Below are 144,179 nucleotides of genomic sequence, written 5' to 3' on the forward strand. Positions count from 1 at the left end.
GAGTTGTAGATTAAATTGACACTTTGGTGTATAGATGGCGTAGGGTTCTACTTCCTCCACATAGTCCTGTGACTGAGAGAGAAACAGACTCATCACTATTTACAGTAAACTGCTATCTACGCAAAACATACAGGTATTAAGGTAATGTAGCGTAACACAATGTAGGATATAGCTCATACATACCGGAGGAGCCTCGGGACTGTGAATACACAGATAAAGCTCTTTATTATACAAGCAATAACATTGAACCAAATCATTTTTATCATAAAATATCAAAATCATTAGAATAATGAATATTCATACCTAATTCTGCAGGGGTTTTTTCGTGTGAAGTATAAACCCCCCAGAATAGCCATGATGAAGCTTATAGTTCCCATGGAGATTATGACTAATCGCCAGGGTATGACGACTCCTGACAGGGAGAGAAAATGATAAATAATCAGAATCAGAATACATTTCCCACTGGGCACACCACGTAATTTCAACATGGAAATTTGGGTAATATTTGGTTGAGATGTTGATCAATGAGATTTCAACGATTATTCACCTACTCAAAAAGACAGCGATAAGTTTGATGAATACCCAATGTGTTATCACTATGCTTTTAACCATCTAAAAGCACAACCAAATTCCAATGGAAAACAATACAGTGGGGCAAAAAAGTATTTAGTCAGCCACCAATTGTGCAAGTTCTCCCACTTAAAAAGATGAGAGAGGCCTGTAATTTTCATCATAGGTACACTTCAACTATGACAGACAAAATGAGAAAATAAAATCCAGAAAATCACATTGTAGGATTTTTTATGAATTTATTGCAAATGATGGTGGAAAATAAGTATTTGGTCAATAACAAAAGTTTATCTCAATACTTTGTTATATACCCTTTGTTGGCAATGACAGACGTCAAACGTTTTCTGTAAGTCTTCACAAGGTTTTCACACAGTGTGCTGGTATTTTGGCCCATTCCTCATGCAGATCTCTTCTAGAGCAGTGATGTTTTGGGGCTGTTGCTGGGCAACACGGACTTTCAACTCCCTCCAAAGATTTTCTATGGGGTTGAGATCTGGAGACTGGCTAGGCCACTCCAGGACCTTGAAATGCTTCTTACGAAGCCACTCCTTCGTTGCCCGGGCGGTGTGTTTGGGATCATTGTCATGCTGAAAGACCCAGCCATGTTTCATCTTCAATGCCCTTGCTGATGGAAGGAGGTTTTCACTCAAAATCTCACGATACATGGCCCCATTCATTCTTTCCTTTACACGGATGAGTCGTCCTGGTCCCTTTGTAGAAAAACAGCCCAAAGCATGATGTTTCCACCCCCATGCTTCACAGTAGGTATGGTGTTCTTTGGATGCAACTCAGCATTCTTTGTCCTCCAAACACAATGAGTTGAGTTTTTACCAAAAAATATATTTTTGGGTTTCATCTGACATTCTCCCAATCTTCTTCTGGATCATCCAAATGCTCCTAGCAAACTTCAGACGGGCCTGGACATGTACTGGCTTAAGCAGGAGGACACGTCTGGCACTGCAGGATTTGAGTCACTGGCGGCGTAGTTGTGTTACTGATGGTAGGCTTTGTTACTTTGGTCCCAGCTCTCTGCAGGTCATTCACTAGGTCCCCCCGTGTGGTTCTGGGATTTTTGCTCACCGTTCTTGTGATCATTTTTGACCCCACGGGGTGAGATCTTGCGTGGAGCCACAGATCGAGGGGATTAGCAGTGGTCTTGTATGTCTTCCATTTCCTAATAATTGCTCCCACAGTTGATTTCTTCAAACCAAGCTGCTTACCTATTGCAGATTCAGTCTTCCCAGCCTGGTGCAGGTCTACAATTTTGTTTCTGGTGTCCTTGACAGCTCTTTGGTCTTGGCCATAGTGGAGTTTGGAGTGTGACTGTTTGAGGTTGTGGACAGGGGGCTTTTATACTGATAACAAGTTCAAACAGGTGCCATTAATACAGGTAACGAGTGGAGGACAGAGGAGCATCTTAAAGAAGAAGTTACAGGTCTGTGAGAGCCAGAAATCTTGCTTGTTTGTAGGTGACCAAATACTTATTTTCCACCATAATTTGCAAATAAATTCATAAAAAATCCTACAATGTGATTTTCTGGATTTTCCTTTCTCATTTTGTCTGTATAGTTGAAGTGTACCTATGATGAAAATTACAGGCCTCTCTCATCTTTTTAAGTGGGAGAACTTGCACAATTGGTGGCTGACTAAATACTTTTTTGCCCCACTGTATCTGATTTTTGGTTTCGTTGTCATCTACAGTGGGGGAACAAGTATTTGATACACTGCCGATTTTGCAGGTTTTCCTACTTACAAAGCATGTAGAGGTCTGTAATTTTTATCATAGGTACACTTCAACTGTGAGAAACGGAATCTAAAACAAAAATCCCAAAAATCACATTGTATGATTTTTAAGTAATTAATTTGCATTTTATTGCATGACATAAGTATTTGATCACCTACCAACCAGTAAGAATTCCGGCTCTCACAGACCTGTTGTTTTTCTTAACAAGCCCTCCTGTTCTCCACTCATTACCTGTATTAACTGCACCTGTTTGAACTCGTTACCTGTATAAAAGACACCTGTCCACACACTCAATCAAACAGACGCTAACCTCTCCACAATGGCCAAGACCAGAGAGCTGTGTAAGGACATCAGAGATAAATTGTAGACCTGCACAAGGCTGGGATGGGCTACAAGACAATAGGCAAGCAGCTTGGTGAGAAGGCAACAACTGTTGGCGCAATTATTAGAAAATGGAAGAAGTTCAAGATGACGGTCAATCACCCTCTGTCTGGGGCTCCATGCAAGATCTCACCTCATGGGGCATCAATGATCATGAGGAAGGTGAGGGATCAGCCCAGAACTACACGGCAGGACCTGGTCAATGACCTGAAGAGAGCTGGGACCACAGTCTCAAAGAAAACCATTAGTAACACACTACGCCGTCATGGATTAAAATCCTGCAGCGCACGCAAGGTCCCCTGCTCAAGCCAGCGCATGTCCAGGCCCGTCTGAAGTTTGCCAATGACCATCTGGATGATCCAGAGGAGGAATGGCAGAAGGTCATGTGGTCTGATGAGACAAAAATAGAGCTTTTTGGTCTAAACTCCACTCGCCGTGTTTGGAGGAAGAAGAAGGATGAGTACAACCCCAAGAACACCATCCCAACCGTGAAGCATGGAGGTGGAAACATCATTCTTTGGAATGCTTTTCTGCAAAGGGGACAGGACGACTGCACCGTATTGAGGGGAGGATGGATGGGGCCATGTATCGCGAGATCTTGGCCAACAACCTCATTCCCTCAGTAAGAGCATTGAAGATGGGTCATGGCTGGGTCTTCCAGCATGACAATGACCCGAAACACACAGCCAGGGCAACTAAGGAGTGGCTCCGTAAGAAGCTATCAAGGTCCTGGAGTGGCCTAGCCAGTCTCCAGACCTGAACCCAATTGAACATCTTTGGAGGGAGCTGAAAGTCCGTATTGCCCAGCGACAGCCCCGAAACCTGAAGGATCTGGAGAAGGTCTGTATGGAGGAGTGGGCCAAAATCACTGCTGCAGTGTGTGCAAACCTGGTCAAGAACTACAGGAAACGTATGATCTCTGTAATTGCAAACAAAGGTTTCTGTACCAAAAATTAAGTTCTGCTTTTCTGATGTATCAAATACTTATGTCATGCAATAAAATGCAAATTAATTACTTAAAAATCATACAATGTGATTTTCCTGATTTTTGTTTTAGATTCTGTCTCTCACAGTTGAAATGTACCTATGATAAAAAATTACAGACCTCTACATGCTTTGTAAGTAGGAAAACCTGCAAAATCGGCAGTGTATCAAATACTTGTTCTCCCCACTGTAAATGTGTTATCACTGCGCTTTCAACCATTTAAATGGGAATACAATGTCAGATATTTTGTATTTATACAAAAGTACACAGTGTAAGTGATTATTGCTGTGTGAGATTCTGCCCAGATTATTATAGCAATTGTGAAGATCTCCACAGACCTGTGATCTTTGCATGCTATCTCGATCATGCACGCTTTCTATGATTACGTAAGAATATATTTATAGTTAGGCTACAGTAGGCAATGGATGTACTACTCATTTTAAGGTTGAATAAATACTGTTAGGCCTACATTAGTTTGTAAGACAGCCTTAACTGTATGCTATGTATTTACTGTATAGTTATATTGAATAGTGTTTGATTGACAACGCAACCAGGGGAGGGCTTCCATTTTATGGGCTCTTCACCAACCTTGCTATTTTGTTTGTTTTTTCGCATTGTTTGTAACATATTTGGTACATAATGTTGCTACCGTCTCTTATGACCGAAAATAGCTTCTGGATATCAGAACAGCGATTACTCACCTTGAACTGGACGAATAATTAAATTAAAAAGTCGCATCTCTAGGGTAGGTGCGACGCTAGAGTCCCACCTGGCCAACATCCGGTGAAATTGCAGAGTGCCAAATTCAAAATACAGAAATACCCATAATAAACATTCATAAAATATACAAGTGTTATACATCGGCTTAAAGATGAACTTCCTGTTAATCCAGCCGCTGTGTCAGATTTCAAAAAGGCTTTACGGCGAAAGCATACCATGCGATTATCTGAGGACAGCGCCCTGCTTACAAAAGCATACAAACATTTTCCAGCCAAGTAGATTAGTCACAAAAGTTTGAAATATCAATCAAATTAACCACTTACCTTTGATGATCTTCATATGTTTGCACTCACAAGACTCCATGTTACACAATGAATGTTTGTTTGTTCGGTAAAGTACCTCTTTATATCCAAAACAACTCAGTTCTGTTGGTGCGTTTTGTTCAGTAATCCACTGGCTCAATGGCGGTCACAACAGGCAGACGAATAGATCCAAATAGTACTGGTAAAGTTCGTCGAAACATGTCTAACAATGTTTTTATTAATCATCAGGGTGTCTATTGTCTTTATAATCAATAATATTTCAACTGGACAATGGCGTATTCAATACAAAGGAAAAATAACGGGGGGCGTGCTCCCGGTCGCACGCCCCCGGTCGTGCGCTCAAAAAGCTCTTGTTCATTCAAGCGACCACTCAGAAAATGGTCTCATTCTTACTCATTTTTCAGAATGAAAGCCTGAAACAATGTCTAAAGACTCTTGACATCTAGTGGAAGACATAGGAACTGCAATCTAGGTCCCATCCATTTATATGGTGGATAGGCTTTCAATGGAAAAACACTCAATTCAAAAGAATGCCACTTCCTGGATGGATTCTCCTCAGGTTTTCGCCTGCCATATCAGTTCTGTTATACTCAGACATTATTTTAACAGTTTTGGAAACTTTAGAGTGTTTTCTATCCAATACTACCATGCATATCCTATCTCAGTTTACTTTGGGCACGCTTTTCATCCGGGCGTCTAAACACTGCCCCCTACCCTAGAAAGGTTAATGAGGCGGACGGGAGAGATTTACTCCAGACACCCGAACAGGCCCTCACCCCCGTCATTCTCAGGAGAAAGAGACGGAGGTTTCGCAGAAAGAGATCGGGGTGCCTTGTGGACGATGATGATTGTGGACTACAGGAAAAGGAGGACCGAGCACGCTCCCATTGTCATCGACGGGGCTGTAGTGGAGTAGGTTGAAAGCTTCAAGTTCCTTAGCATCCACATCACCAACAAACTAACATGGTCCAAGCACACCAAGACAGTTGTGAAGAGGGCATGACAAAACCTCAAGAGACTGAAAAGTTTTGGCATGGGTCCTCAGATCTTCAAAAGGTTCTACAACTGCACCATCGAGAGCATCCTGACTGGTTTCATCACTGCCTGGTATGGCACCTGCTCAGTCTCCGAACTTAAGGCACTACAGATGGTAGAGAGCACAGCCCAGTACATAGTCATTTAGCTCAGTTACCTTCACTTTCTTGGGAACAGGAACAATGGTGGCCCTCTTGATTTCCAACAACAACGAGACGGCCTACAGGGAGGAGGTGAGGGCCCTCGGAGTGTGGTGTCAGGAAAATAACCTCACACTCAATGTCAACAAAACAAAGGAGATGATCATGGACTTCAGGAAACAGCAGAAGGAGCAGCCCCCAATCCACATCGACGGGACAGTAGTGGAGAAGGTGGAAAGTTCCTCGGCATACACATCACTGACAAACTGAAATGGTCCACCCACACAGACAGCGTGGTGAAGAAGGCGCAGCAGCGCCTCTTCAACCCCAGGAGGCTGAAGAAATTCGGCTTGTCACCAAAAACACTTACAAACTTTTACAGATGCACAATCGAGAGCATCCTGTCGGGTTGTATCATTGCCTGGTACGGCAACTGCTCCGCCCACAACCGTAAGGCTCTCCAGAGGGTAGTGAGGTCTGCACAACGCATCACCGGGGGCAAACTACCGGCCCTCCAGGACACCTACACCACCCAATGTCACAGGAAGGCCAAAAAGATCATCAAGGACAACTACCACCCGAGCCACTGCCTGTTCACCACACTATCATCCAGAAGGCGAGGTCAGTACAGGTGCATCAAAGCGGGGACCGAGAGACTGAAAAACAGCTTCTATCTCAAGGCCATCAGACTGTTAAACAGCCATCACTAACATTGAGTGGCTGCTGTCAACATACTGACTCATCTCTAGCCACTTTAATAATGAAAAAATGTATGTAATAAATGTATCACTAGCCACTTTAAACAATGCCACTTTATATAATGTTTACATACCCTACATTACTCATCTCATATGTATATACTRTACTCTATACCATCTACTGCATCTTGCCTATGCCRTTCRGCCATTGCTCATTCATATATTTTTATGTACATATTCTTATTCATTCCTTTACACTTGTGTGTATAAGGTAGTTGTTGTGAAATTGTTAGGTTAGATTACCTGTTCGATATTACTGCATGGTCGGAACTAGAAGCACAAGCATTTTGCTACACTCACATTAACATATGCTAACCATGTGTATGTGACAAATAACATTTGATTTGATTTGATTTGATTTGGGACCAAGCTTTCTGCCATCCAGGACCTCTATACCAGGCGGTGTCAGAGGAAGGCCCTAAAAATTGTCAAAGACTCCAGTCACCCTAGTCATAGACTGTTCTCTCTGCTATTTGCATTGCCACCCTCTTTTACGCTGCTACTCTCTGTTATTATCTATGCATAGTAATTTTAATAACTCTACCTACATGTACATACTACCTCAATTACCTCGACTTACCGGTGCCCCCCGCACATTGACTCTGTACCGGTACCCCCAATACAGTATGCAGCCTCGCTATTGTTATTTTACTGCTGCTCTTTAATTATTTGTAACTTTTTTTTTTTCTTGTGGGGGGTGGTATTTTTCTTAAAACTGCATTGTTGGTTAAGGGCTTGTAAATAAGCATGTCACTGTAAGGTCTACACCTGTTGTATTCGGCGCATGTGACAAATAACATTTGATTTGATTTAAAGAAAGTCTAAAGAATGGATAGTTTCATCTGAGCAACTGGCTTAATTCTATTCTTTAACTATTATTTTTGGTTTATTTGGGGACGTAAATCCAACATATAATTTGTTAACCTGTCAACAATTTAATAGGCTATTTACTGTATTGCAAAAGTGAATTGTGTTTGGTTGTCAACGCAACATTTGAGGGGTATTCAGACCCCTTGACTTTTTTATACATTTTGTTAGGTTACAGCCTTATTCTACAATTGATTAACTTGTTTTTCCTCTCATACATCTACTGTACACCCAATACACCATAAAGACAAAGCAAAAATGTAATTTTTTTGCTAATTTCTAAAATTAAAAAAAATGACATATTCAGTACTTTGTTGAAGCTCCTTTGGCAACGATTACAGCCTCAAGTCTTCTTACGTATGACGCTACAAAATTGGCACACCTGTAATTGGGGAGTTTTTCCCATTCTTCTCTGCAGATCCTCTCAAGCTCTGTCAAGTTGGATGGGAGGTGTTGCTGCATAGCTATTTTCAGATCTTTCCATAGATATTCGATCGGGTTCAAGTTCGGGCTCTGGCTGGGCCACTCAAGGACATTCAGAGACTTGTCCCATAGCCATTCCTGCTTTGTCTTGGCTGTGTGCTTAGGGTCTTTGTCCTGTTGGAAGGTGAAACTTCGCCCTAGTCTGAGGTCCTGAGCGCTCTGGAGTAGATTTTCATTAAGGATCTCTCTCTGTGCTTTGCTCTGTTCATCTTTGCCTCGATCTTGACTAGTCTCCCAGTCTCTGCCACTGACAAACATCCCCACAGCATGATGCTGCCACCACCATGCTTCACCGTAGGGATAGTGCCAGGTTTCCTCCAGAAGTGACTCTTGGCATTCAGGCCAAAGAGTTCAATCTTGCTTTCATCAGACGAGATAATCTTGTTTCTCATGGTCTGAGAGTCTTTAGGTGCCTTTTGGCAAACTCCAAGCGGGCTGTCATGTGCCTTTAACTGAGAAGTGGCTTCTGTCTGGCCACTCTACCATAAAGGCCTGATTGGTTGAGTGCTGCAGAGATGGTTGTCCTTCTGGAAAGTTCTCTCATCTCCACAAAGGAACTCTAGAGCTCTGTCAGAGTGACCATTGGGATCTTGTTCACCTAAGGCCCTCCCTCCCCCGATTGCTCAGTTTGGCCGAGCGGCCAGCTCTAGGAAGTCTTAGTGGTTCCAAACATCTTCCATTTAAGAATGATGGAGGCCACTGTCTTCTTGGGGACTTTCAATGCTTCAGAAATGTTTTGGTACCCTTCCCCAGATCTGTGCCTCGACACGATCCTTTCTTGGAGGTCTACGGGCAATTCTTTGACCTCATGGCTTGGTTTTTGTCTGACATTCACTGTCAACTGTGAAACCTCATATAGACAGGTGTGTGCCTTTCCAAATTATGTCCAAACAATTGAATTTACCACAGGTGGACTCCAATCAAGTAGTAGAAACATCTAAAGGATGATCAATGGAGACAGGATTCGCCTGAGCTCAATTTCGAGTCTCATAGCAAAAGGTCTGAATACTTTTTATTTTTAATACATTTCTGTTTTAGCAACATCATTATGGGGTATTGCAGAGGATTTTCTTTTATTTCATCTATTTTAGGAAAAGTCTGTAACGTAACAAAATGTGGAAAAAGTCAAGGGGTCTGAATACTTACCAAAGGCAGTGTATATTTTGTGCCACTGACTTAGGGCTCTATTCAATCCGCATTGTGGAAGTTCAGCTTTACAGCGCGATTGAAATTTAGAGGCAATGTTCCCACTTTAGCTGAGATTGCAAAGGAAGCACTGCATATGTTGGCTCAATCGGAAATTACATAAAAAATTATAGTGCAGAGTGGATAACGCTTCAGCTTTACAAATTGAATAATGCCCATGGTCTGTCTTTAATTCCAGTAGGTCTACAAAGGTATAATTGATATGTTGGGTCCATGTCTCCATCTCAAACAGGAATCGAAGTTAAAGAAAAGGACTAAATCTAATCAAACTTTATTTAAAGTGCATTTAAAGTTTAATTTGATATAGTCAAATTCTTTAACTTTTATTTTTGGTTGAGATGGAGACGTGAATCCAACACATTAATGATTCAATTTGAAATCAAACCAAGATTGAAACCCTAGGCCTATATGTATTGTCTATTTTTTGTTTAACGCTGGGTTGCATTGAAACAATAGCTGTTGATGACTTTGCAAATGCTATACAATATATATATGCCTAAATCTATTTTTTTATGATACAGTGTATGACGTATAAAGTATGGTTACATTTCATTTGCTCTGTCACGCCTATCCTTTGGAATGACTGATATCAACAATGAAAATATTTAGTTATGAAGAGATCTCCTTATAATCATTCTCACAGTAGCACATTGGTAGTAGTCAATGGCAAATATCAAAGCTTAAGCAAGCCTGGGTTTGGTTAAAACCCTGGATGGGAGACAAAATTAATAGATGTTAGATAGATCAACTCTGCAGTAGCTGCTGCCCAGCCTTTAGTTTTTTTTCTGATAGTGGACATAACGTTGAAGATCTGACATTGTTTCAAAGGTACATATTCAACATATTTTAATACAAGGTTTGTTTATGCTGAAAATTGGTTACAATGATGACTAGAGCTCTTGGGGATTCTATGGTTGAAATTCCACCCTCAAAACAAGTTGATTACTTTTTTCAAATCCAATGTATTTTCCATGTAGATTCCACGTCACAATACGTTGACAAATGACTCTGAAACAACGTTGATTCAACCAGCTTGTGCCCAGTGGGTTACCATCATCCCATCCTATTTCATTTACACTCAATCTAGTAAACTCTGTCAATAGACTCTGAAAGATTTTATTGACTAAAAAAGCTACGATGTTCACTCCTATTCTAAAAGAGTGAGATATTAGTCATACAGTGTCCTTCTAAATACAGTGTCCTTCTAAATTCTAAACAGTCAGTCTATACCTGGTGTCACCATATGCACCTCCTCCCAGGAGGGATGTATGACAGCACAAGTCAGGTTGCCCATAGCAATCCCCTCGGGCAGGACCAATCGACTCTCTACTGTGTTGAAGCCATCTAGGTTCAATGTGGTGGTTGAAGTAGAGTTCCATGTTTCACTCCAGCAGATGGAGGCAGCTGGTTTCCCCCCTTCAGCCAAACACACAGCCACCTGCCTACTGCCCTCCCACTCTAGCCAGGCAGACACACTGGGAGGGGCTGCACACAGGGGGAAGAGGCGGGAAATAGGCATATTGAGAACAACACATGTATTTTGTATTTTGCAATATAGAGAAATGAAAGCACACAGAAGTCATGCTAAACATTACAGATCTATGAAGGTTTCTTACCTATTAGTGATACATCAATGTTTGAGGCGTAGCTTCCTGCTTTGTACACCGACTCACACTGGTAGATTCCCTCATCTCTCTTTGAGAACTCTGGAATCTGTAGGTAGGATTCACCCCTGGATGTGTTGAGCATGGCTTTTCCATCATTGCATGTGTTCAGATTTTGGTTATCATTACTAGATGATATTTGACACGTTATTCCATCCAGTTTTATTTTCCAGATGGTGTAGATCATCTCACTCCAAGTCTTATTGCTGCACTTTAAGATGGCATTATTCCCCAGGTGGAAATGTTCACTCCTGGCAGCTAAAGAAATACTATTAAAATAACTACTTCAAAGAATTGTACTTATTTAAATAAAAATGACTTTTGGATAAATGGACAGTGAATGAATAAATGGTTTCATATTAAATGCATGTGTGATACAGTTGTATGAGTATTATTATAGGCCTACGTATATGTATCATTATCTTTTTACAATACATACAATATATAGAGGAGCTTGATGTGGCTATGTCGGATATTCAGACCTATCTCTGAGTCATGCAGACTATCAGGCCTCATTCCAAGGAACAGGAAACTTTTTTGAATCATTTCCTCTTTCTCCACTCCTGAAACATAAAGCCCTATCTCTCTCTGACCAAAAAATGTGGCAACATGCTAGTGGCGATTAAACAGGTTTGGTTAAAAAAAAAAAATGTTTTACCAATGACTCTGTGTTGTAGGCCTAGAGGCACAGCGAAGGTGAGGAAAGGGGAAGTGTGAGAGATCACAGAAATGTTGTGGTTATATCCTGAGAGAATGATCAAAGTGCATGTTAGTGGCAGATCATGTTAGCAAAATGTTAAGCATTCAACATCATCAGTTAAACATGATTTCATCAAGTGTAAGTTCAATCAATAGAAAAGCATGTCTTAGTTGATCAGCAAAACAGTCTAGAGGAAGAAAAGTGGCTTGTTGGTCATCTGAAAGCCAATGTCTTATAAAATGTGTCTTACAAAAAAGTGATAGTTGAACAGTTGGAGGTTTATAGTCATTATTAGAAAGTTCAGTTTGTTAGTTAAGTGTTTTACTTTAAAAAAAATGCAGCACATAAAACTTTCCGCTCTTAAAACACCTCCCAATGTTATACATAAGATGTGATATCATGGGAGGATGACTGCTAGGTTACTGAAGTTTCTGAAGTGGGATGTTTTCTGGGTCACACACTGCTCTTTCATTCTTGTTGATGTTTACTTTAGACAAGTATATAACTTCTGTGGTGGTTACAGAAACCCACAGGACCCCCATACACTGCCTGATTAGTAATGTCACTTTCCTCAAATCAATCTCCTCTCAAATACAGGGGAAAATATGTTAGGTAATCTGTAAACCATGCCACACCAACACACACAAGTCTCTAGCGTGTGATACACTGCATGTTCCTTCCCGTGGTAGAAAACAATGGAACCTTTTGTTTAAAACATCTTTATATAATCACCCAAATCTGTTCCACTGACTTTGTCTTCAGTTTGACCACAACAGAGTAGTCAGAACAGAACTCTCGATACACATGCCATAGAAATCTAGAGTCCTTGGGGATTCTACCAGCAGCCGACAGAGTTTACAATTTAGAACGGGGGACTCCTTAGTCAGAGCAGTAGGAAAATATAAAACATCTATTTTGATCAGTATTTTTTGGTCATAAAATAAATATTTTGACTGTATGATATAATCATATCTATTTTAGGGTATCTATGGATAAATGCTTTGAATGTTGTATGAATAATTTAACCCTTTACACCAGTGGTCACTAACTGATCTCCAAAGCATTCCTAGTCGATCACCAAACATTTTTGTAAAAAACCCAAAGCAACTAATTGACTTCCGATTTATGTTTTTTTTTTTTTGCACTGTTGGCGGTAGGTGGAGAGTATATTAAGTGCACCTACAGGCCTACCACTGGCCAATCAGATAGCTCAGATCACCGTGTCTGCACAGTTACCTTGAGCCATAGATTGTAAAAAGAAGCATTGGATGCACAGCAAAGTTGATACTGTGAGATTTAAAAACGATTAAAACCATGACTAGAGAGAGACTGCTGTTTTTATGAGTAAGTTCCTGTTTACGTTGTTATTGTTATTCCTGTTTACGTTGTCAACAATTTAAGCCATAACATGCATGTTCTCCCTACTTCCACTCACGCTACAACCAGCACTGCAGCTGCAATGAAGGAGTACAGTATAACAAAGTGTTCTAATAAGCTTGCATTGTTATTATTAGCAGCTTGTGTTTGTTTAATATCAAGCAATATTTCACTTTCTCTGGTCATAGGAGTAACAACATGAATTGGTGCATGATTCAGAAATAATGCAATGTGACTTGATTTTTGACATCAGTTTGAAGACTGTATGCCTTTTATCTCAGCGGAGGGAGAGCAGAGGGACGGTGAGTCGGGTGACAGGCAGCCTCACTGCTGCTCCCTCCCTCCCCTCAGACTGACCATTAGATTCAGGCCATTAGTTCAGTAAAAAATATATACAGTACATTTATAATAATACAACAAATAATATATTACCAGAGTGATCATACGCCTAACATTTTTTTATATAATTTCAAAATGGTCTGAGAAGAACAACATTGGCAGGTCATTTCAAGCATAGCCAATATGCAGTGGTAATATATTGGGCCTATAGCCTACTGCACAAACCTTGTTGATACAGAACTGTATTTATTTAGTTAATGTTGAATAGGCTTACGTTTATTAAGTCATGTTTTTTTTAAACAGAGCGGTTTGCATTTTGATTCAGAAAGTGATCTTGACTCAGAAAAGGTTGGTGACCACTGCTTTACACAGTTCTCAAAATTAACCAAAACCAACCGGATAAACAAAATGAAGTGATGAGATCAAAATGAAGTGATGAGATTCTCAAACCTGTTTCTAAGCTCCAGGTTGCAGAAACAGCCAGGAGAGAGATGACTCCTATAATCCATGTCTTTCCCATCTCTCTGGTTGTTCTATATGGCTCCTGACAATACTCCTGTACTCCTCAAGACACTGCTGCTCATTCCACCTGTCCCCCCCCTAAAAACAAAATCGTAAACTCCCCCCTTGGACACTATATCGTTATCCCTGAACCCTAAAACTGGCTGTATTATTGTTCCATTCTGTTTCCTCTTGTCTCAATGTGTTATAACTGTACTGTTTAAACTCTCTCAATGCTCTCTTCTCTTTCCTGCAAACTCTAAGTCTTAGTTGATATCTGCTCTCTGTCTCTGTCCTGATCTACTCATTTGACTCCTTTACTGATGTTACTGTAACAAGCCCCTAAATAAACTAAATAATCCCTCCCTCTCTCTTCCCCTACTTCCTCTGTACAGCTCTCTCGCTCTCATTCTCCCACACACGGTGACGGTTGTTGACTCAGACGCATGTTTCCTCTCCCGCCTGTCACATGACCACAGAGTGCCACACAGCCTTTAAAGTCTCTGAAACAGCAATAACTGCAGGTGCCCTGCCAAAACTCTTTAAAACACTGGTTATCATACTTCTTACTGTCATTCTGTTCCAAGTCACGGATTTTAATTTGTCCAATAAACTAATCCAATCTGTTACTGAAATGGTTGTTCCAGTTTAAATGGTTTAGATAGTGTCCTTTCTTATTCTTCCCAACCCGGCAGTCATTCTGAATGCAGGTGAGTAAATATTCCAAATGTTGCATATTCCCATGCTGGTTGGATTCCAATAGTAATTACACATCACTTTTCAAGCCATCATAATGTGACTTGCAGGCCTGAAAACCATCAGTTTCATGCCACTGTATTAGGATAAAACTAGGCCCTCAAAGTAATACCTTTTTAAAACCTGTATTGTGTTTAAGAATTGAATTTGAATGATAGCCTATTTGCTGAGGAACTCACTCGATGAAGGCCACAGGACTAAAAATGGATGAATGTAACAACCATGTCTCTGCCACTAAGAAATACAGTCATGGGTGGTAACTCTACAATTTACTCGAAAGGTAAGGCAATGTGGGAAATAAGCAGTGTGTTAATGTAACATTGAAAAGTATGGATTAGTATGGACACTGGACTAGCGTTCAGTGTTGATTTAACACTGGATAATGTGCTGTGCGGGTGGCATAACAGCCAACAGGTCTTTGAGGTCCTTACATTACTTTAAGTCAAAATGTTCCTAGTTTCATGTTGATACATAATTATTGGTACGGCTTTATAATTACTAATCGGCTCAGAGTGAGCACTCATTACCAGCTAATAGATGTTTAGATGGTCTGTATTATGTGCTATACGTGTTTGTGTTGAACAAACACTCTCCATATGACTGTAATGATCTCGCTCTGCAGAGATGCCATCACACTCAACAGGGAAGATGTTGATGACTCCTTCATCACATTGAGCTTTTCAAATGGGAGATTAACTGACATGAACAAACATTTAGCACATTCAGGGTGTGGTCGAACAAATACCCCCAAACAGATATGATGTAGTCTAGCAGAACAACAACCTTTTACCCCTTGCAATCCTGTTGACATCAGTTACATTTTTCTGAACCACAGAGGAGAGAGATGAGGAGGATGTGGGGAGAAGGGAGCATTGGTTTTGTCTGTGCCACTTATCTGTATGTTCTTTGGAAACTTAATTATGTGCAAGCTAGCAAAAAAGGACAATAAAAAAGCTGATGATAATGAATGAATCTAAAGTTGATCAAAAGCTGAACACTATGGCCACTCAATTCGAATACTATATTGTATGTGAACTAATGTTCAACAATGCCTTGCGTTCTAACTAAGGATGGGTATAGGTAGGATTAAAGTTGGATATCAATAATATGCCTTGTGGCACTGTGTTCAAAACGGATACTTAATGTAAAACTGTTTTATAAATAAATACACGGACATGATTTAAGATTCAGTACATTACAGTAATATAGTGCATATCGATCAGATGTCACAGATGTCAAAGCAGCAGAGCTGCCAACTCTCACGCTTTGGCGGTGAGACACGCATTAGACCATCTTCTCACGCTCACACGCCACACCGCTTATACCTCAAGCATTGAAAAGTACTGTTTTTATTTGTCTAATTAGTCCATTGTATAGTCAGTGTTAACTTTTCAACTGTGCTCCAAATCGTTTTGAAATCGGAGCATCTGCGCCTGCAATTTAACATCACGAGCGGAACCTCTGTCATTGTCATGTCCTGCCAAAGCACTGTGAATCGCGGCACATTGAAGCATATGATTGGGCTAGTTGTGTAAGAGATCAAGGGGATTGAATGCGCGTTTTAAATAAACGCTCCTCAAGAAGAGTGGAGCTGAATGGAGAGAGAACATTCTCTGCTGGGTTTATTAAACCGTAAAAACAGCAGCACTGTAGCGCTGTCTTATGTACAAGGATGTCAACAAATTTAGGTTGCTGTAACTCCCGTCCGTATTGCAGAATGCAGCCTTTGACAGCATAAAGTTCGATGTAATCCACAAATGCATTAGTTTCATCGTTTGGTGATTGGCATTTAGTCTGTGACAACTCAAAGGCAGCAGATGTTTAAGCAGGGATGTTTGGTAGGGTAAACTGATTTTTAACAATGAAAATAATTTTGCCAAAGAGATTGTAAACCAAAAAGTGTAAACTTGATTCTAGAGGGGGGACAATACATCGAAAATTAATTTGGGTAGTGTCCAGGGGCAGATTTATGTAATCTTGTCTTCAGGAGATTTTATTATCTATTTACTTTAATTAGTCTGATCAGTGGAACAATATTCAGTATTACCAATGGGTGTTAAAATACAGGGTAATTGCTGTGCTTGTCAGCAAGAACACTACTGTTATTCCCCATGCTTAATGTATTATTCCACTTCTTCCCAATTTTTCCAGTGTAATCACATAGTTGAAGTCTGATATGCCTACTTGGGTCTTTGAAAATGAATTATATGAGGTTATGTATTTTTGCAGCCATTCATTGACAGTTATGCATTGGATAGGAAATGCTCCAGCCCTCAAATACAAGTTTTGACATTTTAGCTTTGTACACATGCTAGGCAGAGATGGTAAGTGGACTCACATCACATAAATGCATCCTAATTTGTCTATGTAGAGTAAGTTGATGGTAAGGACTTGTAGGCATAAACCACCTGAATGTTGATTAATTAGATGTTTCTTGATGGTTGGGTGATTTGAGAAATTAATTGTTATAACAAAAACATTTCAAACACCCAGCACTTGGGAAACATAGATCAGGGGTGGCCAACACTCCCGGAGAGGAAACAGGATTTTCTTCCAGCCATATTTTAAAGAGATAGTTTACCCAAATTACAAAATACAAAATGTTTGTGTCCTTACCTTATAAGCAGTCTATGGACTGCAATCTATGATTTGGCTACCCACTGCCATACACCATTAGTATTAGTATTTCCTGTGCGGAGCCTTGGTGTAGTGGTAACATGTGTCACATACAACTTTCCACCTGAGAACAGGGATCAAACTCTGCTTCCAACCTTTCCACTGTTTCTCCCATTTGCCTGTCTCCCCATTTCATAACTGTCTGAATAAAGTGTCAAACCACCTAAAAAATATTAGCATACTTAAAATGTAATCCCCCCCAAAATCTAAAAGTAACAAAGTCATTGAATTTTGAGTGTTCATTTAACGTTCAAAGCATCAGGAATACAGTTGGGCCCAGCTTCCTGACAGCGATGGAACTTAGGGCTTTCGAGTGTTTTAACGATGCATCTTTCTTACAACGGCCGAAGATGTAACATGTGTTTCCCAAAACACCACGCAGAGAAAATATTTGTTAAGTGCGTCATTCAGGCATGTGTCGATACTGATAGGATGGAAAGAAAGGAAACACTTCTCTCGGATCAGCGTTATCCCTTTCCATCTTACCTTAACATTATAATAATGCACTAAATCAAGATTTCTCACATAATTTCGCACATTACACCTCTTGAAATATATAGAAGAAAAATGTACAGACAGTGACGTACAAATAGCTAAATAAAACTCAATTGAATTAACATTAAATATATTTCAATATCATTCATATATAGGTCTATGTAGCCTAAACTATTTATTTTGTAATACAGTAATCTTGGTTTCCATTTGAAGAGTCTTTATACCCTTCGCTTGTTATGCAAAGAAATGGAAAACTTTGTATTTGTAGTCACTGTCACATTTGTTCTGAAGTTATCACCAGTCACAGAAAGACAGATAAACATCTTTATTTTGTTTTTAGCGGAGAGCTTCTGTGTATGAAGTGATACGGAAGGGCAAAAAAGCATCTAATGACGTACTTAGCTGTTCTATGAGTGGTCTGAGACAGTTGTTAAATAACAAGCATTTCAAGAGCAACTTTAGTAACAATGGTTTTGGGAAAAAGCTCTGAGATTTTAATGATATGGTTTTAATGATAAACGTAGCATTAAGATGCTTTTGGGAAACCGGGCCCTGACTTGTGGTTTACATTTACATTCCACCTTGGTCATAGGTCTAAGCCACGTCAAAATATGTCGAATTGCAGGAAAATAGCTCTAAAACACATTTTCCTGGGGGAGGAACCCCAGACCCCCCTCTAGGGGTTTTGCCAGGTAGCAATGAATATCACATAGCAAATCTCACTCCAAGCTTTCTTGAAAAGTTGGCAGCCCTGAATTTTGTTTTAAGCACTTCACAAAATGTCCCCTGCCTGTGTTTTTACTACATGAGAGCCACATTGTGAAGAGCTACTGCAACTAATAATCCAACTATTGTCTGTTTTTATCTTCCTGGTTTGCTTCAGTGGATTAAAATGAGTCTTGCTATGACAAGATTTGGTCATAGCTGTAGATCAGACGAGGGTGAGCTGGCAACCTAGAGGAAGTCATTTTTTGCCCACACAGCAAATCCTCCAGTATTAAAAATAAACAGAACACTGAGAGTGTTCAGTCTATGGACCCATATAGACACTGGAAGGAACATTGTTAATTTAACACAAGGCTTAGTGTAAAGCCTTATTCAAATATTTCCCAGAGTGCCTTGTGACTAAATTGTAGTTACCGCCTAAGACTGTAATTGTTAGTGACAGAGACATGGTTGTTGCATTTATCCATTGTTGGTCCTATGGACTTCACCAAGTGAGATCCTAAACAAATATGTTATCAAAATATATATGTTTAGGGCCTATTCACAAAATAGATGGCATCATGAGGATGGAAAATTATGTGGAAATACTGAAGCAACATCTCAAGACATCAGTCAGGAAGTTAAAGCTTGGTCACAAATGGGTCTTCCAAATGCATACTTCCAAAGTTGTGGCAAAATAGCTTAAGGACAACAAAGTCAAGGTATTGGAGTGGCCATCACAAAGCCCTGACCTCAATCCCATAGAAAATGTGTGGGCAGAACTGAAAAGGCGTGTGTGAGTAAGGAGGCCTACAAACCTGACTGAGTTACACCAGCTCTGTCAGGAGGAATGGGCAAAATTCATATGACTTATTGTGGGAAGCTTGTGGAACGCTACCCGAAATGCTTGACCCAAGTTAAACAATTTAAAGGTGATGCTACCAAATACTAATTGAGTGTATGTGAACTTCTGACCCACTGGGAATGTGATGAAAGAAATAAAACCTGAAATAAATATTTCTCTCTACTAACTGACCTAAAACAGGGAATATTAACTGGGATTAAATGTCAGGAATTGTGAAAAATGTAGTTTAAATGTATTTGGCTAAGGTGTATGTAAACTTCCGACTTCAACTGTATGTTTGTGCATGTACATTGATTGATTAATTAATTAATCTTATGCTACTCAAATATAAATTACAAACATTTTCTAAACTGATCCAATATGTTACTTGGACTTATTGCACCGGTTACTGAAATGTTTTTTCCAGTTTAGATGCTTTAGGTAGTCACATAGCTAAGGCTACATTTACACAGCCAGCCCAATTCAGATCACATCTGAAAAAGATCTGAAGTGATTAGGCAAAAAAACAATTAGTGGGAAAAAATATCAGAATTGGGCTGCCTGTGTAAATGCAGCAATAGTTTTCCCAACCCTGGCAGTCATTCTGAATACAGGATGTTGTTGATTCAAATTCCAAAGTTGGATATCCCCACACTGGCAGGATTTCAATAGGAATTACTAGCTTAATTACTGATTCTGTCATACTGACTCTGTCATACGCGTTACATTTTTGTTGTCCTAGGCTACATGACTAAAATGCTAGTTCACTAGCCTAACTTGCTTTCATGGACAACGGCCAGCTAGTTAACATTAGCCAGCCAACTACATCTAGCTACATGTTGAACTTCCATCCTCTCAGGCCAAGGGCAAAATGTATGAATTTATGGCTGGATCAGAATCGCCATTATAATCATTGGCAGTACGGAGATTTAAGTAAAACCAGAAGTCCAAATCCCTATCTCCATCCATGGCTAATTTAGGAAAGGGACACTTCTAGCTAGCCACCGGAGGACACACAACGAGATGCAACAATTAATGTTTTCTGTCAGTGACGTTTGGTTTCTAATGTGAGGGGATTGGTGTGTTGCCAAATCCAAACTGGCTTCCCTTTAACCTTTTTTTGGTGCGCCAGGACCATTCACAGCTGAGCTAAGTTCAGTTTGGTGGCAACAATGTTATACTGTTTTAGACCAGACTGCATAGACATACAGAGACAGAGGGGTGCTGTTTCGTTCGCTTGAATGCTTGCTCCGATGAGATAAATTCAGAAACACAGAGAGACAAAAAATGATTTTGTATATTTTTTTCTTGCTCATTTTTTGAGGGAAGTCTGGCTTCCCTTGTCATCCACGAATACAAGCCACTACTGGCTCAGCGGCTCCAGAGACATGCGCCCAGCCTCTGACCACCATCTGTTATATGCGGTTATATGCGGGCAGGGAAATAGATCATGAGCATAGAGATGAAAATACGTTTAGAACTGATAATTGATTGCATGGTGCAATAGTAAATTAAATTAATTGATTATTGAATGTTATTGTGGACACAGCTTGGTAGAACCAAAACATATACTGCTTCTGCTCAACAAACTCAAACTCGATGTAACGGTTTTCTTCCTGGGATGAAGGAGAGGACCAAAACGCAGCGCGGCTAGTGTTCAACATGATTTAATAAAGAATATATTAGAACACTACAAACAACAAAACAAGACATGTGAAAACCGAAACAGTCCTATCTGGTGCAGAACACAAAGACAGAAGACAACCACCCACAATCCCCAACACAAAACAAGCCACCTATATATGATTCTCAATCAGGGACAACGATTGACAGCTGCCTCTGATTGAGAACCATATTAGGCTGAACACAGAAACAGACAAACTAGACACACAACATAGAATGCCCACCCAGCTCACGTCCTGACCAACACTAAAACAAGCAACACACATAAGAACTATGGTCAGGACGTGACACTCGAAAACGCAGTGTTTGGGGGGGCTGCAGTTCACGAACTACATTGTGTTTATCACCCTCACGGCAGTCAAGCAATGCATTCTACCAAAAGTCGTTCACAATCTAGTCAGGTTGCGGCCACAACTAGACCTCGTTTCAAATGTATCAATAAATAATCTTATTTGTATGCATAGCAATCAATACATATAGGCTTACGCTGTTTAAAGCACACATTTACAAGTCTCGATCTCAAGTGACAGCTCCAATAAGCCTCCTATGGTGAACGACGTGAACGAGAGGCTTGTAGAATCGTATATATTTAGAGTTTTCAGTTTCTTGTTCACCGTTAGAGGGTCCTGCCTGCTTTGTGCATTACTGACTCAAATTAACAAAAATGAGTGAAGATACATTATTTGGACTGAACGAGTCAATACCAACAGAGTCAGTAAAATGAGCCGAACTTCCCATCCCTAGCCTGATCCTCTCTGGTGATGTGAAATTCCTATTAGAATCTAGCCGAAGTTAGGCTATCCAACAGTTCATCTGCAACCTGCATTCAGAATGCGTGACACTGTGAGAAGATTTAGACTATCTAAGTCATTTAAACTGTAACAAACATTTAAGTAAGGGTTGCATGCTGGAAAATATGGTAATGATGGGAATAGTTTTGGTTCAAAGTGATGTGTATCAGTTTCAGGACCCTATATTAGGGTAAAACTAGGCCCTTAAATAAGGCCTTATGACGTAGATATGGTATTGTGTGAAATATTGTTCTATTATTATTCATAACATATTCACTTAGAATCTCACTTGGTGAAGTCAATAGAACTGGAATTGGATGAATGCAATAAGAATGTCTCTGTCACTAACAGCTACACTCATGGGTGGAAACTGTACTGTTTACTCAAAAGGCAAGGCACTCTGGGAGATATTTGAATTCGATTTATATAACTCTTTTCTACCAACTGAGCACTTCATATAGTACGAGGAAAAAAACAATCACCTCGCCCACCTCCAACGTGCACCATCCACCTGGGTGATGCCCCTGGGTGATGCATAGCGACCATTTTTATGCCGCAACGCTCACCACCACAGTGATATGCCAATTAGAAATGAGGGGGATGATTAGGTGGCCTTGATGGAATGGGGCTAGGTTGGGAATTTAACCAGGACACCAGGGTTAACACCTCTACTCGTAAGATAAGTGCCATTTTTAAATGACCAGGGAGTCAGGACAACCATTTAACATCCAAAACTGCACTCTACACAGGGCAAGGGTGGTATGCTGCTGGCAATTGACTTGAGTAAAACTAATCACAAACGTTTTCCCATTTTTGAATTTACTACAAACACTTACATCAAACTTCCAAATTATATTTCTTGACAATAAGAAAACACATATCCTTTAGAATACATATTTACACATGTAGAAACCCGAGGCAGTGACAAGTCACTGGTTTATATTGCCCATCTTGAAATACCAGTAAAATACATTTAACATGTAATATCATTAGAAATAGGCCTAGAACAAATCTGAGGTTTATACAGTTCATCATAACAGGCCAGACCAACTAATCAATCAGTTCTTCAACGCAATGCTAACCTGTGGAGATCAGGGCCCGTATCCACAAAACATCAGAGTAGGAGTGCTGATCCAGGATCTGTCCACATAATCTTATTCACTATGATTTAAAAAAGGCAAAACTGATTCTAGATCAGCATTCCCACTCGGATATGCTTTGTGGATACGGACCTAGAGATCCACAGCTGTAGTTCTGAGGGGTAAAAGTAAATAAAAAGTCCCCTTACTATCGACACTTTATACTGACACAATGTTAAATAATTGATTCCCTGTGTTTGGTTATAGTATGTTGCCATTGCCCTGAAATTGAGAAGTCTCACGACCAGGTTTAAAAAGTAGCGGTGTGATCAAGGTGTGATGGAAAAGAGCTTCAGATAGTGGACAGTCTGTGTCCACTAAAATTGCTGGTGAATCCTCTGACATCTTCAAAGACTGCTGTTCTATAGTCTGTTTTATAGGCAGCTAAGTATTAGAATAAGGTGTGCTAGATTAGGGTTGGAGTGAAAATGTACAGGATGTTAGCTCTCCAGGAACAGGGTCGGAGAGCTCTGCGACTAAGCAGTGTGTTAGTTTAACACTGTTCCGGTGTGGGTCCACAGACTCAACACTTTCAGTGTTGATTTAACACTCTGTCTAACACACTTATAATTTTTTTTACACAAGAATTTGCTGTGCATAGTCTTAGTGATGTTGAAGGCTATTATCTGCAGTACAGTAGCTTGAAAATAAATTAGATAGGCATATCAAATCAAAACAATACAGGCATTATCCTTACACTGATATCACTACAATTCCATGTAATGTATTGTGTTATATGGTATATTGACTCCAGAGGATACTGGTGGGAGGAGCTATAGGAGGACTGGCTCATTGTAATGGCTGGAATGGAATTAATGGAACGGTATCAAACACATCGAACATATGGAAACCACATGTTGGGCTCCGTTCCATCGATTCCATTCCAGCCATTACATTGAACCCGTCCTCCTATAGCTCCTCCCCCAGCTTCCTCTGATTGACTCATGGCACACACACACACACACACACACACACACACACACACACACACACACAGACACACACGTCATTCACTCACATAAACTGTTTGTCCGGTTGGTGTGTGTCCATGTGATTACAGAGATGACTCTCCTGACCTTGTGGTTTGATTTTGTGGTGTTAATGTTGTTGTGGCTGAACTGTTCAATGTAATTTGGCCTGTGGAAATGTTTCTGTAGTAGACCGCACACATACCCACCAACACATCAGACCATTACTATATAGTCCTAAGCCCTTTCCTTGGCTGTACTTTTGGTATCGTTTGATCCTCTATGCATACAGGCATTGACCAACTGAACCAGATGAAGATATTCATTTCATTAGAGTAAACTTGGCTGTCATTTTTGTTCTTGCTGACCACTTTTCAAACCAATGTCTTAGAATCAGCAGGTTTCAAACATCATTTTTCGTATGTATTGACGCTCAGTTCTCTTTTAGGGTTTCAAGTCTGTGTTGAGACTGGTCCTGTATAGATCAGTCTGGACCTAACAGTGCTGTAAACACATTCTCATTAACGATGATCACTGATCGCATTCATTTGGGTACATGTGTGCATGCGTGTGTGTGGATGCTCTCTGCTCTTCTCTGATAGAGCTTGGCAGTTTCCTGTCAGTTAGGCAGAGTCACAGTCCATTCCCAGAACTGACACAGTGCCTTGAGTGGAGTCTGCCGTGACAATCACAAAAGCCATAGTGACAATACAACTGCATGGACATGGGGAGAGTCCCCAAGGAGCTAACATAAACGGTGGACTGAAATCAGCTATCACAAGCACCTATAACTTCTGAAAAAGAAAATAAGACGGAGCAAACTGTCAAAACGATGACTTCCGACCGCGGCCTTGTGGACAGGCTATGCTAATTCTACCCTGATGTCCCTGATTGCGATCACCGCTATGTGTTGTCATTTACAGTAATTGCATAGCGTTTGTTGGTAAAGTGTTAGTGGAAAAATGTGTGTGTGTGTGTGTGTGTCGGCTTGTATTACTATCCTCGTACCAGAAATTCCCAAAAGTCCCCACAAGGATAGTAAAATATTGAAAATGTTCCTTCGTGGGGACATTTCCCACACCCCCACAAGCTGTTTTAAGCTTAGGGGTTAGGTTTAGGCTTAGGGTTAGAATTAGGGTAAGAGTTGTAAGTAGAAATCAATTGTAGGTCCCCAGAAGGATAGTAGAACATATGGTGTGTCTTTGTGTGGGTGGGTGAGTAGGTGGTTGTGTGTGTTGTTCTTTTCAAACACATGAACCACAAAGGCCATATGTGGTGTTGCAGAGATGCATAAACCCTAATTAGTCATGTTTTCCATTTGGTTGCCACTCTGCCTCCTTTTTCTTTGCACTGACAGCTTTTCTTTCCTGATTACTTTAGCCAAACTGTGGGAAAGACAAAGGCATCACTGACCCAAATACACAAATACAACTTCTGACATCAGATGTACAGGAATGAAAGTTCGAAGAGAAGCCTATTCAATAATATAATATAATTTAAAAAATATATACAATTCCCCCGCATCTGATTTTAAATTAAGATGATTAACCAAGAGTGATGAAATGGTGGCCAAAACACAAGCCTGCAATTATGTGTAATACTGCCCCCAAGCTGGCAAAAATTATTAGCGTCTCGAGGAAGGGCAGTTTACAATCTCCATGGTTACGATGTGGCTCAGATCTTGAAGTTTGACAGCTGCCTACAGTAGCTAGCTACTTTGCTTGATAGCTTTCTATCTATCCTCTTACTATTTTTTGTTTGTTGATGAAGTGGTTTTAAATCGGTGCAAAAATGAGTATATCAGTAACTCGAACATTTAATAAGCAAAATGAAACCAACAAAGGTTTTACACAACAGCGGGTACACGACTATCTATATGGTGAGTTAGCTAACGTTAGCTAGGTAAGTTAGCTGGTTTGCAATAATTATCTAGACAGTTTGCAACCGAACATGAACTGTTTTTGTTGTGGATGTTGCATTACAGACCCCGTATATACTGTGTCCGGGGAAATGGACCATGCAAGGGCCAGCTTCAAGGCACATGCATCCGTGGACCGGGTGGTAAGTTAATCAACGTTAGCTAGCTAGCATAGCAACCTTGACCTAAACCCATACTTTCAAATGACCTTTCATGTGATTACAGATTCACAATCAATGCTTATCGCTCTCTTCATTCGTCAGTAATGTCACATGTGTCCATGACTCTAATGCAATACCTAATAGGACTTTTCCTGACCTCTGGTTCCCATGACAGTTTTTCATATCGTGCATAACTGCAAGGATTTATTTTGAGAAGAAATTCAATTCACACCTGGTGAAATAATGTTAATATTATTAACCCAATAATTTGACAGTAACCCTGTAACCCAAATACGGTCACCGTAACAGCCCTAACCCTGTGAAAGACCTCTCTCCATGTCCCCCTGCTCAGAGGAAGGTTCCAGAGTATGGGTCCATGTTCAGTCACCTACCTCACCACCCTCGTTACGCCTTGCGTCTGGACACCACTGACCCTGTGCCCACTTTTATTGACCGCCGCTGGCGAGGGTACACAGAGCAGCGCAGAGAGGCAGTTCAGCAGCTGGCAAGGTAACACACACACAGACACACACATGCTATCCCTACAGTAAATAAATCTTTGGATACTGAAGTAGATAGATTCAAGTTAAATTCATACACTATATATACAAATGTATGTGGACACCCCTTCATATTAGTGGATTCGGCTATTTCAGCCACACCCGTTGCTGACAGGTGTATAAAATTGAGCACACAGCCATGCAATCTCCATTGACAAACATTGGCAGTAGAATGGCCTTACTGAAGAGCTCAGTGACTTTTAACGTGGCACCGTCATAGGATGCCACCTTTCCAAAAAGTCTGTTCGTGAAATGTCTGCCCTGCTAGAGCTGCCCCGGTCAACTGTAAGTGTTGTTATTGTGAATTGTAAATGTGTAGGAACAACAACAGCTCAGCCGCGAAGTGGTAGGCCACACAAACTCACAGAATGGGACTGCCGAGTACTGAAGCGCGTAGCGCGTAAAATCGCCTCGGCTGCAACACTCACTACCGAGTTCCAAACTGCCTCTGGAAGCAACGTCAGCACAATAACTTTTCGTCGGGAGCTTCATGAAATAGGTTTCCATGGCCGAGCAGCCGCACACAAGCCTTAGGTCACCATACACAATGCCAAGCATCAGCTGGAGTGGTGTAAATCTTGCTGCCGTTGGACTATGGAGCAGTAGAAACGCATTCTCTGGAGTGATGAATCACGCTTCACCATCTGGCAGTCCAACAGACGAATCTGGGTTTGGCGGATGCCAGGAGAACGCTACCTGCCCCAATGCATAGTGGCAACTGTAAAGTTTGGTGGAGGACTAATAATCGTTGCGGGCTGTTTTTCATGGTTTGGGCTAGGCACCTTAGTTCCAGTGAAGGGAAACCTAAACACTGCAGCATACAATGATATTCTAGACAATTCTGTGCTTCCAACTTTGCGGCAACAGTTTGGGGAAGGCCCTTTCCTGTTTCAGCATGACAATGCCCCCGTGCAAAAAGCGTCGTCCATACAGAAATGGTTTGTTGAGATCGGTGTGGAAGAACTTGACTGGCCTGCACAGAGCTCTGACCTCAACCCCATCAAACACCTTTGGGATGAATTGGAATGCCGACTGCGAGCCAGGCCTAATCGCCCAACATCAGTACCCAACCTCACTAATGCTCTCGTGGCTGAATGAAAGCAAGTCACTGCAGCAATGTTCCAACAACTGTTATAGCAGCAAAGAAGGGATCAACTCCATATTAATGCCCATGATTTTTGAATTAGATGTTTAAGAGCAGGTGTCCACATACTTTTGGTAATGTACTGTATTTCATATACTTGATTTACTTGATTATTATGGCATATGTTTGTCTTTTTGTTCTTTGTTAGGGTCATTCCTGGTGCTCAGTTTCAGGTCAGAGGGCGCAAAGACAGCAGCGTTTCAGGCATTGATCGTTGGAAGTTTTTCAAGTGGTGAGAGAGAGCACATACCCGTAATGCGGCAGCAGGACATTGTGGGATCAAGGGTTAAATAATGAATGGTGTCAGAGAGGACACCAGGGCCTGAAGGAAGACTCAGGCATCAAGTCATGACAGCATCAGAGGTCATTTGTATCATGAGAGTCAAATCACACAACCGTCATTATCCTCACTGTAGCACCAGCGGCATGGTCACTGGATAGAATGTCAGCAGACCAACGTGTTATCTTTCTCTGTAAAAAATAGAACCAATTAAAACCAGTAGTTATGATTTTTGTATCAGTTCAGATGGATTTGACTGTTTGAGTGTGTAGTGTTGAAGCCTTATCCCATAATAAAGTAAAACATTGATTGTTTCTGATTATGTTTTTTGTATTCCTTTCCCTCCCTCAGCCCCCTGATCCCCTTTGCACAGCAGGTTCCCCCCGATGTGGTCTTTGCATTGCCCAAGTAAGTCATGCTGCCAAAGTCCCCTGAAAAATGCTGTAAACATATTAGGAACCCCTCTCTTCTCTATCACTCTCTCTCCCTTCCTCCCTCCACTCAGAGCTAACCCATACTCTACAGTGGAGGGGGGTAGTGAGCAGCTGCCCACTCCATTCCAGCGCACCATGGGAGTGCAGACTGACTACAGGGACAGTGAGGCCCAGACGGACCCCTACACCCCCGAATACGTGGTACGGCCCGGGACGGCCCCCCCAGAGCTGTTGACACTGGCCACACTGACATGGGGTACATACGAGCTTCAGAGACCCTACCGCTTCACCTCCTGTTGCACCTCTACAATACTTATACTGCAGGACAGGCCATTCTGACCCATCCTCACACATGTTCCAACACTACACAACTCCCTTTACCATAGCCTCATCACCTTGACTCCTCTGACCCTATCTCTCTCCCTCTACCCCCACAGGTCGTGGTCTTCCGGCGGGACTGGCGGAGGTGGAGATGATTGAGCGAACCAGGGTGAAGCGGGCATGGGAGGCCACCCTGCCCCCCATGGACGACCTGAGTCAACTGGACAAGAGGAAGAGGATGATGGATGAGATGGAGAGGAAGGAGTGGGCCTTCAGGGAGGACGAGATCCAGAAGTGAGGGAAAGAGAGAATAAAGGAAGGAATGCACCACACAAGCAGCTTCAACTACTCTACCATCTTTTTTTTATTCTTTCCCTCCTGCCCTTGTCCACCCATCTCTGCTCTCCCTCCCCTTGCCCCACTGTCATTCTACCCCAGGCTGCAGGAGGCTCGCCTGGCCCTGCTGATGGGTCTACTGAGGCAGAGGGAGGAGGTTCAGCAAGAGGCCACGGTGGACAGGCTGGACCTCAAGTACTCCCAGCACCAGAGAGACAAGGAGAGCAAGCTGAGCAAGATACGCAATGACTACATCATCTGTAAGACAATGGGTGTTTCTCAATATACGTTCTACCGTGCTCCACACTTTCGTGCTCCTAGTGCATTCTCCGACGACTTTCTTTTGAGTACGTTCTTGTGAGGATGAGAGTGTGGAGAATGTATAAAACATTACATTTAAGGAGCACACGCACTCCCCCTACTGTATTAACTCACGCTGCACCTCCCCATTCACTGAACCTTCTTCCAGCCACGACAATGGCAACAATAGACAAAGCAAGATATACACAGAGCAAACGTTTTACTTCGTAATTATCAGCTAGATATGTACATCGTAATAATCTAGCTAGCCAGCTAGTTAAACAGGCAAAAAGAACCTAAAACTAATGTTATGTGGGTAGCTACCAATTCTTCGTGGCTAGTTAGCTATCCAGTTAGCCCTATTGACTTAATATGGACTTGGGACTTACTCATTCACTTAACCGTCTTCCAGCTAGGACAATGGCAATGGAGACAAAACAAGATATACTCAAAGAGTAGTAGCTAGCCAGTTAGCCCTATTGACTTATTATGGGCTTGCGATCTACGGTACGTAGGCAGGTAAACATGCCAAAATTTACACAGCATGTATTTATTAACATATCAAGATAAAATATTGTAGTCAGGCAACATATGAGATGTGAATAGGCAACATTTCATTCTGAAGTTGAAGTGTATTTTCTCTCGCTTCAGGTCAAATAATGGCTACCAGTGTTTTCAATACATTTTGCGTAATTTTTTACGTGGTTGTGTCATATTTCTTTGTATACTTTCCTTTGAAGCCTGCATCGTTGCATGCTTAAAAATATGTACAAACGGAGTACGCATTCGACAAGTGCCCTCGCTGCTCCGTTTAGCATACTTTGATTTGGACTCATATTCCAACCCTCTCTTGGTCCAATTTGTGTGCCCGGAGGACGGTAGAATGCATTTTGAGGAACACCCAATGTCTGACTTTTGTCTAAGGCAATGATGCATAGAAATTCTGCGTATTTACATTTTGCATGTCATAAATCACTGTGATATACTCTGATAAGTGTTCAAACGCCTCTAACCTTCCCTTTAACTTTGATTTAATACGATGAGAACAGTAGGGCTTAAAGATTAACTGTCTCTCTATCGTTCTCCTTCTATTCCACTCTTTCTCCCTCTCTCCTTCCCCCTTTCTCTCTCTCTTTTCCCTCCCTCTCTCTCCTCTTTCAGCAATGAGGAAGCTGACGGCAAAAAGAAAGAATGTGGAGGGAAAGCTAAAGCGCCGTGACATCATCAAGGACTACTCCAACTACTCATCTCAGACGTACGCCCCTCTGTCCCGCATCGGCCTGTTCCCTGACCGCCACTCCCAATGCAACATGGTCAAGAGCCGCTACCTTGATACCTACAAAGGTTTGAGTGTGCTGATCTAGGATCAGTTTGATATTTCAAGATCATTATGAATAAGATTACATGGACATGGGGGACCTGATCTTAGGTCAGCACTCCTACTCTGAGAAAAATGAATACAGGCCCTGAATCTCAACGTGATGGTGTTTTAATAATGCCAGATCATCAAAATGGCTAAGATAGAAGGTAGTGAGCTCTCTTCCTATCTGTCAATCACAGGTCTGCTGGAGCTGGAGGCGGGACTTCCGGTCTCAGTGACAGAGCCATGTATCAAAGCCCCCGTACCCAAAGTCAGCAAGGGCTTCGTCAAACGCTCTGCACGCAGAGAGATGGAGCTCATGAAGACACACCAGGTCACAAACACAAACACACACACACACACACACACACACACACACACACACACACACACACACACACACACACACACACACACACACACACACACACACACTCAAAAGATGTATAATACTATTTTTGTCCCTCCATTTGCAGGCTCTGAAGGAGGAGAAGACTCGTGTGGAGGAGAAGAAGACACTGCGCTTCCTCTTTAAGACAGAGAAATCTGTTCCTCGACCACAGACCCCAGTGGTGGACGAGCCCCCTGAGGTACAGTACAGTCTGTCTCAACACACCGTCTGGAGATGTACACTATCCCCCCTCACTCACTATGTGGTCTGTAGCACATCTCTTCATTCTCTCTTCACCCTGTCATTCCGGTGTTTTTCCAGGGGGACGAGGAGAGAGAGTTGGCTGTCATCTACTTGCAGAAGCTGCTGAGGGGAAGAAGCATTCAGAACCAGGTGTGTTTTTATGAAGAGAATGATAAGCTCTATGATAAACCAACCTTTCTCTGTGTCTGTCTGATGTTATGGGATGCCATCTCTGTGCGCTGCTGTCTATCTGTATGTGTGTGTGTCAGATGTTTGAGGGGAAGGAGAAGCGTCAAGAGCTGATCCAGGAGCTGAGAACCACTCATGCCCTGCAGAGAGAGGAGCAGGAGCTCCAGAGAGCAGACACACAGCTCACACTGGCTCTGCAGAGACAGAGAGAGCAACACACACACAAGGTGAGAGAGAAAACACACACACAGACAGGTACAGACACCTCTTCCTCCCCCATCCCTCACTCTCCCATCTTTCTGTCCCAGGCATCCTTAGTGGAGGGTTACCATGCAGGTGTGGCAGGGGCGGAGCTTGTGGACATGCTGGACTTCCTATCGAAGGAGCTGATTCGCCTACAGGAGGAACGCAGGATCCATGCCTTCACCTTATTGGCCGAGAGAGACAGGCGCCTCCGAGAGGCCGAGGAGAGTGGGCGGAGACAGATGGAAGAGAGGAGACGTAGAGAGGAGGATGAGATCTTCAAACAGGTGTCTGTCTGTCTGTCTGTCTGCGTGTATGTGTGCATGTGTCTGCCTGCATGCGCACGCCCGTGTGTCTGTCGTGTGTGTGTGTGTAATGCCTGTACTGTCCTGTAGGTGATGAGGGTTCATCAGGAGACAGTAGATCTGTACCTGGAGGACATCATCCTGGGGACTCTGGACCAGACAGCAGACCAACAGGCCAGACAGGAGATACGCAGAGTGGCAGAGGAGGTCAACAACATCGCCTACGCCATGGAGGAGACGTACGACACACACACACACACACACACACCAGGGTTTCCGTTAGCCGGTAATAGCTGGCTTTTTGCCTATAAAAACATAGAAAAGCTGATAACTAAAATTGTCCCTAGCCAATTGTCCAGAAGAATAATAAAAAATACCATTGTGATATAATGCTTTTTAGCCTATTCATTGATGGAAATACCAGTCAATGTAAATACATTTGACTGGTCATACTTAGCGGTCTATAGGTCAATTTGCGTAATTTAGTGGAATTAAATTGGCGTGTATAGGCTACAGTATATTTGTTGTGTATCTTATTTATCATACGAATACAGCGTACACATACAGAGCCTTTGAGGTGAAAATCTGTCAGACAGCGCGAGAGCTGCTGTGTCAGCATCTCAAATGACAACGGAAGGCAAGCTTCATCAGCGCTTCACACACCACCTTGCAGTGAGCTGGAGGCAGTATACTATGCATTTTGGAAATGTACTTAATTGTTTGAAATCTGAACATTTTAATAGATATTATGAGGCATGTCTTACCTTACCTTACCTAGCTTCAAAGTAGCCTGTTAGATCTCCTCTCTTTCTACATTTCTAACGGATATTTTCGTCTCTGTCACATGAAACAACTCGCATGTGCGGTGCTCTTTAGACAACAGTGTTTTCCAGCTAATTGCATTATGGAATGAACATTCACACGTAGCCTACTGCCTTGTGCACATCGCTTATAATATGAAGAAATAATAGTTTATCAACATTTTAAGCTAAACATTCTGATCTGTTGCATTAGGCTCATTGCTTTTTATTGTAGTCTGTTTGAATAGGCTATTTCTTTCTCCACAAGCTGACCAATAGAATATGTAAACCTTTCTATTCTGGGGATATTAGATTGACAGGCTGGTGATTTTGCTGTTGGTTACTGGTCTTGTTGATGAGGAAAAGTAAATGTGGACAGTTATTCTAACATCTTCAAAGTGCACATCAGAATTCAGTTAGAAGGACGCACATCGTTGCATCCTCGACTTGCATGTTCTGTTAATATGAATTACTATAATCTAAATGTGATTTCTGTCATTCTGAGCGCTGTGGGTGGACACCCTAATCAGGTTATGCACCCACTGCATATGGGTCCGGCAGATTTCTCAATTGTCCGGCACCACATTTTCCTATCTGACACACACGCCATCTAACATACCATCCATACACACTGTATCTCTGTATCTTTGTATTGCACAATGTAAAAGCTGTCCCCTTTTGTGTGTGTGTGTGTGTGTGTGTGTGTGTGTGTGTGTGTGTGTGTGTGTGTGTGTGTGTGTGTGTGGTGTGTGTTGGTGGTGTGTGTGTGTGTGTGTGTGTGTGGTGTGTGGTGTATAGTCGGAGCACTGCGGTCAGAGGAGATCGTAGCAGAGCTGGTGTACAGCTTCCTGATCCCTGAGGTGCAGAAGATCAACGTCAGAGACAGAGGTAGGCCGTTTATTCCCAAAGCACCCAGTACCATCACATGCTGATAATACATGATAGCGTAGTAACACAATAATAATTACATAATAATCCTTTAGTCTCCTTCCTTTCCTCTCTCTCTTTCTCTCTCTCTCCCTCCCCTTCCTTCCTCCAGTGCGTCAGAGCCAGCGCAGGCACCTCCAGGCGGCTCACCAGATCATCCACGGGGCTGAAGAGAGCACCGTGGCCCCTCCTCCTGGCTCCCCTGGGGCCCAGCGCCCCCCCTCGCCCTCGGACAGGGCCTCCAGCCAGCTCCTGGAGGAGATGCTAATCCATGTGGAGCAGGAGCTGGAGGGAGCAGGCAGGGGAGAGGAGGAACGCAGGGAGGTGGGAGAGGCACAGCAGAAAAGAACCAGCTGAGAATAGATTCATTTCTCAACAGTAGAGAAAACACTTAGTGTTTCTTCAAGCAATGCATCTCCAAAGAGTTCAGTGTCATGCTTTTGCTAAAATAAAACTGTATTTCATTATCATTGTGTTTGGCTTGTTCTTACGTGCTGTGCTTGATAAAGTGAGTTGATAAGAATTTTGAAAAAGCTGAGTCTAAGATATTTTTTCATGGGTCATTGGGTCAGAAGTTGACTAGATCAAATATATGTATTGTATGGGTCATGTTACTAAAGGCTCTTACTACAGGCTACTGTCTACAAAACATGTCGTCCCATGAGTATAGTGTGGGGGAGGCTGTGGTTGTCATAAACCCCACTTATTTCTACAATTTATCTTCTTAAAATGTGAAACCTAAACCTAACCTTACCCTTAAGCTTATGCCTAGCCGTAAATCAAGACCAAAAAACTGGAACTAACTCAGTTTTGTTTGTAGCCACATCTTGTTTGGACAGCATTGTGTCAAGTCACTCTGGTTCACACTGACCATGGCGTGTGCAGAAAGTAGCCCATCACTTTCTCCAACTGATCTGTCGATAGCGCCTGCTAAATTCAGGGCATCAATGTTGTTGAGAAAAGTAGCAGAAATGTTGTAGTTCTTGATGGCTAAAGCCGCGGTAGAAAGGACTATCAACACATACTGAGCAGCTCACGTTATAGACAGAAGCACACTATATGGGAGACCAATCCAAACTCATTTACTGGCATGTCCAGCCCAACCATTATCTCAGCCAATCATGGCTAGTGGGAAGGTTCCTGTTTAATGATCCCCTCCCCTTCCAACAGGCAATCTGTTTACGTCTCCATGACTGCGTTTACACAGGCAGCCTCAATTCTGATATTTTGCCCAATTATTGGCATAAGATTTGATCTGATCGGTCAAAAGACCAATTAGTGGCAAACGATCAGAATTGGGCTGCCCCTCATGAGGTTATAGATGGCTCTGATGAGGACAACAGCCTCCTGGTTACCGTTGCCACTGGCAATAGAAACAACACATTTAGAATCAAGGCAGATAAAATAGCAATAGTGGGCTAGGTGCTAAATACATTTTATATTGGGACTAGCACTATAAAAAATACATTCTGTAGAAGTGGGTTTTAAGGCCCGTTTTAAAAGTTCAGAGTGAGCTCTCAGATGGTCAGGGAGAGCATTCAATAGGTGAGTGGCAAGGAGCACAAGGCTCGGTCCTCCATATTCGGAAGGCTTATTTTGGGGTCTTGAAGCAGTAGAGAGTGGCTTGAGCGGAGAGTGCTAGGTTGCTTGCTGATTGAGATGAGGTTGCTGATGTAGGTGGAGCTCAATCCATTCAAGGCTTTAAATACAAGCAGGAGGATTTTGTAGCCGATCTTGTAGCCAGTTGAGTTGGGCCAGGATCGGGGTGATGTGGTCTGACTTCTTGGTCCTGGCCAGGAACCTGGCAGCACTGTTCTGGATAAGTTGGAGCCTATATGGTGCTGTGGCTGGGAGGCCATCAAACAGTGCATTGCCATAGCCGATCTGAGAGAAGATGAAGGCATGGATGAGTTTCGAAATTGTGTAGAAATGATAATAGACCTACATTCATGCAGTTTCTTGACTGTGTCCAGCTTGCTAATAATCACGTAAATGAAAGCTAGACAGTCAGGGAGCACTGACATTAAATTTTTTTTGCACATTTTGACGGCGAGGAAATGTATTTAAAAAATCTATGCAGCCCTCCTGACCTCGCTGAAGACTGAATGCGGCCCCCGGGGCAAAATGACTTGGACATCACTGATCTAAGAGGTCAGCTAAGAGACAGCTGTAGGCTGTCTGATGTTTTCCAATCTGAAAAAGTGGTTTCCACTTGAAAATAAATAATTGGCCAATCACTGACCCCTTGTAACTGTCAGAGTATCAGGATAATGTGATGAAGATTTCTCAGGTAAACAAACAAGTAGAGTCAAGGTAGATGTAATCAAGGTAGGCGAAGAGCCAACTTTCATTTCAGCGTGTTGTCCCTGTTATTACTGGATGTTTCTGGTGTACCATGTAGCCTAGTGCTTGACTCAGGAGTTCATGGATGTGTTTTTCTAAAACAGTGTTCCTTTTTGTTTTTCCTCGGTTCAATCCAAAGCCTGGAAGATCTGTATTGTAGCGTGGTTGAAATGTAAAAGTAATTTCAGATTAAACCAACATGCAGTGTTTACTGTGAGTGCAGTCTACGTGAACGTAGAAACGTTGACTTTAAATGTCAATCACGCTATAGCGCAGATTGAATCTAGCCCATAGTGAGGGTTATTAGATTGATGTAGTTTCTTTATCACATCACATGACTGTAGATCATTAATACCCTGTCTCTTGCATGTCTCTCTTTTTTACCCCATTCCCACACTTTCTCTTTCTTGTCTATTATTTCCATTTTCTCCATCACCTTACACACCCCATCCTCTCAATTCTCTGTACCGCTTCCCTCTGAACCCTTTTTCTCTTTCTTTCTCCCCCCCACACTCCGTCTCCCCCTCTCTCACCCTCCTCACTCCCACCGCTTTCTAAATCTCCCTCTTCCTCTCCTCCCCCTTCTCTCCCTCCCTCTCTTGCTGTCTTCCTCCCCTCGTCCCCCTTTCTCTGTAGTAGTTGGGTTTCAGCGCCACCTGCTGGACCTTCTAATGCGGTTCCACTACACCCTGAGGAACCTACAGCTGCAGGAGTGTTCTCATCTCCCTCTTCTCTCCAGGAAACATTAGGCCACACACACACACTCATTACTATGCTCTGACTTTGCTTCGTTCTTCCTGCTTTCAATACATTTAAGTACATCCAAACTAGTGAAGAAAGACAGTGAACTTAGTTTAAATTATGAAGGACTTTCAGAGACAGTAGTAGTTTGCTCCCTAAATGCTTATGTGGTTGAAAATGCTGTGTCCTGATTGGCAAATCGCCTGGGTGTGATCGGTCACAATGTGATTGACTGACTGCAGGAGAAGCTGGCTATCGTGCTGAAGGTCCACGTCGACTCTAAGAGGCCCAAGCCTGAGAAACAGTGAGTCTCATTTGAAATATTGGATTTCATTGAGACATGAGACAGAGTCATGTGTCGTAAAGTATTCCGTTGGATAATGCGCCTCCCCACTGGGCACACACTGGTTGAATCAACGTTGTTTCCACTTCATTTCAATAAAATGATGTTGAACCAACATGGTATAGGCGTTGAATTGACGTCTGTGACCAGTGGGTAGTGATGCTATGTCTTCATAGTGACCTCCTGTCCCCCTAGCCTGCTGTACCCTAACATTCTGGTGTGTCTGACAGATATGAGGACTGTGAATGAGGAGTATACCAAACAGGTCCTGCAGATTCTGGACATCCAGCCAGACAACTCATTTGACCCACTCATCCTGCAGGTGGTCAGCAAGGACCCCTGAGACAGCCGCACACAGACAGGTTTCAACAAGGACACCAAAATCACTTTGACAGCTAGCTAAATCATCCATCTTCAGACTGATATAGGATGGATGCCCAAAAAATGTAACAGGGATCAACAGAGACATCTAAACCATGGATCCAAAGATCTGTAAAACTGCCTATGTGGCAAGAATTAAGCTTTTATTTAATTAAAATATATGACTGTTTGTGAAAATGCTCGAAAAAAGAGCTATGCGTTTCATATTCATTGTGTGCATGCTTGTATGTTTTTTTCTATTTTTCTATTAGCCGTAATTCAATTACCGGTAGGCATTTTGCCAATTCAAAACAATTTTCAAAGACTCAGACTTGTTTTTAAAGCACTAATCCAAAATCCTCTTATACAGGAATGCACAAAGGACATTGTTCAGTACATGATGTGTATTCAAAGGGATTTATCTGTGCCCTATTGTTCCTACAGAATTTAAGGAGTGATTTTGTTTACTGTGAAAAACACTAATTGGCTGCTGTAATCTCGTTCTTTAATAAATCTGGTCAAGTGCCTCCTTAAAGATGAGATCCGCGATAGGCGAAACATCGCCACTGGCCGCCCCAGTGGCACTAGTATTTTTGTTTTGAAGAAATGAGCATCCAGCATCATAGTAATAAAAATATATAACATGGGGGAAAAAAACATTGTTGTTTGAAGTAACGTCTTTGTTGTTGTAATATTGCGAAATGGACGTGGCAGTTTCACCACTATGGATTCCAGCGTTAAATGTGAGATAAAATCATCAATCTAATCCAGGGGTAGGCAACGCTGGTCCTGGAGTGCTGCATACACTTCATGTTTTTGATTTAACCAACGTGGAAGACCAGGTGTGTTGAATTTAGGGTATAGCCACACAGAGATTTTACTCTGTCTGAAATTTACTGATTGTGACAATTTTTCAATGAAAGTCATCCGTTAGTGGATGATTGACAACCCAGATGAGTGTCTGTCAAAAAACACACAAGATGTCTGGAAAACAGTTGAGATGAGTAGAACTTTTGACCGACAAAAATGCAAAATGCGTTTGAATGTCTGTGTAGCCTTAGCTCTTTTGTTGGAAAGCTGTTATATGTAAAACACATGTGACCAAAAATGAATTCTATATTTAAAGTGTCATATCAACCTGAAGTGCTCTATTGTATCTAACCCTCAAATAAAGAGCAAATTTGACTATCACAGAAGTGTAGAATGTGTGGCTGGATCAAGTGGATGGGAAGTCATGTATTGGGCTGTTGGTCATTATAGCCTGCTGTTCTACTGAACATACTTGGTTCTACACCAGACATCACAACAGGGCATTGCCACTGGATCAAACAACACACACAGAGTGAGAGAACAAACGGACAGAGGCAAAGACTAGTTCATTTCCAGGCTATCCTACTCTTTATTTAATGCAAATGACAGTACCAGGGAACTATTCCTCAGGGCACGCAAGGGAAAGTATTTACAGGGGTGGACATTTAGCATACCTTCACAGAATAAAAACAAACATTTCAAAATGAAATAAAAATGTCAGTCACAAACAGAGGCATTCAAGTAGTACTAGTAGTAGTATTGTTATACAGGGTTTTTATCTTTTATTATTTTTTCTTTAAATCCAGATAGCATATTCTTCTGCCACGAGAGTGTGCGCGAAGCCATAGTCTGTATATTTTATAGTCCACTATCCTTGTTCTTTTTTTGGTAACTGTTTGAAACGGTTTTGATGTGATTTGACATGGTTCACTCTGGTTGAACTGGAGTTGGGGGAGTGGTCACAGACCTGGTGATGGGATAGATAGCAACATGTCAATGAAAGCAAATATTACAGCAAGCGGGACAGGATTGGTGTGAGGCATGACAAACCCCTTGGGTGATACTGAATATCCCTCAGATGGAGGGAGGGAGGGAAGGAGGTAAAGAAAAGAGAATGTACTGCATTTCCTCTGAGAATGGCTTGTCACAAAATCAATATCATCAATTGGCTTAATGGCTTTGATACCAGAAGCAACATTTTGACTGAATACATACTGTACTCTAATGTATGTGTATATGACACTGTTGACCTAAAAGGCAATCCCCATACCCCTACTTAAACACTGGATACAGTGTGCGTGTGTGTGTAAAATATTTGTGCATCCTAGTGAAATCATAAAAAAAAACATTGAACTCAAGCAAACTTTGCTTCAAATCAGGTCAATAATCTCAAACAATATATGTATGTTTTTACAGATTTGTCATAACCTTAACATAGAGAAAACAGAGGATGAAGAAGACATGTTGACACCAAGGAGAATGTGTACATACAGAGAAAGAGAAAAATGCTAAAGTTGATCTAACATTGGTACAACGCTAGACTATAACTGAGCTCTGAGAGGGGGGCAGCAAGTCATTCAACGGCACCTAAGAGGGATGCAAGGTTATGTTGTGGAAGGGGGTAGGAGGTGAGGGGGCAAGGCGAAGGTGTATGAAAGCAAAGGCACTCCAAACTATAGATACACTATACATGACTAGTTATTGTTACAATACACTTGTTATCTACTGTACAGGTAAAGGTTGAACTATATGGCTGCATATAGCATCATCATCATCTACAATCTCCAACATATTGCCCTGATTTTTTCTTATTTTCATTTATTTTCTCCCCCATATCTTTGTTTTTGCTCATAAACAGTACATGGGTCTGCATATACACACATACCACGATCACAACATAAAATACAACATACATAAGTCAGGATTTGGTGAGGAGCATATGAACTGTACATATACACATTGTGTAGTTGTGTTTTCATATATGTCTGGGTAAGTAAGACGCTCGACTCAGAGCCTGTACCAGTGAGGTGGTTGTGTGGTCCAGGTGGAGAGATACAGAGAAAGAGAAGAACGCTAGACTAACGTTAAATTAACGTTGGACCAACAGATTAATATTAGACAAACACTGAGTCAGTGGTCACAATAAGAGAGAGCCAGGAGTGACAGAGGCCTAGATAAGAACACTTCTCGCAATCTAGCCAGAAACCATGTCTGAAATTCCAAATCAAGTGCCTAGAGGGTAGACGCTAGCTGTTGATTTGGAATTTGGCACATGAGTTGAAGAAAAAGTATGCATGACTTTAAAATGTCTTCATCTAAAGACAGAGCAGGTGTGGGGGAGACATCCCCTAGACACTGACAGCACTACTACACAGTGACATGATCAATGGAGAGAGAAAGTTCAGTAATAGAACAATATGTAGTCCGGTCTACAGCCTTAACATACAAATGAAGACACACAGGGAAATAGTAAAGTGACTGCTGAAAAAAAGGCTTTTCCAGCCATAGAGATCACACCACCATGCCTCTTCATGTCTTTAGGCAGCAGCAAATATTGCCCCTGCTCTGTGAGCCAACAACTTACCGTTATGGATTCTGAACCATTGAAGTTTCATATATCTATATATATTTTTGTACATAATGCAACATAATATATAAACTGTGTGTATATATATATATATATAACACAAGCACACAGAACCAGAGACATGTCACACATATCAATCTAAATGATCCCACCCAACCCGAGCCCAGAGAATATAAAACAAAAATAAAAACATAATAGAACTGTTCGCTAACCGTTTAAAAATAACCCAGAGCAAACCTCTGACATCCGTGTCCACATATATCAGGACCTTCATGCATGGGGTGTCTTTGTAAGAATGTTAAGTGTGTGTGTGTGTCTTATGCCTAATTAGCAGAAGTGTGGAAGTCAATGCAGCGGTAAAAGGTGAAAGGTCACTCTAGGCACTCCTAACCTTACTCAAGCCATGCACTACAGGAAGAGGAGCTAGGGTAGACATCCCAAGCAGGGGGTCAGAGGGGAAGTGATGAGAACATGAAGGGGTGGGGTATGGAGAGGGCATGAGGAAGGGACTGATCCCTCATGTGAATGTGTGTGTGTGTGTGGGGGGTGGGGTCGGGGGGGCTTCATTGTGGACAGGGAAGAGGAGGGTGTGGGGTCAGCTAACTACTTTGATACGTAGGATTGTCCTCTTGGAAACATTAGCAGGCTAGTATTGTGTATATATGGTACGTTTATATATGAATACTCTTATATTTCATCAGCCTCCCCCTGTCCCCCACCACTCCTTCCTTCTAACAGACAATAAAGATGTCCACAGTGGAGTAGGTTGCAGAAATCAAACACCTAGATGGGTGACTTGGAGTTGTTGTTGTAGTTGTCATCTGCTTTAAACCCTGCCATGTCATCATCCCTCCACTGGCATCACCCCTGGCTGGGGCGGGGGGTTCAGGAGGTGGAGTTGGAGGCCGAGGCAGTAATGGTGTTAGGGCTGCGATCTGTGCTGTTACCATCTAGGGAAGAGGACAGGAGAGACAAAGATTGTTCACTAATTTACACATCCATTCATATGTTTATCAATGATAAAACAGGTGTTTTAATAAGACATTTTCCTGAGAGAGAGAAAATAAAGGGAAGATGGAGAGGGATGGAGGAATGTGGGTCTGACCTGTGGTGGCGGTGGCGTTGGTTGGGGTGGAGGCGGCGGCCTGAGTGCGGGCGTGGGCGGGGATTAGGATGTTGGCCAGCGAGGGATTACTGGACAGCTCTGTGAGAGAGACAGGATACACCAGATCACAGCAGATTACACCCACCACAGGTAAACACATCAAAACACACCTCAAGCACAGGTGACACACACACACAGATGACAGCAGGTAGCATTAGTACAGAGACATCATTATACATAAAGGAGAAGTAACTGTCTTTCAGTCAACTCAAACACTGAAATAAGTCTCTCTGTACTACCAATGAAACTGGGATGAAAGAAAGGTAAAAGAACAGACAGAGTGCAGTACCCTGCGTGGTGAAGTTGAAGAGGGAGGGTTTTTCTCGCCCGTTGGGCAGCTTGACGTTGGGGTCCCTCAGCTCGTCGAAGAAGGAGTGTGCACACGCCTCCAGGGGGGTGAAGCGCGAGGTGGGCGTGTACTCCAGCAGCCGAGAACACAGGGCGATGGCCTCCGGCGGCGTACGGGGCCGGAACACCTAGCAGCCAATCACACGCAAGGACAAGAGTCAAGGAGCTAAATCACAAAGACAAGACTGGAATCAGTTAACCAATCAATTGAAAGCTAGTATCATGCACACAAAGATGTATGTTGTCATGATAGCAGGTGTGAGAGGGGTGTAAAGACTATGGATTTCGGTTATCAATTTATCCGTTTCTGCTTATTGATATGAAATGGAGAATGTCATTATTACTTCCTATGTTACAGATATTATCTTAACAGACTGAGGTCATCACAAAGGTGAGGGTGGTATACATAAATATAGTATAAACTTAACTATTGGGGTTAGTACGCTTGGATACATTATATTAAAATAGTTTGTCCATAAACTGTCCTTTATATTTTTTCAGTTCAAGTGTAAAGGGCCCAGCCCTACATCGGCAGGGTAGGAGACTCTAGATCAGCACAGAGACAGTTTCTACCCCGAAGCCATAAGACTCCTGAACGTCTAATCAAATGGCTACCTAGACTATTTCCGTTGCCCCCCTCTTCTACATTGCTGCTACTCTCTGTTATTATCTATGCATAGTCACTTTAATAACTCTGCCTACATGTACATATTACCTCAATTACCTCGACACCAGTGCCCCCGCACATTGACTGTGTACCCCATGTATATAGCCCCGCTTTTGTTATTTTACTGCTGCTCTTTAATTATTTGTTATTTTTATTTCTTACTTTTTTTAGGTACTTTCTTAAAACTGCATTCATGCTTAAGGGCTTGTAAGTAAGCATTTCACTGTAAGGTCTACACCTGTTGTATTCGGCACATGTGACTAATACAATTTGATTTGAGACTGGGTGGCTAGGGGGCTGCAGTACTACAGAACAACCACAAGGTGGAGTCTGGAACGCCACCATGAGGACCTGCTCTACAACACTGCCTGCTTATTGGCTAAAGGGGTTATCCAATGCTGGAGCAATGGGCAGGGCTGGGCCCTGTTCAAATACTGTACAATGTCCTTTTCCCTAACTCCCTTCGTTGAATTTATCACTGACCTGACCAGGGCCCATTTTCCCAATAGTGATGGAACTTAGGCTTACAAGTGTTTTAACCTCTAACGAGTCTCCCTCCCGGATCCGGGATCCTCCTCATCAAAAAAGCTGACTAGCATAGCCTTGCCAAACGGGACAGGGATATCATATAATATAATTTCATGAAATCACAAGTCCAATACAGCAAATGAAAGATAAACATCTTGTGAATCCAGCCATCATTTCCGATTTTTTAAATGTTTTACAGCGAAAACACAATATGTATTTATATTAGCTCACCACAATAGCCAAACACACAACGCCATGTTTTCACCATGTTTCCACCGCATAGGTAGCTTTCACAAAACCCACAAATAGAGATAAAATKAATCACTAACCTTGAACAACTTCATCAGATGACAGTCTTATAACATCATGTTATACAATACATTTATGTTTTGTTCGAAAATGTGCATATTTGAGGTATAAATCGTAGTTTTACATTGCAGCCACCATCACAAATAGCACCAAAACAGCCAGAATAATTACAGAGAGCAACATGAAATACATAAATACTCATCATAAAACATTTATGAAAAATACATGGTGTACAGCAAATGAAAGATAAACATCTTGTGAATCGAGCCAATATTTCCGATTTTTTAAATGTTTTACAGCGAAAACACAATATATATTTCTATTAGCTCACCACAATAGCCAAACACACAACGCCATTTATTCACCGTAAAGATAGCTTTCACAAAACCGACAAATAGAAATAAAATTAATCACTAACCTTTGGACAACTTCATCAGATGACAGTCTTATAAATGTTATACAATACATTTATGTTTTGTTCGAAAATGTGCATATTTAGAGCTACAAATCCTGGTTTTACATTGTGAATACGTATCCATAATGCACAAAATTCTCCGGAGATATTTTGGACAGTCACCTAATCTAACCAAAGAACTCATCATAAACTTTACTAAAAAATACATGTTGTACAGCAAATGAAAGATACACTGGTTCTTAATGCAACCGCTGTGTTAGATTTAAAAAAAATAACTTTAGTACAACATACAGCATGCAGTATTGTGAGACAGCGCTCACATATTCTCCGCCTTGTTGGAGCCGACATTTACCACAAAAATACGAAATAACATCATAAATATTCTCTTACCTTTGTTGATCTTCCATCAGAATGTTGTGCAAGGAGTCCTAGTTCCAGAATAAATCATTGTTTGGTTTTAGAATGTCCATTTCTTCTGTCGAATTAGCAACTTTGGCTAGCCATGTGGAGCTCACGTGTCCAATAAATGTTTGCGCATGGAACGAAAAATTCCAAAAGTCCCAATAAACGTTGAATAAACTGGTCAAACTCGGTTGAAAAATCCTACTTTATGATGTTTTTCTCATATGTATCCAATAAAATCAGAGCCGGACCAATTCGTCGTGTATACCGAACGCATTTCAGAAGACAATGTTAGGTTCCCTTGTGCGCAGCTGACTACTGACAAAAGAGCGGACCTGTCACTCCAAAAGCTCTCATTCGGCCTCACATCAAGCTAGACACCCCATTCAACCTTCTACTGCCTGTTGACATCTAGTGGAAGGCGTATGAAGTGCATACAGATCCGTAAATATAAGCCAGTTGAATAGGCAGGCCCTGACACAGAGCCTCATTTTCAGAATTTTCACTTCCTGTATGGAAGTTTGCTGCCAAATGAGTTCTGTTTTACTCACAGATATAATTCAAACAGTTTTAGAAACTTGAGAGTGTTTTCTATCCAATAGTAATAATAATATGCACATTGTATGATCTAGAACAGAGTACGAGGCCATTTAATTTGGGCACGATTTTTCCCCAAAGTGAAAACAGCGCCCCCTATTCACAAGAAGTTTTAACGATGCATCTTTCCTACAACAGATGAAGATGTAACATGCGTTTCCCAAAACACCACGCATAGAGAACGATCGCTAAGTACATTGTTGGAGCATGTATCGATACTGTAGGATCGAAAGAAAGGGGGCGCTGCGCTCGGATCAGCTTTTTACATTTAAATCATTCCTTAACATTATAAATATTTCACAATACTGATGACGAATCAGCTCATAGAGAGATATTAAAACCTACGGCTGCAAATCGAAGACAGCTTATTCTAATGCTTACCCAATAAAAATGCACCAATTCGGCACATCATTGCACACCTTAGGCTACACATCATGAAATATATTAAGATAAATTACAGACAGTAACCTAGAAATAGCAATCAATTGAGCATGAAATGTACATTATTTCAATATGATTGAAATAGGCCTATAGCCTACTGTTTATATTTGAATGCAGTCATTCATCTGAAGCATCTTTTTATACGTTGCTTGTTTGTATCAATTGTAAAGACACTGGTAACTTTGTATTTGTAATCAACTTTGTTCTGCAGTTATGGTGGCAGCAGAGAGACGATAAACCATGTGATTCTATGTTTAGCAGAGATCTTCTGTGTATAAAGTGATGCGGGAGGGCAAAAAGCATCTAACAACGCACTTAGCTGTTCTACGAGTGATTTGAGGCAGGCGTTAGATTACGAGCGTTTTCAAGTGCAACGTTAATAACGATGGTTTTGGTAAACAGCTCTGAGATTTAACGATGCTCCTACGAAGGTTCTAACGATGAACTTAGCATTCAGATGCTTTTGGGAAACCGGGCCCTGATGACTTCATGTGCCCTTGCAGATTAGAAAGAACCTGATGGTTGTAAGCAATTAGGTAGAAACCCCAGCTAGCCTACTGGATAGATGGAGTTGTTACCATATTGCTTACACCTATCCAGTCCTTACAGATCTAGGTGGGGCCCATCATGAAGTTCCTAGGTGAATTGATTTTCATAATTGGGGGATACAGATTAAATGGGATGGCAGAGATGAATGCCTGGCAGGCTGACGAGGCGAGCACAGAGAAATGATGCTAGGGGAGGGGGTGGATTGTAGAGTAGTAAAATAGTTCCTGTACCTGTTGACTCACCTTAGTCCATGCGTGTGCCTTAATCTGAGGGAACTTGAACTCAGTGTAGTTGGGGTTCATCTCTCGGATCTGCTCCCGTGTAGGTGTCCCCAGAACCTACAACACAGAGACAGGAGAAGAGGGTGAGGGGGAGACAGGGGGAAGAAGAGACAAGGAAGGGAGAGAAGATGACAGAGAGCGTGAGCCGTGAAGAGAGGGTCAATTGCGAACAACAGGGAAAGAGAGAGAGAGCGAGAGAGACAACTTTCATTCGATGAAAGAGAGAGAATTGGGTGGCAAACACCAGAACCGACAGGCAGGTATCAGTACCTTGATGATCTCCACCAGCTGATCCACTCCACTGTCGCCGGGGAAGATTGGTTGCCCTAGCAACAGCTCTGCTAGCACACAWCCAGCTGACCACACATCTGTAGAGGGGGCGGAGCATAAACAGGAAGATGTTGTGATTTGCATACTTCCTCTAGAGATGTAATTTTACACCCTAGCCTATCCAAGTTAGGGTGTATATTAATTTAAATTGGGGTTTAGCAGTTAGCCTACCTATGCTAGAGGTGTAGTCGGTGGCACCAAAGATRAGCTCGGGGGCTCTGTAGTAGCGAGAGCAGATATAGGACACGTTGGGCTCTCCACGTACCAGCTGCTTAGCACTGGAMACACAACATCACCACCACACACTGTCAGTCACTCTTCATCATCATAGTCATCAATATCATCACCATGTTCAACATCCTCGTCATCAGTCATATCATCATCATCAATAACATCACTGTCATAATCATCATCATCATCAAAACCAATCAAAGCTAATGAGAACTGCAGATTCTTTCACATAGTTTAAACTGACCTGCCAAAGTCACAGAGTTTGAGCACGGCCGTCTCGGGGTCCAGCAGCAGGTTCTGGGGTTTGATGTCCCGATGGCAGATCCCAAACGAGTGGATGTAGGCCAGACTCCTGAACAACTGGTACATATATAACTACAACACACACACAGGAGAACATGCACACATTAGAAATGGAGAGCAGAGGACAAGGACACACTTGATGGAAAGTGTGGCACGTGCACCTGCGCGCACACACACACACACACACACACACACACACACACCACACACACACACACACACACACACACACACACACACACACACACACACACACACACACACACACACACACACACACACCACACACACACACACACACACACACACACACACACACACACACACACACCACACACCAACACACCACGTACCTTGACATAGACCATGGGTAGGGTCTGTTTGGCTCGGCTGTAGTGTCTGGCACTCTGTAGACCGTCTCAGGAACATAGTCCAGTACCAGGTTCAGATACCACTCATCCCTTCTGTTACCACAGAAACAGAGAGGGAGGGGGGGGGGGGGTTAGGCAACACACACGCACAATGTAACTATTGTTTGACTTCAGTGACTCTTTCTCGCTCACTGCCGCAGACAGTGATGTCATTTCCTGCCGAGGGCACCAGGGGGCTGGGCGCTGCACCCCACCCCTATAGCAAGCCTACCACTCAATCCCTCTTCCTCGGATCTGATTGGTGGAGGTCAACAGTCTGCCGTGAGGTCACATGCCAGCCGTTCCTCCTCTCTGAGCTCAGACTTCATCCATACTGCCCTTGGAAGGTGCCCAAAGGAGGACGGAGCGAAGCGGCAGTACCATGTAACCCAATCAACTTTTCCTTTCTACTTCACTCATCTTCCACTCCTCTACTAGTTTCTCCCCTCTCTCTCTCACCTACTAGACTCCTCTCCCTGTTCCATCTGTTAGCAGAGCCGTCAGCAAACTAACCAGAGGAGACAGATTGTAGCGTGAGAAGCTAGCTGGCTGTTCATGTGAGCTAGTGTTATCATGGAGTCTGAAGAGACTGCAATCTGACACAATTCCTGTCTACTAGAATAGATCTGTCTGGACTGACCCTTTTCTCTTTCTCACACATACCGTAGAAACACATACAGTCGCACACACACACACACACACACACACAACACACCACACACACCCCCCCCCCCCCCCCCCCCCCCAAGACATGGCATCCAGTCTGACAATAAATGTTTTTTACAGGTTAAGAGATCGCGTGCTCACACCTCAACATAATTTATTGATAACATCAGGATTTACAGAGTGAAGAGATAGCCCCAGAGGCCCAGAGAGAAAGAGAGAGTGAAAGAGATAGCACAGAGAGAGCCCAGAGAGAGAGAGTGAAAGCGATAGCACAGAGAGAGCCCAGAGAGAGAGAGTGAAAGCGATAGCACAGAGAGAGCCCAGAGAGAAAGAGTGAAAGAGATATCACAGAGAGAGCCCAGAGATAAAGAAATAGTACAGAGAGAGCCCAGAGAAAGAGTGAAAGAGATATCACAGAGAGCCCAGAGAGAGAGAGTAAGCACTAGCACTCATTTCAGAATAATTCACACTACAAGTCTATACATATTCAACTAGGAAGACTAGAGCGCTGTTAAAAAGCATGAGCCTGGCATCCTGTCAAAGACATATAAAGATATTAGCACTGCCATCTGGTTTGGGCTTAGTGGGACTATAATTTGTTTTCAACAGGACAATGACCCAACACACCTCCAGGCTGTGTAAGGGCTATTTGACCAAGAGTGATGGAGTGCTGCATCAGATGACCTGGCCTCCACAATCCCCTGACCTCAACCAAATTGAGATGGTGTGGTGGGATGAATTGGATTGCAGAGCGAGGGAAAAGCAGCCAACAAGTGCTCAGCATATGTGGAAACTCCTGGTTGAGAGAATGCTGGTTGAGAGAATGCCAAGGTTGTGCAAAGCTGTCATCAAGGCAAAGGTGGCTACTATGAAGAATCTCAAATATTGTAATGGTGTGACGGTGAGTAGGAAGCAGGTGCAGGGGAAACGTTTTAATATAACAACAAAACCAAGACCACGACACTAACATAAGGCAGTACCTCGATACACAAAAACAATACCAACTGGTGAGTGAGGAAATTATTACGGTAATGGAGTCCCGGTGTGAATCATAATGACTAACAGGTGCGCTTAATGATGAGGAGCAGACGTGACAAATATAAAGTATATTTTGATGTGTGTAACACTTTTTTGGTTACTACATGATTCAATGTGTTATTTCATCGTTTTGATGTCTTCACTATTATTCTACAATGTAGAAAATAGTAAAATAAATAAAAACCCTTGAATGAGTAGGGGTTCTAAAACTTTTGACCGGTAGTGTAAATGAGAAGTTGTGAGTGTGTCAAGGCTTGGCCCCTCACTGGTCAATCAGAACGTGGCTAAATATGTTGTTGCTTCAAGTTGTGTATTTACAGTCTTTTATGTACTGCCTTGGAATCAACTCCGATGTTAGTCCATTATAGTTTGTTAAACAGCTTACAGACACAAAATAACTAAATGTAGACCTATCCCATCTTTGCTAATGTTAACATGAACCTGTTTGCAGTCCACATTGTTCTAAGTAATTTCATGGCTTCAATGTGGACATATGTACATAGCATTAACACTGATGTAGGGGCTAGGCCTACTGTAAATTGCATTATGGCTGAGCATGGACATCCCAAACGTTGTCAATAAGCAAGATTCAATTCATTATTGATAAGGCCTAAAAAGAGAGTGAATAATTCTGATCAGGCTATATGTCTAAATACACGTACATGCACCATAATTGCTTCCCGTGGGCATATCATATTAAAACAACGCAGACTATGGAGGGTTTTACACACATCCAAACTTTTCACAGTTGCTGAACAAAGAACCAATATAAAGATAAAGGGAGAATGTCTACTCACCCTTATACTGCTCTCAAATAGAATGTTTTATAGGCATATTGGAACCATCTACAGATCGCATCCACACTGTCATTGCATGCGCAACACAGCCGTTCTCACCATAAAACCAGTGAATTATTCTACTAAGTATTTCCAACAACAATAAATACATGTAAAATGTAATGCTATCATAAAATCGCCGGAATAAAATAAAAAACATGAGGCATTGCTGTTGAATCAACCTCCGTTATAGTAGGCCTAGTGTAAGAGGAGCCTACAAGAGGCTTGGGTTTTAAAAATATGAAACGGAAAACAAACATTTATTACAGGAAAATAACTTCTAAATGCGAGGTTCACCAAGGTTCTCATCTCTCATTTCATGATGGGCATGGACAGATGTAACCTACATAATGGGGGATTTATGTACGTACAAAGCATGGCTAAAATAATGCAGGCCTGCCTACAATACATAAAAAGGGGAACGTCAGCTCACTGTTTTGCTCCTCTCAAACGTGATCTTTTAATTCAGCTTTGGTGATTCAGAATTATTTCCAAGCGGTCTCACAAGCCAAACACGCTAGTGGTTAGAGCGTTGGGCCAGTAACCGAAAGGTTACTGGATCAAATCCCCAAGCAGACAAGGCTATGCTTGGTTTTTAATCAAATAAAGCAAAATGGGGAAAAAACATTAAGTGTTTCATGAAGTACACAGGCAACGAAACCACATATTGTTCCATGCGCATATGGGCAGTGTGCGTCACGGATTTCCGTTGTCAAAATTCATGCCATAACCAACTGCGTTACCGCTAAAATCTGCTTTGGTTGGTTTAAATATCCCTACCAGCGCTGCCTGAAATTAGCACTTTGGCTCATGTTTTTAAGGACACACTTCAAATATATCCACCCCTCCCATCTGAGCACAACCTTGCTGATATTAAACAGTGAAATGGAGTAACCTGGCGTTATGGCTGGAAAATGCCAGTGCGGCAGTTTTTACATGACGAAATTGCAAACTAACGTGCGTTTGACACTAGCGCCACCTTAACGCCAGCCAAAAATAGAGCCCTTGAACTGTGTTTGAGGTGTGTTGTGTACGTGAGTTAAGAGTGAACCAGAGAAGTGTTCAATCAGTCCAGATTCCAGACCTTGCATAACTCCACATAATTCTAACACTACTGCTAACAGTGCTACTGCTAACAGCAAATGCTACTGCTGCTTTAACACTACTGCTACATCTAGTGCTACTGCTGCTACTAATACTACTGCTGCTATTAATACTATTAATTTTACTGCTGCTATTAATACTACTGCTCCTAACACGAGTTCAGCTACTAATACTAGTGCTACAGCTAGCAGTACTGCTGCTATTAATACTACTGCTGCTATTAATACTATTAATTTTACTGCTGCTATTAATACTACTGCTCCTAACACTAGTTCAGCTACTAATACTAGTGCTACAGCTAGCAGTACTGCTGCTATTAATACTACTGCTGCTATTAATACTACTAATACTAGTAATTTTACGGCTGCTATTAATACTACTGCTCCTAACACGAGTTCAGCTACTAATACTAGTGCTACAACTAGCAGTACTGCTGCTACTAATACTACTGCTGCTATTAATACTATTAATTTTACTGCTGCTATTAATACTACTGCTCCTAACACTAGTTCAGCTACTAATATACTAGTGCTACAGCTAGCACTACTGCTGCTATTAATACTACTGCTGCTACTAACACTACTGCTGCTACTAATTACTATTGCTAAAGCTAGTGCTACTGCTACTACTAAAGCTACTGCTAACAGCTAACTCTACTGTTCCTACTACTGCTTCTACTAACACTACCGCTGCTACTAATACTATTGCTACAGCTAGCACTACTGGGGTGGCAGGTAGCCTAGTGGTTAGAGTGTTGGGCCAGTAACCTAAATGTTGCTGGATTGAATTCCTGAGCTGACAAGGTAAAAATATGTCGTTTTGCCCCTGAACAAGGCAGTTAACCCACTGTTCCCCAGTAGACCGTCATTGTAAATAAGAATTTGTTCTTAACTGACTTGCCTAGATAAATAAATGTTAAATAAAAAAATACTGCTGCTACTAATACTACTGCTAACAGCTAACGTTACTGCTACTACTAATACTTTTGCTACAGCTAGCGCTACTGCTGATACTAATACTAATACTACTGCTAACAGCTAACGCTACTGCTGTTACTAACACTATTTCTACTGCTACGCTACTGCTACTGCTAACACTTTTGCTACTGCTAACACAACTGCTGAAAGCTGCAATACCCAGCCGAATCACCCTATGCCAGCTATTCACAATTAGAACAGAGAGAAATAAGGGGGTAGGAGGAAATGAGGAGATGGAGAAGAGAGATGAGAAGAGTGAGGCTCACAAGAGGGCCCCTAGCAGCTGGTGTTTCCTAAAATTAGCAGGTGGCCTTTAGTCAGGCAACCCCCCTGCTCCGTGCACCCCCCCCTCCCCCAGCATCTCTCCCTAATCCTCACGCATGAGCACCCCAACCCCAGTCCAGACTAGGTTTCCTAGGTGGGAAGATCCATTACTGCATTGTCATGGACCTGATTCTGTGAGTGCTGCATACGTGCACTCTGACAGATTGGACACACAAGTGTGGTCTATATTTGTCTGTGCTCTCAGAGAAATCAGAGAAGGAATACTCAGAGAAGGAATACTCTGACGGAACAGGACATTCAGACAAACAGCCATACGGATAAACAGACAGTGATACAGACGGACACAGAGGGACACAGACAGACAGAGGGACACAGACAGACAGAGGGACCTTGTCTCCGCTGGAGTAGAAGAAGTAGCGCAGGCGAACGATGTTGCAGTGGTCCAGCTTCCTCATGATCTGCAGCTCGCGGTTCTGACGGGGAGAGAGACAGACAGATGTCAGTCAATACTACTTACTGTTTCAACAGGATACACAGCATGAGAAGTACAACATCGAGGTCTACAGCAGATAGAGAGTCAGGTTAGACTACAGAAACACAGCAGAGATTTGACTCCCATCAATATACGATAATTATTGGCCCTCAATCTGGAGAACTCCAGGTCAAACAGGCCAAAAGAAGGAGTAGCCACCCACAGAGGATAAGTAGCCACAGCTCACAGCTCTGATCCACATTGGAATGCAGAGAGAGAAAGCGGGAAAGCCAGGAGTGTTCAACAGAACTACAGAAATGTCCCTGGGATACGCAGCCATTTGAGGGTGACTGGGAGTGGAGGTTGGGAATGACTCGGATGTAATCCTGTAACTAAGGAAGAACAGGACCACTGAGCGGGCAGTACACTGACAGAGACAAAACCATCTTATATTCTGACAAACACAAACTACATGCATAGGGTACTGTATGGATGGACACATATGAGCAATGTTAGCCTACTACTTTAATCTCATCTACCATTGAGATACCCCCTCACTAGCCAGTGACATCATCACCATCCTCCAATGTGGTTTCCTGTTTCTCACAGACAGAGACAGACAAGCATGCATTGCAAACAGTCAACGCCCTCTTTCCCAGCGCCAGGGAGAGGCGGTAGTGCCCTATGGAGCAGAGCAGAAGATGGCACTGCAGTCATTACTGCTGACCTGTCATATACTGCACTGGGACAGAGACTGGTAAACCACAGTGACATCATGACACACAACCAACATGGAAGTTGTCATACAGACAGTGACACTAACAGGATGGTAAAGCAGAGTACACACACATCAGAACATCCTACAAACACACGCACTAGGGATGGGCATGAGTAATCAAGTACTCGAACGGACGTCAAAACTCTATCTTTATCCAGAGATAAAAACATTTTCTAAATAGTGTAAAACTATTTGGTGGAATGTGCTTTGTGCCTGCCCGAACGGGCAACTGAAATGTCTTGAAGACAACATTAATTTGTTTTGACTCGAGTGTTCCATTTGTACATGTGCATTGGCAGGGCACAACCAAAAAAGAAACCATGCCAAGCATCACACAGTTCTTCTACCTAAATTCCCTTTCCCCTCCATGTCTCACTTATTTGTGTTCCGACCACTCCCTCTATACACTCGTGCTGCTGAGTGTGCACGCAAGCTCCCATAGGCCTACAGAAATAAATGCCTATTAAAAAAACTTATCTAACTGATGTGACACACAAGCTACAAATAAAAACAGTTTTATCACACATTCAAAATGGACTGGTTGATTGAAGTAGGAAATAATGTGTTCTAACAACGAGCGGCAGTTTTGGAATAATTGCATCCTTTCTATTTTCCGCTTAAAGGGATACTTAGGGATTTTGGCAATGAGGCCCTTTATCTACTTCCCCAGAGTCAGATGAACTCGTGGACACCATTTTTATGTCTTTGCGTTCATTTTGAAGGAAGTTGCTAACTAGCGCTAACACAATTGCTAACTAGCATTGGCGCAATGACTGGAAGTCTATGGGTATCTGCAAGCTAGTTAGCATTAGCTCGCGAAACTACCTCTAACTTCCTTCATACTGGATGCAGAGACATAAAAATGGTATCCACGAGTTCACCTGACCCTGGGGAAGTAGATAAATGGCCTCACTGCCAAAATCCCTAAGTATCCCTTTAAGCTACTTTGCCAACTGCTAGTGCCAGGGGTCTCCAACAGGTCGATCGCGATCTACCAGTAGCTCGCAGCCCACCTATGAGTAGCTCACCAAACAACTCTGAAAGTACATGTTATGTTCACGTGTTCCACCGCAAACTGTCATCAACACATTTCACAGTATCAGACACCGCAAGCTCCCGGGCTATGATCTAATGTAAGCAACATTGACATTATCCCACCCCTGGTTAGCCATTATTGGCTTAAACCAAACCTAACAATATCTGTCAATTAATTTCTAGTAACATTGCCCCTGTCTGTGTGGTGCGCACATTTCTCTATCGCTCCATGTGTAGCCAGTTGGTGTGACAACCGTCTTGTGGGTTGACAGAAATACTTTCCCCGTAACCTTCTCAATCAAATGTTAATTGCAAAGTAGGCTTACCTGACAGAAGTATAACTTGAGTACGTATATTTGTATCTTTTATTTGCTAACTTTGCCATGAAATGAGCAGCAGCAGTACAGAACCATTGCTAGACCAGCACACTAGATGGCATATTCTTCACTCGCTAAATGCGCAATTAAAAAGGGCCAGTACCACAATTAAAGGGGAATTACACAAAAAGTTTTCTTCCAGACCAAAGAACCTCTATGAACCATTGTAACCAATATACACTGCTCAAAAAAATAAAGGGAACACTTAAACAACACAATGTAACTCCAAGTCAATCACACTTCTGTGAAATCAAACTGTCCACTTAGGAAGCAACACTGATTGACAATAAATTTCACATGCTGCTGTGCAAATGGAATAGACAAAAGGTGGAAATTATAGGCAATTAGCAAGACACCCCCAATAAAGGAGTGGATCTGCAGGTGGTGACCACAGACCACTTCTCAGTTCCTATTTTTCCGGTCTGTTTCTGACCGTTTGAGCAGACACATGCACATTTGTGGCCTGCTGGAGGTAATTTTGCAGGGCTCTGGCAGTGCTCCTCCTTGCACAAAGGCGAAGGTAGCGGTCCTGCTGATGGGTTGTTGCCCTCCTACGGCCTCCTCCACGTCTCCTGATGTACTGGCCTGTCTCCTGGTAGCGCCTCCATGCTCTGGACACTACGCTGACAGACACAGCAAACCTTCTTGCCACAGCTCGCATTGATGTGCCATCCTGGATGAGCTGCACTACCTGAGCCACTTGTGTGGGTTGTAGACTCCGTCTCATGCTATCACTAGAGTGAAAGCACCGCCAGCATTCAAAAGTGACCAAAACATCAGCCAGGAAGCATAGGAACTGAGAAGTGGTCTGTGGTCACCACCTGCAGAACCACTCCTTTATTGGGGGTGTCTTGCTAATTGCCTATAATTTCCACCTTTTGTGTATTCCATTTGCACAACAGTATGTGAAATTTATTGTCAATCAGTGTTGCTTCCTAAGTGGACAGTTTGATTTCACAGAAGTGTGATTGACTTGGAGTTACATTGTGTTTAAGTGTTCCCTTTATTTTTTTGAGCAGTGTATATACAAAGATAAAATAGGTGTGTCTTGACTGTGATAAGGGCTCGGAAAATTAGAGCCTCTTGTCTGCTAAATTAACATAACAAGGCTATGCCATTGCACAACCTAAGGCTTCGACAAACAAGCATCACTGCTGAGGTTACTGCCTTTTGAAGATTGTGTTCCACGGTGTAATATAACCAGTTGATATTACAGTTTCAAAAAATGTATTTTAAATGGCACTTGTTTCTTTATTGACAGAATACATTGAGTGAACAAAAAATGAAGAATGAAGCTCTTTCCATGACATAGACTGACCAGGTGAATACAGTTGAAAGCTATGACCCCTTATTGATGTCACTTGTTAAATCCACATCAGTGTAGATCAGTGGTTCCCAAACGTTTTATAGTCCCGTACCCCCTCAAACATTCATCCTCCAGCTGCGTACCCCCTCTAGCACCAGGGTCAGCGCACTCTCAAATGTTGTTTTTTGCCATCATTGTAAACCTGCCATACACACACTATTCGATACATTTATTAAACATAAGAATGAGTGTAAGTTTTTGTCAAAACCCGTCTTGTGGGAAGTGACAAAGAACTCTTATAAGACCAGGGCACAAATAATAATAATCAATAATTTTGCTCTTTATTTAGCCATCTTACATATAAAACCTTATTTGTTCATCGAAAATTGTGAATAACTCACCACAGGTTAATGAGAAGGGTGTGCTTGAAAGGATGCACATAACTCTGCAATGATAGGTTTTATTGGAGAGTCTCAGTCTTAAATAATTTCACACACAGTCTGTGCCTGTATTTAGTTTTCATGCTAGTGAGGGCCGAGAATCCACTCTCACATAGGTACGTGGTTGCAAAGGGCATCAGTGTCTTAACAGCGCGATTTGCCAAGGCAAGATACTCTGAGTGCAGCCCAATCGAGAAATCTGGCAGTGGCTTCTGATTAAATTAAATTTTCACAGAACTGCTTGTTGCAATTTCGATGAGGCTCTCGTGTTCAGATATTGGTAAGTGGACTGGAAACAGGGCATGAAAGGGATAACGAATCCAGTTGTTTGTGTCGTTTGTTTTGGGAAAGTACCTGCATAATTGCGCACCCAATTCACTCAGGTGCTTCGCTATATCACATTGTCCATATTCTTGAGTTCATATGCACCCCAAAAAATCATACAATGATGGAAAGACCTGTGTGCTGGCCTTGTTAATGCAGACAGAGAAGAGCTCCAACTTCTTAATCATAGCCTCAATGTTGTCCTGCGCATTGAATATAGTTCCGGAGAGTCCCTGTAATCCTAGATTCAGATCATTCAGGCGAGAAAAAACATCACCCATATACAGTGGGGAGAACAAGTATTTGATACACTGCCGATTTTTCAGGTTGTCCTACTTACAAAGCATGTAGAGGTCTGTAATTTTTATCATAGGTACACTTCAACTGTGAGAGACGTAATCTAAAACAAAAATCCAGAAAATCACATTGTATGATTTTTAAGTAATTAATTTGCATTTTATTGCATGACATAAGTATTTGATAATTCAGAAAAGCAGAACTTAATATTTGGTACAGAAACCTTTGTTTGCAATTACAGAGATCATACGTTTCCTGTAGTTATTGACCAGGTTTGCACACACTGCAGCAGGGATTTTGGCCCACTCCTCCATACAGACCTTCTCCAGATCCTTCAGGTTTCGGGGCTGTCGCTGGCAATACGGACTTTCAGCTCCCTCCAAAGATTTCTATTGGGTTCAGGTCTGGAGACTGGCTAGGCCACTCCAGGACCTTGAGATGCTTCTTACGGGAGCCACTCTTAGTTGCCCTGGCTGTGTGTTTTGGGTCGTTGTCATGCTGGAAGACCCAGCCACGACCCTCTTTCAATGCTCTTACTGAGGGAAGGAGGCTGTTGGCCAAGATCTTGCGATACATGGCCCCATCCATCCTCCCCTCAATACGGTGTAGTCGTCCTGTCCCCTTTGCAGAAAAGCATCCCCAAGAGAATGATGTTTCATCTCATGCTTCACGGTTGGATGGTTCTTGGGTTGTACTCATCCTTCTTCTTCCTCCAAACACCGCGAGTGGGAGTTTAGACCAAAAGCTCTATTTTTTGTCTCATCAGACCAATGACTTCTCCCATTCCTCTCTGGATCATCCAGATGGTCATTGGCAAACTTCAGACGGGCCTGGACATGCGCTGGCTTGAGCAGGGGCTTGCGTGCGCTGCAGGATTTTAATCCATGACGGCGTAGTGTGTTACTAATGGTTTTCTTTGAGACTGTGGTCCCAGCTCTCTTCAGGTCATTGACCAGGTCCTGCCGTGTAGTTCTGGGCTGATCCCTCACCTTCCTCATGATCATTGATGCCCCATGAGGTGAGATCTTGCATGGAGCCCAGACCGGGGTGATTGACCTCATCTTGAACTTCTTCCATTTTCTAATAATTGCGCCCAACAGTTGTTGCCTTCTCACCAAGTGCTTCCCTATTGTCCTGTAGCCCATCCCAGCCTTGTGCAGGTCTACAATTTTATCCTTGATGTCCCTACACAGCTCTCTGGTCTTGGCCATTGTGGAGAGGTTGGAGTCTGTTTGATTGAGTGTTGGAAGGTGTCTTTTATACAGGTAACGAGTTCAAACAGGTGCAGTTAATACAGGTAATGAGTGGAGAACAGGAGGGCTTCTTAAAGAAAAACGAACAGGTCTGTGAGAGCTGGAATTCTTACTGGTTGGTAAGTGATCAAATACTTATGTCATGCAATAAAATGCAAATTAATTAYTTAAAAATCATACAATGTGATTTTCTGGATTTTTGTTTTAGATTACGTCTCTCACAGTTGAAGTGTACCTATGATACAAATTACAGACCTCTACATGCTTTGTAAGTAGGAAAACCTGCAAAATCGGCAGTGTATCAAATACTTGTTCTCCCCACTGTAGGCCAGTCGTGTGAGAAATTCATCATCATGCAAGCGGTCAGACAAGTGAAAATTATGGTCCGAAAGCCACTCCTACGTTGTCTTGGCTGTGTGCTTTGGGTTGTTGTCCTGTTGGAAGGTGAACCTTCGCCCCAGTCTGAGGTCCTGAGCGCTCTGGAGCAGGTTTTCATCAAGGATCTCTTTGTACTTTGCTCCGTTTATCTTCCCCTTGATCCTTACTAGTCTCCCAGTCCCTGCTGCTGAAAAACATCCCCAAAGCATGATGCTGCCACCACCATGCTTCACCGTAGGGATGGTATTGGCCAGGTGATGAGCGATGCCTGGTTTCCTCCAGATGTGACGCTTGGCATTCAGGCTAAAGAGTTCAATCTTGGTTTCATCAGACCAAAGAATCTTGTTTCTCATGGTCTGATAGTCCTTCAGGAGCCTTTTTGCAAACTTCAAGCAGGCTGTCATGTGCATTTTATTGAGGAGTGGCCACTCTACCATAAAGGCCTGATTGGTAGAGTGCTGCAGAGATGGTTGTTCTTCTGGAAGGATCGCCTATCTCCACAAAGGAATTCCGGAGCTCTGTCAGAGTGGGTTCTTGGTCACCTCCCTGACCAAGGCCCTTCTCCCCCAATTGCTCAGTTTGTCTGGGCGGCCAGCGCTAGGAAGAGTCTTGGTGGTTCCAAAGTTCTTCCATTTAAGAATGATGGAGGCCACTGTGTTCTTGGAGACCTTCAATGCTGCAGACATTTTTTGGTAACTTTCCCCAGATCTGTGCCTCGACACAATCCTGTCTCGGAGCTCTAAGGACAATTCCTTCGACCTCATGGCTTAGTTTTTGCTCTGACATGTACTGTCAACTGTGGAACCTAATATAGACAAGTGTGCGCCGTTCCAAATCATGTCCAATCAATTGAATTTACCACAGGTGGACTCATATCAAGTTGTAGAAACATCTCAAGGATGATCAATGGAAACCGGATGCGCCTGAGCTAAATTTCAAGTCTCATAGCAAAGGGTCTGAATAGTTATGTAATTAAGGTATTTCTGTTTTTTATTTTTAATAAGTTAGCAAACATTTAAAAACAACTGTTTTTGCTTTGTCATTATGGGGTATTGTGTGTAGATTGATTAAATAGAAATGTTCTTAATCAATTTTAGAATAAGGCTGTAACGTAACAAAATGTGGAAAAAGTTAAGGCTTCAAGGCATCTGAATACTTTCCAAATTAACTGTGTGTGTGTGTGTGTGTGTGTGTGTGTGTGTGTGTGTGTGTGTGTGTGTGTGTGTAGCAGTCATGTGAGGAGACTTAGCGCTCAACAGTCATCGAGTTCACTCTTCCTAACAGCCCTACATAGGGAGAGAGAGAAAAAGATGGGGGTTGGCTGCTATAAAGGGAAAACAGAACACCTAAAGAGTGAGAAAAATGTGTTAGAAGCTAAGTCTGCTATTGCCTTACGAGCCTGTCTGGCAGAGACTGCTAGCTAGGCTGCTAATCTTAGCCTATGTTGAACTCTGAAAAAGACAATACCTCAAACCAACATATCAACAACATATCAACAGGCCTGGCTGTCAACACAACAAGGAGCTGGGACATGTTCCCTCCTCTAAGGAACAACAACACATCAGTCAATCCTATACACAGACCTACATGGGGATAGTGATGGTATCCTGAGGCCTAGGAGAAATGTGGTTACTATGGCGACAATCCTGAACTTGACACACACACACACACACACACACACACACACACACACACACACACACACACACCACACACACACACACACACAACACCACACACACACACACACACACACACACACACACACACACACACACAATGCTACGCAGAGCAGCCATCATTGCATTCACTGATACAACTGAGCAGATATGAACAGATTTGGATTCAGGGGTTTGTTTCTGTAGTAGTCAGTGGGAGTGGTGGTGAACTGACTGACACTTAGTGTGTGTGTTTGTCTCGCTCTGCTCTACTAACGTGGTGCCTGTGATCCATTCACAAAAGGCAAGACAACAGTAGTGTGAACAGATGGAGTCATGCTTCACAGATGAACACACTCTCTGAATGAAAGTCATCTGTTACAAAGAAAAGGTAGAAGAAAAAGATTGAAAGATGATTGAAGGATGTTACAGTTTCATGAGAGATCAGAGAAACTGTGTGTGTGTGTCTGTGACTGCAGTTTCGCTCACCTTAAACCGCTTGTCCTGCAGAACCTTCTTGATGGCCAGCAGTTCTCCAGAGTCACACAGCTTGGCCTGGTAGACCACTCCGAAGGAGCCGTTCCCAATCACCTTGGTGTCTGTATAGCTGACCTCTTGGGGCCTGTCGGGCCCTTGGCCTGGGGTGGCCACAACCGTCGTCACCTTACTGCCATCCTTGTCCCCTGGAGGGAGGACAAAGAGAGGAGGAGGGGAGATAGTTCAGTGACCGTAGGGGAAATCAGTAAGTGAGACTAGATACCACACACTCAGATGATCACACTGTTAGGGTCATTTTACTAAGCCTGACACACACGTTATTACACGATCATATTACTAAGATATGATACACACATAACAGTCATACATTACTAAACATCAGTGGGACTGGGTTTGAATCTCAGCCAGTGACTTGCATGAATTAGATTATTCAAGACGATTGGTACAGTCAGGATCCATAAACTGGAATAGAGACAGATTCACATATAACTCTCCTCCTCTGCCCTTCCCCCTCTCCTCACTTTCCTTCCTCTACAGTAAATTGCACAGCAGCCCATTCCCTTGGGATTATTGGGAGGCCTACTCCTGTTTAAGTGGGTTTAAACTGAAGTGCGCTGGAGTGTGTGTGTGTGTGTGTCTGTGTCAGGGTTAAAGTCTGTGTTAACTCCTTGTTAAAGGATAACCAGACCTGCCTAGCGTGCCGTGGGTGTCGCGTGCCGTGGTGGGTGTCGCGTGCCGTGGTGGGTGTCGCGTGCCGTGGTGGGTGTCGCGTGCCGTGGTGGGTGTCGCGTGCCGTGGTGGGTGTCGCGTGCCGCGGTGCATGCCGTAGTCATACCACCACCCTCAGCCCCTGCTACCAAACACACATTTAGCTAGGAGTGAAATCTGTTCATATTATTATCATCCATGGGTGTCAAAACCAAGATAATAAATTAAAATAAAAAATCCAAAATCAGTCCATATTTCCTGACTCTCACTCACACTTACAATGACATAGATACTCAATCTCGATCCCACTCACATCCATAAACCGATTGACTCTCCCTAGCCACCTAAACCCTTGGTTCCTATAGCCTATAGTTCCCTCACAGACAGTCACATGCCATTAACATGACCCATCCCTTACACAAGACCCAGGGAAACGAGGTTACACATTTGCTAAATGTGTAAACTGGTTTGATTCCAGGCTGTATCACAAATGGCCATGATTGGGAGTCCCATAGGGCGGTGCACAATTGGCCCAGCGTCGTCCGGGGTAGGCCGTCATTGTAAATAAGAATTTGTTCTTAACTGACTTGCCTAGTTAAATAAAGATTAAATCAAATTAAAAATAAAATAACACTTCCATATTAGTCTGGATCATTGTCCATCCTGCTTGGGAGACAGTACATGACAGAGTTGTTCTAACTATCAAAGCAGAATTCACTCTACTGCAAGACATGGACTACTGTCAGCTGCTTCTGTGGTGAGTGTAGCTGCAGTGCTGAAAGGCAGGCGGGCAATGAAAACATCAGCTGGATGAGTCTGTGGTGTGTTAATGCTGCTGAGCCAACACTAACAGACAGACTCTCTATACCAAACGCCTGCTGGTTCTGAACCTGTCAAAATGAGACAGTGGATGAATGTTATGCTGAAAAAGGAGTACACTCACTTGGTCAATTGTTTGTGTGTCAGAGGAAAGGTTAAACAGCAGTAATTATTCCAGCAGCCTTGATGCAGTCTCACACACTTAGCAACTAGACCTGCAGAAACACACACACTAATGCACGCTGTATCGCCCTCCCTCAGAGAGAGAGAGAGAGAATAGAACTGTCTACACAATCCAGCAGGATCGTTTCATGAACGCCTCTTCACTTCCTGAAACCGTGAGAAACGTACACATCAGCCACACACACAAACACATGACCTTAGCCCTTAGGGGCGGGTAGGTAGCCTGGCGGGTAGGAGCGTTGGGCCAGCAACCGATGACATGGATGTTGATTAAGGTAGCCCCCGCACGCACCTATCTGATTCAGAGGGGTTGGGTTAAATGCGGAAGACACATTTGAGTTGAATGCATTCAGTTGTACAACTGACTAGGTATCCCCCTTTCCCCCACATCTCCTATTTCTACATTTCTGCTAAGAGGGATGCCATGTTGACCCAACTTTCACAATGTACGACTCAGCACACTACTTCCATCAATGCAGATAGTGCCAAGTAGGAATATCATCACAGTGCAGCACACACACACAAACACAAACACACACACACACACACACACACACACACACACACACACATACATTCAAGAGCAGGAAATGACAGACTACACAGAGTAGTCTTTCACACTGTTCATTCACACAGACAAACAGACAGACGAGACACAAATCACACATACGTTTGACCATCATGCTTATCGGTCTACTGGGTCATTTGCATAATTTTATGGAATTAAATTGGCATGTGTATTTTTGTTAGTCGTCATGTATCATTTATCCAATACAACTATCACACGCACACAGCATAGGCCCACAGAGACTATTTTGAGCGGGATTTCTGCTGCAGCTCCTCAGCTGGTTGCTGCTGGGTGAAACATGTGCTTTGCGCACATGTCGCACATGTCATTGCGCAACAATTCTAAATGCAATCAAGTGTTAAAAACTGTTTTGATGGCCACGATTAAAAAGAGCTACTATTTTTATTTGGTAATTGAAGCACGCCTCCCATTCAAGTGAAGGCAACAATAGGCAGGCTGTCAGCACATCACCCATCACTTTACAATGTGAGCTATGCATTTTGAAAACATACTTAGGCCTAATTGTTTGAAAACATATTATGAAGCATGTCTTACCTTGCTTCAAAGTAGCCTAGGCAAAATCAAACTATTGAAACGTGGAGGCAATTCTTTCATAAAGACTTCATAGGCAGCATGTTATATTCTCCTACATTCCATTCACATTTTAACCAACTTCAAAGTGTTTCCTTTCAAATGGTACCAAGAATATACATATCCTTGCTTCAGGGACTGAGCTACAGGCAGTTAGATTTGGGTCATTTTAGGCGAAAATCTTAAAAAGGGGGTGGATCCTTAAGAGGTATACCTTGTGTTTCACAAACAGTAATACAGGGCTCTCCAACCCTGATCCTGGAAAGCTACCCTCCTGAAGGTTTTCACTCCAAAACCTACAGGACGGGAGGTCTCCAGGAACAGGGTTGGAGCACTGTACTAATATACTAGGTCCAAAATCTAAAAGACGGCTTAGATCCAACTGAATTGTGTCAAACCCAAAACTGTTATTATAATACTCTTGATCAGTTACTTTGGGTGAGCATGTCTTAATGTTCCCCAAAAAATGTTGTCTTCTATTCTTTGCCATTTTAACCCACTTTAGCAGGCATTGCTGAACACAGTGCTCATTTCACWAGCAGTCAGTGGAGGTAGAACTGCAAGCATTGTATGATGCTGTATGTGCCTCTAGCATTAAGGGTTGCGAGCAGTTGTGCACGTGACCTTGTTGATGGTGGGAATTGGTGGTCTCATCGTTGAACGACAGTTTTGATATACGTTCATTAAGATCCATTATACCTCATAGCACAACAAACTACTTAATACTAACATATAAATATACTTGCAGATAATGTTGTGTAAAAGTAGCAGAAAGTGTTGAATTATCCACAATAGATATTATTAAAATGTAGTTAATTAAAACACAATATTAAATTGAATTTATATTTTTTCAGTGTGGGTCCGGCCAGAAGCTGTCACTAGTGTACTTGTAACATTGTATCAACTAGCCTATTCTGGGGCCTCAGAGTTTCCTGCATCAGTGAGCTCGGGACAGACAAGCTGTTTTTGCACGAAGGAAAAATGTTCAGTTATTTTATGTTTCCACTGGATATATGGGATCATCAGATCATGATATTTTATTCTTTCACACTAAGACTTGGTAATTAGAGGCAGAGATTGTTGGAAATATTTATCATTCACAATGACCGTTAAAAAAACGGACTTTGTTGACTTACTGTGTGAGGTGAAGAAAAGAAATGACAGAAGCTAAGCTTATTAGTGGTGGATGTGGTGAGTTAAGACAATCAGACAATCATTGGGTTACGCACCCAATGCATATGGGTGTGGTAAATTTCTCAAATGGACGGTAAATGTTAATCTTCCCGGTCATGTTTGTTAAGTTCATGTTTTAAGTATCCCTATATTTCTGTTATTACGGGGCTATCACTCAGTCAAGAGTGCGCATGCGCAGGAAGTCTTGTGGTTGATGGACCTGGCCTTGAGTGTAATGGCTACTTGTAGTGTGTTCATATAGTATAGTAAACTTTGTTAAACTGGAACCTTGTCGTTGTGTCATTTCGAGTTAACATTGGTAGCAGAGGATGGCTTCTAACTACAATGTGCCACCTCGCTTTGACGAGAAGAGGTCGTACGAAAGTTGGAAAAATGAACTGGGAATCTGGACACGCGTTACTAATCTGGACGCGAAAAAGCAAGCACTTGCGGTGGTATTATCGCTCGAGGGAAGAGCGAGAGATACAGCACTGGAAATATCCGTTGAGGATTTGAACAAGGATGACGGTATGGGAACTTTGATCACAGCACTGGATTCTGTATTTCTTAAAGAAGAGAAAGACCGTGCCTACGAGGCATATTCAAACTTTGACAGTGTTACGAGAGATATTTTGGTTGCAATGACGGACTACATCATTGATTTCGAACAGAGGTACAATAGAATGCGCAAGTACGACATGGTTCTCCCAGATGCAGTGTTAGCGTTCAAGTTGCTAGACACTGCCTGTCTAGATGGTAGGGAGAAACAGTTGGCTTTGACTGCTTGTACTGTGCTGACTTTTGCATTTATGAAGTCGGCACTAAAAATAATATTTGGTGAAAAGACGTCTGTCGCGCCAATAACAGATGGAATGCAAGTGAGTGACGCAGCATATTACACCGAGCAGCACAGAAAAGGCGCCAACAAGTCACGTTCTCAAGACAACCAGAAGAGGGCGCCATTTCACGGCACAAATCCACTGGACAAATATGGAAGGAGATCGAAATGTGCTATCTGTCAAAGCACTTACCATTGGGTTAAAGACTGTCCTCATAAAAATAAACAAGTTAAACTAACAGAGGAAAATGTAAACAGAGATAGAGCAGTGTAACATTACACTGTTTTCAAATGAATCTGCTTCTGATACTGAGATTTTTATAGTTGAATCCTTAGGATCTGCTGTGATTGATACTGCATGTACACGGACAGTGTGTGGTGCAAAATGGCTTGATAGCTATGTCAGTGAACTAAATATGAAAGAAGTACAAAATATGATTGACACACCAAGCAACAGAGCTTTCAAATTTGGAGATGGGAGAATTGTCCATTCTACCAAGAGAGTTAAGATACCAGCGAAAATTGGTCAGACTAAGTGTCACATTGAAACAGAGGTGGTCCCTACAGATATCCCCTTACTATTAAGCAAAGCTTCCCTCAAGAAGGCAGAGGCTGTACTAGACATAAAAAATGACAAGGCAGTGATGTTTAAACAACCAGTGACTCTTGAACTTACTACCTCAGGCCACTATTGTGTAAACATTTTAGACAAAGACATCACACAGAGTCCATGCAAAAATGAGATTCTGACGGACACAGAGCACATGGAGATTCTGACAGTCACAGAAAACATGAGCACTAAAGAAAAACACAAAGTATTGTTAAAGCTTTACAAACAGTTTGGACATGATACAGTTGACAGACTTCAGAAGTTACTCAGCAGTTCAGGGAATAATGATGATGAGAAGTACGAAACTGGATACAAAGTGTACTACAAACGAGTTGACTGTCAAGAGTGGAAAGGACCGGGAGTAGTCATTGGTCAAGATGGTGTGGTGATATTTGTGATGCACGGAGGCATCATTGTCAGGGTGCATCACTCAAGATTGCGGAAAGTAAAAGATCAACAAGATAGAGGGGCTGTTGCTGAGAATCAGTCTCCTAATGAAAATGACAAAAAGGACACAGTAACAGACACAAACCTACCAGATGTCGCATCCAATGATATGGACACTGAAACTGACACAGGAAATGGAGCAGAGACCTTCAACCATGCCACAGGTAATACTATTGAGTGTTCAAATGAGGAAAACATTCAACAACAGCCACGTGTTAAGAGAACATGGTTGTTCCAATCTGAAAACTGGACAAACTGTTAAATACATGGACAGAGAAAGGGCTATTTCACATACAGCAACCGTCATTGGACGAGCAGGAAAAGCAAAACACAAGAACTGGTACAACTTGCAGTACTCTGAACCAGCTACACTTTCTGGTACAACAGGGTCAGCTGACCTGTCACTTGTAGATAATATCAGAATTGAACCAATGGAAAATCGAGAAAAACAGAATGACATTCAAAATGATGATGTACTTGAAACAAAGGACGTGTCATTTGACTCAGCTAAGCTAGATGAGCTCAGTAATTGGAGGAAAAATGGAGTGTTTGAGGAAGTCAAAGACATTGGCCAAAAATGCTTCTCAACAAGGTGGGTGTGTACCCTAGAGGTTTTGAGGAGCTGGCTGCTAAAGAACTCCCAAAAGACTCACCGACATGCGCCTCAGAGTCACTCAGATTGCTGATGTCAGTGATCTGCCAGAAAAAATGGAAACTTAATTCCATAGACATCAAATCTGGATTTTTGCAGGGAACAGAGCTGTCAAGGGACATTCACATCCGACCTCCGCCTGAAGCTAAAAGCGAAGGAACACTGTGGAAACTAAAAGAGTGTGTGTATGGACTGGCAGATGCATCACTCTACTGGTACAACAAAGTCAAGGCAACAATGCTGAGTAGAGGTGGAAAAATGTCACAAGTGGATCCTGCAGTCTTCTATTGGCTTGATCAAGACTGCAATGTGACTGGAGTACTTGCCTGTCATGTTGATGACTTTATCTGGGGTGGCTCACAAACCTTTGCTTCAACTGTGATTCCACACCTCAAAGCTGTTTTCTAGGTTGGCCGTGAGGAGCATGATCATTTTTGTTATGTTGGCATAGAGTTTATTACAGTTGATAGAAAAATACTGATGCAACAGGAGAGCTATATCAAGAATCTTCAACCCATCCACATGGATTCTTCAAGACTCGTACAAAGGAATTCCCCTCTATGTGGAATTGAAGCTGGTCAATTGAGGTCAAAGATAGGACAAATTTTATGGGCTGCGAGACAGAGTAGACCTGGTTTGATGGTTGCAACTTGGCATCTAACACAAAACACTGAACAAACCATTCATGAGGCAAACAAAGTTGTTCGTAAACTGAAATCACAACAAGTGACTTTAAAGTTTCAGCATGTTGGAAAAGATGACTCTTTGAAACTAGTTGTCTTCAGTGATGCTTCGCTAGGTTAACACTGGTGGGACAAAATGGCACTTTCTACCTGTAGTTTGTGTCACTGACAACTACTCATTAGTTGATGCTGTGAAGTCAACCAAGTCTGTCACAGAGAAAAGACTTCGAGATTAGCAGCATCAAGGAACTTATTCAAGCACAGAGAATCCAGCGGATTCTGTGGTCGACCACAAAGGAACAGCTTGCTGACTGTCTGACTAAAAAAGGAGCATCCGGTCTTGTGCTCCTACACGCTCTCGCTCCTACAGGCTCTCAGTAATGGAAAGTGGCAGCTTGAGTAATACAAATAAAAACTGTCACACAACCCATTTGTAATGGGGATCTTGAATAATACTTGGACATTTAATTATGTTGTTGATGTTTTATTTGTCTTTAAAGAAAAGGGGGAGATTGTTAAGTTCATGTTTTAAGTATCCCTATATTTCTGTTATTACGGGGCTATCACTCAGTCAAGAGTGAGCATGCGCAGGAAGTCTTGTGGTTGATGGACCTGGCCTTGAGTGTAATGACTACTTGTAGTGTGTTCATATAGTATAGTAAACTTTGTTAAACTGGAACCTTGTCGTTGTGTCATTTCGAGTTAACAATGTTCTCCAGCGTCACATTTTCCTAATGAAAATCCTGAAACACACACAGCATACACTCACTGTGGTGGTGTGGGAGCGGGTCAACAGTCTCCAGTGTATGTATGGCTGTCTGGGAAGCAGGCAGACTTTCTGAATTAATCCAAATCTCTCTCTCCCCTAAAGAAGACCCGTGGAGCAGTACTATCTAATGGGTGTGGCCTAAGGCAGAGACATCTGACATCTGGATATCACTAGGGTTGGGCAATATTTGGGCCTCTTCTACGATATGCTACTCCAAATATCACGATATCCCAAATAATCATTTTGCGCTGTTATCGACTAGATAAATCCAGCCTGTGCAACTTTTGTGCTTATTTACGATATTATAGTCACATTCACTTTAAAAAATCTTATTATGGAGAAAAAAATAAGGTTTAGTTAATACATTGACTTAATTTTCAACATACTGATACAGCCTAACTGATAAAACTGAATCGTTTTGATTTGTAAAGGTTAAAATAGAGTAGTCTTCACGATATATCATCTTGAACGTAATGAAATTTCATCAATGTCAAATATCACAATATTCGATTTAATCATATATTGGCCCAACCCTAGATATCAACACAGCCCTTAATGGGAGGAGTAGAAGGGTTGTCAGTGTGTAGGTAATAACTATTACATTAGAGTAATAACAATATTTAACATCCCTCTCTCCCTTTCGCTCTTTCTTCTCAGTTCTCTGATGCTCAGTCTGTCTGTTTCTTTCTGTTTGTTCTTCAGTTGGTTTAACACGCTCTGCCCTTTTTTGCACATTAACCGGCAGCTTAAATTGAACATCATGTTCAATTTGTTCAGGTCTTCATTGAGACCGAAGGAAATAGAGTAAGAGAGAATGAGAAAGAGAAAGAGCTTTGAAATGCTAAACAAGCTGCTAATTTTTCCTGGCCAGCTGCTGGGGGGGGGGGGGGGGCAACGTTCACTCTAGGACCATACACTCTGGCTACAGCTGCTTCAGAACATCGGCCAAGTTAGTCACACACACTGGCGCACGTGCCTGGGGGGGAGAAAGAGAGAGAGAGAGGCCTGGTGTCTGGCTGTGTGTAATCTTGATGGTCCGGTGGGTAATTTTCTGTGATGAGACTTAAAAGGAGTCTCAGCCTGCAGCCTCGCCCCAATAACACACATCACTATTTATAACACAGGTGTGTGAGCACAAAGAGGGAGCGTGAGATGGGGAGAGGGGAGGGAAAGGCATTCTTCTGCAACGCTGTAAGTTCTAAATAATGCTTTCTAATCCCAACTCCCATCTGCACGCTCTCAACCATACACTCAACCATACACTTTCCATACATCATCCAGTGAAAGGGAAACTTGCATCGTGAAACAGTATCTGAGATCCGTCACCACTGCCACAGCATGAGCCCCCCACCTCTCTCTGAGTAGCCCACACACAGACTTACAGAAGTGCAGAAGGTGACAGGCCTAATGGTACTGTATGTAGAGCTAGGCTGGGGTTGAACTATGTATTGCAGCATCTTCAGTCTTATACATTGTGACACATAGGCCTACTCCAATTGAGCCCATTCATAGACGCAAACTACCTTTAGTGTCTATTCATGAAGGTATCTTCTGGCCGTGGGAGTTTTGTTTAGTGCCCCAACGCTCGTAACACGCATCGTTTGTGATGGAAGACAGCTAATTAGCACAGGTGGTCGCCTCAATCTAGCATGCTCCAACACCTGTGTGTTAGTGTAACTGGGGAGGAAGTGTAGAGGAAGTGTAGCTCGTCGGCTGGAGGCTCAAGGCCGTACGCATCTGTGCAAACCTCCTACAGTAAGAATATGTTTTATTTGACAGATTATTTCTCGCTGATATGAAAGATAAGTCCCGTATGTTTCGAAAACCGTATTGCAAGCGGTGATTGACGTTTCTCAACATTAAAACTCAGGATTGTAGTCCATATTGTCCCACCAGTAAGCGGTGCTTATAGCTGAGAACCCTTTGGGATAAGGCAGAATGCCTCGGTTTTATGTCCCTATATAAAAATAGCAAAAAAGTTCAAATGATTGAGTGACAGGTTGGCGCAAGATAAAATCTGTGTCTCCGCTGCGTCAGCACAATTGACAGAGCGTGCCGCAGTGTGTCTAGGGGGGGCTATGGAAAGCCACTGAGGCGGTTAAGTACGACTCCTTTGGGTTTCCCATAACAAGAGGGAGACATATTTTTTTACGTGAGTGAATAACGTGATACGTCTTCGCCTGTAATATTTGATTTATTAGGGCAGGGTCAAGTTTACCAGTCGGGCCCTGGTGAGGACGCTGTGTTAGAGGCCTCCTTACTACTCGTCTGCTGTTGCTATTGTGGGTGCTCTGCAGGAGTGTCTGCCCTATGATGAGGTGTGTGAGGTTTTCATCCTGACATTGACTGACACTGAATTGATTATGACCGAGCTTTCTCCAGAGCCTGGAGAGGATGTGCTCTGACACTTTCCCCGGACTTGGAGAAAAAATGACTGCACAGCTAAATGTTCCTGGATGTGGCACAGAAGTTGTGTCACTGCTGGGGGGTCAGGATACGACCCCAGTGTCCACTGCATTGTTCGGGGGAGAGAATGCTCCCCTACCTGCTTCAACAAAGGCCCCTGCGGGGAAGTTTGTGCCCCTGCATCGCCAAAAGGTTAGTGGACAGTGTTTAGGGGCAAAGTGTTCATCTGCCTCGGGGAAACTGCTATGATGTTCCTTTATTTTCTCCGCCAATCTATATATTCACCAAATGGACATTTTACATTTTACATTTTAAGTCATTTAGCAGACGCTCTTATCCAGAGCGACTTACAAACTGGAAAGTTCATACATATTCATCCTGGTCCCCCCGTGGGGAATGAACCCACAACCCTGGCGTTGCAAGCGCCATGCTCTACCAACTGAGCCACACGGGACATAACATGTTGGTCAATACAGTTGAAGTCGGAAATTTACATACACCTTAGCCAAATACATTTAAACTCAGTTTTTCACAACTCCTGATTTAATCCTTGTAAAAAATCCCTGTCTCACATTCTTTTTTAAGAATGTGAAATGTCAGAATAATAGTAGAGAATAATTTATATCAGCTTTTATTTCTTTCATCACATTCCCAGTGGGTCAGAAGTTTACATACACTAAATTAGTATTTGGTAGCATTGCCTTTAAATTGTTTAACTTGGGCCAAACGTTTCGGGTAGCCTTCCACAACCTTCCCACAATAAGTTGGGTGAATTTTGGCCCATTCCTCCTGACAGAGGAATGGGCCAACAGAGTCAGGTTTGGGCCTACAGAGTCAGGTTTGTAGGCCTACTTGCTCGCACACGCTTTTTCAGTTCTGCCCACAAATGTTCTATAGGATTGAGGTCAGGGCTTTGTGATGGCCACTCCAATACCTTGACTTTGTTATCCTTAAGACATTTTGACTCACAACTTTGGAAGTATGCTTGGGGTCACTGTCCATTTGGAAGACCCATTTGCGACCAAGCTTTAACTTCCTGACTGACTCCAAACATAACAATGGTCATTATGGCCAAACAGTTCTATTTTTGTTTCATCAGACCAGAGGACAATTCTCCAAAAAGTACGATCTTTATCCCCATGTGCATCACAATGTAAATGAAGGCTGTATTTGTTTCAATCCTGCCCACAAAACACAAGTAATCATCAATTCGGAGTGCAGCTGCATACGACCTGATCGCAATGCGTATCGTAAATTTGTGTTGACTTTGGATATCCCTGTGGATAGGGACCATCTGTAAATTACACAATGTACATGGGACAATATGTTAAAATACTATCGCTCCAAACCAAATATAAACTGTAGACATTCATATACAAATATTGAAAGCATGCAACATGAAAATATTGTCTCATTTACATTGTGTAATTTATTGACGGTCCCTAACTAGACCCGGAGATAGGCTATCCATAGTCAATGTCAGGTCGCACGCCAGCAGGCTGAAGGAAATTGGCTAAATAATTTGGCTAACACTTCCCACCTGCGAACACAGACGAGACACGCACATCAAACCACACCCCAAAACCAACTCACGTCAGTCATGGCCGCTAGCATTTCGTAATGAACCAAACCTAAAACGAGGCCATATCAGGAAGTGCAGTTGCCCTTTAAAAACAAACTAATGACATGTTGCACCTCCAACGTGCTACCTTTAAAAGAGCCAGGAGGAGGCCACATGAGAACAGCAGGTCAATGGTGCACTTACAACAGCAATTTCTGAACGCCGTGTCTCCCGCTTGCTAGCGTAGTAACGACTACCTAGCGGCTTCCCTGTTTCATCTACTGCTGTTCACTGGACCCTATGATCACTTGGCTACATAGCTGATGCCTGCTGGACTGTTCATTAATCACTGTACAGCATTTTGTTTATTTTGTTTATCTGTCGTCCGCAGCCTCGAACTCAGGCCCTGTGTGTAGTTAACTGACCCTCTCTGCCCATTCATCGCCATTTTACCTGTTGTTGTTGTCTTAGCTGATTAGCTGTTGTTGTCTTACCCGTTATTGTCTTAGCTAGCTCTCCCAATCAACACCTGTGATTGCTTTATGCCTCGCTTTGTCTCTCTCTATTGTCAATATGCCTTGTATACTGTTGTTTAGGATAGTTATCATTGTTTTAGTTTACTGCGGAGCCCCTAGTCCCACTCAACATGCCTCAGATACCCCTTTTATCCCACCTCCCACACATGCGGTGACCTCACCCAGCATAACTAGTGCATCCAGAGATGCAATCTCTCTTATCGTCACTCAATGCCTAGGTTTACCTCCACTGTACCCGCACCCTACCATACCCCTGTCTGTACATTAAGCCCTGAATCTATCCTACCACGCCCAGAAATCTGCTCCTTTTATTCTCTGTCCCCAACGCACTAGACAACCTGTTTTGATAGCCTTTAGCCATACCCTCATCCTACTCTGTTCCTCGGGTGAAGTGGAGGTTAAAACTTTTTAGGGATAGGGGGCAGCATTTTCACTTTGGATGAATAGCGTGCCCATAGTGAACTGCCTCCTACTCTGTCCCAGACGCTAATATATGCATATTATTATTACTATTGGATATAAAACACTGAAGTTTCTAAAACTGTTTGAATTATGTCTGTGAGTATAACAGAACTCATATGGGAGGCAAACTTCCAAACAGGAAGTGGAAATTCTGAGGCTGGTTGATTTTCAACTCATTGCCTATTCACATCCCAGTAAGATATGGATCTGTTCGCACTTCCTACACCTTCCACTAGATGTCAACAGTATGTAGAACGTTGAATGAAGCCTCTAGTGTGATGTGGGGCCGGATGGCAACTTATTGAGTCAGTGGTCTGGCAGAATGCCAGTTCCTGGTCACGCGCATTCCTCATGATATCGCCTTGCGTTCCATTGCTTCTGTAGACACAAAGGAATGCTCCGGTTGGAACGTTATTGGATATATATGATAACAACATCCTGAAGATTGATTCTCTACTTAGTTTGACCAGTTTATTCGACCTGTAATATAACTTTTTGAAGTTTTCGTCCGAGTTCGCCTGGACCGGCGCCAGCGTTTGGACATGTGAACTAAACGTGCTAGCAAAAGTAGCTACTTGGACATAAATATTTGACATTATCGAACAAAACAACAATTTATTGTGGAACTAGGATTCCTGGGAGTGCATTCTGATGGAGATCATCAAAGGGAATATTTATGATGTAATTTCGTATTTCTGTTGACTCCAACATGGCGAAGAAATGTTGTGTATATCTGAGCGCCGTCTCAGATTATTGCATGGTGTGCTTTTTCCGTAAAGTTTTTTATTTTTAATTTTTTTGAATCTGACACAGCGGTTGCATTAAGAACAAGTGTATCTTTAATTCTAAGTAAAACATGTATCTTTCATCAAAGTTTATGATGAGTATTTCCCGTTATTTGATGTGGCGCTCTGCAATTTCTCCGGATATTTTGGAGGCATTTCTAAACATGGCGCCAATATAAACTGAGATTTTTGGATATAAATATGCACATTATCAACAAAACATACATGTATTGTGTAACATGATGTCCTATGAGTGTCATCTGATGAAGATCAAAGGTTAGTGATTAATTGTATATCTCTATTTCTGCTTTTTGTGACTCATATCTTTGGCTGGGAAAAATGGCTGTGTTTTTTGGACTTGGCGGTGATCTAACATAAATAAATATGTTGTGTTTTCGCTGTAAAATATATTTTTTAAATCGGACACGATGGGTAGATTAACCCAGGCCCTGCGTGTCCCCAGGCACTCTAATTTGTTGACTTCTGTAACCGTAAAAGCCTTGGTTTCATGCATGTTAACATCAGAAGCCTCCTCCCTAAGTTTATTTTACTCACTGCTTTAGCACACTCCGCCAACTCTGAAGTCCTTGCCGTGTCTGAATCCTGGCTTGGAAAGGCCACCAAAAATTCTGAGATTTCCATCCCCAACTACAACATTTTCCGTCAAGATAGAACTGCCAAAGGGGGAGGAGTTAGCCTGCAAAGTTCTGTCATATTTTCCAGGTCTATGCCCAAACAGTTCGAGCCCTGTACACAATATGTGAATTGATTTTCCCCCATCTATCTTCAGAGTTGGTTCTGTTAGGTGACCTAAACTGGGATATGGTTAACAACCCAGCAGTCCAACAATCTAAACTAGATGCCCTCAATCTCACACAAATTATCAAGGAACCCACCAGGTACAACCCTAAATCCGTAAACATGGGCACCCTCAGATATTATCCTGACCAACTTGCCCTCCAAATACACCTCCGCTGTTTTCAATCAGGCTCTCAGCGATCACTGCCTCATTGCCTGCATCCGCTATGGGTCCGTGGTTAAACAAACATTCCTCATCACTGTCTAACGCTCTCTAAAACACTTCTGCGAGCAGGCCTTTCTAATCGACCTGGCCCGGGTATCCTGGAAGGATATTGACCTCATCCCGTCAGTAAAGGATGCCTTGTCGTTCTTTAAAAATAATTTCCTCACCATCTTAAATAAGCATGCTTCTTTCAAAAAATGTAGAACGAAGAACAGATATAGCCCTTGGTTCACTCCAGACATGACTGCCCTCGACCAGCACAAAAACATCCTGTGGCGGACTGCACTAGCATCGAATAGTCCCCGCGATATTCAACTTTTCAGGGAAGTCAGGAACCAATACACGCAGTCAGTTAGGAAAGCAAAGGCTAGCTTTGTCAAACAGAAATTTGCATCCTGTAGCTCTAACTCCAAAAAGTTGAGGCACTAAAGTCCATAGAGAATAAGAGCACCTCCTCCCAGCTGCCCACTGCACTGAGGCTAGGAAACACGGTCACCACCGATAAATCCACGATAATCAAGAATTTCAATAAGCCTTTCTCTACGGCTGGCCAAGCTTTCCTCCTGGCTACCCCAAACCCCGGCCAACAGCTCCTTACCCCCCGCCAGTACTTGCCCAAGCCTCCCCAGCTTCTCCTTCATCCAAATCCAGATAGCAGATGTTCTGAAAGAGCTGCAAAACCTGGACCCGTACAAATCAGCTGGGCTAGACAATCTGGACCCTCTCTTTCCAAAATTAACCGCCTCCATTGTTGCAACCCCTATTACTAGCCTGTTCAACCTCTCTTTCGTATCGTCCGAGATCCCTAAAGATTGGAAAGCTGCAGCGGTCATCCCCCGCTTCAAAGGGGGTGACACTCTAGACCCAAACTGTTACAGACCTATATCTATCCTGCCCTAACTTTCTAAAGTCTTCGAAAGCCAAGTTAAAAAACAGATCACTGACCGTTTCAAATCCCACCGTACCTTCTCTGCTGTGCAATCCGGTTTCAGAGCTGGTCATGGGTGCACCTCAGCCACGCTCAAGGTACTAAACGATATCATAACCACCATCGATAAAAGACAGTACTGTGCAGCCGTTCTCCATCGACCTGGCCAAGGCCTTCGACTCTGTCAATCACCATATTCTTATCGGCAGTCTCAACTGCCTTGGCTTCTCAAATGACTGCCTCGCCTGGTTCACTAACTACTTCTCAGACTGCCTCGCCTTATCTCAGCTCACTGGTCACCATAACAACACCCACCCGTAGCACACACTCCAGCAGGTATCTCACTGGTCATCCCCAAAGCCAACACCTGCTTTGGCCACTTTTCCTTCCAGTTCTCTGCTGCCAATGACTGGAACGAACTGCAAAAATCGCTGAAGTTGGAGACTTATATCTCCCTCACTAACTTTAAGCATCAGTTATCTGACCAGCTTACCGATCGCTGCAGCTGTACACAGGCCATCTGTAAATAGCCTATCCAATCTACCTACCTCATCCCCATATTATTTTTATTTACTTTTTTGCTCTTTTACACACCAGTACTTCTGCTTGCACATCATCATCTGCTCATCTATCACTCCAGTGTTCATTTGCTAAATTGTAATTACTTGGCTACTATAGCCTATTTATTGCCTTACATCCTCACGTCATTTGCACACACTGTGTATGGACTTTTTCTATATGTGTAACTCTGTGTTGTTGTTTGTGTCGCACTGCTTTGCTTTATCTTGACCAGGTCGCAGTTGTAAATGAGAACTTGTTCTCAACTGGCCTACCTGGTTAAATAAAGGTGAAATTAAATTATTTTAAAAATGTAATCAGCCAGGGGCAACTGGTAGGGTAGAGGATGATTTAGGTGACCCAGACACCGGCCCAAAACAAGTTAAGCTACCCCAGTATCCCCTTGAACGTTTAGGATTGCAAAACTAAAAAGACATACCAGACAAGACAGAGACAGCAACAGAAGAGTAGATGGAGAGACACCAGACAAGACAGAGACCGCAACAGATGAATAGAATATGATGGAGGGACACCAGAAGAACAGAATAGGCCATAACAAACAAAAGAGGATAGACAAAGGAGACAGTAGCAAACAAGAATCTGAAAGAGCAACAGACAAGACACAGAAAAAGTGGGGGACAGATGGAGAGTGAACAGAACACATAGTAGACTATCACTTCAAGCTGCTCTATATATTCTAAATTAGTTGTATTTATTTATACAATTTATAACAGGTGAAATACAGCCTGTGAAAATATAAAACATGGATTACAAAGAATTTGAAGGTGAGGTGAAAAGGCCTGTGAAATTACTATTAAAACAATTGTTTACTTTTACAAGGTCAAGACGAGAGAGGAGGGTAGACAAGAGACAGCAACAGACAACAAAGAGAAAGTGATGGAGAGAGGCAGAGTGGTGAGCACACAGTAGACCATAACTTAAATCTGCTCTATGGATTCTAATTACTGCACAGTGTGTGTGAGAAAGGGTGTTTGGGTACGGTGGGATTATTTAATCAGTTTGGCTCAGAGGGACAGGTCAGAGTCTATCTGAAGTTGTTGAGTGGTTTTTGGCAATACACTGTATATGTATGTGTTCCAGAGAAGAGAGACCCACAGTAGCTATTATAACTGAGTACTGGCAGTGTCTGCTGTGGCAGGTGGGAAGGTGCAAGTTACCTGAAAAATATAAACTCTCTCATTGTTGTAATTTCTCTTCCCAATTCCCAATCTCAAAGTGCACCACATTCATGCATTTTACTGATGAAATTCCCATTTCTTTTTTGACGGGGGAGATTGCCCCCGGACCCCCCAACCGGCTTTGGGCTAAGCACCAAATATCTTCAAATCCTAGAAACACATTTGCAATTTCAACTGCCCCCTTAGTGACTTTATCCTGGCGCTGGGTCGATCTGGAGAGATCAGAAATCGGTTAGCATAAATCTGGTGATCTGATGGACTAGACACTTTGAAAAATCTGCAAATGATGAAGCAAATCAGATTGACCCACTTGCCACGATGCTGGTTTGGGTGGCTGCCAGCCCTGCCCCTCTCCCCCACGTCACAGTGGTCCCTCCCCACAGAAACCAGGGTGTCACTCTATGCCTGAGAATCTCAGCAAGGACACAGAAGGAAAAGCCTGCCTGTCCTTTCAGACCTAGCATCGAGTCAATGTGTTTAACAATGAGAATGCTAGGTTAGTTTAAAATTGGTTTTATTCAAAAGGCTGGCAAGTTAGTTAGATGATTAAAAATGGTAGACTTACTGCTGACTTTCATAGAGCCAAACGCCGAGGGCTGCGGCACTGGTTTGCAGCTCTCTGCGAAGGAGGTGGTTCTGGGCCGACCAGACATGGCAATCCCCGAATCAAATACTGTCGACTACGTGAGTGTAGATGTCTTGGTAGGTTTATCTTTCTAAACCTTTGCATCCAAAGAATAACAGTTCCTTAATCTGAATGTTTGATTATTCACAATATGATATTTAAATCAACTCCTCTGTCCACGAGCCTTGACAGCCGTTATTTAGTCTATCAATCACCCTTTTTCGTCCACTAACAGTAATTCAAAGCATCCTATTTCCCTTTGAGCCCTCGTTTTCCTTCAGTTGCTAGGCCTTGGAGAGACGTCTTCCAACTAAAATAATCATGAAGCTGGCCTCCGCAATAAACCCACTGCACTGCTGGTTTGATTTCTCTTACGTGGTCACAGTTGAACACAAAACGACAAAAGTGAGACGATCAGACATGGGGAATGGTTGCTGTATATTCCTATAGATGCAGGGCCATGCAGTTCCTCTTTATATTCCGATGTGAAGACTCAATGACCCGACCGCCATGGCTGCTCGCTCTCCTACCCTACAGACAATTCAAACGGAAAAATCTGCCAGTTGCCCAATCAATATGTGAACGATTTCTACGGCCCTTCAAATTTGTCCCAACTACATACACGGCGACGTCCAAATACGGTTCTTCTAGTATCGGGTATTGAGGAAACCCTGTGCGTTTCGTTCTTCGGGAAGTGGCAGTCCAAGCCTGAAATTCTTCTTTATTCCTTCCTCCTCAGCTCGCTGTCTTTGTCACTACGGACCTTTGTAACGCTATTTGCGTAAATTGTGAGCCTTGGTTTTATGTGTAGATGCGCGTGGCGACAGGGTTACGCAAATAAACCACTGTAGAGAATCTGAGAATTGTGCACGCGCAAGGGTGAATCTGAGGTAGCCGATTCAGCCAATCCGAAACGTATCCCTTGGCGATGGGCAGATAGCCCGTACTGTACACCAATAAGGACGCTGTTCTTGTAAAACACATGGCATAATGTTCCTGACACCGCCCCTGGTGTTCAGAGGCTCGTGTCCGTGCGTTATGGCACTGGGAAAATGGGCGGGGTAGTCAGAGAGATTGATAGCAGTCTCAGCCAATCCAACTGAGGGACACACTACTTGCACCAATGGCTAAACAGCTGCTACCGACCGTGCACCGGTAGCAAAGTTGCAATGCGGGGATTCAATTAATCTCACCCAGACGCCCGAGGACGCGTGCACCGTTAAAAGTTGATTGCATTTGATTTGAAACCGGGCAGCCTCCCGGGCGTGAGCGAACAGGGAAGTCGGGTCAAAACAGAAGTGCTGAAGCACAAGCAAAGTAATGAGTAGGATTTTGTGTTTTCCCATGCAAAAGTTAATGCTTTCGATAAATGCGCTTTATCTTCCTTCCCCAATGAAAACTAGATAGAAAATGCGAACATTATTTGATGGAAAACATATGTTTTATGTTTCTGGAGGATCCACCATGCTGCATTGTTGACAAAATGACCGAGCAGGTGCAGATTACTGTTGGATTTGAGAAGGGCGCTCCTTCCTCCCCGTTTTGTCACGATGACGTGACGGGTTGGGCCAACGTAAAAGATCTCCCTCACTGTTGCTATGTCAACTCTTGCAATCTACCCAATTGCATGAGGCAGGCGACAACTGATACTTTTAAACACAACCCATGACAGTCAAAGGAGAGTGGTTCCATTTTACTCTCAGTTGATACTAAAACATTTCTCTAATATGTGTGTGTGTGTGCGAGCGCGTGTGTGTGCCAGCCAGAGGAAAGATTAAACAGCAGTAATTATGCCAATAAAAGACAACACTCACACACAGCAATTAGACCTGCTCTGGGTCTGACTGGGCCACCTGCAGAAACACACACACACACACACACAAACAAACACACACACACACACACACACACACACACACACACACACACACACACACACTGTATCTCCTACCCTTTCTGCATCTCTCTCTGACTGGGTGTGCAGATTTTCCAGCTGTGGGTATTGATTTCCACACATAATGTTTGTCATTGTGTGTGCGTGTGCGTGTGTGTGTGTGTGTGTGTGTGTGTGTGTGTGTGTGTGTGTGTGTGTGTGTGTGTGTGTGTGTGTGTGTGTGTGTGTGTGTGTGTGTGTGTGTGTGTGTGTGTGTGTGTGTGTGTGTGTAGTCGGAGGGTAAGGGATCATTGGCTATTATTATGTCATTACAATGTCATTACATTAGTAGGCCTACAGTATGTGAAGCCACACACACACACACATTATGCTTATCCTCATTAAGGCTGTAGAGCCCAGGTCACCGTGATTGGTACACTATTATACACAATATGTGATCTTGAACATAAAACCATCTTGAAGGATAGAAATGAGTCATCCTTGATGGTTGCTCCACAGGAGAACCCTACTCAAGTCACCTGCTGTCTAAGAAGTTAAAGGGGCTTATGTGTGGTTTATGTGTACTCTTTTATGTATTTTATGTTCATCTGAGGATGCTGTATCAAAGGGAGTTTTTTTCCCGGTGTGGTCTTTCAGCAGTGATGAAGCAGGAAAAAGAAGACCAGCATCAGAAACAGAGGCAGTAGTACAGAAAGTATGGGAGATGCTGCTTTCTCTTTAAGCAAACACTTCCCGGGGCGTGGGAGCGCACACACACACACACACACAAATCAGTGTATTAAAGACAAACTGGGATGAAAGAGCCTTAAGGAATGAAAGGAGAGAGATGATTGAATGCGAGAGAAAAAAGCACTACCTCTCTAAATGTTTTGCTCTTCTTTTGTCTATCTCAGGTTGGTGCTATAAGGGAATTATGCAACATAAAGAATGTTATTTATTAATTCTTAATGGTCTTATGAGCTAGTTCAGTGCCAAATAATCCAACAGGGAACAGTCTTATGGTGGCATTTTCACTGTTTAGCATTGGATTTATGAGTTTAGAGCGCTTACAAAAGTCTATAAGGTCATCAGCTTTTATACTATGCAGTTACTGTGTCACGTTTACTCCCGCTCCCCCGTTGTATCACCCATCAGGCAGTATTGTTTGTTTTCATGTTCAGACGCTACTCCTGTTTTTGTATTCACTCTATGTTCGTTCCTATTAAACTCACTGACTGCACCTGCTTCCTGACTCCCTGCGTCTTCGGTACATACTGTATCATTAACACCAGAGAAAAAAATCGAATTACCTAAACTCATTCATTCTGAAAATGAATAGAGTTGCATCCTCTTATGAGAAGCATTGAGAGCCAGAAGAGGGAGACAGAAGTAATCTACAGGCAGACTGGGTGAATTGGGACCAGAGGGGACCGGAGGACAAATGCCAACAGGTAATTTAATAATCAATCAGCTCACAGAGAATTACAATTGATAGAATTGGAGGCAGAGCTTCCAATTAAAATGCAATGATTTCAGTACATTGTGCACACACACATGCACGCCACACACATAACACTCAAATCAATAACATTACCATCGTAGTGCATTGAGGGATTTTGATGTATAAAAAGGTAAACAAAAGCATAAAGATCATAAAAACTCAGACAAAATGTATATAATAGTATTCTTTACAATGGTGACCCTGCACTCCATCCCTGGTGGGCTCTATTCAAGGTAGGGGGGATTAAAAGAGATGGTAACAGATCAATAAAATCCAGTGTTTTTTTGTAACATGCAACAATCTATATGATCTAAATATTGTATCTTATTTAGCTACAAATATACATTTTCTTTAACATGACCTAGAGACAATGGCAGTCAGTGCAATAAGTTAAAGACAAAGTCAATAAATTAAAATCAGATCCCAATCATCATACAACAAACTCGACCCATTGAACAACACACTCCATCTTGGTCCCATTTCTAAAGCACTTGCAACCAATTAAAAAGCCTGTAATGTGATTGCTGTGAGGTAATGTGTTGCTAGGGTACTCATACTCCACACATAGATAAGGAAGATTCATTGTTGAATTCAAAATCAGATGTTTTGCCTTCAAATTAGCCATCTTAGATGGGTACAAGGCAAGCTTTTCTAGCATTAGTTCCTGCTCAATTTACCACTTCTAAATAGTGTTACAACAGTGTGTAAACTCAATTGTTCTGCCGTGAACTGGCCATTGAAAGTAAATTACAACACAGTTTGACTTGAATGATTCTTCCGCAGCACCGGTTCAGTCTAGGTTCCAGACAGGCTCATACGAAGGTCGGTTTGAGGTCCTCCTTGAAGTTGACCACCGGATGTGTGGAGCGGCAGAGGCTGGTGAAGCCGCCATACTCACTGTCCGAGGAGTCTGAGGAGGAGCTGTCGCTGGAGGGGTAGGAGCCGTGTTGCAGGCAGGCGTCGCAGTAGGGACGATGATAGTAGGAGTAGTCAGCCAAGCTGCTGGTGTCTGAGTCCCAGTAACCATACGAGTCCCTGCCACGGTCTCTGTCTGGCCCTCCCTCACCACCCCCGTCACCATCTGGAGGGCATTTTCGAAGGGGTGGTGACCGGTGCTCCCGCCTTGAGCCGCGCCTCCCGCACCTGTTTGTTACCCTGTGCCACGCCTCTAGCCCTTCTTCTCCATCACTGTCGTCGAGGTGGAGATGATTAGTCTCTGTGGCGACAGGATTGAGCAGAGGTTGTGTTTTTGAGGGGTGCTTGTCTGGTTGTGAGAGCCCCGTGTCGCTCCTCCTTCCCCAACCAGGAGGCTCGGAGCCTGGGTAGTAACAGGGTGGAGGCCCCCCTCTTGGGGAATGGAATGGAGGTCTGCGTTTCCTCATTACGTAGGGGGAGATCCTAGGGTAGCGGAAGAGGAGAGGGGGATTGGGGGAATGAGGAGTGCAGAGGGAGAGAGGAGAGAGAACAGAGGGATTGGTCGAGGAGGGTTGAGAGGGTCTCCTGAACCCCCTGCTGTGATTTGGTGAGCGGAGGGCCGTTTCCATGACAGCGTCCACGCTCAGTTCCTGGAGTATCTCCTGCAGCTGCTCACTGCTCACAAACCCTGCCTGCCTGACACCTGCCATCCATGGTGATGTGGTATCGCCATGGCAACCTGACGGTTCCGACTGAGCAGGGGCCAAACCCACCGGGGGGAGAGTGGATGAGGAAGTGACATAGTTTGACTGACAGGAGGGTGTGGTTTGTGTCCCTCCCATCTCCCCTGGTGTTCTGACTCCTATCTTGGAAGAAACAGAGGGCTGAGGGGAGACTGGGAGGTGAGACCTTTCCGCTCCACACTGCTGCTGGGACACAGTCCCCTCAACCTTACACCCCCCTGCCTCTGTCTCCATCCCTGCACCCTGGATGTATGAGCCAAACTCTACACTACACGGTTTAACACTCACACAATCCCCTGGGGGAAAAGAGAGGGCAGGAGGGGGAGAAGAAGAGAGAGGAGCAGAGGTCGATTCAGAAGGAGGTGTACAGAGAGCAGAAGTAGTGGGAGGTGCAGACTGAGCAGGTGGAGAGAAGGGAGGAGAAGAGGGGGTAGGTTCTGCTACGTCCCTCTGTGGCAGGGGAGTTGGAGAGCAGTCGGACGGCACCACTGTGGTCTGGGTGGAGGAGGAGTGGAGGTTGGTGGTGGAAGAGTCCATTTCCTGGTCCTCATGAGGGTGGGTATTGGACATGAGGCGCAATAGCTTGTCTTTGGCGTTGTTCACCTGCTCCTGCAGACTGTCAATTACAGCATTCTTCTGCCAAATGACAACAACAAACTTTTAAATCCCCCTCAAAACAAAAAACATCAACAACAAGAGTCAGGTTAAAGGTTAACCTAAAGATTGGTGTCGGGTTAAAGGTTATAGGTGAAGTTAGTGATGAGTAGAAGGGTATTCAGAATACAAAGTAAACAAGTTTAGGTATATACTATAGTGTTGAGGGGTCACAGAGATTATTCTGAATACAGGACCATGTAGGGACCATTTTAGTCAGTAAGGAGAGTATTTCACTACCTTTTATAACCGTTAGGGGGCGAGTGAGGGTTAAAAGAATACATAGCCTACACACTGACTACCTCATTGAGGAGCCTCTTCATAGAGTTGTTCTCCCCCAGTAGATAGTAGACTTCATCCTGGCTGTAGACAGAGTGGACACTCTTACTGGGGCTGCTAAAGTACTTCGCCATCTGGCTAAGGTTGTTGTGCTCCTCCTCAAACCGACGCCACTGGGTTAACTGGGAAGAGGGGACCAAGAGGGGTGGAAAGAGGGGAGAGGAAGAGGGGGGTTGTGATGGATAGTCAGATAACTGTCAGACAAATGTGCCAGTCTTTGAGCATACCATTGAATCTCCAGGTGTGTGTGTTGCTCATTGTACTTCCTTTCTTTCCGTCCAGGATGCATTCCTGTATCATAACATCAGCTCACCACCAGTTACTTATGGGGAGTCATTAACTTGTTGGCGGAGGCTGTAGCGTGTTGACTCATGGATCAATGTGTGTGTTTGTTTGAGTCACACAGCATTGTTAACACACACACTACGGTGAGGTATGGGAAACACTCATGTAGACACTCGAATTGGGCCTGTCATAAATTACAGGGGTTTCTGCTCTGTCCGTCTTTTTGTGATGTGTGGTAACTGTCTCTCTCACCTGAGGTACAAACAGCATACAGTTGGTGGCGAGGGTACAGATGAAGATGGCTCCAGCTACCACGCTATAGACCACGTTAGGCCAGGCCTGCAGGAACCGTGACACTGGGACTGCAACCGCCGTGGACAGGGTGACCAGGCTGACCGCGGTCATGATGGTGGGGGACTGGTTGACCGGAGGGAGGCTGACGTTGCTGGTCAGACCGGCCAGGTAGGTCCCATACAGGAGCAGGCCACCCTGGAGAGAACGCAACATAACCACATAACGTTCATGACATGTTTACTATGACAAACCAACACAAACTCAGAGGAAACAGCTATAATGTGCTCTCATGTTTATCTGAGCCTTTCTTCCAGTTGTATGCTTTACCTTCATCACAGCGAGGAGGATAAACCACAGGTCTGAATAGAGAGAGGAACAGGAGTCCAGCTGAGACAGAGAGTAGGACAATTCCCTCTCCACCACCTTGACCATAGCCCCAATGGACAGTGCACATTTGACCGGGTCGGTTAGACTCCAGGCAGTCAGAACCAGCAGGTCCAGCATAATCAACAAAGCTACCAAGCCCATCAACTGGATGTCTCTGATGATCTGAAACACGCACATAGAGTTCAGTAATACACCGTGCAACACATCCACTCTACTACACACTTGAACCAGAGAGACAGTGAGAGCAGCAGCCTGCTTACCACTCTCTTGTCAGGCACGCGTTGGGTGAATACTCTGTACAGCCGCCATGTTTTCCCCAGGATGGGCCCAAATACCAGAGTGCTGCCGATACAAAACATCCAGATCCTGGCCTAGGATACACCACAATAACATCAAGACATCCCATAATATCACACAGCACGGCACCATTAGAGCAATGTGTGTGTGTGTGTGTTCTTACCTGTAGTATAGCTCTCACTCCTCCCCCTTGTAGGTGGGTGCGTTCCTCAAAAGCGAATAGGAATCCACTGCTGTAGGTGAGGACACTCCCACACAGAGTCAGCACATTGAGGTTAGGACTAGACATCTTCACTATCCTGAGACAGAGAGAGGAACAAACACAAAAGTTAGAATGTTCACATCTGTGTATCGATTTGAGCATTTATATATGCTTTTATAGTACATTCAGAAATGATTCAAAGTATTGACTTTTTCCACATTTTGTTGTGTTACAGCCTGAATTTAAAATGTATTAAATTCCGATTTTTGGGGGTCACTAATCTACACACAATATCCCATAATGTCAAAGTGGAATTCTTAAAAAAAAAAAAAATTATTATTATTTAAACATGAACCTGAATGACAGAGTGAAAAGAAGGAAGCCTGTTCAGCAGGGTTCCCAATAGGCGGCCCAAAGCCAAATTCGGCCCTCAGGTGATTTTATTTTGCCCCCAAAGTTTTGAGCAAAAACTTATTTTTATTTAAATATATATATATATATTTTTTAAATAGTTTTAGTTGTTAAATCAAATTAAATCCATTATAATCACACTTTGTAACGCAACAAAATGTGGAGAAAGTCAAGGGAGTTGAATACTTTCTGAAGGCACTGTAGTGTGGGTATATGTATACCTGTTGTTCTTGAAGCGCAGGGTAAAGAGCAGGAAGCAGAACGCCAGCAGGATGCCACAGGAGAGAATAGTCCAGACCACTGCACAGAGCACTGGGGAGAGAGACTGCCTCTGCAGCTCCACTCCCATCTACAGTAGATGTCAATCACATTTCAATTAGAATATCTACACTAATGGGAAACACTTGAGTAAATACAGTAACTTTGTGTTTGTGTGTTTGTGTATGTGTTGATCATGTTAAGAGTATTGTATGTGTTTTAGTTACTATCATTTGCATTCTGGAATGATTGGAGTATGCCTAAAACCTTCAACCTGGTGTTTTTTTTGTATCGCCTCATAAATATATTGCATACAAATTTGCAAGCCCAAGGCACAGAAAACAGACAACTTTTCAGAACCTTTATTAATATTAATTATATCTTTATTAAATCAACCACACAATACAAGAGATAGAGAAAATATATTTTGTCACAAGCTTCTTTAACAAATAAAGCTGACACAACACTCAGTGTCCTATTCTAAGAAGAGGTGATAGGTGAAAGGTTAAGGTGAGGAGGTAACGTCACTGACAGGCGAGATCACCAATGGCGCTGAGTTAACCCCACCGTTATTCTTTCGGGGGTTGAAGTATGCATAGAGTCTCTCTGCGAATATGTAACCGGTGAACGAGTAGATATGAGATCTGGAATCCACATCGTAAAAGGACACCTGCCCCCCTTCCCAGTCCACGTACACCCCCACCCTCTGGGGCTTATCGACCAGTGGCAGGGGGACAGGAGGGGTCGTCAGAGCCCAGTACTCAGTCCTGTTCCTCAGGCCTACTGTCCAGTAGCCATGTACAGGGTTTAGGGTATTCCCTCCTTTCTTGTTGACAGACTCTCTTCCCACTCCTATGTCCCACTCTGTCTTCCCCTTCACCTGCACCTCGTAGTAGAACCTCCCTGAGGAGAAGCTCTCCCTACCCAGGACACTGATACCAGGGTAAAACCTCTCGGGGTTGTCAGGGAGATTCAGCGCTGTATTGCCGTGGGCCACTTGTTTACCGTTGTCAGAGAGGATAAGTTTAGGGTGAGCTGTATCAGGGTCAAGCGTCACATCCACAGCACACTGCTGAGTTCTTGTAAGTTCTGTTTCACATAATCTTTTCACTTCATTCTTCAGTGTCTCCTCAAACTGGGATCCAGCTCTCCTCACAGCTCTCCTCACTGTTCCTACGTACACAACACTTTGAACTCTGATTTCGGACCAGTCCTTGGCGGGTGGAGGGGTGCACAGGGATGGGAAGCTATGGATGAGGTGGAGGTGGTCCTCAGTGAGTGAGAGCTGCTTCACCCCAGTGCTTCTCCTCTTTAGCTCTGTGATTTCCTGCTCCAGCTCTTTAATGAGCCCTTCAGCCCGCCTCTCTGCTGCTTTCTGCTTCTCTTCAATCACCTCAATGAGCTCAGCCTGGCTTCTCTGAATGGAGCGCACCAGAGCAGTGAAGATCTGCAAGCTCTCCCTAATCTCTCTCTCTGCATTTATTTTGCCTGATTGTACTGTGTGTTTGATCTCCTTCATTTTCTGCAGTCGACCCTGAATCATCTGCTGCATTACATCTTCCATATTCCCCAGCTGAGCCCTCCTCTCTCTGCTTTCTTCCTCCAAAGGGACAACATTGTGTTTCTTATGTCTTTTCTCAGTGCAAACCTGACACATGTACGTCTGGTCACTTCTACAGAACAGCTCCAGAATTTTCTGGTGCCGCTTACACACTCTGTCCTCTATGTTAATCACAGGCTCAATCAGATTGTGTTTCTTGAAGGTGGCCAGTATATGGTGAGGATCTAGGTGAGTCTCACAGTAAGAGGCCAGACACTCCAGGCAGGACTTCAAGGCCTTGATTTTCCTCCCAGTGCAGACGTCACAGGGCACTTCTCCAGGTTGGGCTGCTTGGGTTTGGTCCTGTGTACTAGTAGCAGTAGCCCTAATTTCAACTGACCTTCTGAACTGATCAGCCATCTCAGCTATGAAAGTATTGACTTTGAGCTCAGGTCTTCTGCTGAATTTCTGCTTACACATGGGACACTGGCACGGGCTGGTGATATGCCAGTAGCCATGTATGCAGTCCTTGCAGAAGTTGTGTCCACACGGGGTGGTGATTGGGCTGGTGAACACATCTAGACAGATGGGGCACAGGAACTGCTCCTCGGACAGCAGGCTGCTGACGGAAGCCATGTCTGGGAAGAGATCCAAAAATAAACCACATGGGACTTCATGGAATCAGTTGGCTCTCGACCTTGGAATTCTTTTACTGGAATGTTTTTTTCTAGCTTACAGTAGACCACCACGCTCTGCGCAGTTACAGCACACCCAAATAGCTTTCTCAATACATGTAACCAATGGTACCAATCTTATGATTTTATATTTCATTCAGAAATGTGCATTTATTAACATGTGCTGAGAAGTCTAATACAGCCTAACAGATAAAGAAATTAAAAGGGACAGTGATGACATCCTCACCTGTCAAATTCAATCTGTCTCTAAATCCAGCCTACTGTATACACATTAAATGTAATGTAATACAATTTAAAAAAATATATATATATAACTGTATTCTTCCCCTTGATTATATTTATAACTGGGCTGGGAGGGACAGGTGTTGAAACTTGAATAAACAACCTAACACAACAGACAACACAGCACAAATGAAAGAACCTCCACTCACCTCTGTATTCAGAAGAATACAGAGGTATATAAGCAATGTCAAAGACGATATATTTTGTACTCTACTAGGCTGTGTAGAGAGATTTGTGAGGGAATTTGGTCATGCTAAAGCACAAAGTTCTCTAGTTTAGTCTCATTTTAGAAGGTGACATTACCATGGCTTGTCCCGGTCCCTTACTGCTAAGCTGAAATGCAGCTGCTCTTAAAGGTACAGTACATGGCTGAATTAACCCGTAACATGACAGGACTCTCTCAGCTGAACCATGTATTATGGTTGCCATGTATCTAATACATTCACACTTCCTGTTCATATTATGTAGGAGTTCACAAAGCTTTTATTGTGCTGTAGCCCAGAAGATTTACTGAGGACCTGCCCAAATAACAAAACCATTGAAAAAAGTATGCACATTTCAGATCAGTTCAATGCAAAGAGGATTCAATTTAATATTTCCACATAAATTAGATACAGAGACATATTGGGGCAGGATTAGTAATGAGCTGCATTTTCAGTATGTCATCATACAATCGTAAAGGACATCACAATAAAGCCCAGCAAATGTGATTCTAGATTTCCTGGTAAGATACAATATATACCTCTCTAAATATTCAATATAAATCAATGCATGGAATGTTCAGTTTTCTTTAGAATGTAATCGATACGAGTTAAATCTCAATCTGATTGGCTCACATGAGAGATGATCAACGGTGCTGACATTTTGTCAATGCCACAAACCCCAAGGTTGAAGTACGGGTAAAGTTTCTCAGTGAAGGAACAATCGGTAAACGAGTAGATATGAGACCTGGCCTGGGCATTGTAAAAGGAGACCTCACCATCTTCATAGTCCACATAGACCCCCACCTTCTGGGGCTTCTCACTCAGGGAGAGGGGGGTAGGGTCAGTGGTGCAGGCCCTGTAGACATTCCCTTTCCCCAGCTGGATAGTCCAGAGTCCATTCTCAGGCTTTGCTGCATGAATCGTTCTTTTAATGGACGCTCTGGCCACTCCTACACTCCAGAGACTATTTCCCTTCACCTGCACCTCATAGTAGAATCTTCCTGAGGAGAAGCCCTCCTTTCCCAGGACGCTGGCAATATAGAAGAACCTCTCTGGATTGCCAGGGTAGTTCTGTCGTCTACCGGGATGTCTAAGTTGTTTCACATCTTCAGAGAGAGTGAGATTGGGATGAGCTGTATCAGGGTTCAGAGTTACATCCACTGACCACTGCTGAATAACCTTGAGCTCAGCCTCACACAACCTCTTCAATTCACTCTTCAGTGCATCTTCAAACTGAGAGCCAGCTCTCTTCACAGCTTTCCTCACCATGCCGACATTCTCAACACTCTGAACCCTGATCTCAGACCAGTCCTTGGTGGGTGGAGAGGTGCACAGGGATGGTGAGCTCTGGAGGAGTTTTAGGTCAGTGATTTCCTGCTCCAGCTCTTTAATGAGCCCTTCAGCCAGCCTTTTGGTTTCCTTTTGCTTTTCTGAAATCACCTCATTGAGTTCAGCCTGGCTTCTTTCAATGGAGCGCATTAAAGCTCTAAAGGTCTGACAACTGTTCTCTACCTCTTGCTCTGCATTTATTCCGCTAGATTGTATTCTATTTCTGATCTCAATCATTTTCTGCTGTCTGCCCTTAATCATCTGCTGCACTTCAGCCTTTCCTAACTGTACATTATTCTTTCTGGTTTCCACTTCAAGAGCGACAGTGTTGTGGATATTGTAGTCGGTCTTGAACTCCAGACATCTCCCATGCCTCTCACACATATGTTCTTCAGGATTCTCTACATGCTGTTGTCTCCTCAAGGTTGCGACTCTCTGATTGGGCTCCAGGGGAGTCTCACAGTAAGAGGCCTCAAAAGAAGAATTCACAGCCTTGACCTCCCTCCCAACACAGATATAATGGGACACCTCTCTAGGATGGTCCAGGCATTGGTCCTGGGGGCTTGTGGTATTTACCACAAATGGATTCCAGAACTCATCAACCATTTTAGATAATTGAGTATTGACTTTTAGCTCAGATATGTTAGGGAATTTCTCCTTGCACTGTGGACACTGGCACAGGACATTGTTTTTCCAGTATTCTCTGATACAATCCATGCAGAAGTTGTGCCCACATGGGGTTGTGACTGGTTTCTTGAGCACCTCCTCACAGATACTGCATATTAACTGCATTTCAGACTGTGGATTGTTAGCTGACGCCATGCCTGGGAACAAACAGAAAGTGAAATCAACTTTCCTGAATGAATCAACAATCTGTGTTATCTTGGCATTCACACCAGAATTATGCTTATGTATTTTCTTTTCTATTCTTGAATGCTATCATTTCTAAACATACTCTTTAACAAAAATAAACTTCAAACACACTACATACAAGAGAAGCTACGATAAAATACAAAAATTCTAAGATTTTCTCTGTCTCTTCTTACCTGAGATGATGTGTATTGTTGAATTATCTTCTTTTTCTCTTGAATCCCAAAGTAAGACTGAGTTCAGGGGACTGGCAAGTGTTCAGAGAAATGTATAAGGAGGAAGTGTCTTCAGGTCCTCAACATTCAGCTCTGCTGTTTAGTTTCATTTCAGCAACAGGCTCCTCCCAACACCATATTGAAAGACTTTGAGCTTTCTTCTCCATCTCTTAAAGGAGCAGATCTTCCTACACTGGGTGTATAAGACATTAAGAACATTCTGTTGGATTCTAGCTTGAAATATACTTATTCATGTTACCATACTAGAATGTATTGATTACTTTACACGTGTAAGGAATGTGTATGTTAGGGGTCATGGAAGGGTGAACAGGAACTAGGTATGTGGAAAGTTACTGAGTGATGTGGGAAGTTACTGGGTGAGAAAAGGGGAAGTGCATAAAGTTCATATTCTGTTCGTATATGTTACTGTTGAATATGAATGTCCTAAGGAGGGAGGCAAAGGGCAACATGTACTGAAATGTACTGAAAAACCCAATGCAAACCTGGTACACCGAATGTTTGAACTTTCTTTAAATAATTAGTCTGAAATACAGGGAAAGAAAAGGGAAAGAACAGACTCACTTAATGGTGACGTCTGTTCTGACTTTCTGGTGAGGCGTGATCACCCTGAGATTTAAGTATAATATGTAAATGCTGGTAAATATGAAGAAGTGTATTGCTGTTGTTGTTTTGTTTGTATTGTTTTTGTCTTTGCTTCAATACAAATCTCACCAGATTGAGTCTGCTGTATGGTCAGGAATTCTCTCAAAAGGTTACCCCTCTAACTCCCTGACCCTGTAACTCTGCTGTGAGATCGCCAATATGATAGGGGAGTATAAGCCAATTTGCAAAATGGTTTCAACAGTGTGTTGTTATTCTCATTGACATTTGTCTTAGACATTTGTATTAACGATATTGGGAATGTAATAATTAGTCATACAGTGAATAGTTTGTCTGGATTTCCTGAATCAGAAATGCCCTAAACTGTTGTTTTGGTCTGTCCTCTCTCAAGGTTATGGCGATAGCGACCCCAGACTGTATCTAGATGCATGGAAGGGATTATTCGACCAAGAACAGTGTGAGCCTTACCGGCTGAAGAAATTGCGACAATGGTGTTCACTATGACCCTGTCCTCCACCACTTCTACCAGAGACATGAGTCCGAGCCAGCAAACGGTGTACAGCATCCAGTCGAAGCTATCAATGGCATTTCTTTCAGGAGCGCAGCATGAGTCCTGAGACCGTCCACGTGGAGTGAGCATGGAGAGAGATCATGTCCAAACTTATCTCATGCTGCTGGTGTACTGGTTGTAAAATGGACAAGACAGAAATGGACCGTAAAGGTTGGTGGTGAGACATTTGTGTGCTTTGTCTGCTTGGGAAAATCAGATTATTCCCCAGATATTGAAATCGGGGACATTATCAAGGGCCATTCACTTTGACATGCATGAGTTACATGTGTGCCATTGGGAGGATGAACTGTAAAGCTATCCAAAGAAGAAAATGAAGATACGCCAGACGAATGAGAGCCGGGAGAGAGGGGGGTGATCACTGTTCCAGATGAGGGACTGTTGGAAACTGACTAATTGACTTGAGCACGTTTTAGTATGTTTATAATCTTTCCGATTTACGGTCACAAGACGCAGGCCTCCTAATTGTCCCTAGAATTTCTAAGCAAACAGCTGGAGACATGGCTTTCTCCTATAGAGCTCAATTTTTATGGAATGATCTGCCTACCCATGTGAGAGACGCAGACTCGGTCTCAACCTTTAAGTCTTTACTGAAGACTCATCTCTTCAGTGGGTCATATGATTGAGTGTAGTCTGGCCCAGGAGTGTGAAGGTGAACGGAAAGGCTCTGGAGCAACGAACCGCCCTTGCTGTCTCTGCCTGGCCGGTTCCCCTCTCTCCACTGGGATTCTCTGCCTCTAACCCTATTTAAGGGGCTGAGTCACTGGCTTACTGGTGCTCTTCCATGCCCGTCCCTAGGAAGGGGTGCGTCACTTGAGTGGGTTGAGTCACTGACGTGATCTTCCTGTCTGGGTTGGCGCCCCCCTTGGGTTGTGCCGTGGGGAGATCTTTGTGGGCTATACTCGGCCTTGTCTCAGGATGGTAAGTTGGTGGTTGAGATATCCCTCTAGTGGTGTGGGGGCTGTGCTTTGGCAAAGTGGGTGGGATTATATCCTTCCTGTTTGGCCCTGTCCGGGGGTGTCATCGGATGGGGCCACAGTGTCTCCTGACCCCTCCTGTCTCAGCCTCCAGTATTTATGCTGCAGTAGTTTATGTGTCGGGGGCTAGGGTCAGTTTGTTATATCTGGAGTACTTTTCCTGTCTTATCCGGTGTCCTGTGTGAATTTAAGTATGCTATCTCTAATTCTCTTCTTTCTCTGTCTTTCTCTCCTCGAGGACCTGAGCCCTAGGACCATGCCTCAGGACAACCTGGCATGATGACTCCTTGCTGTGAGTGAGTTTTTCCTAGCCACGTGCTTCTAACACTGCATTGCTTGCTGTTTGGGTTTTAGGCTGGGTTTCTGTACAGCACTTTGAGATATCAGCTGATGTAAGAAGGGCTATATAAATAAATTTGATTTGATTAATTTGATTTGATAACTATATAAGTGGCCTAGCAGTAGTGATCAACGTGTTATGGGTTAGATGGAATGATTTATGTGCAAATGTATTTGTGCCGGAGGCAAAGTAAAAAGGGTGCCTGTCTCTGAGACAGAATGTTCCATAAGGGTGAGATAGGAGTCATATGATAGAGCTAATACTATAGATTGTGAACTATTGCCTTATAACAGGTCTATTAGCTCCCTGTTTTATATTATTGTATTCTCTCTATGTTTTGCATCATGATATTCACTTGAGTATGAATTGGTTGCTTATTCTCAAATAACTCTTTGTGTATGAGTCCGGAAAATTTACAATGGACTGAGGTAGGTGCAAGAATGTATACTCCCTACTGATAAGAAGACCGGGAGATGTGTGGAGGAGTACAAAGGTTCAGGACTCGGGATGGGACGATAACACTACCTGCCTAGCCACAGAGATTCATTGTACATCCTAGATCAGGAGGGGCTAGGACTTGTCTGGGAAAACAGAGGAGAAGTGAGGATGACATCGCGTGGGAACACCTCCTGTAAACCTGCGCCTGACAGGGGAAGTCTGCCTATAAGCATGAGGAGGTGTATAGAGCCTCATTTTTGTGGACCCCGCAGAATAGTATCCCAAAGGTCTAGAGCAGGGGTGTCAAACTCAAATACCCAGTGGGCCAAAATGTAAAACCTGAACAAAGTCGCGGGCCAACATTGAACAAATGAACCTTTTAATATGGACCCAAACAAGTTTTGCTTTAACATTGAATATGGAACAAGCATCGCTTATTACCATACAATATATAATTTAATAGTGGAGACATGCAAAATCGAATTTCAAATGAAAAAACACATCAATGCATTCATTTATTAATAAATAAAATAAAATAAAAAAAATCGTATGCCTCTTTTCTATTTGCAGCCTTCTGATTTAAATACCAAAATAAACTTTTTCCAGATGCGTCGCAGCTCTCATCCACAGCGAGGGAGAACGCACCGAAATCTTTTCCCTTTTCCATCAGCTGGTCATACAGATTGGTGGCAAGATCACATGTGCGATCAGCTACTGTGTTTCTGCTCAGGCTCACGTTTGAAAATGCTTGCTTTTTCTCTGGGCATACGAGGTCACAAACTTTCATCATGCACTTTTTCACGAACTCTCCCTCATTAAAGGGCCGGGCTGATTTTGCGATCTCTGCTGCCACTATATAACTAGCCTTTACAGCAGCCTCACTTTGTGATGTGGCTTTTTTGAACATATTCTGTTGTGAAACCAAACTTATTTTCATCTCCTCTACTTTCTGGCTCCTTTGAGTCATGTCCATGTCTTTGTATTTGTCATGGTGTTTCGTTTCATGTGTCGTCTAATGTTGTACTCCTTACTTACAGCCACGTTGACTCCACAAACAAGACAAACAGGTTTGTCTTTTACATATGTAAACAGATATTCTGCCTCCCACTTGTCCAGAAAGCTCCTGTTTTCTGCCTTTCTTTTCGCCATTTTTGGGAAGGGATAGCGCGCTGACAGTTGTAGCGTCTATGTTGCTATGACTACTGTCACAGAGGAGAGGGCGTTTCTGGGTCCTGTCCTGATTGGCGCGCGAAAACAACAGCAGAGCATTATGGGATTCGTAGTATTAGCGGTGAATGCGCTGTATAATACCGGCGGGCCAGCTCTAGTAGTAATTTGGTATTGTCTCGCGGGCCAAATATATTACCCCCACGGGCCAAATTTGGCCCGCGGGCCGAGTTTGACACCCATGGTCTAGAGTCAGGCTAAGGGAGAGTGGAAATCGTCATGTTTAAACTTTGGTTATTGCCATAAATTATTCTGCATAGCTTAACGCATTACTAATACTTGTTATATTTTGTGTTTTTCTTGTTCATTTCAAGACTTTTGCTATCACTCCTTAGGATCCCAAAGGAGGAAGAGAAAGACCACAAGCTCCAGCTGAAATTCATTATCAGTTGTACAACAGGAAGGGTAATGGCAGATAGGGGGGTGGGGGTAAGAGTGTGTATAGTGTGATTATAAGTTTGAGACCAGGGCCTTAAGCCATGGAAGAAGATTACATAGTCAGAGGCCATAAGTCTTGGAGGTGTAAACATACAAATCAATTGAGAATATTAATCATGTTTTCTCTTCTGTTCATTTATAAGTCATTTTTTATAAGTTTGTGTAATGTTGAACAGTATGGAGTTACTATTCAAAAAGGAGGGACTGTTATTGATTACTTTACATGTATAAGGAATGTGTATGTTCGGGGTCAAGGAAGGGTAAAGAGGAACTAGGTGTGTGGAAAGTTACTGATTGATACGAGAGATTACGTGGTAGCTTACTCTCGTAACTGCGTGGTCTAGAATGGACTACAATTGCAGCCCACAGGTAGAAAATAGCAGACCCTGGATAAAAACATGTTTTCAGGACACGTTCAACCTGACGAATAGTAAGTATTGTTTCTAGAGGTAATGGATATACCTCTGGTGGCAGGAAATTTTATTTTGTTGAAACCAAATAGTTTAGGTTTATTTTTATTTTTGTACCTTTATTTAACTAGGCAAGTCATTTAAGATGAAATTATTATTTACAATGACGGCCTACCCCGGCCAAACCCTCTCCTAACCGGGACAACGCTGGGCCAATTGTGCTCCGCCCTATGGGACTCCCGGTCACGGCCTTAGACCGTTGTGCCACTCGGTCCCCCAAGTTGATAAAGGACGCCAGGCTACGGAAGCTTCTGCAACGAGCCATCTGTCTGTAAACAATGGCTCGTTGCGGGAACGATGCAAAACCTGACTCTGAACCCTGAACCTGTGTGCATGTGTGTGCATGTTTACTTTACCGTGCTGAGGGTACATAGTCTCTGCAGTATCTCCAGGTCCTCCTGTGTATTGACTCCAGGGTGGGTGAGGCAGAGTCCGGAGTCACAGTGAGAGCTGCAGTTCAACTCTGGCTCCATGGCTGGACCCACACCGTCAGCCCTCACACACACATCCTGAAGAATAAGATACAGTTGTCATGAACTATCTCAGCACACTACAATACTGCATACAGATACTTATACATACACTGAGGGGAGAAATACAGACATGTCTTTAATACCACGCTTACATGTGTATTATTACACACAAACTCTCTTTCTCCATTCCCATTCTCCCACCAACACCACATTGTTTTAATATACAGGAATGCAGAAGTCTAGATAGAACAACTATACCCAAGTCTCTCCTATTCATTTCACAGAGTACAGGACCACTGCTCAGCACTCACCACAGGGTGGCGCCATTATGAATATTTCCAGTGAACAGAAGTGGTTTTAGCAGGGGCCTGTGACACTGCTCATGGAAAACAGACAGTGAACTTGGAGTGGGGAAAATATAAAAACATAAGATTCATATATCAGTGTGACAGAAAAATGACACAACTATTCCAGTCTCGTGATTAAGGTTAATAAGGGCAGATTGGACAAACAATTCCCACAGAAACTGCAAGAAAGCTACAGGGAAAGACAATGCTTAGAAGGCTACAGCGAGGTCTGACCAAACCCAAAAGAGCACAGGATCTGGCCAATTTGAGAGTAAGCTTGCAAGCTTCTGCTTGTCCTCAGTCTCCACAAGACAGCACAGAGCTGAACAACACAATACATGACCACACTTCAGACCAAATCATCTAGATTTTGTGTGTGTGTGTGTGTGTGTGTGTGTGTGTGTGTGTGTGTGTGTGTGTGTGTGTGTTGTGTGTGTGTGTGTGTGTGTGTGTGTGTGTGTGTGTGTGGGTTGGTTAGTTGGTTGGTTGGTTGGTTGGTTCTTCTATGCTTGTGGGAACCTAAAATCCACCAAGTCCCCACAAAGATAGTAAAACAAGGAAAAGTCTCCCTCGTAGGGACATTTCCGACATCTCCATGAGCACAAAGAATATTTTAAATTTGGGGTTGGAATTAGGGTTAGGGTAAGAGGTTAGGTTTAGGTTCAGGGTTATTATTAAGGTTAGGGAGTATATTGAGTGTATTTATTGTGTACTAGTTTCACTGTAATATCATAATGTTCTTTTTTATTTTTTTTATTTTACCTTTATTTATACAGGTTTTTCTGTTTGAGATAACATCTCTTTTCCAAGAGAGACCTGGTCCAATAGCAGCAGGGGGAACAACGTTTCAGACAAAACAACTTACATACACTAACACAACCTTAAACAAAACTATAAACACACATACAGTACAACAAAAACATTTTACGTAAAAAACACGAAAGTCTTGACTAAAAACAGCTGTCCTAAAGACAATTTCACTCTTCTATGATATATACATCGATCAAGTGTTTAAACTCCACCAACGAAATTAGATCATCACATTTTAAAATGTTCAGGACAGAATTCCAGGACCACGGAGCTGAGTAACTAAAACCATTTCTACCATGACCTGTTCTCATTCCTGGTACTGTTAGAAGCAAATGAGAATGGGACCGTAACTGATATTTATTTACCGACCTGATTAAAAAAGAACAGAGATAAAATTTTACTCAATATGGCCTTATAAATCAGTGTATACCAGTGTTTAAGCCTACGCAAGGTCAATGACGACCAGCCAACAGCGCTGTAGAGATCACAATGATGTGTTAGACGTTTTTGATTTGTAATGAACCTGAGGGCTGCATGATACACTGAATCAAGTGCTCTCAGGGTAGTGGCTGAGGCCTGCATATACAGTGGGGAGAACAAGTATTTGATACACTGCCGATTTTGCAGGTTTTCCTACTTACAAAGCATGTAGAGGTCTGTAAAACTCCAGAAAATCACATTGTATGATTTTTAAGTAATTAATTTGCATCAACCCACACACCCAAATATTTGTACACTTTAACTTGCTCTATAGTATGTCCAGCCAATGTAGCAATGACATGATTAATAACATGCCTGGCATTTGAATTTACCCAAATTTAGAACCAGCTTTAAATCATACAGATTCTGTTGTATGATGTTAAATGCTCTTTGGGCATTTTCAAAAGCTAAAGATAAACTACTACCACTTGAATAAAGAACAGTATCATCTGCATAAAAATGAACATCYGCTGTTTCASTAAGATCCCCAATGTTGTTGATATACAAAATGAACAACAGTGGACTCAAAATAGAACCTTGCGGAACACCTGAGCACACCTCTATAGACTCAGATTTACAACCATCCACCATTACACATTGTGTACGATTTGATAGGTAATTTATAAACCAATCTAGAGCATGACCAGTAATTCCACAACATTTTAACCTTTGCACTAACACAGCATGGTCCACGGTGTCAAAAGCCTTAGACAAATCAATAAAGACAGACACACAATGTAACTTCTTATCTAGAGCACAGTGGATGTCATTTAAAACCTTCAATGTTGCTGAAACAGTGCTGTGGCCAGACCTAAAACCTGATTGCATTCCATTTAAGATGTTGTTTCCTTGGAAGTAGGCCTTTAGCTGCCTACTAACTAAGGACTCCAGTACCTTAGACAGTACAGAAATGTTTGATATGGGTCGATAGTTGTCAAGTAGCGAAGGATCTCCACCTTTCAGGAGAGGCAGTACAAAAGCAGATTTCCATAACTTGGGGATTTCCTTAACATCAAGCGTAAGGTTAAAAATACATGTTAAGGGGGAGCAATAATGTCTGCAGCTAGGTGTAGGAAGCGGGGTCTAGTTCATTAGGGCCAGAGGATTTTTTCCCATCAATTTCTTTCAGGGCTTTACACACTTCTGAAACAGAGAAGGATGAAAAGGAGAACCTGGTGAAGGAGTGCACACGGGTGTCAGGTAAATTCATAGGGGGCTCAATTATACCTTTGACCTTTTCAAATAAACTGCCTGCATCTAAAAAATGCTGATTCAAGGCTTTCAGAATGAAGGTTCTCTCAGTTACAATCTGTGTGTCTACCAACTATTGTTTAGGAAGCTGTGTATCTTTTTTGCACTCCAAACCTTTCACTACTTGCCAGAATTTGGGTGGAATATTTAAATTATGTGAAGTAGATTTCAGGCAGTGGTCTGCTTTCAATTTACGGATCATAGCCACACCCATATTTCGAAGACGTTTAAAAGCCATCCAATCATCTGCCAAACCAGTCCCTCTTGCTTTAGCCCACATAGCATTTCGTTCCCTTATGATTTTTGTAAGTTCCTCAGTAAACCAAGGGTTCTCTCTGCCCTTAATCCTGATTTTTTTTTAAAGGGGCCTATTGCATACATCCTGGAATGCGTTGTGGAAGTAAGAAAAGGCTAGTTCAACATCAGGGATTAATTCCATTCTATTCCATTCAATGCTAGATACATMATGTAAAARACCTTGAATATCAAACCGCTTCCAGTTTCTTTTCGTAATRACACGTGGAGATTTCTTAGGAATTTTACCATCTCTCACACAGGCAATAGCACAGTGATCACTTATGTCATTTGCAAAAATACCAGAAGCATTAAAATGATGAGGAGTATTGGTTAAGATCAAATCAATGGGGAGTATTGGTTAAGATCAAATCAATCAAAGAGGATTTCAGAGGATATTTTATATTCAACCTAGTTACACTGTTGACAATCTGAGTGAGATTATAGGTATTGCATAGAATGTTGAGTTGATCAGAGCTTTTGTGACCTGCCTGGAAACCACAAATGTTAATGAGCTTGACAGGTAATTTACAGTGTAAGCCAGTGGTTCTGCATATAAGTGAGCTGTCTAGTCCCTGACAAATAAACAACAAATACATTCATAAATCACAATGTACAGCACCTAGAAGCACTATAGGTTTATATTGTACATTTTTATGAGGTTGCATCTGGGTTGCATTGCCTGGCTACCCAAACGCCTTGCTCCGGCCAAACGCTACGCAACAGACACACGTCCGTTAGTTTCTTCTCCGCAATGAGTCTGGATCTGAGTACCTCCCTGACAATTACTAGAACGAAAATCCATTTTAGACCGTCTGATTGGTCCCATAAACCTGTGGGTTGGGCCGAGCCAGAACACAACGTTTTTTGAAAATGTGTCATTGGCTTTGATACTCTGATTGGTTAGAGATGATCCAATCGCTGATGACTTTGTTTTGTACAACACCCCTCATTTTGACATCACCACAAACGACTTCAATGATGGCAGTCTCAGACTGAAGTATGTAGCGAACGATAGAGCAGTGGAAAAGTTCTGTTTGAGTCGTTAGGCAATGAGTTGCACTGACATGTCGCGGATATAATTATGTACAATCGACCATGACATCATACAATGTTTCGATCTGTCTTCTACGTTACCATTTTAACAACCACACTGACTCATGAGCTACATGTATATGTACGTCTATCTGTCTGTCATATTTTGTGTATAGAGAGCTTACGTGTGTGTGTGTGTTGTGTTGTGTGTGTGTGGTGTGTGTGTGTGTGTGTGTGTGTGTAGTGTGTAGTGTGTGTCGGTTGTGGTGTGTCTGCGTGCGTGTGCGTGTGTGTGTCACACCATGTCACTGTCTGTGGGCTGACTAAGATATCCCCAGGGCTGTAACCATCTCACAGTATCAGTAGTCGCAGGCTGATGACAGAGCACTTTCACTACGGTGTGCCTTTGATTGGTCTTAATCCTAGGTCTTTGTTTTTCAATCTCAGTGGTTAAATAAGTTATTGAGTAAAACAAGGATGATCAGCATTTAGATGCTTCCTCGCTAGTCAACAACTCTGAGAAGCTACCAGTTTAAGACACAAGTTACTATAATGCTACTAAAGCCTGCAGGCCTACAAACACCCATACCTTATATCATATGTATCTTTTCTGGAGAAAATCTTCAGTAATAGATATTTAATTAAGTCGTACGTAGGCCTGTTAGGATGACACAAGTTGTAATTGTTTTGTCAAAATGAACAATGGACTTCTTCCGTTTCTTTTCTGGGGGTCTGGGAAATGTCTGTAGTTTCCTTTCTCGTATCCTTTCGTAATTGTCCCAGTTTAGATCACAGCTTTACGGATTCCTGCAGGCACATCCGGACTAGAGAGGCTTTTACGCAGTTTTTTCAAAATCCTCTCCACCGGTTTCAACCACATTGAAACGTGTGCCACAGGGGTCAGCGTGAGCACCGAGCATGAGGCCTGTTCCCGACCCCGGCAGCAGGTTGACGGACATGTTTTGACAGTGCATGATGGTTATAATGTGTGTTTGTCTCTACATGTGTCCTTTAAACTCATGTGGCCTTAATCACAAGTAATTCCTGAGCTACCTGTGGCCTTAGGCGGAGAAGACAACTTTACTGTAAAATCTTATAGTTTCTATTTTCTGACAACTTTCACTTTTGGCCTCACTAGGCCTCACTATCTACTCCGTTCACCTGAGAGATTATGTGGTATCAAGATCAGTCAGGGACCAATTACCAGTAGGATTGTCATGGATAGGTGTAACCCTGTGGCTTTGACCCTCCTGTTGTCCACCCAGCACCACTTTCAATTGTTTTTAATCCATTCATTGTCACCGTCAGTTTGCCTGGCCCAATCCCCTCTTTCCCTTTTAAGATTAGAGGGGTGGCGCGGGGAGCAGCGGGTGAACTGCATGCGGTTAGCAACGCTGGACAAAGCGCGGCCAGTGTTCTGCAGGAGCAATATTGAAACATTCCACCTCACACTGTAATCCGTTTAGCAATTTATTCTAAGATGATCAAATCAAGTGTAAGAATGCAGTTATTGGCATAGCTTGCCCTTGCCTCAAGCCAGTGGCTAGACATAGTATACTAGCCATATGGTGCACACTCCATATGAGGCTCTTAAGAATTATCCCTATAACTTTATCTTCTATGAGATTTTTGCCAATTATTATTTTTCCTACTTTGGTTTATAACTTTCCATCTTGATATGCATGTGCAAAGTGAGTTACATCACTCTAGCTTGTTTCTGCTTGGAGATATTGAAAGTGTTACAGCTGTCTTGTTACATTCATCCCTTGTCTCCCCTATTAAACTTTAAATAAAAGCCTAAATGTGTTGTAGTTTAAACTGCTTGAACATAAGCATGTTTTCAAACTGACTTCTTTGTCTTTCTTGCCAAAACATATTTAAATCTCAGCTAAAAACAATTAATCAAAAGAACAAATTGAATTTGACTAAGTGCTAACTTTCACTCTCAAAAGCCTACTAACTCAATGAATGGCAGTCTACTTTATTTCACATGCACTGGTTTATCATAGGTTGTCATGAAAAACATTTAAAATCACTTGTAATTTTCAAAATATGTCATTTTAACGCACATCAATCGTTATTGTATTAACACATCTGTGTCGGTATTTTGAAATTGCAATAGCACGATCCCACAGAATAGAAGCTAATTTCGGCGTCAAAGGGCTATGATTCATCCTCACGATAATACCGCATCAATCATATGAACAGAGGTCTCTGAGAAGCGACTTAACACAACAGCAGACCAACCTGACGGAGTCCCTAAATAACCGGTGAGGGATGTCAGAGGGGTGCGTGGAGAGTCCCTCCGTCTAGCCGCTGTCCTCGCACCATCGCTGGAGTCTCACGAAGTGAAACAAACTGTCCCGGAAAGTTAACTCCACGACTGGGACCTATAGTAAAGCCCTTCCAAAAATCCAACCAGAAGAAAAATAATCCTTTTTATGACAACTGAGAACTCTCCAAAGTAGGCCTATCCCAAAATGTTTCCTGGTGTCAGGGAGAAAAAGTATAGTCTGCAACAAGTTTTCATGAGCAGGGTAGATAGAGTGGGAGATTGAGGGAAATGTGTGTGTGTGTGTGTGTGTGTATGTGTGTGTGTGTGTGTGTGTGTGTGTGTGTGTGTTTCGCTGTAATTAATTAGCGGGTAGCGCGCTGCGAAAGTTTCAGGCTTTTATTGTCAGGTGCACAAATACAGTGAAATGCCTTTCTTGCTTGCTCTTTCGTAACAATGCAGTAATCAAAATCATCATAAACATTTTATAAAAAGTAAAGTAGAACAAAAGTACACGAGAAATAGAAATAAGAACAAGAAAAAGTACAGTAAGTAAAGTACAGTATATACAGGGTCAGTGCCAATACCATATTTACAATATGCTGGGATACTGGAATGATAGGATTAAATATGTATAGGGCTAAAGTGACTTGGCATCAGGATATAATAAACGGAGCAGCAGCAGCTTATATGATGATTGTGTGTGTGTGTGTGTGTGTGTGTGTGTGTGTGTGTGTGTGTGTGTGTGTGTGTGTGTGTGTGTGTGTGTGTGTGTGTGTTTGACTGTAAGTGTGAGTGAGTGTGTAGAACCTTATAAAAAAAACACATGAATATAACGTGATCGCATGTAGTGTTCCAAAAACACATGTTGTCATGTGATCACATGTGATCTTATTTGAAGTTAATGTGATAACATGTGAGAACATGTAAAGCAACATGTGATAACATGAAACTACACATGTGAAATTATGTGTTTTTTCTGTAAGGGGAGTGTGAATAGAGTGAGTGTGTAAGTGTGCATAGAGACAGTGTAAAAATTCATATAGAAGGGTCAATGCAGATATTCCGTGTAGCCATTTTATTAGCTATTTAGCAGTCTTATGGCTAGGGGATAGAAGCTGTTCAGGATTGGGGATAGAAGCTGTTCAGGATTGGGGATAGAAGCTGTTCAGGATTGGGGATAGAAGCTGTTCAGGAGCCTGTTGATGTCAGACTTGCTCCAGTACCGCTTGCCTTGCGGAAGCAGAGAAAACAGTCTATGGCTTAGGTGGCTGGAGTCTTTAACAATTTTTCTGGCCTTCCTGTGCTTCCGGGCGCATATTGTTTTGCAGAGAGAGAACATCCCAGTGGGCACAACTGGTTGAATCAATGTTGTTTTAGCGTAATTTGTCAACGTATTTTGATTTGAAATTTCAATCACAGGATTATGTCATCATGGTAACCAAATGTCTAAATAGACAAACCTTGTATAACATATGTTGAATATGTACAATGTGCCCTTCAGTAAGGCTCTTAACCCTAGTTGCTCTGGATAAGAGTGTCTGCTAAATGACTTAAATGTAAATATAGCATTTGCAAAGTCATCAGCTATTGTTTCAATTCAACACAGAATTAAACAAAAAATAAATCATAAAATAGACCTAGGTTTTCAAGCTCTGGTTGATTTCAAATGTAATGATATTTAGTGATATTGAATTGTGTTTGGTTGTCAACACAACCAAATATCAACATTTGAAGAAAAAATTCCCAGTCAATACACCAATTAACAGATATAGAAATAGCCAAAGTCTCCTATTGACATTATCAAAGTGGGTGGTTATGAATGGTTCTTTAAGAAAATGGATGATTATTGCTGTGTTGCCTTTACAGTTTGCTTTCATGTGTCCAATGACCATACATTATTTTCTCTACCATCTGATTGGGAGTTGCATGGTATAACCACTGCGCCTCACGCTATTTGTTCAAACATATGAGCTCACCATTGTTGCGCTTTGGGCAGCAGGTGACATTGAACAGTCACAGGGGACTGGGTGGCGCGTGGGACAGGGTTGCACAGGAGAGAGGCTCGGGCGCGTCCTCTTACTGTGCAAATAAATAATATTGGTATACCCCATAGTACAGTGGAAAGAAACAGAAGTGTTTTCAACAATATCACTCCATTACGCGCGAGCTTGAAATATATGAAGAGGGGGGGTGGCGATTTTGCTTGTAGGCCTAGACCTACTGTAAAGGGATGACACATTTGCAAATGACTGTAAAAGATCAAAAAGAGAGATCAACGCTCCAGTAAACCGTTTCTCTCCTCTCCAGCTCGCTCTGCAGCCGGACCCCATGTAAATATTTCAGCGCTTGTTCAATCAGCCTCGCGAGGCGTAAAGGTGTTATTATAACGTCACGGGGATTTACGGTGTGAGCCTGCACGCGAGTTCATTCCTGACAAGGGAGTGTCACAGGTAAATTAGTGACAGCTATGTTTAGGGGGAGAGACAGAGTTGAGAGAGGGTAGATTCATATAAGGTGTACAGGTACATGTAACTGCCTAAATAATGGGAACACTTGAGAAAATGAGGGATACAAAGTATATTGAAAGCAGGTACTTCCACACAGGTGTGGTTCCTGAGTTAATTTATCACGTAACCCTATTAGCACTATTTTGGCTACCATGGCTATGCCTCCATAGAATGACAATGCCCACATCCATCGGGCACAAGTGGTCACTGAATGGTTTGATGAGCATGAAAACAATGTAAAACATACGCCATGGCCTCTCAGTCACCACATCTCCACCCAATTCAACACTTGTGGCCAGCCCATTATCAGCCTGAAAACATCATGCAGGCACATTTTTGCAAAAAAAGGTCAAATGTCACAGTAGCCGATACATTGCAGTCAATGGGAAAAGATAAGTGTCACATGGTTGATGTTTTTCTCAACACATTGCAGTCAATGTGAAAAAATGAGTGTCAGAGTGATGACATTTTCTTCAGTATATTGCAGTCAATGGGAAAAGATGACTGTCACAAAGTTTAAGTTTTTCTCAATACAGAAACACACAAGTGGCTCAGGTAGTGCAGTTCATCCAGATTTGTGGCCTGCTGGAGGTCATTTTGCAGGGCTCTGGCAGTGCACCTCCTTGCACAAAGGCGGAGGTATCGGTCCTGCTGCTGGGTTGTTGCGCTCCTACGGCCTCCTCCACGTCTCCTGATGTACTGGCCTGTCTCCTGGTAGCGCCTCCATGCTCTGGACACTACGCTGACAGACACAGCAAACCTTTTTGCCACAGCTCGCATTGATGTGCCATCCTGGTTGAACTGCACTACCTGAGCCACTTGTGTGGGTTGTAGACTCCGTCTCATGCTACCACTAGAGTGAGAGCACCGYCAGCATTCAAAAGTGACCAAAACATCAGCCAGGAAGCATAGGAACTGAGAAGTGGTYTGTGGTCACCACCTGCAGAATCACTCCTTTTTTGGGGGTGTCTTGCTAATTGCCTATAATTTCCACCTTTTGTCTATTCCATTTGCACAACAGCATGTGAAATTTATTGTCAATCAGTGTTGCTTCCTAAGTGGACAGTTTGATTTCATAGAAGTGTGATTGACTTGGAGTTACATTGTGTTGTTTAAGTGTTCCCTTTATTTTTTTGAGCAGTGTACTAAATGCCCTTAAATTGAGGACTTTTTGTAAATCCAATCCATTTTCCACATTGAGTCATCACATAGATTGTTTTCCCAGTGGCTGTTGTGGTCGTTATCAGGAGGTCTGGAAACTATTGCTAGTCTAGGGCTGATCCCAGCTATCTGAGGGAGCATCGGGCCTATTCAAACTGATAGTATGTGTGTGTGTGTGTGTGTGTGTGTGTGTGAACCCGGCTCTCACTGGTGGACTTACCATTAGGCAGAAGAGGAAATTGCTCTACGAGTGTCACGGGACTCGTCTGAAGGTACCAGTCCAAAAAAAGGTCGACAGGTAATTAATTCCACAGAAAAAAAACATGATACTTTTTTTCTGAGCTTTCTTATATCTCTCAGATATAGAACAGACACTTCAAAACATACTTCCATTTGATTACATTTTAGTTTTTCCATGTATGAATCTGTTATTCAATATATTTTTATGGGGTAATAGAAATAAGATATAATAAGATATACAGTACCAGTCAAAAGATAACACACCTACTCCTTCCAGGGTTTTCTTAAATTTGTTGTACTATTTTCTACATTGTAGAGCTATCAAAACTATGAAATAACACATATGGAATCATGTATTAACCAAAAAAGTGTTAAACAAATCAAAATATATTTTATATTTTTGATTCTTGAAAGTAGGCACCCTTTGCCTTGATAACAGCTTTGCACACTCTTGGCATTCTCTCAACCAGCTTCATGAGGAATGCTTTTCCAACAGTCTTGAAGGAGTTCCCACATATGCTGAGCACTTGTTGGCTGCTTTTCCTTCACTCTGCAGACCAAATCATCTCAAACCATCTCAATTGGGTTGAGGTCAGGTGATTGTGGAAGCCAGGTCATCTGAAGCAGCACCATCACTCTAATTATTGGTCAAATAGCCCTTACACAGCCTGGAGGTGTGTTTTGAGTCATTGTCCTGTTGAAAAACAAATGAAAGTCCCACTAACCAGGTGGGATGGCATTTTGCTGTAGAATGCTGTGGTAGCCATGCTGCTTAATGGTGCCTTGAATTCTAAATATATCACTGACAGTGTCACCAGCAAAGCATCTCCACACCATCACACCTCCTCCATGCTTCACAGTGGGAACCACACATGTGGAGAACATCAGTTCACCTACTCTGTGTCTCACAAAGACACGGAGGTTGGAACCAAAAATGTCACATTTGGCCTCATCAGAGCAAAGGCCAGTCTGGCAAGAAAGATTTTAGCCAGACAGCATCAGATACATGGGCTACGTATAGTAAGATAGAGGGGAGCTGTATTGCTAGCTTGAATGCTTTCTCTGGTGATACAGTTTCAGCCACCTGCGAATTGAAGGAAAGTTGACGGGTGCACAGTGTACTTTTCGTATTCTGGAATTATTTTGGATGAACGTGGGTGCGAAGGTAACCTACTTTTTGAAGTGATTTGTTTGAAAACATAATGCCTGGTTGTTGTCATGGCACATTAGAAGGTAACACATTTTTACAGTTAAATTGCATCTTTACTATAAAAGCCTCTGCATGGGGCCTACAAATCACAAAGTCTGCCCCTGCCAGCTCTAAGAGGAGGAGGTACCGGTGACATCTGGTCAGAACATCCTGTGTTCCTATCATCCTGTGTCTCTCCACTGAAGGGACAGCAGGTGGCGCTGTTCCCTGACATCAATGACTACTTACTGCCGCCTCTGTTTTCAGGGAAATGTCTTTATACTGTACATGCTGACCTAGCCATCGGTCATATGACATGGCACTCTTAAGGGGTTTACACAGTCTACACAAACGTAGCTGACTAAGGTCCCTATGCGTCGCGCTTAAAAATTTCAGCCGCCCAAAAGTACATATAACTAAGTAGAGAGAGCGACGTTCCTCCATCGGCTCCGTTTCCGTAGACTGTTTAGATCCCTTTAATGCCAGTGGACCAGTACTATCTCAAAGTAACACCGCTAATGATGGAGGGTCATATGGTTGCAGGTTATGATGCACTTAACATACAATCTGCAACATGATCTCAACAACTCACTGCATTACTGTAATGCATTGCCAAGTTATCCAACATATTTCTAAGGGTGGACAATTCCTCATTTGGACACAAAATTATGAAATGTAGGCATGCGGTAGACGAATCCTAGCACAAACAGAACGTCTTGACCTCAACGCTCAGATCAACTGTCACAACGTTAGTCCCTAATGAAGCTCTAAAGCCATGGAATTGTAGTCTCGGTTTCAGTCACTGTGTGGAGATCACTTACGGATTCCCCCAAGATCAGGTTCAAAGTGGGTTGGCCATAAAAGCAGGTGGATTGCGCAAACTTGGGTTACCAGGAGCTTAAATATTTTATTGAGAAATAACAGCGGAGCATTTGGAACAGCTTGAGTTAAGGAGGAGAGGGTGGATGGGAGTGGGTAGGAGGGAGGGGAGGAGAGGGTAGATGGGAGTGGGTAGGAGGGAGGGGAGGAGAGGGTAGATGGGAGTGGGTAGGAGGGAGGGGAGGAGAGGGTAGATGGGAGTGGGTAGGGGCAGGGCGGGGAGGAGAGGGACGCATATTCCTCAGGATAGGGTTGGAGATATGAAACTTTACGAAATACATCATGAAAAAAACAGCTAATTGTTATGTCTAACGGGCACCATCATTGTTCAAGACACTTTGTTCACCCTGTGATTGGGCTGTCTCTGTAACTAACAAAGGCACAATAACTTCTTACAGTGAATGTAAACCAGCAGTGAAGTTCTGTATATGAGTGGAACAAAGACCAAAAAAGTTACAAATAAAATGCATCTGGGCTAAATCTTTTGTTTTTGTGATTAGAATGCCTGAGGCCCATTTCCTGCCATAGCAGAAACCATTTCCTGTGCTGCAAATCCAGCTCTGGAACACTGAAACCCTTCCATGATTTCCCAGGGTCCTGGATTACCTATATTATATTTTTTATTTGATGCTGCAACCGAATTGTCTCTACTAAAGGGGCAATTAAGGCCTCCCTCGCCGTGTGCTGCTGACCACATGAGGAAAGCGGTTTAACAGTCACACAGATTCTGAGAGAGATCTAGTATTCACAGAATTCCCAAGGTTACCGATCTCATACAAATAGAGGAGAATGGAGCCAGAGGTGATGGCAGAAAGGTTTTGAGAAATGAGGACAGCAGGTTTGAGAGGTAATGGAATAGATGTTAGAAGAAAAGATGGGTGAGAGGAGTAGAACAAGAAGTTTGCAGGCAGAAGCAGCAAGAGAGAAAGAGTTGAGGATCATGTCGCAGAGAGAAGTAAGATGAAAGGGGTTGAGGAGAGAGAGGGGTGTGATCAGAGTTTTTGTTCTATGATTTGTTCTTCACCATGGCGATCTAACATGGTTACATAACAGTAGACAATCATGCCCCTCCCCTCTTGTTCCCGCTGTGCCTCCATCCCCACCTCCCTTCCCCCAGAGAAACCATATAGGCGGCAGTAAGTAGGCAGATTAGTAGTCCCCCCTCCCCTAATCCCAGGACAAGGTCCGATTGTCAGGGTCCGGAGTGTGTGACTCTCGTGTGTTGAACGATGCGTGTGTGTGAGTATGTGTGGAGTTCATCATGTGTGAGGTCTGGAATGTACATCAGTGAAGGCACACGCAGCCAAGTAATAGTGTTGAGGGGAGCTGATTTGAGTTAAGGGTCCAGTGAAGGTGATAAGAGGCTTATAGTATCAAAATCCCCCATTTCAAACAACTCTGTTCTTTTAGCAACTGATCCCCTATACTGTGCATTGTACTCTATACTAGGATCTATAGGGCAGCGCAAAAACCTAATGCCAGACATTAACCAGATGGAATTAGCCTGCATACATATACCACACACACACACTATAGTCTTTACCTATAGCAGGCAGTTCTGTTGGCCCCAGTATCCTTGGGTCTTTATCTTCCATTCACTGTTGACAGTCAAGAAGTTAGTTTTTAGTTATGTTCCGAATTCTCGAGTACAATATTTTGACTTCCTGTTCTATATTCCAAATGTCTGAATTGTGATCTGTGAACTCCTGAGCTGTGTTGACTGGTGACAGAGGGCTCCTCTCCTCAACTGTCTGTTTAATTCACTCTGGCTCAGTTTCATCATGGCCGCCTCAGCGTGTGTCTCGGGTTGCAGCGCACACACACCTGGCTTATGTAACAGAGTATGGGGCTCAGACACCTGCTGTTGGGAGAAGGAATCATCATGGCAGTGGAAAATATCAATAAACATTCAACTCAAATACATATCATACTACTATCCAGAAGATAGTGAGAGCACAACCCTGTAAGCATATCAGCTTCTCACAGTGATGAGTTTGTGTGTGTGTGTCAAAGAGAAAGATGGAAGAGGGGGTACAGATAAAGGAGGAAAAAAAGGCCAGGGAGGTGTCTGATGTAAGCCACCCCAGGCCTGAATGAGGGCTGGACAGAGCCTGTCTGTTGGTGAGCCAGACAGACAGAGACAGAACTTTGAGCTCTATTAAGAGACTGTTTAAAACGTGGGCAAACATGACACAAAACATCTGTCCCTCAAAGCCATCAAAGAACCAGTCAGCCTGCTCAGAGGAGAGAAAGAGAATGAAAGAGGAGAGGCTGAGAGAGAGTAGGAGATGTTTACATCACTAGGTCTTGGCAGGGTAAATAAAGGGATCTTTTGATTGAGAGGAGGCAGAATGGCATTCCCCTGGCATCTCTTAGTGCTGGGTTAAAGAAGAGGTCCCTCTGCATTTCCCTCAGTAATGCAATCATGTTCATATGCAAATGAAGCAGACTGGTCCTGAACGCAACTCATTCAAGCTACCAATGACTCAAAACAAAACAGTCAGTCACGCTCATGCACACTCACAGACGGCCTAGCAATCTAGCATAGTTCCAACTGTCAACCGTTTGGCAGTTAGTCCTGGAGAAAGATACAGTGGAAATGCATTGTAGTCATTTTCACAACAGGCAGGCAAACAAACAAATGGACACTGTTTGGTGACAGGCCCACTGATTCTTCCTCATAGTCTACATAGCAAACAATGACGACAGAAGCTAAGATGTCATCATAGCTTCAGCAGATATGAGATGTTGACTATGAACTCGGAGCTAACTAGACAGATAGGAAATGGTAGTGCAGTCTGCTAATGTTGCACTATCGTGGATAACAAGTTTCACAGATATCACACACATTTTGTAGACACTCAAATTAACTTTATTAGGGATGTTGTTATATACTGTGTACAGTCTATATTATAGGGGAAAAGTGCACATACTTTAGTACAGATCGTCGACCTGTATGAGTACTATATTATATTCAGTAAGTCATATTCAATGAAAGCACTGTATTAGTGTGTGAACCATTGAGTGTCATTGACAGTAGAACGTTGGATTGGTATAAAAGCAGTACGTTAGAAAAATTGCTTCAATTTCACAACATTGTGGTTAAGATCATGGGTAACACTACTTGACACCTAACGTCATAACTACGTCATAATAACTGACATAACACTGTCATGAACCATATATTTACACCTATTGCATTATTTTATGGCTGGTTATGACACCTACATAAGCTCAAAACCCTAATTTATTCAAATGTTTTTTTTTTCCTGCCAAGTTTGATTTCGTTGGAAAGTTAGTTTCTTAAATTCTTCGTTGAAATTGATTCTAAAGAATCATGTTCTCCCCCGTATCATATAAAAACATGTAGAAAATACATTTTATGACGGTCAAGAAGCACTATGACCATCCTATGTCACTTTACATGGACAAAAGACAATACACTTTGACACTGTCAAGAAGCATTATGACTATACTGTGTCACTTTACTTGGACTAAGAAAATACACTTTGACACTGTCAAGAAGCATTATGACCATCATAATCATATATGCCAGATAAGGGCATGTGCATGATAGGCCTGTTAGTCATCAGTCAAAAAGAGGGGGTCTTGTCCTGCTCCTGAAATCTGATCCTAGTCATCAGCAACAGAACATTGTGGTAGCTGCATGTCTGACATCAATGTGTGCACAATTACAATGATAATTGAATAGGTTACATTTCAGAAAATGTTATATAAACATAAAAATACTGTTGATGTAGGTTATGGTGTAATGGTTTTGCGGTAGATTTTATGTAGGGTTCATAACCTGCAATAAAATAACGCAATAGGTCACAAGAGGTCTAAATATGTGTCATGACAGTGTTACGACAGGTTATATCAGCTGTTATGAATGTTTCATAACAAGTTATGGCACTAGGTGTCAAGTAAAGTGTTAACAGATCATAAATAGAACATTTAAAAAAAAGTTAATTGTTACATTTTTCAGGGTACAAGAAAAATAATGTTTGTTTTGTTCTTTTCTCACTTTATAAAGAAAACAGAATTCCTTCTCTCTTCAATAAGGCATATACATATACATTCAAAAGCACTTCTACATGGCACTGTAACAATAGACCAGCATTATTGAAAGGCCAGCTACTGTATTATTCTTCCGGTTACCTTAAACATGTACCTTCTGTAGAAGTTGTCTAAATGTTCCCACATACAAAGTGTTAATACATATATCTATATCTGTCAAATTTAGAGAAAACCAAGAGCTGGAAATACAAACATTCATTGCATCTTGTCAGATACGTTTGATTTTCTCCTTTCAGGCGTCCATTCACACTCTGCCTGGCCTAGATCGACTTCCTGTGTGTGAGAGAAAAACAAAGCTTTTACAAAGAACCGGGTCACAAACTTCCTGTTTTCAGGCAATTAGAAATCTTAAATTGTTCATATCCTGACTCTAAGGAATGGTGTGATAGTGTTCTAAAATCATGAAAAACCTTTCAATAGCTCACATAGCGAGTTGGCAAAGTTATGGTTTCTACTGCCCTCCTATGTTTACCCATGAAACCATCAGGAATGGAGTGAAATGCTTCATCTGTTAAAGGCACTGCTCAAAGTCTGAAGGCATCAGTGATCTGTAGTGTTACTGAGAAAAAGAGGTAAGATCCCTCCCATCATTTGTCCCCCAGTTTTAGATGGCTAAAGTGACTGAGTCAATGGGTTCCAGGGGACATACCCACCTAAAGACATTTGTCCTGGTTTAGGTCCACATTGACAACCGGATATCTCTCACGTGTGAGTGTGTTTGTGTGTGAGGGTATGTCTTTGTGCATCTAGTCTTGCATCAAACACACACGAGACCAGAGGGGTCAGATGTCATCCCTACAGTACCGTCCAGTCACAGCGAGAAAGACGGGTTCTGAGGCTATTGATATGTTTAGGACTCGAGGCCCTTCCACTTCCTGCTATCCCAGCAGCACCCTCTGCAGGCGGTAGGCGGGCACGCTGATCTCATCCTCTGACTCTGCGTCGCTCTGGGGGTTGGAGCTGCAGGGTGAGGTGCACTCTGGGGAGCACAGGTAGTGCATGAGGGGCAGCCGGTACTTCCCACAGAAGTCCACAAACTTGATGTGGCGCACGCACGAGTCAAAGTACACGCCTGGTGAGAGAGCAGAGAAACAGACAGAATAAGCACACTTAAATAAATTGACACATAATTATACATAATCAACTATATACAGACACAGTCCAATGAGAAATGAATGTGTAGTAGACGTACCGGCACACTTAGGATTGGGACACTTGCTAGCCAGGTCTAGGTAGTGCAACAGGTGAGAGGGCATGTCACAGGACGAGTATGGAACGTTCCGGCTCTTGATGGTACGACCCGCCAGCTCCAGCAGTGATGGGGGGTCGTAGGTCATCTCCTTGACAAAGCGCACCACTAGGGGGTTGCCGCGGAGACTGAGCTCCTGCAGGCGCACCAGGCTGAGGATCTCCCGGGGCAGGTAGGTCAGCAGGTTGTTATGGAGACTCAGGGAGCGCAGGGAGTGGAGCCTGAGGGGGGAGAGAGAGATTGACAAGGTCATGGTTATCGTTTTGAGTATTATGAACAGAAATCTAGACCGTGGTTAGGTTATGGTTAAGTTGTAGTAGTCCACTATGGATGTATTGTAGTAACCAGTTGAGCTGTGGTGCTGGTGGGTTATGACTGTCTTAGCAGTATTATTATTATTTTTATTATTGAGTTGTAGTTGTATTAAGTTTAGTTTTATTAGTATGTAAGGGATACGCAAGGTATACATTGCCTAATGAAATGCTTACTTGCAGTTTCCTGTGGTTATATTATGGGTGTGTTGTGCTTACCTGGTGAGCTGTGGCAGTATGCTCTAGATGGGGTTGAGGCTGTGTTATGATTGTGTTGTGGTTACCTGGTGAGCTGCGGGGGTACACCTTGTATGCGGTTGTCACACAGGACCAGATAGCTGAGGTAGGGCAGGTTGGCCAGCTCAGGAGGAATAGAGGTGATCAGGTTACCACCCAAATACAGCATCTCAAGACTGACAGAGAGAGGTTTAATATGTTTAGCATCATATCGAGTGGTAATTAACATTACGGTAACAAGTAAAGCATGCCTGAAGGGGTTTAGGACTTTAAAAACACCATAACATACTGTATACAGGACAGTTCCAAGTGGACACATGACTAGCCATGTTGACACATCAGTACCACAATGGGGTTCCCACATGTTGACATTGATGCTGTATGTGACAGCAATGCATTACCAGAGTGAGCGCAAGGCATCAAAGATTGAGCAGCCGGGTCCATAGTAAAAAGGAGTATAACAGGTGTGTGTAGATGTGACTATGAGGAATGGGCTGGAGCAATGGAACTGCAAAACAAACTGTTTCAAAGAGGAGACACACACTATGCACAAAGAGGTGCTGGAATTTCAATAGATTTTTTGCCTACCTGCCTGTGTGTGTGTGTTTGTGTGGGTTCACTCTGACTTTGTTCAAGGGCCACCAGAGGTAGAGAGGCATTGCTAGAGAGTCCCAATTATTTATTTTTCAGACAGAAGTTTAGATCTAGTGAAGACTGGCGTTTAGGTTTGGAGCAATCAAATGCAGTGTAGGCTAAATACACAGTTCTAAGCAGCAGACAATGTGGGGTAGTCATATACACTGTTGGGGCGTGGATCAGAAAACCAGTCAGAATCTGGTGTAACCACCATTTGCCTCATGCAGCACGACACATATCCTTGACCAGGCTGTTGATTGTGGCCCGTGGAATGTTGTCCCACTCCTCTTCAACGGCTGTGCAAAGTTGCTAGATATTGTCAGGAACACGTCGACCCAGAGCATCCCAAACATGCTCAATGCGTGACATGTCTGGGGAGTATGGAAGGCCATGGGAGAACTGGGAATTTTTCGGCTTCCAGGAATTGTGTACAGATCCTTGCAACACGGGGCCGTGCATTATCATGTTGAACATGAGGTGATGGCAGCAGATCAATGGTATGAAAATGGGCCTCACGATCTCGTCATGGTATCTCTGTGCATTCAAATTGCCATCGATCAAATAAAATGTATTTATATAGCCCTTCTTACATCAGCTGATATCTCAAAGTGCTGTACAGAAACCCAGCCTAAAACCCCAAACAGCAAGCAATGCAGGTGTAAAAGCACGGTAACGATAAAATGCAATTGTGTTCGTTGTCTGTAGCTTATGCCTGCCCATACCATAACCATGGGGCACTCTGTACAAAACATTGACGTCGGCAAACTGCTCGCCCACACGGCAACCGTCTGCCCGGTACAGTTAAAACCGGGATTCATCTGTGAAGAGCACACTTCTCCAGCATGCTAATGGCCATTGAAGGTGCACATTTTCCCACTGAATTTGGTTATTACGCCAAACTGCAGTTAGGTCGAGATCCTGGTGAGGACAAAGAGCATGCAGATGAGCGTCACGGAAATGGTTTGACAGTTTGTGCAGAAATTCTTTGGTTGTGCAAACCCACAGTTTCATCGGCTGTCCGGGTGGCTGGTCTCGGACGTTTCTGCAGGTGAAGAAGCCGGATGTGGAGGTCCTCGGCTGGCGTGGTTACTCGTGATCTTTTATTTCAGATCATGAAACATTGGAACAACACTTTACATGTTGCGTTTATATTTTTGTTCAATTTACAAAACTGACTGAGGCAGAGAGAAAAAGATTACTATTGTCCAATGTCCACAAATCGCCAATGGAAATGTACGCATACACAAGCATTCTGCTTAATCCCAATCCCTCTGAACAGATGAAAAAGTGAAAAGACAGGAACACTGGGGAAATGGAGAGAAAGAGAGAAGAACAGAGGGAGCAGCAGGGACAGAGAGACAGGGAGAGAAAGGGAGATGTAATGGCCTGACACTAAAAGTGAGCAGTCAGCCCATCTGCCCCATGATCTGGTCTGCCTGTGGAACTGATGACACAGCAGCGACTGGGAGAGGTCATTATGTGTCCTTGGGGCATGAGCCCTGAGCCAGCGCCTCTGTCCCCGAGGGTCTAAAGAAGCCATTCAGGGCCATCTCAACAACTCACTCTACAGTTACACCACTAACACAGAGGCCTAGTCCCATACAACCTCCATCATTCATAACTGTAGATCTGAGATAATGTATATGTTCAGCTGCTCTGAAGTTGTCAGTGAGAGGCTCTCTTTACATGTAGTTTGTGTTGGTTAGTATGTTTACAAGACAAGGTTACAGTGAGTGAGTGACTGTAACCCTATCTTTGAATTTTACTCTGGCTTTGCGTTATTGGGACGGTTGAGCTAACTTGTGCTAATGTGATTAGCATGACGTAAGTAACAGCAAACTTTCCAGGACATAAACATGTTTTATATGGGCATAAATGTTAAATTATTGTTAATCTAACTGCACTATTGTTGTTAAATCCCATATAAAACTAGCTAGCTCATTGTTAACTGTCCAATTTACAGTAGCTATTAGAATGAAAAAATATCATGCTATTGTTTGAGGAGAGTACACAACAACAAAAACATTTAAAAATCACAGCAACTGGTTTGATACATTCACCTCTGAAGGTAAATAATGTACTTACATTCAGTAAACTTGCTCTGATTTGTCCTAGGGGACCCTGTCCTGATTTGTCTCTGGGACCCTGTCCTAGGGTCCCAGAGATAAAATGTAGCATAGTTTTGTTATATAAAATAAACGTTTATATTCAAATGTAGGAACTGGGTTCTACAGTTTGAACACCCGCGATCTTCCACCTCGCCCGGCCATGTAGATGTGTGAAAGTTAGTGTATAAGCTAATGATCCATCATGCATTATATTCCTGGGAGTGTGTAAACTTACATTTTGTATTACCATATACTTCTTGTATGTTCTCTATAGTTATGTACTTGAAAATGTATCAATTGACCAATTTGGCACATTTGGGCAGATTTGATAAAAAATATTGTCCAGTACTGCAATGCTTCACTGGATCAATCTGAAACTTACTGCTATTACCTAGCGGCCAAAATATAAATTGTGCCTAAACTGCAAAATTACTTTACGGTCTTTCGCTTGCATTTCAAAGATGATGGAACAAAAAAATAAATAGAAAACGCATTTTTATTTTACCAGATCTAAATGTGTGATATATAGTTTTGGCCGATACCGATATCCAATATTTTCCTTGCCAAAAAACCCGATACCGATATTGAACATTTGTGCGTTCTTAAGCATTCTAGTACAGTAAAATAGTTAACACACACACATGGACGCAGCGGTCTAAGGCACTACATCTCAGTGCAAGAGGCGTCACTACAGTCTCTGGTTTGAATCCAGGCTGTATCACATCCGGCCGTGATTGGGAGTCCCGTAGGGCGGCGCACAATTGGCCCAGCATCGTCCGGGTTTGGCCGGGGTTGGTCCGGGTTTGGTCTTAACTGAATTACCTAGTTAAATAAAGGTTACATTTTTTTTTATAACAGCTCACAGCAAGAACTGGCAAATCTGATGCAGTCCATGAGGAGATGCACTGCAGTACTTAATGCAGCTGGTGGCCACACCAGTTATTTTAGATTTTGACATCCCCTTTGTTCAGGGACACATTATTCAATTTCTGTTAGTCACATGTCTACGGAACTTTCAGTTTATGTCTCAGTTGTTGAATCTTGTTATGTTCATACAAATATTTACACATGTTAAGTTTGCTGAAAATAAACGCAGTTGACAGTGAGAGGACGTTTCTTTTTATGCCGAGTTGATATAGCTAGGTGTCATCATCTAAAATAACCCTAATTTATAAGTTCTTATTTGATTAATGGTGGTCGGAACCATCTATGTGAAGCTAGCCAGAATAAGGATTAGCCACAATAGTTGACTTTGCAGTTAGTCTTCAAAATAAAATTATGTCATTGACAGTGATGCAAATGAATACAAATAGTATAATTATGCCATAATTGAATAGATCCTGCTAAACGAGGTTGGAATGTTGTTATATCAAATCAACAAAAGACAATTTGTTAATTTGACAAAAATCTGTTTAAATCACACTGGATGTATTATACCTTAGAATTGCATTGGGGACATAATTGTTTTACTGTACAGCCTTACCTACAGATTGTGGCTCAATGACATGGGGTATCAGTCTACTCAGTGACACTCAGAAAACATTAGCATCGTAGCTCTTATTGTGGGACTCAAACAACTGAATTGAGCCACATTTATCGTCAGCCTATGTGTATTGAACACTATTCCCGAGGAAAAAAAATACTGTGTGGATGTTTTGGAGTCTGATAACTGAGGAGGACATTGGGGGAAAAATATATTGGGTATTGAGTAGACTATTACCCTATTTCATTGATCCCCAATCCTTGGGTAAAGCTGTACATTGCAATATGAATGTCAACAAACACAATAGGCTGACTGGAGAGGTGATTTCACACAGTCACAGTCTACGATAAGAGCTACAACGCTAATATTTGCGTAAACTCTTCACAGTTGTGTTCTGTGGGTGTCACCGATTAGACTGATAGGCAACTTCATTGCTTCACATTCCACTCTTGTTTAACATTATCTAGTCTAAATATGGCATGATTCCACCAATTGTAACCTTCTACATCACTTTCAAAGAGGTACTTGTATTTTGAAGGCAAACCACAAATTCCACTATTGTGCCAAATCCTTTTTGTGGCTAGCTTCACAACACATAACCCGGTCAAGTCGAGTCTCACTAGCCAGATGAAGCTAGCTGGCTGCTTAAAACGTTAGCTTTGGGCAACAGGGTTAAGTAGCTGGCTAACACTTACTCACAAGGATTCCGAAATCATTGCTAAGAATTGTGAAAATGACTGCAGTTTCTACTGGTGCTAGCTAAGTACCAAGCTAAAGCTAGCTACCCTAGAAGTTGCGGTCGTACAAATCATGCTTTATTACCAACGCGGTATTGTAAACACATCGTTAGTGGCTGGTATTTGCAGACTTTTTTGTACAGCTTTGACAGTGCTACTGATAGTAGTGGTGACGCTTGGCTTGCACGTGCAAATTCAGAACACACAACATTATATAATAGAACTGTGTAATTTGACGGTCAAATAGTACTATTTGACATGCACCTTTTTTGACACGCAAAAACCCAAACTGAGTTCCATAGTATGTCGTGAAGCTAATAGCAGTGACGCTATTATTGTAACTCCGGCAGGGCAACATCTGAAGAATAGCGCACTTGGTAACGTTAGTGTGTACCGGTGCTCGACCAGTTGCGAAAGCCAACATCACCCACGACAGAGAACGGTTGATTGTCAAAGGCAATCATATATATATATATCTATATATATACATTCATTTCACATTAACAAACTTTAAAGTGTTTCCTTTCAAATAGTATCAAGAATATGCATATCCTTGCTTCAAGTCCTGAGCTACAGGCAGTCAGATTTATTTTTCATTTTAGGCGAAAATTGGAAAAAGGGTCCGATCCTTAAGAGGTCTTTAACAACATTATAATTACTCCACAATACTAACCTAATTGACAGAGGAAAAGGAAGCCTGTACAGAATACAAATATTCCATATCATGCATCCTGTTTGCAACAGGGCACTAAAGTAATACTGCAAAGAATGTAGCAAAGCAATTATCTTTTTGTCCTGAATACAAAGTGTTGTGTTGCATTGGATTTGCCCCAAACATTACTGAGTACCACTGTCCATATTTTCAAGAATAGGGGCATCATGTTATGGGTATGCTTGTAATCGTTAAGGACTGGGGAGTTTAGGATTTTTTTTAAATAAATAGAATGGAGCTAAACACAGGCAAAATCCTAGAGGATCCCTAGTTATAATAATAATAATCCCTAGTTATTTTGTTGAAGAACAGTGCAGATGCAAAGTTTGGTAACAGAATGACGGAACAAACACAAACCATAATTCTGTTACCATGCTTTTCTATAAAATGTTTGTGGAAATTGTTAAAAAGTAGTCATTGTACATAGTTATATGGTCTGTTCACCTTTGCAATCATTAGTTTTTGTTTGAAATACATTTAAGTGAAAAACCTGAGTCTGTGTCACTTAACTTGGAATTTCCCCAAAGTAATTTCTGAAGAATATTTATTTCATGTGAAAAAAAAAAAAAATCTCACTTTAACATGGCTAAACTATGATTTTTTTTAAAAAGAAACATTGAACATCTAATAGTCAAATCATAGTGTAAACGCAGGTGAGCTGGTTCTACTCTTTTTTGCTGTTTTGTGGTGGAAAACGAGCATAACGTCAACCCTGTTACCCATAGAAATGTTAACAACACTCAAAAAATCCCCCCCCACCAAGTTACTCACCTCAAATGGCACAGAATGGGTGGAACAACAACTATTAAAGCCAATGTGGGTCTCTTCCTGATGAAGTTAAAAGTATTTACACACTTATCTTTGGTAAGCATATAAATGGGCTACTGTTTAACCTCATGACATGACCCACATCCCAGTTGCACGCACTGTGCACACATCTCTGTGACTTTATGAGTTCTCTCTTTTATGATGTTAACTATATAGTCAGATCAGTGGTGGTCGGTGCCGTTTAAGATGGAGCATGACCTTAAGGTATTTCTATTACAGCATGTTGGATGACTGTCATTCATATTCCATTTCACCCAGCTCAATGTAACATTGAATAGTTTAGGCTACTACACAACACTCAAATTTTCCCTGTACCCTTCATGAGGTTGCTACAATTTAGCCTATGAATGAAAGTTTATAATGTAGGTGCACACGTCAAGCAAATTTTTTGTAATCAAGGTGACAGACAGTGATACATTCAATACTGCTTGCACACACTTGCCTGCATCTAGCTGATATAAAAGAATATAAATATATAACCCTTATTTAACTAGGCAAGTCAATTAAGAACAAATTCTTATTGAAAATGACGGCCTACACCGGCCAAACCCGGACGACGCTGGGCCAATTGTGCGCAGCCTAATGGGACTCGCAATCACGGCCTGTTGTGATACAGCCTGGATTCGAACCAGGGTGTCTGTAGTGATGCCTATAGCAGTGCCTTAGACCGCTGCGCCCTTCGGGAGCCTGCATCTAGGGTTTAATCATTAGTGCAGTTGCAAATTAAGAGTTTCTACATACCAATTCATGTATGTTAATCCCCGTTTCATTCCATTTGTTTCCGTTTAAGGAAAGTTTTTGAACAGAATCAGCGGAATATACCCCTGATCGCACGTAAACACAGTTTACTTTCATAGCAGCCACATAAAAACAGCATGATCACTTTGCTCGCTGTGTATATATAAATAATTCCTTTTTGCAACTACAGTTGAAGTCGGAAGTTTACATACACTTAGGTTGGAGTCATTAAAACTCGTTTTTCAACCACCACAAATTTATTGTTAACAAACTATAGTTTTGGCAAGTCAGTTAGGACATCTACTTTGTGCATGACAAGTAATTTTTCCAACAATTGTTTACAGACAGATTTCACTGTATCACAATTCCAGTGGGTCAGAAGTTTACATACACTAAGTGCATTTAAACAGCTTGGGAAATTATGTCATGGCTTTAGAAGCTTCTGTTAGGCTAATTTACATCATTTGAGTCAATTGGAGGTGTACCTGTGGATGTATTTCAAGGCCTACCTTCAAACTCAGTGCCTCTTTGCTTGACATCATGGGAAAATCAAAAGAAATTAGCCAAGACCCCAGGAAAAAAAAATCTGGTTTATCCTTGGGAGCAATTTCCAAATGCCTGAAGGTACCACGTTCATCTGTACAAACAATAGTATGCAAGTATAAACACCATGGGACCACGCAGCCGTCATACCGCTCAGGAAGGAGATGTGTTCTGTCTCCTAGAGATGAACGTACTTTGGTGCGAAAAGTTCAAATCAATCCCAGAACAGCAAAGGACCTTGTGAAGATGCTGGAGGAAAAAGGTACAAAAGTATCTATATCCACAGTAAAACGAGTCCTATAATCGACATAACCTGAAAGACCGCTAAGCAAGGAAGAGGCCACTGCCCCAAAACCTCCATAAAAAAGCCAGACTACGGTTTGCAACTGTACATGGGGCCAAAGATTGCACTTTTTGGAGAAATATCCTCTGGTCTGATGAAACAAAAATAGATCTGTTTGGCCATAGTGACCATTGTTATGTTTGGAGAAAAAGGGGGAGGCTTGCAAGCCAAAGAACTCCATCCCAACCGTGAAGAAAGGGAGTGGCAGCATCATGCTGTGGGGATACTTTGCTGCAGGAGGGTCTGGTGCACTTCACAAAATAGATGGCATCATGAGGATGGAAAATTATGTGGATATATTGAAGCAACATCAAGACATCAGTTAGTAAGTTAAAGCTTGATCGCAAATGGGTCTTCCAAATGGACAATGACCCTAAGCATACTTCCAAAGTGGTGAGTCAAAATGGCTTAAGGACAACAAAGTCAAGGTATTGGAGTAGCCATCACAAAGCCCTGACCTCAATCCTATAGAACATTTTTGGACAGAACTGAAAAAGCGTGTGCGAGCAAGGAGGCCTACAAACCTGACTCAGTTACACCAGCTCTGTCAGGAGGAATGGGCCAAAATTCACCAAACTTATTGTGGGAAGCTTGTGGAAGGCTACCCGAAACGTTTGACCCAAGTTTAAATTGTTTAAGGCAATGCTACCAAATACCAATTGAGTGTATGTAAACTTCTGACCCACTGGGAATGTGATGATAGAAATAAAAGCTGAAATAAATTATTCTCTACTATTATTCTGACATTTCCCATTCCTAAAATAAAGTGGTGATCCTAAACTGACCTAAGACAGGGATCTTTTACTATGATTAAATGTCAGGAATTGTGAAAAACTGAGTTTAAATGTATTTGCCTAAGGTGTATGTAAACTTCCGACTTCAACTGAATCTACACGCTCTCAGTCTCACACCTTTTCCCTTCGCTTGTGGACTTCAGTGCACAACACATCAGCGGTCTGTGACCAGGCGAACCTTCATTTCATGAACACTAACCGCTACACATAGCCTACATCGTTGTCACCTCATAGTCAATATAGCTACTAGAACTAATACGTCAATAAAACCAAAAGCTTACCTTGACTTGGAAGAGTTCCAGTGTTGGATAGCCATAGCCAGCTAGCTAAAATTGCATTATTTTCTGTTTGAGCCAGGTGTTTGAGTAGGCTAAACTAGCTAAGTGGAAAGTAAACTATTGTCTTTCTCTCCCTTTGAGTCACCTACTCACCACATTTTATGCAATGCAGTGCCAGATAGCTGTAGCTTATGCTTTCAGTACTAGATTCATTATCTGATCCTTTGATTGGGTGATAGCCACTGATAGGCTGGTGGACGTCCTCCGGAGGTTGTCATAATTACTGTGTAAGTCTATTGAAGGGGGTGAGAACCATGAGCCTCCTAGGTTGTCTTGAAGTCAATGTACCCAAAGGAGGACAGAAGCTAGCTGTCCTCCGGCTACGCCATGGTGCTATCCTACAGAGTGCTGCTGAGGCTACTGTAGATCTTAATTTCAGAACAGTGCATTTTAATCAATTATTTGGGGACATTTGAATATATTTAGTACAGTTTTATCTAAAAATAATAACTTTGTTTCACTATTTTTGAAATTCACTGAGGAACCTACCCTGAGGAGGATCCTAAACTGTTCCCACTGATATTAACCTACCACTGGCACAGTGTAAACATGATATAAGGAGAGAAATAAATAAAAAATCCAGATGACCTTGTTTTTTAGTACCATCGGAACACACTGTCCCTGCACTTTATACAAACTTGGCATCCTTCACATATTGACCACAAGAGGCTTGAATTTCTTTATGTGCTCGTGTGTGTGTGATGACTATGTACAAGTGTGTATGCGTACGTGTGTGTCTTGACCATGTGCAAGTGAGTGTTTGTGTGTGTCATTTATGAAGACTAGTTAGTCATCCCAAAGGTTGTTTACGTGTATACTGCGCAGTGTGTACCCCACCATATGAACCACACATTTTCTGCTCTGAGTGTGGCAATGGCAGTCTGTCATGCACCTGCCCAAGAACATATAAGATTCCTGGATATCTCACACACCAGTCAGGGTTGCTAAAGGCCTGATTAGCTGGATGTTGTGATAGTATAAAGTTTTAATTTCCTGAAAAACACAGGTTAGGTTTCGATATAAAGTCTGCTTTAGTTTAGGCTCAGGGAGTGAGAATCTGTTGAAATCCATTTAACCATAGTCCTGGCAATCAAATAAGTGCATTATGTTTGTAAAGGCAAGCTACCATGGTAGTGGGCTACAAGACAGCATAGTATCAATCAAATGTATTTATAAAGCCCWTTTTACAATCAGCCGATGTCACAAAGTGCTATACAGAAACCCAGCCTAAAACCCCAAACAGCAAGCAATGCAGACGTAGAAGCACGGTGGCTAGGAAAAACTCCCTAGAAAGGCAGGAACCTAGAGAGGAACCAGGCTCTGAGCGGTGGCCAGTCCTCTTCTGGCTGTGCCGGCTGGAGATTAAAACAGTACATGGCCAAGATGTTCAAACGTTCATAGATGACCAGCAGGGTCAAATAATAATAATAATAATAATAGTAATAATAATAATAATAATCACAGTAGTTGTAGTTGTATAGCTTGCTCCCTCATCTCTGCCTGACAAGTCACTGATGTAAGGGCATCAGTTCATCCTTTACAACCCTAAGCAGAATTGGCAGTTGAACTATCCTGTACCCGCTGAACTGAGAAAGGTGCAATTGCGGCCTGCAAGTCGGGGCATTCCTGCATCTCTTTATACTTCTGTTGGTCAATTTAAGCTAGGGCAGGCGGGATTCCAGTACAGTAGGTGTACTCCAGTACAATAGAAGGCATTAACACACAATAACATTGGATGCCAGCCACCGATAAACCCCACAGAAGAAGGGGCAGGTGTGACAACGGTAGCTAGCTAGTCTCACACCGGTAGACAGTGTCCATCCCTGCCTGTCGGGCACTGTTTTCCTGCAGTTCTGTTAACAATGGCGAGGGCAGGTGTTTGGCAGGCGGGAGTTAAGGACACAGTGTGCTAGCTTAGCCAGCTAGTCCGGTACACAGCAGTTTGGAGACGGGGGCGGAAATGTTTGCTAGCTAGCATCCTAACTCGCATGCTAGCCAACACATGGTGTTTCCCCAGCCTCCCGCCTGCTGTTCTAGCGGGAGGAGGGGGTGACCGGTAGACCCACAGTGGATTTGGGCTGATTCCGGCTGAGAGTCGGGGCACTCGGCCGACGTCATGTGGCCTGAGTCTGGGCCGTCTTTGGCGGTATTACTTATGGCTAGGATGCGGGGATTGAGCTCGGGCCGATTCCGGGGTGAGTTATCTGGCCCAAATGTATTACTTGGGGCTCGGGCCGATTGGGGCTACTCTCTGGCAGAAGATTATACTGGCTGCTTTATGGAATTAACATTTCATGATTCATTTTTCCATATTTTCTCATTGTTTGAAATTCTTTAAAGAGTCCTGTGTAGTATTTTGATACTTTGTGCAAGGCAATTTATACGATTTAAAAGCGTTATGGGTGGAGCCTCCCGAGTGGCGCAGCGGTCTAAGACACTGCACTGCATTGCTACAGAAGCTGATTCAAGACCCGTGCCGGGATGTCCTTGTCCCATCTCACTGTAGCGACTCCTGTGGCAGGCCAGGGGAATGCACGCTGACATGGTCACCAGGTGTATGGGGTTTCCTCCACAAATGGGGTTTCCTCCACGTACTCCGGGCTGAGTACGACACCGGGCCGATTCAATCAGTTCCGGCCCCCCGGAGGGCCACTTCCGGGCAGATTCCTCATTGCTAGCTGGGGAGTGTCCCTAGCCCCTGCCTGTCGGGCACGGTTTTCTCCGGTACAGGGGAGCGACATAGTGTGCAAGCTAACTAGCAAGCTAGCATGCAGTGTCACTAACAAGCTACTGTAGAGAGTTAGCTAGTACATGGTGTCGTCCCAGCCTCCCGCCTGTTGTGCTAGCGGGAGGCTGGGACGACCGGTAGACAGCGTCCTTCGCCCCACCCGTCAGGCACTGTTTTTCGGCAATGATGGTGAGGCAGGTGTTCAGCAAGCGGGAGTGAGGGACACCGTCTACCGGTGTTGCTCCCGCTAGCTAGCAAGAACGACTCCATGAGGCAGGGGCATTAAAAAAAAACTCAGATAATATTTTGATTTCCCTTTGAACAACATTCAAAAGTGTCACAAGCATTAAGATGTCATGTTCGGGGGGAGGCGGCGTTCATGCAGGAACCAATGTAATGCGAGTGGGGGGGGGGCGTTCCAATTGGAATGCCCACATGCTGGAACACCCAGAATTGCAGGCTGCAGTTAAATGCTATTGGCTGAACTCGCTGTTCGCCCAGGAGACTGACTACAGTTGGCCTAAACTAGTCATTGTGACAGGCCGTTTGTTGCAAATTATGTGAACGTTTGTGATGTAATCACTGGTGACTGCAACAAGCTAGTTGCTGTGGTTAGCAGCTGGTGAGGCCGCGGGCATAGTTATGTATTCTACATACCTGGTTAAATTCTCAATTTCTGCAGGAATACTTTGGAGTCTGTTTCCCCCCAGGGAAAGTGATTGTAGTCGCTGCAACTTCAGGAACTGCGCTGGAATTTCCTCAAACCTATTGCCACTTAGATTCAACACCTCCAGCGGCAAAGACCCGAACTCCTTGGGAAGCGAGAATTCGTCCAGACGGTTGTTCTTGGCTATTAGTGTTCTGAGCTTCGTTAACCAAGTAATGCCTTCACAGATGACCGATAGTCCGTTGTTGCTAATGTCAAGAAACTCGAGGTTGGAGAACATGCAAACCGATCCGGGAAGCGAGGGCAGTCGGTTGAAGCTTAGATACAACTGCTTGGTGCCCATCTTTCGCTCCTCGCTGATGTTGACTAAGCTCAAAGTGTTCAAATTCAGACGCGACAAGTCTAAAACACCCTCACCATGTCCGTGTGCGGTTCCTTCATGCAAATCCATTTCGCAGCGTAGGCTACTCTTCAATATTCTGGACAAACTGGTGATTGCACTCTTTGTGGTTCTCCAAATAAAGAGAGGAGTCCAATGCCAATGGCCCGAGTTGCATGTGGGTGTCATAAACAACATTACGGTGAGCAGCAATAGTGGAATTGCCTTCAAAATAAAAGTCCCAATTGAAACTGATTCAAACGGAGGAAAAAAGTGGAATCACGCCACAATTACACTCGATCATGCCAAACAAGGTTGTAATGTTATATAAAGACAAGTGTTAGTTAATTTTACAAAAATACAAACTGTGGATGTATTAGACCTTATAATTGCACTCTACAGCCAAACCTATGGATTATGCACCCTTGAAATGGCGTATCAGCCTACTCGGTGAGACCCACAGAACACCACTGTAGAGTTCACACAAATATTAGGGCTTTTATCTGTTCGCATCAGTTTCAATTGAGACCTTTATTTTGAAGGAGAAACGTCGAGTCCACTATTGTTGCTCACGCACTCAAGCTAATGTTGTTCATGCAAAGTTGCAGTTGACGAAATGCTCTGAGACCAGGTTGCAACACGACACACTGTATTTTAAGGAAAGTAATATGGGTCGGTCATTTACATTTGGCAAGATTATTGTGTAGAATAGAGAGAGATCACTAAATTGCCAGAACCTGGCTGGTACAGACAAAGCAACTATTCAGCAGTGAGTATTTGTAGTACATGTTTCGGGGTTGGCTTGTTCCAGTAGCTCCGCCCTAACCGTTGAAGCCGTTCATTGGCCTACATGCATTTATATCAGTTGGATATGATCTGTTAGAGTAACATCACGACGTTTTTGTCTCCCGTTCGCTGGTAAAACAGGTTTGTCGTGCTTCAATTTCTAATGGGTCAATAATAAACTAAAACTGGGAGAAAGTTGAAGGTGGTGATGAACCCCTGGATATTATGCATTCATCCACTAGTAGCCTACATTATGTAAGACATCATACGAGAGAATATAATTATATATATACAAAACGTGTATAACCTGATGTAGGTTTAAAAAGCAACATCAATTCACCCACATCCTACTTAAACCACAATGCCTCATAGCAGAATAAAAAAAAAAACACTGTTTGCAATGTTTAGTGACTTTTAAAAAGGATTATCATATTACAGCCACAATATGAACCAGATGGCATTGGAACACTGCCTCTTGGACCAATACAAATGGAATGTAGGCTAGATTTTCTGTAGAAAACCACACCAGCAACATTTCTCAGATAGACAGCTCTGATGCAAAAATGTGATTATTTTATATTTTTTGTGTCTTAAGATTTTTATTTATTACTGTTTGAACATAAAAGATAAACACACAAACACACAGGTTGAGACATTTGTAGTACTGTATGGGTTGTCTTTTATTGGCATATATACTCCTTATACACTCTGCATTCCTTTGAGAATAAAAAGTTATTAACCAAACTAGTTATGGAACTTTTACACAAACATTTAACAAGGACTAAACCACATAGCTCTAAGGTTACTATAAAAATTCTGCCAATTATAGTCTTGCCCAATCCAATTGTGGTTTAAAGCTTGCTGGACACAAGACCTCGACAGTGTGTCTGCAGGCCTATGTTTGGGTGTTAAAGGCACTGATTTAACCACAAATAATTCTCAGGATGAGTGGGATTTTGACAAAACATAAAACAAATATGACACTCACCGCCTCACACTCTCTCAAAAAACACTCCCTCATCACACACACACACATTATCTGACAGACGCATTCACTCTGAGTTAGAGATGCATCTAAGTTATGTTAGCTGACAGCAAGGCTAATCCTTATAACTGATCTTTGATAAGCACAGGTATAGTGTTGTTGCTGGGTCCAGAGTAATGCTTTACCTGGAGGGGTTCGTACATCATTTCATCATCATAGTCATCATCAGGCTTTGGTTTCAGTTCTCTCCCTGCTGTACTCAGTTCAGCTCTGTGCTTGGTGCTTGTTGCTTTCATTCTACTTGGGGTTTCACATCTAGATGACTATTGCTTCGATGTTTCTGAAACAAGCACCAGAGAGCGCTGATTGAATACAGCACAGGAGCCATTGTGACCACATATGATCTCAAACTCAAGCATATAAGAAATTGTACATAGGAGCAAGTGTATTTGTCAAAAAGCAGGGCATACTAACTAAATGGGATGACTCACTAAGGCCTGAAACTACGCTGCTAGTCACGGAGGGGGAAGTGCATTGGTCAAGTAGTATCATGGCAGTTCTGTAAGCAAATACGCTTAAAGTCAAGTGTATGACATCCCACTACCTTCCCCTACAATAGGACACTGTCATCATCTTGCTCTACACTTCTCTAACACATTTTGAAGGACTTTCAAGATGATTTTGTTTCCTTGATGAAGAAAGGTGTCCCGACAGCTCACTCCTAATATCTCTCATCTTTCTCATTCCAAACAATTACTGCTTGCTATTTTACTAACAAGAGCCATACCAATGAATACTGTATCTATATTGTATACATAGGAAGAAGAAGAAAAATGTAACAGTAAAAAATGGCCCCATTCCTAGTGCAGGGTGCAGTAATACAATCACAAATAAAGACAGTACTTAACACAAGGAACTCCTAAAATAATACTCTAGACTGCCCCTGCATCTAACAAACATCAACAAAAAGACAGTAAAAAAGCTATTATAATTAACATATGAGTAAATTCAGCAACAGCACAGGGCCTCAAGGTACATCAAGTATAGAGGAAGAGTGACTCTCTCTCTCAAGCCCTTCTTCTTTGGGCCTCTTAGGCCTCCTTTGTGCTGGCCTTCATCTTCTCCACTGTTTCCTGTATTTGAAAGAGGGAGAGAGAGAGATGGTGTGAGAGGAGAATGTTATATATTGTCATGAGAAGAGCAATATACTGTATGCCATGTAGCTCTGATTAAATAAATAGTAACAGACTCAATACCCAAAATTCTTCTACCCAGTGTTGTAGATATGTGGTAGTAGAGTAGTGGCCTGAGGGCACACACTTAATGTGCTGTGAAATCTATTGTTAAATATACTGTAATGTTTTTTAAATTCTATAACTGCCTTAATGTTGCTGGACCCCAGGAAAAGTAGTTGCTGCCTTGGCAGCCGATAATGGGTCGTATGGTCTGTACAAGGTTAGTCATCAATAAAGAACAACTCTACCACTGTTTCTTTCTCAGGACAACTAAACATGCTGTATTGGCATGACAAAGCATATCTCCCACTCCTGATGGTCTAGGTCAGGGTTCCAACCCTAATCTAGCGCACCTGATTCTAATAATTAACTGGTTGATAAGGTAAATTAGATTAGTTACAACTGAAAATGGAGCAAAAACCTACTGGAGGGTAGCTCTCCAAGAACAGGTTTGGAGAGCCCTGGTCTAGGTACACTATTTGCATAGTCATGACTGTTCAAACCACCCTTAATGTTGTGAGATATGCAGAATAATTACTCATGGGCTGTAGTACACATCTTTCAAGGGGTGAAACGGGTGTAATAAACTAATTTGTTCTAAACTTTCAATAATATTGCAGCTAGTTGATAACTCTGTCTAGACAAATTCCAGAGCTACCCATCTGTCTGGGGAGATTGGAGAGCGGCCTGGTCTGTCCGTTGAACTTTGACCAACTGTTTCCTTTGGTGACAGGCTGACCTGGTGCTTGTTAAGCTCGGTCACACGGAGACTCCATTCCTCCTCTGTCATCTCCTGCCCCGCCTCCCCGGTCTCCTTGACAACCGCTGTCTTGTCTGAGAAAGAGATGCAAAGGATGAAAGAATTACAGGAACAATTGGAGAGAGAGAAGGACAGTTGTTGAGTCCTTATCTGTTGTGCTATATGTGGTTCAGTTGACTTGTAGATGAGTCAGTGTGTCTATGCAGGTGTGCTGGTGTGTCTTTCCTCACCAGTGCAGGTCATGGCGGTGCAGACCCAGTTACCACAGGCACACACACAGCGGTTACACTCCACCTGTGTCTCGGCCCCATCTTCATAGGTCTCATCCTCCAGGGCACACTCTGCAGGGGGGGGCACATAGAATTCAGATTAAAAATAGATTGAGTACAGCAGTTATGGTGCCTCTCATACACCCCACATCTAACAAAGAGATATACAATTCTGTGTTTTTAAGTTAAATCAATTTATTCTGTCTAAATAAAACATTGTCAATGCAGTTGAGTAGTGATGAGTTTATGCATAGTCCGCAGCAGAAAGAGCAACAGAGCCATAGATAGTGTGAGTGTGTTTGCATAGTATGTTAGAGCACTCTACTACAGTATCTGTGTCCCTGGCTCTGGTGAGGTCCCAGGGCAGGCTCTGTGAGGTCACATACTGAACTTTCCCCTACATCATTAACCTGTTATAACCTCAGCATTTCGGGTAATTCCGGGCAATTCCGCTTAGTGTAATATTCATAATTTTTGTAATGAATTTTGTACAGAAATATTTTTTTTTACACCAAATACAAACATTGTGAGTGGACAAAGGGGTGATGCCCTCTGTTAAAACACTGTACTGGGCCATTTGAAATAGCATACAGTGGATTTGGAAAGTATTCAGACCCCTTAACTTTTTAGACATTATGTTACGTTACAGCCTTTTCTAAAATTGATAAAATAGTTTCCCCCCCTCATCAATCTACTCACCATACCCAATAATGACAAAGAAAAAAACGTTTTTTAGAAATTTTTGCAAATGTATTAAAAATACAAATGGAAATATCAGATTTACATAAGTATTCAGACACCCTTTACTCAGTAAAGCCTCGAGTCTCCTTGGGTATGACGCTACAAGCTTGGCACACCTGTATTTGAGGAGTTTCTTCCATTCTTCTCTGCAGATCCTCTCAAGCGGTCAGGTTGGATGGAGAGCGTCGCTGCACAGCTATTTTCAGGTCTCTCCAGAGAGGTTAGATCGGGTTCAAGTCCAGGCTCTGGCTGGGCCACTCAAGAACATTCAGAGACTTTTCCCGAAGCCACTCCTGCGTTGTCTTGTGTGCTCAGGGTCGTTGTCCTGTTGGAAGGTGAACCTTCGTCCCAGTCTGAGGTCCTGAGCGCTCTGGAGCAGGTTTCATCAAGGATCTCTGTACTTTGCTCCGTTCATCTTTCCCTCGATCCTGACTAGTCTCCCAGCCGCTGAAAAACATCCCCAAGGCATGATGCTGCCACCACCATGCTTCACCGTAGGGATGGTGCCAGGTTTCCTCCAGACATAACGCTTGGCATTCAGGCCAAAGAGTTCAATCTTGGTTTCACCAGACCAGAGAATATTATTTCTCATGGTCTGAGAGTCTTTAGGTGCCTTTTGTCAAGTTCCAAGCGGACTGTTGTGTGCCTTTTACTGAAGAATGGCTTCCGTCTGGCCACTCTACCATAAAGGCCTGATTGGTGGAGTGCTGTAAAGATGGTTGTCCTTCTGGAAGGTTCTCCCATCTCCACAGAGGAACTCTGGAGCTCTGTCAGATTGACCATCGGGTTCTTGGTCATCTCCCTGACCAAGGCCCTTCTCCCCTGAATGCTCATTTTGGCCGAGCGGCCAGCTCTAGGAAGAGTCTTGGTGGTTCCAAACTTCTTCCATTTAAGAATGATGGAGGCCACTGTGTTCTTGGGGACCTTCAATGCTGCAGAAATGTTTTGGTACCCTTCCCCAGATCTGTGCCTCGACACAATCCTGTCTTGCTCTACGGACAATTCCTTCAACCTCATGGCTTGGTTTTTGCTCTGACATGCACTGTCAACTGTGGAACCTTACATAGACAGGTGTGTGCCTTTCCAAATCATGTCCAATCAATTTAATTTACCACAGGTGGAGTCCAATCAAGTTGTAGAAACATCTCAAGGATGATCAATGGAAACAGGATGCACCTGAGCTCAATTTCGAGTCTTATAGCAAAGGCTCTGAATACTTACATAAATAAGTTATTTCTGTTATATATTTTTTATCAATTTGCCAAAATGTCATTAAGGGATATTGTGTGTAGATTGATGAGATTTTTTAAAATACATTTTTTAAGGCTTTAACGTAACAAAATGTGGAATAAGTCAAAGGGTCTGAATACTTTCCAAATGCACTGTACATGTTAGATTAAATATGTCTTTCAAACTTTCTTAGGTCCATCCTACACACAAAATAATGTACAATTTATACATAGAAAAAAGGAAATATATAATTGTAAGGCAAAATTAATGTTTCCTTCATAGATATCCAAATTAATTTCAAACCGAGCTATTCTTTCTCGTTCCTCAATAGATCAACAAAGTGTCAGGGAGGCCCAACACCACCAAATATGTTCATGATTGGATGAATAATAAAAAACATTTACATTACTTTTGGTGAACAGTGTGCAGGTCGCTATTATGGGTTATGCTAGCTTCCTTTCTAGTAGCTATAGCTAGCTAGCTAAAATATTTATGAAAATTATGAAAAATTATATTTGATTGCCCCTGCGGGACAGGGTGTTATAACAGGTTGCACGGCCTCTGCTCAACTCAGTACAGTACAACAGACTGAGGAAAAATACTCTTGTCTGTAAATAAATCATATTTAGCTGTTTTTGCTTCAATGAATTTCAAGTATGTTAGGGTGAGTTATAGTAGATATGCTTGTGGTTGTGGTGAATAAGTTTAATATTTTGATTAACATAATGTAAATTCAATGCACTTTAAACACATACTGCAGTTTACTGCATGTATCGGAGAGGTTGATATAGAGCTATTTGTGTAATGAACTGAGAAAAAAACGTGTGATGTCAGCAGTAGTGTGCAATGTTGTCATCATAGAGTCATGGGGTCAAGGGTCATGTGTCTGTGAGCTCACTCTTCTCAGGTGGGTTGAAGCCGGGCTTCAGGCAGTTGAGGAACTCATCGAAGCTAAGCTTCCAGTCAGCGTTCTCATCTGACAGCTCGATCAGGGCGTCCACACACAGGCTTCTGGGAACAGGACAAAGAAACACACACACAAGTTCACATTCACTGCCTGTACTCATAGTTATGTATAGCTGTTGAGATGGTTATTGGGCATAGTTTCTGACTGATAAAAAAGTTAGTGGATGATTTTGCATAGAGAATCTTCCTACACTGTAAAACAAATCTGTTGTTTCAACTAATTATTATTAAGTAACTGATTCCACAACTTTTTTTTTGGTTTACTCAAATATTCAGTCCAAGTGTTACCTGAACCCGCTCAGAAAGTGGCCTCAAATTTAGCTCCAACTTAAAATAAAAAAAATCGACTTAAAATTATGTGTTTGCTCAGAAATGGTCTCATAATTTATGTTCATTCAACTATAAATTATTATTTGGGCATCTTAACTAAAAAAGGCTGTGCAACTGATCACACACACAATGCTTTTAACATACAATATTTGACACACATTAACATACATTGTGCATATTCTCTTATACAGTAATTACAATTCAACATGTCCTCACCTGAGATTTGAACTCACAACCTCTTGGTTTCATGGAATTCCAATCTTCCTGGTAGGCCACCATGTCTGTGTCAATAACTGTTTTCACTTATAGTCCTACACTTTGCACTTCAAAGTAAATCTCAGCTTTGTTAAAAATACACTCAATAAAAACTATTATATTTATCATAGTGATTCAGGAGTAACATTAAAACAGAATAATATGCCCCACCAACATTAGACAACTAGACAGAAAACTTTAATATTGCTGAAATAAGTCAATCAAACCAATGATGAGAGAATAGTCAGATGAACTTATAAATGACCCAGACGTGGAGACATAGCAGGAAGATCAGAATGCCATGAACCAAGATGTTGCGAATTCAAATCCCATGTAAAGACATGTTGAATAATAATGACTGTATCAATGCACAATGTAATCACGAATGTCAAATACGTAAGTTAAAAGCATTGTTTGTGTGTGTAACCAGTTGCACAAACTTTTTTAGTTAGAAAAATAATAATTTATAGTTGAATGAACATATGAGACAACTTGAACAAACACATCATTTTAAATTGACAGAATTTTGCCTACGTTTTCTCAAGTTGGAGCTAAGTTTGGGCCAACTATTATTTTTCATCCAGGTAGCATTTGGACCAAAAAAGTTGAGTAAACTAAAAAAAGTCAGTGACACCAGTTACTTAACAATAATTAGTTGAAACAAATACATTTGTTTTTACAGTGTATCCATCCTTCATTTGCAGGGCCAAGAGTTTCCCTGGTCAAGTCACATGGCCAGGAATTACTCAGGGCCCTACTCATGTGTGGGCAATATAAGCGGCTGATTTAATCAGTTTATTTTCTCCAAACCTGAAGAAGCATTGCAGCACTGCTCCAGTGAGCAGCACAGTTGAAAACCAGGCTCTGATAATGCACAGAACAGATGTCTGTGAGGGTAATAGCCACAGGAGGCCCCCGGTGCAGTTTAGACTGGGTCACACAGGGTTTAAGGCTCAGAGAGAGGGAAAGTAGGGCTTAATATAGCACCAGCTCCTCAGAAGCCCGCTACTGTACAGCTGAGGATAAGATATATATACTGTAGAGGTATTCATAAACACTACACCAGAAATAGATAAGCTTTTTAAAGATGAAATAGCACACAAGCACGCACTCACACACGCACACTGACCTGAGCAGCTTGTTGCTCTCCTGGTCTGCGTATGACTGCATGTCCACGTTGGAGTCATTATGTTGGATGAACTTGAGGAGCTCTGAGGAGTCCAGCGTGGAGTCACCATTGTCGTAGTTCTGTGTACACGCACGCACGCACGCACGCACGCACGCACACACACACACACACACACACACACACACACACACACACACAACACACCACACACACACACACACACACACACACACACAACACACACACACACACACACACACACACAACACACACACACACACACACACACACACACACACACACACACACACACACACCACACACATACACACACATACACACAGAGTTAGTAGGGTAGACGAATATGTCTCTATCAATCACTTTCTAACAATATCTCCCATTAACTGATAATACACCTGCTTCTAGTCTGCTAATCCAGAGAGGGGGGGGGGGGCAAATGGAAATGGAACTCTATAACAGCCATAGAGTTCTATTCTATAAAGAGAGAGATTGACAGACAGACATGGGGAATAGGGAGAGAAAGTGAGACAGTCTCCAGCAAGAGAGGGGGGAGGGGTGCGATGGCCCTGCCAGATAAGGGGATTGAGGGGTTTGGATGCAGGGACCTATTGCCTTGGAAATAGATATGGTCTTTAATCCCTTCCCCCACGGGGGTCCCCCAGTGTGAACCTCTATATTGGGGTGGAGGGATACTTAAATTCTCCATTATATCTTTAGTGCGTAGATGTGGTGGTATGTGGTACTATACTAAAGCCTCCATTATATCACTGTGCTCTGTCTCTGTGGAGAGTTAATAATGAAACTCTCAGACACAAGGCACATAGAGGAGACTGGAAGAGACATGAGAACAATAGTCTTTTGATTTCAAATGAATCTCTCATGTTTTCATGTGTGTGGAAGAAACTGTAACCAATGGGGATAAAATCACAGAGTTATATAGAGATTGCAACGTTGAATCTGTCCCATTATGGCGTTTGTGAGAGCACGGACAGCGCCATTGAGGCCATCTCCATATTCTTATTCTACTACTTCTGGTTGGTAAACAAATTGTAAGGGTACATACTGCCACCTGGAGTGTGTTGTTTGAACAGGTATAAAGCCAAGGTTGGTGATTTACTGCCACGTGGAGTTGTGGAATGTTTACTCATGAGTATAATTAATTGGCTAATTCCTCCTATGTGATCCTTCCTTAACCCATAGGAAGTCCCATCAAGTTGACTACTTTAAAAAAAGTCCTCAATGGCGTTGCCCATGCTAAAACAGACTTCTGGGCCGTAAAGTCCTCCATACAACTCTCAGTCCCTGTCGCTGAAAAACATCTCCACAGCATGATGCTGCCACCACCATGCTTCACTGTAGGGATGGTGCCAGGTTTCCTCCTGACGTGACGCTTGGCATTTAGGCCAAAGGATTCAACCTTGGTTTCATCAGACCAGAGAATCTCGTTTCTCATGGTCTGAGAGTCCTTTAGGTGCCTTTTGGCAAACTCCAAGCGGGCTGTCATGTGCCTTTTACTGAGGAGTGGCTTCCGTCTGGTTACTCTACCATAAAGGCCTGATTGGTGGAGTGCTGTAGAGATGGTTGTCCTTCTGGAAGGTTCTCCCATCTCCACAGAGGAACTCTGGAGCTCTGTCAGAGTGACCATCGAGTTCTTGGTCACCTCCCTGATTAAGACCCTTCTCCCTCAATTGCTTAGTTTGGCCGGGCGGCCAGCGCTAGGAAGAGTCTCGGTTGTTCCAAACTTCTTCCATTTAAGAATGATGGAGGCCACTGTGTTCTTGGGAACATTCAATGCAGCAGAAATGTTTTGGTACCCTTCCCCAGATCTGTGCCTCAACACAATCCTGTCTCAGCACTCTACGGACAATTCCTTCGACCTCATGGCTTGGTTTTTGCTTTGACATGCACTGTCAAACTGTGGAACCTTATATAGACAGGTGTGCCTTTCCAAATCATGTTCAATCAATTTAATTTACCACAGGTGGACTCCAATCAAGTTGTAGAAACATCTCAAGGATGATCAATGGAAACAGGACTCACCTGAGCTCATATTCGAGTCTCATAGCAAAGGGTCTGAATACTTATGTAAATGAGGTATTTCTGTTTTATGGTGTATTATGGTGTATTGTGTGTAGATTGATGAGGAAATTGTTTTTATTTAATCAATTTCAGAATAAGGCTGTAACGTAACAAAATGTGGAAAAAGTCAAGGGGTACTTTCTGAATGCACTGTATGTGAGGGGTAAAAAGTGCTTAATTTTTTTTTTTACATGTGGTCCATAGTTTTGGACTTCATAGAACCAATATCGCAACTGGAACATACACACACACAGACACACCTTGAAGTATTTGAGCAGGATGTCGGTAAAGTTGGAGCCCTTGACAAACCAGCCGTCTGGGACCACCTCAGTCTGCAGCCACTGGATCACACGATGCCTCAACTCATTACGGTCTGCTACGTAACACACCACTGGAGAGAGGAATGAGTGAGAGAGACAGTGGGTGTGAGTGAGCGAGACAGAGAGGGAGAGCGAGAGAGAGAATGTGACACAGTCAAAACCCACAATCTAGCAGGTACTCTAGCCTTTCTGACAATCTCTAGGATGATCAAGAGAATCCACATAATCCCTGTTCTGCCCAGAGCACACCAGTACCTCCCCGCTCAGTATGAGGTCAAATGTACTGTCCTAACACCTAACACCTGGCACTCCCTTTCAGTTAAGTCTAGTGATAGGGAGTGGACAGGCACCATTAAATAAGTGCGCTTGTTACTAGAGCACTGAGAGATCAGTAGAGCACTGATAGGGCACTACGAGAGGTGTACTCTGTCTGATAAAGCCCCATTAGGACTAGAAGAGATAAGAGCAGAGAGATACAGAGCTCTGATTGGACCAAAGCCCACAGATTCACTGTGTCACAATCACTCACCTGGGCTGGCAGCTGCTTGCTCTGCTTTCTTCTCTGCAGATGACAAAGAGAGAGAGCAACTTTAATTCATTGTGCTTTTCAGTATCTAGCGTTTCTCCCTATCTAGTGTTTTTCACCGTCATTGTCACATTGCCACAATAACCATTAATGCCCATGGACACCGTGACATGATGACCTTTCTGTGACACTCGTACAACAACAGAGGAGTAACCGATTTATCATCAACCTGATCAATGTCCAGGCCAACAGACAGACACGAAGAGGTCATTGGGTGTACAGGTTCAAAGTTCAACACTAGGAGATAATCAGTCAGGTAAATTAAAGATGAGTATGGGACCATATGTGTCGCCTGTCGGTTCGCACATAGACTTACTGTCATGCCAACCAGAGTATATAGGCATCAGATAGAAATAGAGGTCAGTCGTGTGCTATACACCAGACCTGGGATAACTATAGTTTGAAATATGCTTTTTGGAAAGTAACAAATAGTTACGTTGGAGGTGACTACAACTATTTGAATACAGATCTGAAAAGCTACTACTTAAAAAAAGACATATTTGAATACAGATCTCAGAAAGCGACTACATTAAAAACATATTTGAATATAGATCTCAGGAAGTGACTACATTTCAGAAACTATTGGATTTGCTGCCTTCAACTAATGGCAGGCCTGTATCTGGAACAGCATGTTGCAGATAGAAATGTGATGAATAAAGCACACATTATGTCCTATACTATTCCAATCTATCTGACAGTCACATTTGATCTACACAATACACTTCTATCTGAACATTCTGTAAATGTCCATTCTCCTGAACAGGTCCCAGGTGTAGATAATCAAGTCAAACCAATCAACCAATGATATTGTGTACAGATAAGTATAAATACGTTGTGACAACATACTGCACAGCATATTCTCCAGTGTAATTTAAAAACAATTATTAACACTGACAGTGTTGAGTCTGTGGACCCATATAAACACTGGAATAGTGTTACATTAACACACTGCTTATTGTAAAGCCTTATTCCAATATTTTAGAGAGTGCCTTTCGAGTATATTGTAGAGTTACCACCAATGACTGTATTTGTTAAGGACAGAGGAATGGCTGTTGCATTCATCCATTTTTGGTCCTATGGACTTCACCAAGTGAGATCCTAAGCAAATATTTTATCATAATTTTTAAAAATTATTAACAAAATACCATACATGCAGTATTTCATAAGGCCCATGAAATATTTGGCAGCCATCAAATAAATATATATTTTTGGTTTCAAATAACTTGCATATATTCAAATAGCTTCAAATATTTTTTTTTCTTTCTGAGAGGTATTCAAAATAAATTTAAAATATTATTAGTTTCTCTGAGACCTGTATTTGAATATTAAAAGAAATACACTGAACAAAAATATAAACACAGTATGCAAGAATTTCAAAGTTTTCCTGAGTTACTGTTCATATAAGGAAATCAGTCAATTAAAATAAATAAATTAGGCCCTAATTTATGGATTTCACATGATTGGGAATACAGATATAAATCTGTTAGTAGCAGACACCTTTAAAAAAAGTTAGGGGATTGGATCAGAAAACCAGTCAGTATTTGGTGTGACCACCATTTGCCTCATGCAGCCTGACATATCTCCTTTGCATAGAGTTGATCAGGCTGTTGATTGTGGCCTGTGGAATGTTGTCCCACTCCCCTTCAATGGCTGTGCAAATTTGCTGGATATTGGCGAGAACTAGAACACGCCGTTGTACACGTCGATCCAGAGCATCCCAAACATGCTCAATGGGTGACATGTCTGGTGAGTATGCAGGCCATGGAAGAACTGGGACATTTTCAGCCTCCAGGAATTGTGTACAGATCCTTGCGACATGAGCCGTGCATTATCATGCTGAAACATGAGGTGATGGCGGCGGATGAATGGCACGACAATCGGCCTCAGGATCTCGTCACGGTATCTCTGTGCATTCAAATTGCAATCGATAAAATGCAATTGTGTTCATTGTCTGTAGCTTATGCCTTCCCATATCATAACCCCACTGCCATCATGGAGCACTTTGTTCACAACGTTGACATAAGCAAGGTGATCATTTGTCGCTGAAGTGGGTTACGATGCCAAACTGCAGTCAGGTCTAGACCCTGGTGAGGACGACAAGCACGCAGATGAGCTTCCCTGAGACAGTTTCTAGCAGTTTGTGTAGAAATTCTTCGGTTGTCAGCTGTCTGGATGTGTGGTCTCAGACGAGGTGAAGAAGCCGGATGTGGAGGACCTGGGCTGGCGTAGTTACACGTGGTCTGCGGTTGTGAGGCTGGTTGGACGTACTGCCAAATTCTCTAAAACGACGTTGAGGCGGCTTATGGTAGAGAAATGAACATTCAATTATCTGGCAACAGCTCTGGTGGACATTCCTGCAGTCAGTATGCCAATTGCACGCTCCCTAAAAACTTGAGACATATGTGGCCTTGTATGACAAATCTTCACATTTTAGAGTGGCCTTTTATTGTCCTCAGCACAAGATGAACCTGTGTAATGATCATGCTGTTTAATC

The 144,179-nt window shown here is 42.6% G+C and overlaps 6 protein-coding genes and 1 pseudogene across 9 annotated transcripts in view; 1 reads left to right on the top strand and 6 right to left on the bottom strand.

The window, feature by feature from the left end:
• LOC111959407 (nectin-3) overlaps positions 1 to 14,117 on the bottom strand; it is a 14,722-nt gene extending 605 nt beyond the window's left edge. Inside the window, exons 1-7 of one of the 2 annotated variants that reach the window (XM_023980922.2) lie at positions 13,743 to 14,117; positions 11,535 to 11,621; positions 10,829 to 11,134; positions 10,443 to 10,697; positions 304 to 412; positions 184 to 199; positions 1 to 72 (exon numbers count right to left, since the gene is read on the bottom strand). The exon at positions 1 to 72 is cut by the window's left edge and continues 605 nt beyond it. In XM_023980922.2, coding sequence (XP_023836690.1) covers positions 1 to 72; positions 184 to 199; positions 304 to 412; positions 10,443 to 10,697; positions 10,829 to 11,134; positions 11,535 to 11,621; positions 13,743 to 13,812 — 915 coding nt within the window. In that variant the 5' untranslated portion in view covers positions 13,813 to 14,117. The remainder of the gene's footprint in view (positions 73 to 183; positions 200 to 303; positions 413 to 10,442; positions 10,698 to 10,828; positions 11,135 to 11,534; positions 11,622 to 13,742) is intronic. The other variant, XM_023980923.2, reaches the window with a different exon arrangement.
• An 11,412-nt stretch (positions 14,118 to 25,529) lies between these two features.
• Positions 25,530 to 34,229, top strand: cfap91 (cilia and flagella associated protein 91). Its single transcript, XM_070437645.1, has 18 exons — positions 25,530 to 25,729; positions 25,835 to 25,911; positions 26,282 to 26,439; positions 27,782 to 27,865; positions 28,265 to 28,321; positions 28,419 to 28,603; positions 28,785 to 28,962; positions 29,107 to 29,264; positions 30,466 to 30,648; positions 30,865 to 30,998; positions 31,141 to 31,254; positions 31,377 to 31,448; positions 31,568 to 31,714; positions 31,796 to 32,017; positions 32,126 to 32,274; positions 32,998 to 33,005; positions 33,640 to 33,723; positions 33,875 to 34,229. The coding sequence occupies exons 1-18, from the start codon at positions 25,642 to 25,644 to the stop codon at positions 34,117 to 34,119; spliced, it is 2,343 nt and encodes a 780-aa protein (XP_070293746.1). The 5' UTR covers positions 25,530 to 25,641; the 3' UTR covers positions 34,120 to 34,229.
• A 4,695-nt stretch (positions 34,230 to 38,924) lies between these two features.
• LOC111959337 (glycogen synthase kinase-3 beta-like) lies at positions 38,925 to 80,584 on the bottom strand (annotated as a pseudogene).
• Positions 80,585 to 83,058: 2,474 nt separating this feature from the next.
• LOC111959603 (probable G-protein coupled receptor 156) lies at positions 83,059 to 105,409 on the bottom strand. Of its 3 annotated transcripts, XM_023981291.2 has the most exons (9): positions 105,079 to 105,409; positions 98,498 to 98,650; positions 87,892 to 88,019; positions 87,221 to 87,356; positions 87,021 to 87,131; positions 86,701 to 86,922; positions 86,332 to 86,568; positions 85,758 to 85,916; positions 83,059 to 85,437 (listed from the first exon to the last, which is right to left on the bottom strand). In XM_023981291.2, the coding sequence occupies exons 2-9, from the start codon at positions 98,612 to 98,614 to the stop codon at positions 83,956 to 83,958; spliced, it is 2,592 nt and encodes an 863-aa protein (XP_023837059.1). In that variant the 5' UTR covers positions 98,615 to 98,650; positions 105,079 to 105,409; the 3' UTR covers positions 83,059 to 83,955. The 3 variants fall into 3 exon arrangements, with proteins under 3 accessions (XP_023837059.1, XP_070293656.1, XP_023837060.1); XM_070437555.1 differs by lacking the exons at positions 83,059 to 85,437; positions 85,758 to 85,916; positions 86,332 to 86,568; ... (3 more) ...; positions 87,892 to 88,019; positions 105,079 to 105,409 and adding an exon at positions 88,059 to 90,106 and having other exon boundaries at positions 98,498 to 98,604; XM_023981292.2 differs by lacking the exons at positions 83,059 to 85,437; positions 85,758 to 85,916; positions 86,332 to 86,568; ... (4 more) ...; positions 98,498 to 98,650; positions 105,079 to 105,409 and adding exons at positions 88,060 to 90,106; positions 90,595 to 90,994.
• Positions 91,013 to 93,298, bottom strand: LOC111959605 (E3 ubiquitin-protein ligase TRIM39). Its single transcript, XM_023981293.2, has 2 exons — positions 93,024 to 93,298; positions 91,013 to 92,801 (listed from the first exon to the last, which is right to left on the bottom strand). The coding sequence occupies exon 2, from the start codon at positions 92,797 to 92,799 to the stop codon at positions 91,264 to 91,266; it is 1,536 nt and encodes a 511-aa protein (XP_023837061.1). The 5' UTR covers positions 92,800 to 92,801; positions 93,024 to 93,298; the 3' UTR covers positions 91,013 to 91,263.
• Positions 105,410 to 113,931: 8,522 nt separating the features above from the next.
• On the bottom strand, positions 113,932 to 130,194 carry LOC111959814 (leucine-rich repeat-containing protein 58). Its single transcript, XM_023981611.3, has 4 exons — positions 129,605 to 130,194; positions 117,007 to 117,135; positions 116,355 to 116,632; positions 113,932 to 116,234 (listed from the first exon to the last, which is right to left on the bottom strand). The coding sequence occupies exons 1-4, from the start codon at positions 130,189 to 130,191 to the stop codon at positions 116,041 to 116,043; spliced, it is 1,188 nt and encodes a 395-aa protein (XP_023837379.2). The 5' UTR covers positions 130,192 to 130,194; the 3' UTR covers positions 113,932 to 116,040.
• A 1,240-nt stretch (positions 130,195 to 131,434) lies between these two features.
• LOC111959815 (follistatin-related protein 1) overlaps positions 131,435 to 144,179 on the bottom strand; it is a 52,002-nt gene continuing 39,257 nt past the window's right edge. The window contains exons 5-11 of the mRNA XM_023981614.2: positions 141,629 to 141,661; positions 141,040 to 141,170; positions 138,680 to 138,798; positions 136,898 to 137,010; positions 133,990 to 134,100; positions 133,739 to 133,833; positions 131,435 to 132,897 (exon numbers count right to left, since the gene is read on the bottom strand). Coding sequence (XP_023837382.1) covers positions 132,856 to 132,897; positions 133,739 to 133,833; positions 133,990 to 134,100; positions 136,898 to 137,010; positions 138,680 to 138,798; positions 141,040 to 141,170; positions 141,629 to 141,661 — 644 coding nt within the window. The 3' untranslated portion in view covers positions 131,435 to 132,855. The remainder of the gene's footprint in view (positions 132,898 to 133,738; positions 133,834 to 133,989; positions 134,101 to 136,897; positions 137,011 to 138,679; positions 138,799 to 141,039; positions 141,171 to 141,628; positions 141,662 to 144,179) is intronic.

The sequence above is a fragment of the Salvelinus sp. IW2-2015 genome, linkage group LG36 (genome assembly GCF_002910315.2).
Source record: "Salvelinus sp. IW2-2015 linkage group LG36, ASM291031v2, whole genome shotgun sequence".
NCBI classification, from domain to species: domain Eukaryota; kingdom Metazoa; phylum Chordata; class Actinopteri; order Salmoniformes; family Salmonidae; genus Salvelinus; species Salvelinus sp. IW2-2015.

Bases quoted from the DNA above. Each gene is read 5' to 3' on its own strand.
- LOC111959814 (XM_023981611.3), bottom strand. From the start codon at position 130,191: ATGTTGTTTATGACACCCACATGCAACTCGGGCCATTGGCATTGGACT. The intron at 116,633-117,006 runs GTAACCACAACA...CTCCCCCCTCAG, and splicing joins GTACCCCCGCAGCTCACCAG to GCTCCACTCCCTGCGCTCCC. The intron at 116,235-116,354 runs GTACGTCTACTA...CTCTCTCACCAG, and splicing joins TCCCAATCCTAAGTGTGCCG to GCGTGTACTTTGACTCGTGC.
- cfap91 (XM_070437645.1), top strand. From the start codon at position 25,642: ATGAGTATATCAGTAACTCGAACATTTAATAAGCAAAATGAAACCAAC. The intron at 29,265-30,465 runs GTAAGACAATGG...CTCCTCTTTCAG, and splicing joins ACGCAATGACTACATCATCT to CAATGAGGAAGCTGACGGCA. The intron at 33,724-33,874 runs GTAGGCCGTTTA...TCCTTCCTCCAG, and splicing joins GATCAACGTCAGAGACAGAG to TGCGTCAGAGCCAGCGCAGG.
- LOC111959605 (XM_023981293.2), bottom strand. From the start codon at position 92,799: ATGGCGTCAGCTAACAATCCACAGTCTGAAATGCAGTTAATATGCAGT.
- LOC111959603 (XM_023981291.2), bottom strand. From the start codon at position 98,614: ATGGAGCCAGAGTTGAACTGCAGCTCTCACTGTGACTCCGGACTCTGC. The intron at 87,357-87,891 runs GTATACATATAC...TCTCTGTCTCAG, and splicing joins CTGCGCTTCAAGAACAACAG to GATAGTGAAGATGTCTAGTC. The intron at 85,438-85,757 runs GTAGTCAGTGTG...GTCATTTGGCAG, and splicing joins TGAAGAGGCTCCTCAATGAG to AAGAATGCTGTAATTGACAG.